The 121,896-nt window shown below is 50.7% G+C and overlaps 4 protein-coding genes across 5 annotated transcripts in view; 2 read left to right on the top strand and 2 right to left on the bottom strand.

The window, feature by feature from the left end:
* Positions 1–1,057: 1,057 nt before the first annotated feature.
* Positions 1,058–30,347, bottom strand: zdhhc21 (zinc finger DHHC-type palmitoyltransferase 21). Its single transcript, XM_039759840.1, has 9 exons — positions 30,086–30,347; positions 21,984–22,032; positions 17,654–17,863; positions 17,293–17,391; positions 14,071–14,182; positions 11,575–11,713; positions 7,974–8,090; positions 4,889–4,932; positions 1,058–3,688 (listed from the first exon to the last, which is right to left on the bottom strand). Exons 3-9 carry the CDS (start codon positions 17,805–17,807, stop codon positions 3,556–3,558), a joined length of 798 nt encoding a protein of 265 aa, XP_039615774.1. The 5' UTR covers positions 17,808–17,863; positions 21,984–22,032; positions 30,086–30,347; the 3' UTR covers positions 1,058–3,555.
* Positions 30,348–37,589: 7,242 nt separating this feature from the next.
* On the bottom strand, positions 37,590–78,157 carry plaa (phospholipase A2-activating protein). The gene is made up of 14 exons (XM_039759839.1): positions 77,712–78,157; positions 64,469–64,662; positions 62,522–62,622; positions 62,331–62,451; positions 59,429–59,596; positions 56,972–57,107; positions 54,589–54,758; positions 51,306–51,463; positions 48,239–48,455; positions 46,153–46,218; positions 44,410–44,481; positions 42,831–42,947; positions 40,922–41,089; positions 37,590–38,329 (listed from the first exon to the last, which is right to left on the bottom strand). Exons 1-14 carry the CDS (start codon positions 77,858–77,860, stop codon positions 37,764–37,766), a joined length of 2,403 nt encoding a protein of 800 aa, XP_039615773.1. The 5' UTR covers positions 77,861–78,157; the 3' UTR covers positions 37,590–37,763.
* Positions 78,158–86,644: 8,487 nt separating this feature from the next.
* Positions 86,645–100,181, top strand: LOC120533122 (alcohol dehydrogenase 1-like). The gene is made up of 9 exons (XM_039759838.1): positions 86,645–86,969; positions 88,559–88,660; positions 89,501–89,642; positions 91,775–91,862; positions 94,258–94,471; positions 94,742–95,002; positions 96,312–96,444; positions 96,524–96,662; positions 99,940–100,181. Exons 1-9 carry the CDS (start codon positions 86,952–86,954, stop codon positions 99,962–99,964), a joined length of 1,122 nt encoding a protein of 373 aa, XP_039615772.1. The 5' UTR covers positions 86,645–86,951; the 3' UTR covers positions 99,965–100,181.
* A 9,066-nt stretch (positions 100,182–109,247) lies between these two features.
* LOC120533121 (alcohol dehydrogenase 1-like) overlaps positions 109,248–121,896 on the top strand; it is a 13,398-nt gene continuing 749 nt past the window's right edge. Inside the window, exons 1-8 of one of the 2 annotated variants that reach the window (XM_039759836.1) lie at positions 109,249–109,375; positions 113,553–113,654; positions 115,243–115,384; positions 116,711–116,798; positions 117,534–117,747; positions 117,989–118,249; positions 119,832–119,964; positions 120,041–120,179. In XM_039759836.1, the coding sequence (XP_039615770.1) occupies positions 109,358–109,375; positions 113,553–113,654; positions 115,243–115,384; positions 116,711–116,798; positions 117,534–117,747; positions 117,989–118,249; positions 119,832–119,964; positions 120,041–120,179 (1,097 nt within the window). In that variant the 5' untranslated portion in view covers positions 109,249–109,357. Of the gene's footprint in view, positions 109,376–113,552; positions 113,655–115,242; positions 115,385–116,710; positions 116,799–117,533; positions 117,748–117,988; positions 118,250–119,831; positions 119,965–120,040; positions 120,180–121,896 lie in introns of both variants that reach the window. The other variant, XM_039759837.1, reaches the window with a different exon arrangement.

Here is a 121,896-nt window from a genome sequence, read left to right as displayed (position 1 = left end):
CTGCTTAGGGCACCCATTTGGCCAGCAGCGGGTGGCCATTTCATAGTGGGGGCTAAGAGGGTCTCAGCATGATGGCGTAAGAGAACAGGAGCCGACTGGGACCCTCCAACGTTCTCCCTGGACCTTTTGAGGCTGGGTGGTCTTCTGCCATTCCAAGGGCTTTTCCTTTGAGCAGCAGGTGAAATGGGGGTCCGTATTCATTTTGGAGACTCACCTGGTTTGGTGGTGCTGCGCCCTCAATGCTGCCCATCAGCGGGCTTTGTATCAAAAGCCACCTTTCCAGGTACCCCACACTGCCACTGTAGTTCAATTCACAAAGTCACCGGGCGCTGCAGGCATTGCCACCAAATCAAAGCTCCTTTGCCACACCTGATGTGCCAACCGTAAAGGCCGAGGTCAAAGCAAACTCATTGAAGAGGCCGCAGCACCCGGCCACACCCCGTGGCAGCCTGGCACGTTTGTGTCGTGTTCTGTCAGCCCTGAATGCCCACTGCCGGTGGTCCTTGCTCACACCTGAGCTCTGCCCCCTGCATGCCAGGAGCCAGTCGAGCAAACGGGAGGCGAATCTTGTAGCTGATGGGGGCCACTGGGGGTCTCGTTCAGCCGTTACACTTTCACATGACCCGTCCTCACAGGCGCCCCCTGGAGGTCTCTACTCTGCCACCCCAGGCCACTCTCGCCCATCCGTCTCCTCGTTTGATTCGCTCGCCCTTTTCTGTTTTTATAAAGTCAGCCGTGTGAGATTTAAATGAGGCAAATCTTCTTCTTTCTTCCACAGTTTCAAGTTCTTCATTCAATCTTTGTGCCATTTGTGGCCTTCATAAAGACAGCGAGGGGGGCAGAGATGGGCAGATGGCACAAAATGACAAAAGGTGGCAGCTGCTTGAGTGGCACTCAGGGTTTAAGTGACCAGAAAACTAAAACGTCCAGGCAGGTCGCACATTCCAAAGAAATTCAGCAAATCCACTTCGGAAATGTCACACGCCTGGCACAGAGCCACGGGGGTCACGTGGCTCAAGTGAAGACAGAGAGAGAGAGAGAGAGAGGAGCCCCCAGCTGATTATAAAGCATTTATTTAAAAGAATAAAAACCCCAAACTTCCAGCCTCTGTCCATAAAAAGCCAAAGTCGCCAACCCAGTCACACCCACAGACGTCATGGAGGACCCCGCGCCACCCTGTTAACTCTTCATTTCATGCTTTGCTGCCTGCCGTACCTGTGGACGACTTCGACCCGATTCCGGATTTTTCTTCTCCACTCCGGACCTCCGGCTCTTTTCCCGAGAAGGCTATGGGTGAGGGGGTTGCGAGGTGTGCCACCAGCTTGACAGGACCAGCACAGACCACCCGAGTTCACCTTACAAAGGATTACAGGGTGGGACGAACAAACGGAAGCTGCGGACCCTCCACGAGAAGACAACGCAGGCGCACCTCAGTCAGCTGAAATAGGACGCCGACGTCTCACTAGAAGACTGGCATCTATCTGCAGAGCCTGAGGGTGGCGCCAGCCATGCAGCGAGTGCCACACAACTGACTTTGAGGGGCTTTATGAGCAAGCGGGCTTCACCAAGCTCAACGTTGGTGCTACGCAGCGTCTGGTGTGTGGGGCATGCAGGGTGGCTTGAAGTCCTGGGTAAGACCCCCAGACCCACTTCAAGTGTGGAATGTAAAGGGGCTACAAGACTGGTGACCCAAATTGGATGACCCTTCAGGAAGTCTGAGCAGCGTCTGCCAGGTCATGCCAATGCCAGCGTCTGGCCCTCTGTTTCTAGAACTTTCCAAGGTGCCCTCCAAGACCCCCGAATGGACCGTGAAGCGGTGCCTACTTCACTGTGCAGACGTCCCAAAGCCAATCGCAGGAAGCGGAAGCCTGGGGGGGGGGCACAACACGGCTGAGCGTCGGGACCCTCCAAGAGCAGAGAGAGGTGTACAACGGGGGGACGTCGTGTCATTCTAGGGACACAAAGGGACAAAGAAATGACCAGAAAAACAGGGAGGGCGGCTCAACATACAAAGAACAGGAGACCCCGGCGCGGCGTCGACTCTCCTTGAATCCCAGGACCCCTCCCCCTTATTTACTGTCACGAGACCACAAGGCAGGCGATAAACTCGACGGGGGTCTCGGCCTCCTCCTGGCCGCCCACCCGAGTGCCAATGGCGAGCAAACGAACCGACACTACGGATGGAGCAATCCCCCTGTCCGTGACCAGCGGGGTCTTCCTCACTTCCAGTCTCGTTAACTACAATCAGAGACAAACAAACAAACAAACAAATCACCCACACCCGCCAGGGCGCCCGCCTAATCAGGGACACAGGGAGGCTGCAGGGGTCCTCACTCGATAGCCCCTCCGAACGCCACACTTACATGTAACACGGGCATCCAATGGTTCTGGTTTATAAGAAGCTTTTAATAGCAGACACCAGGAAAATCGAGGAAATGCCAACCAGCCCGCTCTGCCCAGCGTTAACCGAACCAGAAGATGCCCATCGAGCCCCTCCGGAGTGTACCACGTGGCCGAGGGGGTCACTCACTGGGACACAAAGTGTCAAACAGACGTCACGTCGGCGGGCCGAGTTCACCTTGGGATTTCTGCTTTGTCAGAACCGGGACCCTCGCTGGAGCGAAGTGACGCCCTCGACGTGCAGGGTGACATGAAGACGCAAGGCCAGCCGGCGTGAAGGCAGGGAATGAATGGGACGTCGGACGAGCGGCTGCTGCTGCCACTTCTACGGGAATATTCAACTATTTACAAGCCAAACCTGAATGACGCGACCGACGGACGGACGGACAAACCACGACTCGCCCGCCCTATCGGCTCCTAACGGAGTGAAAGGTCAACTGGTGCCAAGTGCCAGCTGCCACCTGTCACTGCGGAACCTGAAAGGAAGGGAATTTAGGAAGATTCAAAAGCACAGCCTCTGGCGCGCACGCAGGCTTGGCACAAAGACTTCATTCTCCATGCAGCGTGCGACACTCGGCCCCCATACGCCCGCCAAAGGTCATCGCTAACCGGCACGACTGTCACTCTCAATTGTGGAAATGGTGACAACGAGGCCCGCCCGGCCGCACCACTGAAATGAATGCGATGAGCGCGGGAGGACGAGGACGCCGTCTCCTGGGCAACGCGCACGCGCACACACACACACACACAGTGGCGCACACAGTGACACACACACAGTGACACCGAGTGACACCCGCGCGCGCACACACACACACACACACAGCCTAAGCTGTCCGTACCAAAATCAATATTCACAGCGAAAGGGGTTTTCGTCGATCAATAGTTGGGAAGGGCCACCTGGAATCCTCTCGGCGCCATTTAGGCAGCAGACACGGAGAAAGTGAAGGTGGCGCGTCATGACGCATCCCGACAGCAGACTGGCACTCGGACCCCCGTTGTGGTTTTACATTTCAATGAGAGCCACAAAACGTCCTGTGGTGGGAGGAATAAACAAAACAAAAAACCCCCAAGTGAAGGCCGTTGGGTGACAAAGCCATCTTCACATCAAGTGTCCCGCGTGGCGTCCCTTCTGGTGAGTGCGCTGATCCCATCTGTCTACACGTGACTGGCAAAATGGTGGGAGACTCGCAGCGGTTGCCTCTTCCTGAATGGCACAAACCACAGGACCTTCCAGCGAGTGCCAAAAACTTCAGCGAGCGTCTGCTGCCAAGGCTTTCTGGGCTTCGATCTGCAAAAAGACAGCGCTAGTGAGACAAGACGGGCCAACAAAAGAGGGACAATAAAGCATGACGGGCTTCTGTGCCCACCGCTGCTCGATTGGGGGCAGAGCCGTCAAGAGCAATTTACACCAATTAACACCCTGACAGGCAAAAGAAACTTCCCAAGCCCCAGCCACTGCTCTGCTGGCAGTGCCCCACGGGCACAAGTCAGGCATTTCAGCGACTGCAGTGGGACCATCGCTAACGTCACACTACTAGCAAAGATACAAACGGAGCGGCGGGCAAAGGCCTCCGCCCAGAGCCGCCTGGCGTTTATCACATGGCACTTCTGTCCATATGGTTGCTGGTCCTTCCCGTGCCTCTCGTTTATTGCGTTGCGTCGTACTGACACAGACGCTTCACGGTGCCCACACGTTAGCTGGAGAGCAGCTGGCTCCGTCGTCATTGGCACCTCAGTCTTCACCCGGAAAATGCAGCCATTTAAATCTAAAGGGGTCCGAGTCGTAACAAAGCAGCAAATTAAAACTAAGCCCATGCCAACACATGGCACTGCTGCAGCCACTGCCGACCTCCTGGGCATGACAATGAGAGACGCCACTCAGGAGGCTTAGGACTGAGCAACGCCAGGCAGCCCAAGAACAACAAATGTGGCGTTCCCCTGACGGACCTCGACGGCTCACATTCAGACGTACAAGTGACCCGCTGTACCCGCCGTGATGTGAACGGCCCGGGCCTCCCTCCGAAACTGGTCTGTGTCACCGACAACAAAAAGGCGACTCGTGGCAGTAAAACCAACAAAATGGAGGCGCCAGTAGCTGTGCTTTGGAGGATGGCAAACTGGGTGCCAGCTGCACGCCGTCAGGATGACGCCCGGTTGGCACGGTCTGCGCTGCTCTGTCTGGCACTGCCACACGAGACGTGAGGGGACCTGGAAGGTGTGGTGGTCACAATGGTCCCCAAGTGTGCAGTCATGTCACATGGTCACAGACCGCAAATGAAGGAAGGGGACTCTGCCCTGAAAGGTCGACCAGGATGGCATCAAACTCAGACTGGTGTCACTTTAGCCTGGTACTGTGAACGCAGTCGGCCCCTGCTCACGGCAGCTGATGTGTCACTCGCTGCCAACTCCAAAGCCAGCTTGGATGTCACTCGTCATGCAGAATGTCCCCTGTGATTAAAAGTGAAGGCCACTAGAGAGCGCTACTCACGTGTCATCGAAGTAGTGAGACATTTTCTCGATCGTCGTGGTGTCCTGTTCCAACACAAAGACAGAAATACGTCAGAGGAGCAGCAGCACAAGACGAGGCACATGCTGGCACCACGTGGTGACACCCGGGAGGCAGTCTGCCTTCCTTGGACCCTAAACCCCCCGTCACCCCCTGGGTGTCACGTGTGTGCCAGGCAGTGCCGTATTTCTGTCCCCCATCCCAGACACGACTCCTTTGTCAGTAGGCCGCCTGTTGTAGAGTGAGCCCCCCTGCAGCGGTCGTCCTTCAGTGCATTAAAGACCACCAATCGTATCGATTCTGTTCAAGACGCCAACACCTGGCTAATTGGATGCCCTGCACTTGAGAAGCGAAGCTGACAGACTGGGGACTGTGCGATCGGCCATCGATGTGACATTTCTGAAAAACGACGACGACAACAAACCGATATGCTGGGCACGTGGATATACTACTGAGCAAAAAAAAAAGTCGTGCCAGGAGGGCCAGGGCCTGAAGCAGACACCACCCATGCCCGTGAACGGCTGGTCACGTATCACGAGTGGGCATTACGGTGTCAAGGTGGCTCTAATCCAGCGGGTGCCCAAGGCGCCATACGAGTACGTCATAGGAGCGCCCGGATGGCAGAGCACAGCATTGGAACACCGGGGGCCACAAGGGATGATGTGGAGGGGTCACACGATGGCAGAGGCAGGACAGACTGACACAGAGCTGGCCTTCGCCAGGCGCACGAGAGCAAGAGGCGCCTCGCGGTCACCTCCTGAAGCCTCGTCACGCCGGTTTTAGGGTGAGACCACCAGGGGGACTTTGTCTTGTAAGACTGGCAGCTCATGTTACACCTCTGGACATATCAGACGGGCGCCACCCGCGGCACGGCCTTCAGCAAAGATGCCCTGCTTAGGTGCCAGGATTCCATAAAAGTCAATGGCTGGCCAGTCTCACTCTGTCTTCAGTGCCACCGTCCTGAGCCCTTGGCACTCACACCCCTTGATCCACAAGCGCTTTGTATGGAGAGGGACAAAGGCAGAGACGGACAGACTGGGCGTGTGACAGACGAGCGGTGACCATTCAGCCCGTTTGTCACTCGTTTGTGGAGGGTCCACTCCCCCTTTCTTAAAGGTTGTCACTGCACAGGGGACACATGACACACACACACACAGTACGAGGGGCACCCAAGATGTCCTGTCAATAGTGACACAGTCACCTGTAACTCGCCGGGGGCATCAGGGCAGATCAGGGCCGGTGGGCCCCATGCTGGTCACATGGATGTCCTTGTACCCTAAACCTGATGTTCCCTCACAGTCACCTGGAGAAGCAGCACCAAGCGCGTGTTTAGTCTGCTCAGTGGCACTGCAGGACTGAGCCGGGCACACGACAAGACCGAGACCACCGTGGAGCACACGACACGAGGTGGCCCCTTCTGCCAGAGGCCCTGGAATGGCAGCTACTGAATCATGATGTGGGCGCCGTGGATGCCAGCCAATACGTTACAGAAGGCTGAGTGGGCCTCGATGGGTTATGTACCCCCAAATCAGTAATTGTGCCTCTGCCCTCCCCCATTGCCATCTGGTGCTGCTTGTCACCATTTCTAGACCAGCAGCGTCACCATTTTGTTTTCAGTTGTATTCCGGTGAATGAGACGAGCTGCTCAACGAGACGGAGAGAACGCCTGCAGCGAGTGAATGTGCCGCTTCATACAACGGGCGCTCAGGGCATACCCAGGGATGGCGTGCTGCTCACCGCGGTGCCCACGACAAGCCCATGGAGGAAGCGGCTAACGAAGCTGAGCTCGGCTCCTCATCTTGGGAACATCTGGATAAAGCGAGGCGGCACATCCTCATCTCAAACAAGACATCGGGCCCCAGATTAGTCCGAGCAAAGCTGCTGGCATACGGCTGGAAGATCAGACATGTTAGATGGCAAATACGATTAGAGTATCGCTGATTCTCTGGAGGTAATTATCTCAACTGGGTCAGCGCTAATCCTCCTCTTCACGCCGTTCACACAGCCGAGCGATTATCTCATCACCCACAAAGCCAGCGGAGACAGCGGTGTCAGTAGAGACGGCAGATTGCAAACAAACCGACATCGGGCGCCCAGTGACACGGATTATCGGCCGAGGCACCAGTCTGGGCGCGGAGTGGGCCAGACAGACAGAGAGACACCGCTGCTGTGTAATGAGTAAAGGCGCTATATAACAGAGAGGAGGCTGCGAAGGGCACCACAGGACGGGCACGCGTGAAAGGCGCTATATAACGGAGAGGAGGCTGCGAAGGGCACCACATGACGGGCACACGTGAAAGGCGCTATATAACGGAGAGGAGGCTGCGAAGGGCACCACATGACGGGCACACGTGAAAGGCGCTATATAACAGAGAGGAGGCTGCGAAGGGCACCACAGGACGGGCACGCGTGAAAGGCGCTATATCCTAGACAGACTCTATGGGAAATGCCCTTCAGATGGCCACATGGCACGCTCGCTTCTTCATCCTGAAGGCACAGGGTTATATGAGAGTGACACAGAGTGACAGGGCCACCGCAGGAGGACACAATGCAGTTGGCTCAGGTGGTCACACCTCTGGGGTGCTCCTGGGTCCAAGCTGCCCACCCAGGGCGGATACACAAGTAGACAGCGATGCGCCAGTGTGATTGCGCCAGCTTGTTCTCCTGGAAGTGAAATAAACAAGATGACAGCAATGTGCATAAATGGGCAGAATGGAGAGTGACAGGAGTGTCCACCTGGCCCACCAAGCACACAAACTGGTGTGACACCTGCCGACCCAAACCGACTGTGGCATGGCATTAGTAATACCCCCATCTCTACCATCTGCGGCACCACGCCTTCATCACTGCTGCCAGTCCAGCTCGGCCCACCTGGCACCCAAGGAGGCCTACATGGGGACGAGAGTCCTGAAGGGCAGGTGACCACACATCGCTGGACCTGCCCGAGTCCCAAGACCGCTGCAGTGGCCCACTCTTAAGGAGGTTCCAATTCAACAAACCGTCTTAAACGTCACCTGCATTTGTGTGCCCCCCAAACGCCCCAGAGTACCAACATCTTTCTACTTACCGAGAGCACCCCCGCTAGCTGGGTGTAGAAAAGCCCACTCATGCCTCCAAACATGATGATACCCATGAAGGTGGAGATCCTCAGGAAGGCCAACTCGTGTTTGAAGACAAAGAGCTCCTGCCGAGAGAAAAGAAGAACGAGAGGGCATCGCGTCAGCGAAACGCCCAAAAACACCGCTGGCACGGTGAGATCTGGAGACTCAATGGCACGAGCACTGCAGGGGCCTCACGGTGGGATCAGCCCACCACATTAAAAAAATAAAGAGTGGGAGCAAATCACGGAAAAGAAAACGAACGTGGAAACACAACACCCACGCAAGAAACTTCCTGTACAGCAGGATTGTGGGTAGGACTAGGATTTCCACACACACCCATCTGCTCCTCAGGGACCCCCGCCAAAGGCCTCCCATGTGCCCACAGGTCAGGGCTGCAGCCCCTCTTACACTTCTGATTGGCACTCCCAACTTTATAAAAATACTAAAGCCTTGGCGGGACAGACATGTGACACACGTGACACTCACAGGGAACGGCCTGAGCCCCCATCGCACTACGAGACCCTCCCCACCATTTTCAACCGTCAGCGTCATTCACGTAATCTTAGCGAGTGACCACCAGCCGCAACACCCCTCGACTGGCAGCGGCCAATGAGCGCTCGGCCCACAGGACGATGGCGGGGAGGAAAGACGAGCAGCACAAACGGCAGCGAGGGCTCGTCTGTCCCGTGTCTGGCGCTCTGATGAAGCACAACAGAATCAAAACATGCCAGGAATACCTAAATATGGGCACCAGTGCCACCCGACAGCACTCCAAAAGCCAGTGAGAACGCAGCGAGCTTACGGTACTTTGGAAACCCTTTCCTGACTGCGCACTTCGAAATCGTCTAAAGTGTCACCAGCCTAAGCGCTCTGCACTATGTGACGACAACTGGTCTCCTTGTAGGGAGGTGGCGGCATTACGACTGGCACCCTTTATGTGGTCCACTCTATTAAGGAGCTTCATTCTCGCAGGATTTGCTACCTGAAGTTATCACCGTAACGCAGCAAATGTGTCCGTAAATGACAAAAGCCAACGCTGACCCACTGGGCTATGGCCTGCACTTCATGGCACTCTCAGTGGTGCCCAAGCAGAACTACACGAGGATTACAGCCGCCACCCAGCCACAAGGTAGGTCACTGCTGTCCTGCCTTCACCCGTGTGCTCGCAGCAGAGTGTCACCTGCCCTCAATGACAGTCAAAGCAGAGAAAGGTCAACGAGTCGGTGACGAGGGGTCGCGGGCCGGGCGCACTCAAGCGCCACACACCGGGTAATTTGTGGATGGCAAGAGGAATGTGCCCACCGTGACAGCTGACCATCAAAACAACGGCACCCCGTGTGAGTAGAGAGGCGAGTGACTATCTGGGCAGAAGAGCCGATCATCGGTGACCCGCCTGCTTCCTCGACTGTCCGCCACACAGCAAACGATCAAAGCTGCCCGCGCACACCCGCCCGAGTTTCATCAAAGCCTTGAAGGGCACACACACAAGTGAAGAACTGCAAGGCTGACGAAGCGCGGGTTCATCTCACCCCTCAGCTGCTCCTCTTTGTTGTACTTTGAGACGACGCAACGCGAGGACAACAACTGGGAGAGGAAAAAAAATGAAAAGCCAAAGGCCAATTGTGCCCTCCGCAATGTCACCTCACCTGGTCTCTCATCAGCTCCACGGGGGCCCGTGTCCTCACTCACAAGCCACTTCCTAAAGCCATCAGCAGTTTCAGGTCAGAAGTCACCAACCTCAAGTTTGTGAAGCAGGGGGTCAAACTGGCACCCGGTGGGCTGCCCTCTTAATCGGTCCTGCTAATTGTTCTGACCCGCTCTTTACGAGCCCATCAAGGCTTTAACAATAATGAGGTCCAAAGGAAGACCCCATATCTGGGGCAAGGATTGGGAGAACAACGTCACCTAAGGTCACTACGATGGAGTCGAAAAAAAAAAAAGAAAAGCCAAAATAGAAAAGACCCCGCAGTGAAAGAGCCGGCAAAAAAAAAAATCCACGGTCAGGACTCGTGACGTCACGCCACACGCAGCCCACAAGAGTCCTCCTCGTGACCCGCCACCGAGTACTCAGGCCCAGCGTGTAAACCTTCAGAGTCATCGGCCACTAATCTGCGCAGTCGCCCGCCCGCCCATCTGCTGTCCAAGTCACCTCTGCGATGATTTAATGCCAGTCCACCCGCCTTGGCATCGTCTGTAAACTTCACCAGCCTGTTCCTTATATTCCCATCTAAATCATCTGTAGATATTAAAAACAGCAGCAGCCCCCGCACTGCCCCCTGCTGGTCACCCCTCTTAACGTCGCCCCTCACAGCATCACCCTCCGCTTCCTGTGTCTGAGCCAATTCTGCACCCGTCTACACAGCACACCCTGAGCTGCCACTTCTTTAAGTCTGATGCCCACCCTCTCGTGTGGCGCCTTATCAAATGCTTTCTGACAGTCAAGTCAAGAAGTTCGGGACTCCAATGAAATTCAAAAGCGGGGTGACAGGAAGACGCCAAGATATTTAAACAGGAACAACAGATTCAGCGATGGCACAAACACGCGCCAACCAGAACAAAACTCGGCAGTCAGTGCCAACAAAGACAGCAGGCACCCCAAGGGCGGGACGAGACAGCAGCCAAAAAGCAGTCGACAGTCCGAATGGGAAGACTGAGGACATGGTGACAAAACTCGAGAAAATCCTCTCTGGTCTGTTTAGAAGGATCCCAAAACTTGGGCACAGAAGGCAGTGTGCCACCATCTTAAATAGATGGCATATAACCCTAACCCTAATTTCCCCTATCTTTCTATCTGATATGCCACATGACCCCCCACCCGTCATGTGACTAGCGACACGAGCGCAGCAACTGTAAACAAAATGGCCAAGCAGAAACATAAAATGGCGGCGACTGTAACTCGAAACAAAATGGCCGCATCACAAACAAGATAGCGAGACGCTTCCGTCATCAAAACGAGAAAAAAACAAATCAACGTGTGGGGCTTCATGGAAAGAAAAACAAGACCCTTCAGTCACAACGACACCGAGCCACTCTGGTCCTCCGAACATCTGGACGGTGCTCACCTTGGGTTTGAGACCCCCAAGTCAAGTGGTCATCTGTGTGCCCGTTTACCGATTTTAAAAAGTGAGCTGCGGCCCACCACAATCTGAGACCCCTGCAGTGAAGACACACCAGTCGCAGTACGTAACAGAAATTAACAACTTCACCTCGGGAGTCCGGGGGTCTCCAGCTAGCCAAGGACTCACTTCCCTGGCCATTCGGAGCTGCCAGCCAGTCGGGCACCTTCCTCCACCTCTCATCGTGCAATAAGCACTTTGTGTCTCGGGCACCGGCCAGCTGACGAGCGGGCATGCGTGACGTACACACTCGGCGTCACACAAGTTGACAGAAGCAGGTGACAAGCAGAAGAGCCAGGACGGCAGGGCCACTCCTGTGCCATCTGACAAGCGACAGGAAGGAATGGCAAACGGACACAAAGACCCCGGTGGAAGTTTACGTTCCGCTGTTCTTGTAGCGAGTGCTCTGTCAGCACAGGCAGACCCCCGGCACCCAACGCAGTGGTCTTACCTCTTGGACTCTCGCTAGCGGCTCAAAGTAGTAGTACTGACAGAAGTCCAGGGCGAGGGTCAGCAGGCTGAGGACCTGCGTGTAGAAGCAGAGCTGCAGGAAGAGCCAGTGGTTGTCTTCTCCAACGCAGTTGTTAATCCTGCAGAGAAAGGACAGGAGATGACGGAGCCCCCAAAGCAGCTTTGCCAGGGCACATCAAATCAAATCCGCTAATCAATAATTCCTAACAGGATTGTTCCCTTCTTCAGGGGATCAAAGGTAATCTTTCACAGAGTCGCTTTAATTCTCAAGCCTTGGCACCTTTAGTGACAGCGAATGTGCGGATCGAGTCGGCCCATGGAGGGGCTTCTGGCAAACAACGGGCACATGCCCAGTGGCACCACAGTGAATACCTTCCACGACCTGCCGCAGGTCAGACATTATGGGATCTGAACTGGGCACAGAGACTGGAGTGTGCCCACTCAGAACATGGCAGCAGATTTGTCTCAGAGGGCAGTCCTTGGGCCAAATGCCATGTCATGACAGTGTCAGCACTGGCAGATGGCACTGACCGACTTTTTATTCCTCTACCCCGGTGTCATTAGGGGAGCTCCAGGCACTCCACTACCCGCCAGTCTGGTCTGTGACGAGATGAGCTGGGTGGCATTCTGGGCAGGTGGCCCGTCGTCTTGTTTTGGAGCCAGCGTCTACTTTACTGCAGATCCCAGCATTGCAGCAGCACCTGTGGCACACAGAGTCACCTCAAGGCTGCTGTCTGCAGGACGTCACTCGAGGTCTCCAACTCTGTCACTGTCACAAGAGGACGGCAGCCATGGGCCTGCGCCTAAGGAGCCCTTGTTATAACTAAATACCCCCAAGACTACGGGCGAGACCACCTGGCCCTCTCAGCGGTAAATAAAAGGCACCGGCGATGACAGGCTGACCTTTGACCTCAAGAAGCAAAAGCGGCCCGGCCCCCCCAAAGGAACTTCCTTGTAAATCTTTCATCAAACCCGTCGTCACATTTGATGTTTGTGCGGGTTTGGGAACCACAGTGTCAAGAAGGACCACCGTCAAATGACTGAGGATGATGATGATGATGATGAAGTCCTACTTGATCCAGTCAGTCAGACTCCGATTGTAATTTTTATTCCAGGCTGCACTTTTGGGGGTCCATACAAAGCTCAAGAGCAGCAGATTTCAGGAGTTGTAAGCATTTTGGATTTTAGTCGCCGTGGGGGGTCCAGCTGAATTCACAATGGATATCGAAGTTCACGAAACTTATCAGCAGGCATCTCACAGGTGCGGGTGCCGATTAGGACAACGGCCCCCCTACGCGGTCTCTCGGATTATTTTATTGCCTCTGCGTCTGCACTGCTTTTCCTTTTGGATGACGAGACCCCATCCAGATGGGTTACATGAATGAGCTCTGAGCGTTAGGTGGTGGCCTGTAGTGGCACCTCAATATACGACTTCAATATGGCATTTGTCCGCCTCTAGTAAACGCCAACCAGCAGCCCAGATGGTAGTCGTGCGACTTTACCTTCAGTTATCAGGCAGCCTGTCAGACTGACGGTGACCAAGGTACCAAGTACTGTGACCCCATCAGAGTCTGCAAGCATGTCACAGAACCAATGCAAAGACCCCCACAATGGCAGACATCTCACGGGCACACAGCAGATGCCACCCCACCCACCAATTCAGCTTTAAATATCAGACAGACCACCAATAAAACTGTTGGCACTGGCCAATTCACCTGCACGGAGCTCTGGGGTGGCATTGGGCACAAAGGTGTGGGATAATTCTGGGTGGGGTTGGCACGGGTCAAGATGCCCCTCTTAGTGGAAGGACCCTAATGTGCCTCTTCCTAACGACGGGGCCCTGGCCGTTTACTTTTTCACTCCGTTTTTTGCAGGATGGAGTTTGCTGCCTGCTGGTGACTCTTCAAATCATGAAAGGCCATCACTTCATGTGACATCTTTGGAGTAAAAGACAAACGGATATCTTTTTAAACAAGGAACGCGTTTTCAGAAGAATGCAATTCAAAGCAAGGCATTGTGGGTAAAGTGAGGCGGCGAGTGACCATACCGGGGGACCTGTGGCGACCACCCTGCCTCTCCAGCCTACATATGGCGTCCCCAGCCACAGTGAAACTGCTGTCACATTCAGGTGACAAGCGCAGGGCTTTGTGGACCTTTTGGAGCCAAGAAGCTCTTGAGGTCAGCGGATTCCGTCGCCTGCCTTTTCTCAGTTTAACTGGAGACACTCGTGGGAAGCACAAGGATTAAACCCTCCAAAAGTGGGCATCAATTCCACACACGAGTCACTTCCGGGTTACAGCACTGCAGTGACAACCTCAGGGCTCAATGCCCGTCCAGCACCGAGCGACTCCGCCTATGAAAGGCGCTATATAAAAACACACCACCCCGTGGACTGGATCAGCACCGTAGCCAGTGGCCTTGTCCTCTCGGCCAGAATGTGCCCGCGCTATGCCACTGGTGCCGGCAGAGCTCTTACCAGGGACAGTGATGGTCCATCCTCCTCACACAATGTCCACAGCGGCTGCAGTGATGCGATCTTTTTGGCCTCATCGTGTTACATTTATTGCACAATTCCCACAATTCTTTTTCTAAAAATAAATAAATAGTATTATATTCACATATACGCAGGATAGAGACAGACAGACAGACAGACAGACAATTACACCGCAGGGGCAGAAATCTGGGCGCTCGCTTGGGCCATGCAGACCGTGCCAGCTCTACACACTGTCACCAAGTGGGCTCCCCATGAACGCCAAGGACCAACATGCTGTGACTGCTAACCTCACAGAGGGTCCAGGCTGTCCGCTCTCTGCTCGCCATTTTCCTTACTTCACAGGACTGGCCCAGGCTCCCTCAAACTCCCCCAAAAGCGGGTGAACATGTCATCGACATCCAACACCGGGGATCTGACGGCGTAGTGCGGGTGACAGAGAAGGAGACAGGTGTGCCCAGACCGGGACAAGACACAGCGAGTGTGACTGGGGAACAAAGCAGGGGTCCCAAAGCCAGAAATACAAAGGTGACAAACCACCAAAGTCCAGCAAAGCATAAAACAAACGCACAAAAAGTCCCGACTGCCTAAACCGAAATAATATCCGGAAACGTGGACGCTTAAAGACGCCCGCCACCATCTTAAATACTGTAGGTGTGGAGCCCGACACAACACATCGCATGACTGGGCATGGGCAAGGCAACCAGAAAGAATGTGGCCACAGTCGTGCAAAAACACACAAAATGGTGGGCCCACCCCAAATCTTGAGTGAAAATGGCAACTTGGGGGTTATGGGGCAAAAAAAAAAATGACAAAGTGGGCAATAAAAACAATTGACAACAAGTGTAAAAGTGAAAGAAAAAAGAAACGTTTGGGTGACACGTGGCAGAATGAGGCCTGCCTACTAATTCAGAAATGGGCGGGACAGGAAGCGAGGACCCCAAACCAGTGAGCTAGCGTGACCTTGCCCTGCGTCATTTATAGAGGGGTGACCCTGTCATATGCCACTTCCCAGTGCCAATGACATAAGTGCACTCACCTCTACCTACTCTTGAATGCTGGTCCCGACGAGCCACCTAGCAGTACCAGACACGACCTGCACCTCTCCTGCCATGAAGGTGGGCAGCTTGCCTCCGCCAGTGCTCGGCTGGGGGTCTAACGGCGCCACGCAGCCCGGGTCTGCTTTGAAGTTTAACTCAGAGAATACTGCAGAGAGCGCGGCCCCCTTGTGGTCACGCCAGGGATGCGCCACAGTCCTGGAGGAGCTCCTTCTGCCAAAGGGCCTGTCCGGGTGAATTCTGCCCTCTTTGGCTGTTTTTTGGAGTTTCCTGTGGGCCTCGGGTCACGCCCACCGGGAGGACAGCAGCGGCAGTCAGACGCCACCTTACACGTCACGGCTTTCTAAAGGTGCGGCTCGATTCCAACTGAACGGCGCTGGCCGCGTGTAAGTGAGAACTCGGAGGCAGACTGGCAGGTAAGGCCAGCCGCCACACTTGGCCCTGCGGCTCCGAAGCGCCCGTTTAGTCCACCAAACTGTCGTGTGACCCCAACTACACCTGCCAGCACTTGAAATGCAGCGTGCGGTGACCCCGGGGGCACAAAATCAGCCGCATGAAGTAAATGGAAAACGAGTCAAAGCAGCAGCAGCAGCAGCAGCAGCACACGAAACCCAAAACGGCAAGAAAAGGACAACCAAGCAGAGTGAAGAAAGGAACGGCGCCCGCGATGCTCCCTCGCACTCTGCACTCGCACACCGACGCGTTTCCAAACAAAAGCTGCGCTGCTAATTTAAAGGGGCACCCAAGTCTCAACAATCCCCTCTCAGTGGGAGAATGGCGGGGGGACGGGCCCACCAGGGATCGCCTTTCCTGCCATTCCGGCTCCCATGCTTGGCCTACCAGGTATTTCATATCCTGCCTCCAACTACAAGGCCCGCATTCAAAGAGATCTAAAGAGCTTAATTATGTGATCCTGTTACATCGTCGCCAAGGTTACGCGGGACATCGGAGACACCGACCGTTTCTCCTCGCCGAAGTCCTGGACGGTTGTTATTAAAACGGGGAAACTGAAAGACTCAGGAACAGCCAAAGTGGCACTGGGGGGCACCATAACGGACAACACGAACCTGCCCCGATATGTCACGTGACGTCACATGTCACATCACACAGTGAGGGTTAGGGCAGGAGCGTCAAGGGGTAGGCCGAAACTACACTGCAGTTAACAAACCATCGGTCGATGAAGTTGGTATGAATTACCTGCCCGCTGGCACCAATGTGGGGTTTCAGTGGCACTGCAGTGCTTTTAACAAAAGTCACAAAACATCAAAACGGTGAAAACAAAGAAGATGAAGAGACAACAAAAGCAACGGCACGTAACAGAATCAGTGGGGTCAGCGCCAGGCCAGAGGGGGCACAGGCGGACAGCACGGACCTCCTCTGCCAAAAGCCACCGGCCTGGGCACATGGCGGCAGCGAGCATAGGGGATTGGGGACAGTGAGACGGATGCTGTGGACCACAAGTGATCGGCCGTGGGCACAAGGCAGATGAGAGCTGTCGAGTATGGGGGGCAGCAAACCCGCCATGCCAAGGTCCTTACCGTGCCGATTCACGGCCCTCCTGTCCTACATCTGCCACCAATAAAGTGACGGCCTTCATTAGCTCAGCCACTTAAACGAACACACAGTCCATAATCTAAGGGGGGGTGCAGTCAAGAAAGAGAAACCGAGAAACGAGGACGGCGAGAATAACGGAAAGGAGCATAAAGTGAGGCGGTCTGAAGAGAAGAAAGACGCTCATCTCATCGTGTAGGGATGGCACAAGATGGCACAGACTTCACAGGGCCAGGAACAATAAGAACTGGACATAAAGCAGCGCCCACCGCACAGGAATCCCGACATCGGAAACTGACGTGACAGAACAGCACGACCCGATGACGTCACCGACTCCCAGTGATTCGGGGAAGGATCGCCATGACGACCATCAACACAACTGCTACACACTGGCAATGCAAAACTGGAGTCGTTGGACAAGACCCCCCGAGCTGTCACGGGAGTCACACGGAACAACCAGACGTCCAGCTCCTCCTGGGCTTCCCTTTAATGACAAAGCGTCACCTCGAAAGCTTTCGTTCAGTGGGGTCCGTGAGATGACACGATGAGGGGCCACATGAAGAGCACCATCAGTCGAGATGAAGAGCTGGGGGCTTACCGGTCAGCGGGATGTGAGGGTCCTGTGGTATCCGCCCAGGGTCTGCAACGGACGCTCGGATGAGTGAGGTGACGCAGCACACGGACGCTACATAGTAACCTGCAGGAAGAGAACGCTGTCGTTACTGCCGGGAATCGGGAGCGGGCGCACAGAACACAAATGGGGGGCCTTCCAGTCAGAACAGAAATGAACTTTTAATGATCAAAACCACCGAGGCGGACCCTTACCTTTGAAAACGCAAAGAGCTCTCCTTGTCATCGCTGCCAGCCGAGGTCGTGACGTTTATGGCGGGTGGCACCACGAGAGGCGAAACATGCAAGTGACAAGCATGGAGCAGAGCCCTGCAGGTGGGCACACTCACCAATTAGGAGGGCAGCCGAAACGTGGCCTTCTTCATAGTGGGGGAAGAGGATGAGCTTGGGGATGAAAAAGGAGTTGTAGATCCAAACAAAGAAGACCATGCTGATGCAGCACCAGCCCATGGGGTCCACGACAAAATGAACACGGAAGCCCATTGTGGAGGATGATGGGAGGAGCCTGCTGTTCGGACGACGAGATGAAGCACGGATTCCTAGGAAGAGGATGAAAAATAAAGGGAAATACAAAAGTAGGCAACGATACGAAGAGCACACCTCACAAACCAACGTGCCCACCTGGACCCCCGTCACGGCAGGCACTCGGGGGATGAGCGTCATGGGCTCGGAAATCAACGTGCCCACCTGCCCAAGTGGACCCCCGTCACGACAGGCACTCGGGGAGATGTGTGTCATGGCTTGGAAATCAATGTGCCCACCTGCCCATGTGGACCCCCGTCACGGCAGGCACTCGGGGGATGTGTGTCATGGCTCAGAAATCAATGTGCCCACCTGCCCACGCGGACCCCCGTCACGGCAGGCACTCGGGGAGATGTGTGTCATGCCCCTGGCTGATGGCTCCCTTTGCGTTTTTCACGTCTTTCTCGTTTTAATGTCATTTAAATATTCGTTAATGACGTCGCCTGTGAGGCCCACCGTCAGCGTCGTTTTCTTCCTTCTGTTTGTGTCTCTCGTATCTGGACTTGTCTGCACCCCCCCAACTCCCCCCCGATATCCCTCCCTTAATGAACATTTTGCCTTGAACTCGTCTCACCAGCCAGAGGTTTGTGGTTCTTCTCTCCCATGTTTGTACCTCGAGACCAGTGCAGGCCAAAGCCCGCCTGTGGAGTTTCGGGACTGGCTGCCTGCAGTGAGGTCCTATGGAGTGACGGTCCTCATGTTCTGCTTACTCAGCCCCCCGTTCCCCTCTGCAAAAAGTGACAAACAGCAGGCAGAAGTCGTCCAACGTCACCCCCCACCACTCGCAGGATAGAAAAGCTAGTGCCCAGCTGGCACTTCAGGATAACTCACATCTCTGCCACAGAGGGCGCTAAGCCACCGAGGTGATCCTCTCATCAGACATTTCTGGTTGGGTCTCAAGAACTGGGAAATGGAAATTACGGAGCCACTTATCGATTCCGACACAATCGCTTTCAGTCGACTGCACGGGTGTAACGTCACGGACTCGAGGGGTCTCAGCTCAAAGGTGTTCTCCGCGGTAGCCGCCGGTGATCAGTAAAGGGGCCGTCTGTAGCTTTGGCTAATTGAGAAACTCGCCGGGCGCCAGCTGCTCACGGAGGCTTTGTGACCGGTGTGAGTGGCGCGCCTCCTGGTGACGCGAGCCCAGCTCTCTCTCGCTCGCTGTCTCCGAGATCCCCCCATCAGTGTGACGCCATATTAGCGGCGCATCGATTTCGTTTTACTCAGCACGTCGACTACGAATCGCAGCAAACGCTCAAAAGCGCCACCTTATTTCAACAGAGGAAACAGCGACGACACAAATGGCAGCGATTGTGACAGGATAACTAAAAGGGGGGCCGTACAACAAACCCGTCACAACATTTACTACGGGGTGCCGCCTTCAGGGTCTTAGCGTCTCCTCAGCTGGTGACATCACAGAACGCAACTGGCATTGGGATAAGCAACTGCAAGATGGCAGATTGGCTCACATTTAGTAAACCTCATCTTTCTAAGATGGTCACTTCTTCTCCACCTCCAGTGCCAGCGTGGACCCCAGCTTGGTGAGAGGACAACTGGTGAGCGTCACAGAGCAGGCATGGCATTTCAGGTGCCAAGTCACCGTGGTAAGAAAAACAAAGAATAAAAAGTAGAATAAAGCCAAGCCTGACGACTGTACATGTGGCCAACTTTAGTGTCACTCTGTGGTGATATGGGTCCACAGCTCGTTGAGCAAAAGGCCATTCATTTTAAATAAATAATTGATGTGCTCGCGGCTTAGCGAGGGGACGTTGGGCCATAGTGAGCCGCGGGACGATCCGTAGGGTGTGGGCGTTTCTCACCTAGTGCACAGGTGAGGAACTGCCCACATTCATGATTGTCCCGCGGCTAATGCTGCAGCTGCTGTGGCCCTCGTCATTTTAAAAAGAAGCGCGAGTCGGTTTTAAAGAGGAAGAAAGAAACGTTCGGAGGGAAAAAGAAATGGAGAGAGAAAGAAGGAAAGGAGAGGACGGAGGTTACCGGGAGCAGGAGAAGAAGCGGGCGGTGCGTGAGTGTGGTGAGCGCGCGATCGAGCGCTCGTGGGCAGCTGCATGGAAGCTGGGTGTTAGGCCGACACCCACGTGTTGGTGTTGATGTCGCTCCCGCTGAGCGATCAGGTAGCGGGAGTGACCAGGGAAGGCGACTGGCCGCAGAGTGGCCATTGAAAGGCAGCGGAAGTCGGGAGACTTGGTGGTGGGAATCCCCAACGTGAGCGACCTGGCCGTTGTGGGAAACCAAGTTCTCCGGGACTGGGATGAGTGCCATACCGGAGCCAGGGATCGGGAGGTCTCCAGTCTCGTGCGTGTGATGTAGGAGGGCAGCTGCAGAGAGCGTCTTGCCTGCTGCGATGCCCAAACGGGATTAGCAGGTGAGACGCTAACAGAAGAGCACCGGATTTGTTTGTTAGTGTTTTAAAACTGCTTCCAAGAGAAGATTTTAAACCTCCGATTTTAAGGATGTGTTTTTTTTCTATTTATTAGTTTACTCCCACGTTCTTTTATGGATTATTTATTTAATGAATTTTGAAAGAACTGCACTATTTATGAACACTGTTTTTGATTTGTTGACTGTTTTAAATAAAAGCACTTTTGCACTTTTTACCTTCCCCTTGCTCAGATGCTTAATTTGCCTCCACTGACTAGCTCACTCGGCAACATTATTGACGGTGTTGGGTTCGAGTGCTTCCAATAGCAAAGGGAGTGTGGAGCCAGAACTAACATCGTCACACACTCTCAATTGCTACTTGCAGAGAGGTGACAAAGGCCCTAAATCCAAAGTACACTCGTCCTTCTGGACATATGGCGCCTGATCACTTGGTGCCCCACCTGGCACGAGGCAGAGGACGTCCGGTGCCAGCCGGGTCACATCACTGAAGGCAAAACGAGACACAAAGCAGTGTAGAGAGCACAGGCAGGATTAGCGGGGGCTGAAGAAACACGTGACGTCCTCCAGGAATTTGGCATCGTTTATAAACGAGATACTGCTGCCAATATGAGGTGGCAAGGCAATGACTGCAGCTGAGGAGACCACTCGCTTAATCCTCGGTGACGCTGGAGTGTGGCAGGCTGCCACTGGCACAGAGTGAGCGGCGGCTCAGTTCAGGTCTTCATAGGAGCTCATCCTGCAGCGCCATATCACGTGCCATCGACAGAGTTGCGTTGGCACCACACCATCACGGCTCACCGCACAAGTTCATCTCGTTCCGGCTGCCCGCTCCTCTTGACCCCCTTCAGATGTCTATGGATTCTCCGGACTCGACTCCTTCAGATCTCTGCTCTGCCATCTTGGGTGACTCATGTCATGTGATCGCTCATGTTTTTACTGCTCGGGGGTCCCGCCTCGACTTTCCTTGTGGATGCCACGACCTTCTCCTGACTTGGTCGTTACGTTTTCGCTCGTCGCCCGTTGGCATCGGTCTGCAGTTCATGTTTATCGAAGCTTTCTCAGACTTTGCTGCCCTTCCTTGTCGTATCCTCCTGGAAGTCCCCCCGACTCACCAGTAAGCCAAAACCCTGCATACGACGGACCCCTCGGACTCGGCTTGATGTCCAGTCATGCAAGGCGCCGAACTTCTGGGGGTCCCCCAATCTTTGGCTCCCCAGAATTACCCCCATTATGGTAAAGTGTAACCAATAAAAGTGGGCTCTCCCTGGAATGGCATATGAGGGGTCCTTAATAATAAAAGGAGAAGGGCAACACGGACCTACGGAGTTCAGATGAATGCCATCTCAAGGTTGCTGGTCGGAGCCCCGTAAGAAGATCCAACATGGGCACGTGGGGTCAGAGGTGACAAGTGACACACTTGTGTTACAACTGACAATATGGAAACACTGAAGCCCACCTTGTGACACTTCAGCAGCTCTTGAAGTAAATCTTGACCTTCTTATGCCCACCCGCTCTCAGGGGGTTTACGCTCATTCAGAGTTTTTGTGTTACAAATCGTTTCTTCAGCGGGCACCGCTGGCGTGGTTTAGGATGGGCGGAGCTCATTTTGGTGCCACTTTATGGACCCCCACGCTCTTCTCTCACCGTTGCTGTCTGTGCTCCACGGCCCCTCCTGGCACGAGCCGCAGGGGCACAACGGCCAACACAGTAAACCAGAAACGGGGCGCCACTTACCTTCTCAAGGCATCAAAGATCTTCGTGGGCACAAACTGCCATTGGTAACCTGGAGAAGAAGAAATGAAAAAAAAGAAAAAATAACCAGAGTGGCAGTGACTGCCCCCCAACGTCCCTCTCAAGGACTTCAGCGTCCCCCACCACACCCCGTGGCGACTCCTGCACCTGCCACACTGTGCTCGGGTGTGCCGCTCTTCCTGCCCGTTTCCCTACTGGTTTTGCCTTCTTTTGAGTCTCAAACCTTCTACGAGTTTCTGGAGGACCCTCCCCCCTTAAATGATGGGCACATTCGTGTGCCTCACTTGGCACTTTGGCTTTCAAAGTCTGCACCTAAGAAAGACTCCGCACAAAAGCCAGCAGGCCCACCCAAATCTCTTCCTGTCTCAACCTGCCCAGGCAAGGCGGTGACGAGTCGCGACGTCAGGCCCGCGGGGCCCAGTGCCCTAAACCAGTCCGACGTGTCGCAGTGTGGCGCGTGCCCTGCGCTCATCTCCTCTGCCCTGCCTTTGTTTCTGCCTCTCCTCACCCCACAAATCCTCAGCTGCGCGGCCTGCGGGCCGAGATCGTCTGGTCCGTCCGCACCCGACAGGCCGGCCAGTGGAGGGCCGCGACCGAGTGGACGAGCCCAGGGGGGCCACACGAGTGACGGATGGAGAGGAACTGGGACACGACGTCACCTTCGCCCCACGGGTTTGGCCTTCTCTCGATCCACGCAGGAGACAACGAGAACGAGACCCTCACTCACTTCTGATGCCTTCGTTTACCAAGGCCTTCCTGTCCTTTGGTCATTGGTCCAAATTACGGCTGCCTTTGTGCCATCCCACCATCTCAGAACGCCCTCTTGGTGTTGTTTTCCAGGCATGTCACATCTGGACCAGGACTGGCACATGCCACCCATCAGTGGGCCTGCTGTGCCAGTCCAATGTGTGGCCTGTGAGCCAGCACTGAGGAGGATGACCAGCGGTGTAATGAAGAGCCAAGCGAGATTGTGAGGAGGAGGAAGAGGAGGATAAAAGAAGAACCTTCTGAAGAGGAGGAGGAGGAGGAGGAGGAGGCAGGCAGGGGACACGCTATGCCAAGTCTACAAAATGGCCAACAAAGCCAAGAGAAGAAACAACGTCAAAAGCCAAGCGGAGCACCCGAAGGCAAAATTCAACAGTTGGCTGCCATCTTAAATGCCCACCGCACAACAACATCACACATCCTGTCACCATCAGTCACATGGCACCTCATGATGAAATGCAAACGTGTCACCATCTTAACAAAAACGCCCTTAAAACTGAAATGAAGGCAAAGCTGGCATACCAACATCAGGGGGCCCGACACTTACGACAGGACAGTGTAACAAGCAGCACAAACGTAGCCCAAAAGATCCAAAGCACAAGCGGGCATCAGCATGGCGGGCACCCCAGTGAAACTCGGGGCTGTACTCAGGAGAAGTGGGGGTGTGTGGAGTGAGGGACGGCGTGTTCGGGATGGGTATGGTGGGCACAGAGCCTGGCACCAGAGTCAAAGTGAGTGGTATGGCAGCTGAACGCAGAGCTAAGACTTCCAGTGCACGGCTCTCATGTAGCGCCTTCCCCATCTAACTGCTTAGTGCCCTCTTAGATAAACAGGACGGGCACTACGTAGACATCTTCTGTTCTTTAGCGTCCTCTTCCTCCGTCTCTTTTGTGTTTTTGCTTACCACGCATTGCATGCTGGGAAGACGCAACTACAACAACGGGTACATCAGGGCACCCTGCATGGAACTTCATGTGCCTGGCTTCACGGACATCTGCCCATCTGAGGTACGGATTTCGATTCTGGCACCATTCCAGCCCAGCCAAAAGGTACTGGGGAGCAGCCACAGGGTGTGCCCGATTATTACTGGTTATAACTTGAGCAGATGGCACAGCTCACTCCTTTATTTTTTTATTGTTTTCCCTGGCACCCCAAAGGTGAGCAGCTCGGGAGAACGGGCATCTCTGTGTTGGCGCCTGGTGAGCAAGTGTGGCCTGGGATGGCATGGTGCCAGCCTAGTGCCCTGTGATGCCAGCCAGGCTTCAGCTCAGAAAATGGATGGCGGCTGAAGTGGGAAGTGTGGCCACGGCAGTTACACTCGGCGTTGGCAGACCCGCCTGGTGGCCGTTTGGCACTCTCTCTCAATAATTAGTAATGTAAATTTTAAGCAAACACGTAAAGATAGAAGGATTAACACATTAAAAATAGCTTGCCTTAATGCTAGAAGTATCAAAAATAAGGTAAGTGAGTTGGAGTTGTATGTAGCAGAGCACAATTATGATATTATAGCAATAACGGAAACCTGGCTAAATAACAAAGATGGGGATGAGTGTAACATAGAGGGATACACATTATTAGGAAGGATAGACAGAACAGAAAAGGAGGTGGGGTTGCTGTTTATGCCAAACAGGATTTAAATGTAAGTCATCTTCAGTTGGATGATGAGCCCCATCTTAGTGAGGACGTGTGGCTTCATCTGGAAAATATTAGGGAAAAAGGTCTCATTTTAGGAGTGTGTTATAGACCACCCAATTCAGACAGTAATTTCAACACACATCTTGTTAGTAATATCAAAAAGGCAAGTTTACAGGGAGATATTATAGTCATGGGGGACTTTAATTATCCAAATATTAACTGGGATAACCTTACAGATGGAGGAGCACAAGAGCAGGAGTTTTTAGAAGTAATCGGCGACTGTTTTTTAACACAGCATGTTAAAGCACCAACAAGGGGTGAAGCCTATCTGGATTTAGTATTCTGTAATAATCAGGATAGAATTGAGGGTGTAGAGGTGATTGAACCACTAGGGTCAAGTGACCATAATGTAATACAATTCTCAGTATTTTGTAAGAGTACAGATGCAAAGACTAAAATTGTTAAGTTGAACTTTAGTAGGGCTAATTTTGAGCAGATGCGACAAAGTCTAAGTAGGATAGACTGGGATAAGCAGACAGTCGAGGAGCAGTGGAACAGGTTTAAAAATGTTTTACATGTAATGCAGGACAGATACATACCTAAATTTGGAAGTAATAGGAAACTAAAAAAAACTCCACGATGGATTAATAAAGATTTAAAAAGAAGTTGCAAAGGAAAAACTGCTGTATAAGGCATATAAGACTAATGACTGCAAAGAGAACCGTAGAGTGTATGAGAACATGAGGGCAACCATTAAGAAGGATATCAGAGAGGCTAAAAGACAGTTGGAGAGGAATATAGCAGATAAGGCAAAGAAGACCCCAAGAGATTCTTTCAGTATTTTAGTAGTAAAAGAACAGTTAAGGAGGAGGTCAAGTTCATCAGGAATAGTAAAGGGGAATTAAAAGATACAGACAATGAAATAGCAGATGCCCTAAACTTACATTTTTCTGAGGTGTTTACAAGTGAGCAAGTGGATAACCTCAGAGGTAACAACTACTAAGGAGGTACTGAGGGATTTGGAAATTGTAGAGGGAGAAGTGCTGCTCAGATTAAATAAGATGAAATCAAACAAATCACCAGGCCCAGATAATATTTATCCTCGTGTTCTTAAGGAGGCTAGTGAGTACATATATAAACCCTTGACACATATTTTTAGGAAGTCACTGTGCACTGGAGAGATTCCAAAGGACTGGAAAATGGCAAATATCATCCCATTATATAAAAAGGGTGACAGGGCAGATCCAAGCAACTATAGGCCAGTAAGCTTAACAAGCATCACAGGAAAATTAATGGAAGGAATTATTAAGGATAAGATTGAGCAACACATGACAAGGACAGGAGTTATTCTGAACAGTCAGCATGGGTTCAGAAGGGGGAGGTCGTGTTTTACTAACATGTTGGAATTCTATGAGGAGGCAACAAAAGGATACGATCAAAGTGGAGCTTATGATATTATTTATCTGGACTTTCAGAAAGCATTTGATAAGGTGCCACATGAGAGGTTGGGCATCAAGTTAAAAGAAGTGGGAATTCAGGGTGATGTTTTTAGATGGGTGCAGAATTGGCTCAGACACAGGAAGCAGAGGGTGATGGTGCGAGGAACCTCATCAGAACTGGCCGATGTTAAGAGTGGTGTTCCACAGGGGTCAGTGCTAGGGCGCTGCTATTTTTAATATATATAAATGATTTAGATAGGAATATAAGTAACAAGCTGGTTAAGTTTGCAGATGATACCAAGATAGGTGGATTAGCAGATAATTTGGAATCCGTTATATCATTACAGAAGGACTTGGATAGCATACAGGCTTGGGCAGATTTGTGGCAGATGAAATTTAATGTCAGTAAATGTAAAGTATTACACATAGGAAGTAAAAATATTAGGTTTGAATACACAATGGGCGGTTGAAAATCGAGAGTACACCTTATGAGAAGGATTTAGGAGTCATAGTGGACTCCAAGCTATCAACTTCCAAACAGTGTTCAGAAGCCATTAAGAAGGCTAACAGAATGTTAGGTTATATAGCCGATCTGTGGAGTACAAGTCCAAGGAGGTTCTGCTCAACCTTTATAATGCACTGGTGAGGCCTCATCTTGAGTACTGTGTGCAGTTTTGGTCTCCAGGCTACAAAAGGACAGAGCAGCACAAGAAAAGGTCCAGAGAAGAGCGACTAGGCTGATTCCAGGTCTACAGGGGTTGAATTATGAGGAAAGATTAAAAGAGCTGAGCCTTTACAGTTTAAGCAAAAGAAGATTAAGAGGTGACATGATTGAAGTGTTTAAAATGATGAAGATCTTTAGTACAGTGGATCGAGACTTGTATTTTAAAATGAGTTCATCAAGAACACGGGGACACAGTTGGAAACTTGTTAAGGGTAAATTTCGCACAAACATTAGGAAGTTTTTCTTTACACAAAGAACGATAGACACTTGGAATAAGTTACCAAGTAGTGTGGTAGACAGTAAGACGTTAGGGACTTTCAAAACTCGACTTGATGTTTTCTAATTGTTCTAATTGTTTCAGATTTGAAAAGCTGAACTTCACGCATCAGTCCCACCGGGTCACACCCTCATGTTAAAAGCCGCTGCCAGAAGGCCTGGCGTATACGATACGAGATGACCAATTCCAAGGTGGCGACGTTGGCATTAGCAGCTTCTGCAGGACATTTTCTTTTTGTGGCGGCCGTTTGCGTTTTAGTTTCAGGTCTCACTGCATGGTGGACACAAAGGGGCAGAGCATTCAGGGCTCAAGCCAGGAGGAGTGGTGGCAACCTGAAGAGCCCACCGGGCCGTGGAGCAGAAACCTTGATGACCTCCGAGCAGAATCACAAACGGGCCTCCTCTCGAGGTCACCTTCCTCGCCGCCTTCTTTTTCTTCTCCGTTGTCTGTCGACTTCTCTAGTTCCTTCTGCGCCAGCTGGTCATCGGCGTCTCTGGATAGTTTGATTTTCTTTATGCTGCCACTCTGGGGCTCACTGGCATAGGCCTGGCACACCAAATGGGACTCTCGTGGCCTCGAGAAGGGCACAGATGAGCCAGTCCGTTCAAACCAAACAAAACACTCATTTGGGGACAGGCAGAGACCCCACTGAAAGAGCACTGCCCAGTGTGTGTGGTGGGCATGGTGACAGGTGCCAACAACTGACTGAGTGCGTGCCATTCAGCAAATCTGCAAATGCTGGCAATGAAAAAAAAAAACCAAGAGATATGAAGCACCCACACTGAAAGGCGCTAAACAGAGCAACGCTGCTCATTGGCTGGGTGGAGTTGGCACCTTCTGCGTTTCTCACTCTCCAAGGTCTCCTCTCACATGCCAGTCCAGGATTGGCACCTCCCCGGCTGTACAGTTCCGTCCGCGTTGACCACACAGTGGAAAGGGCAAATCCCAGGAATGAATGAATGTTCGGCCGTCGCACTGGGACAATGACAATGACATTGAGATGACGAAAAACACACAACAGTCAACTTCACACGTGCAGCTACAAAATCGACACACCCAGCGTCTGTCCGCCTGGCATCTCAGGGCACCGCTGGCCCCCTGCCCGGACACTCGGCTCGAATGCTGGGTGGCACCTGCTGAATGACGGCTGCTACAAGGCGAATTTGGGCAACGAGCCCTTCGGCCAATGAAGGGCGCACTTCACGAGCCCCTTCTAACAAAGACCCTCTTTACGTCATTGTGCTACCTACTGTGGGCAACCCAGAGGAGATGTGACAAGCTGATAAAAGTGGACAAATCACAGGCAGACACTTCGCCATTCTGCACTTTCTGCTACATCCACAAGGTGGCGCTGCCCCTCACCAGGGCATGAGGCGTCGTAGTGGTTGGCATCGGTGGTGAGACTCACCAAGGGGCGACGCCCTAACAAGGCCCCACTGGACTGAGGACCTGGTGTGGGCAGCAGTGACGGTCACTCATCGGCGTACCCGGTGGGCACATACATGCAGCTTGATGGCCGAGGTCTCCAGGACTCCAAACAAATCCAAATCCTATTATGTGATGTCATCCATTGTTAAATTCTGCTCCATACTTGTAAAGTTTTTATTTTTATGCTGTGTTGAGGATTTGTTCTGTGTATCGTGTTGTATTCTATTGTACTGACCCCCCTACATCACGCCCAACCTACCTGGACAGGGGTCTCTCTCTGAACTGCCTTTCCGGAGGTTTCTTCCATTTTTTCCCTACTGGGTTTTTTTGGGAGTTGTTCCTTGTCTTCTTCGAGAGTCAGGGCTGGGGGTCTGTTAAAGCCCACTGCGGCACTCCTTGTGTGATTTTGGGCTACACAACAAATAAATGGTATTGTATTGTATTGTACACGTGACCTGCTGGTGACGTCACCTCTATGGGTGATGATCTCGTGTTTTTCCTTTTCTTCACATCACTATGCAATTCCAGGATTTCTTAAGCCCTGCCCTGCACTGCCCTGCCCTGCCCTGCAACTTTTGAACAAAAGGAGCCGCAGCTCCCAGTTAAACATTAATTAGGGTGGCATTGCTTTGGCATTTAAGAAGCACTCAGCCGTTGGCCCTTGGAGGTGTTGGTCAACAATGGGACCTCCACACGCCCCACCTCAGCTGAAGACCCCGCCATACAAGCCGACTCTTCAGAGATTTTCAGCCAGTCGCTGCATGTGACCACCTGCCATGTAGTGTGACATCCCATGACTCACCCCGTCTTGAGTATGAGGGGAGGCAGGACAGAGACCTGGCCCACCCGCATACAGTATAGGGGCTCGCGTTCGACGTTGTTTGTTCACGCAGCACTGGCACAGCCCTGACTGGCAGCACTAGGAGACGCCATGATTCACAGAGTGCCACCACAGAGTCGTGTAGCCTGGCACCACTGCGATTCCTAGGCGTGTAACCCGACATCTTTAGGTGACAGGATCGGCCACTCCGGTCATCCCTCAAGTCGTCTAATGTGACATCAGATTAACAAAGGGCAGGAAAGTCAAACACCACTGGGGTGGTCCGGGTGGGCCCAATGTGGCCGGATTACCGTGTGAAAGCGTCGTCATGGCAACAACAAGAGCAGCCTCCCCACGGTGCACTTCTGGACGGTGACCGCCCCCTGCTGGACAGCAGACACATTCCCATTGGTTCTCTTCATTTTCTGACCCAACTCAACCCCACTTTAGGGGTGAAGGGGCATCGCGGACCCTCGTTGTTTTCTTTCTTTGGACTGACCTTTGCTAACCTGCAGTTTAGGGGACATGTCAGACAAGGTTGGTGACTTTATGGTGACATTTTGGTCCTCTTTAATCAAACATTGAAACATGGGAGGGAGGGTCAGCACGGCAGTGAAGGTGCCATGTCAGAGCCGTGGGCCGAGTTGGCCGCCTGTCACCTCCTCCTCCATCACAACTTAATAAAGGCTTTGAACTTGGCAGCCTGGGCACAGGACTTGGCACGAAGCCCACCCCCGTTTAGTGTTCTTGGATAACGCGAGCCTTCCGTTCGTTCTGACGCTCGTCCACACCCGCTGTACAAGGACGGGACACACGAAAGGCGCTATAAATAAACACCTCGCACCGGCCGACCATTCTAGACCCCCAAAGGGACTCGTGTGACAGACAGACAGACAGACAGACCAGACCGACCGACCGACCAACGACATGAAAGGCACTATATAAACAAACGGACGGACGGACGGACGGACGACAGACAGAGCCCGGTCGCCTCACCTCATCCTTCCATCGAGACCAGGAAGTCCTTTACGTAATGGAGCGCCGAGCGCAGGGAACACGACAGGTGCCTCTCGCGCCTTCTCCTCCAGCCGGGAGGTCAGCCAGCTCGCTCCCCACCGATGCTCGCTCGTGTCCGGTGCTCACGCCTCCGATTGCCTCCTTTCTGCTCCTCACGCCGTTCGTCGACTCAGCCGCCGCACTTCCCTGTTAGCAATGAGAGAGAGAGAGGCGGACGCGCTCCTGTGTGACGTGCGCCTCTGTACGGCGACCCACGGCGGACAAAACGAGCGGGGCGTTACCAGGCAACGGGCGCCGCCAAACACGCGCAGGTGAGCCGACCGCGCGCACGTCCCCCGCGACGGCTTCTGCTAAAAATGAAACACAGGAGGAGTGAACGCGGGGGCCCAAAATGGCAGCGCAGGCCCTGAAAGAAAAAAGCAAAGCAAAGTAGGACGCGCAGAGAAATCCACCACACCGGACTGGTCACATGGGGCTGTCCCAGCAGGCTCAGAGTCACGTGACCAGCAGACAGACAGACAGACAGGCAGACAGACAGACACGCACTGCAGGCCTGTTGGGGGCTTCGCCAAAGTTTTAAAAGGGAGGACAACACAACAATAAGAGGAGAGGAGGGGAGGGCCATGGCACTTGCCAAGGACTTCTCTCTGAGGTGCCAGCTGCTGGCGTCTTCTTTTCTATTCAATCAAATGCACTCCAGCGTTTGAGTCCATCCCATCCTCGTTTGGCGCTGGAGTAGTGAGATGCAGCGTGGCAGTCAGGCAGGACATGTGGAAGGTCATTGGGCAGGACCTACCTGTCACATGCACAGGGTCACACACTAGATAAGATAGGTAGATATGAAAGGCACTATATAATAGATAGGTAGATAGAGTGAAAGGCACTATATAATAGATAGACAGACAGATAGATATGTGAAAGGCACTATATAAATAGTTATTAATCCCAAGGTGAAATTCCCACACTCCAGCAGCAGCATACTGATAATAACAAAATTAAATATCAGAGTGATAACAATGCAGGTATAACAGACAATAACTTTGTAGAATGTTAACGTTTACCCCCCGAGTCACATAGTGTGGGGTCTCCTCAGTCTGTCTCTGAAGCTGCTCCTCTGTCTGGAGATGATCCTGTTCAGTGGATTCTCCGTGATTGACAGGAGCCTGCTCAGTGCCCGTCGCTCTGCCACGGATGCCAAACTGTCCAGCTCCGTGCCTACAATAGAGCCTGCCTTCCTCACCAGTTTGTCCCTCTTCTTTATTCTGCCTCCCCAGCACACCACCGGGTAGAAGATGGCGCTCATCACAACCGTCTGGTAGAACATCTGCAGCATCTTATTGAAGATGTTGAAGGACGCCAACCTTCTAAGTAAGTATAGTCGGCTCTGTCCTCTCTGGCACAGGGCATCAGTATTGGCACTTCAGTCCAGTTTATCATCCAGCTGCACTCCCAGGTATTTATAGGTCTGCACCCTCTGCACAGTCACCTCTGATGATCACGGGGTCCGTGAGGGGCCTGGTCCTCCTAAAATCCACCACCAGCTCCATGGTTGTAAGTTGCTAAGCAACCGAGGACATACGACTAGCATCCTTGTGTTACGTATATAGTGCCTTTCATATCGATCTAGTCATTAAAGTGAATTTTAATCCATTCTTTGCACATCACGAGTGTGGGGACGTGTTACATGTTGACAGGGAGTACAAACATTACTATTAAACTATTATATAGTGCCTTTCATCTTTCTCTGTCTATTATATAGCTCCTTTCATACAGTGTCACGCTACATAATGGTCGGAAGGATGTCCGTGGGGTCATCCTGCACCAAATGACATCTGACCACCCGTCCCCAGTAAGAAGTGGACACGTCTCTGTCCCCAGAGAGGGTCAGTGGTCCCAGAATGTTGATCGAAGCTCGTCATCGCCTGTCAAGGACTTCTCCTCAGAAGTCCCAGCAGCCGAGCCTCTCGTCGGACCCCCTGTGCGAGTTCCAGCCCGAGTCACAGAGGCTCACACCAGGCCGACCAACTGACTCGGTGGGGTCCATCGTGACGTAGCCAAGTAGTAACACGAGGACGACATTCAGGATAAATTATGGGCGCGGGGGCCACGAATGTCATGTGGTCAAGGAGCCGATCGACATCAACCCCAACCAGGCAGCAGAGATGGAGTAGTCAGCGGGATCTGAGCTGTGGTGACATCAAGCTGGAGATCCCCCACAAGTCACGAGGACTGGCATGACATTAAAGATTGAGGTGACAACCTCAGCACTGGACCCTGTGCCACTGTCCCTACACGGAGGAGCACACGGAGAGAGAATGAACTTCAAGAAGAAGATGACGAGGACAAAACTGAATCGAGTAAGACGGACAGACACGAGAGGCACGAGGACAGGGGCAGATGCAGCAAAACCACGATGGCGCCTGCAGTGGCACAACTACACAGCCCCGTGGCATCATGTGGGCAGAGAAGGGAGCAGAATCAACGACCAGCAGCAGAGCTTTGAGAGCCACAAGGGAAACAGAATCCGTGACTTTGCACTCAGTAACCAGCAGCCAAAGGGGGCTCTCCGAGCTGAACCCAAGTCCATGAAGCGTGCCGTGCCCGCTTCACCAACCTCCCGTGAAATTCGACATGAAGAAGTCGACACATGAAATCAAAAAGCAGATTTATATGCAAGCTGGCACGGGATAACTCTGGCATGATGCCATCACGGCAGCCACCTTTGATGACTGAGGCCCCGTGTTGCCAGTAAGGGTGGCTGTCACTGAAAACGGCGCCGAAGACGAAGTGCACGGCCATCCTGCAGCAGCCCAATACAAGGGTGTGCCCGGCGGAACCTCAACTGCTTGACACAGAGATGGCAGAACAAGACAAAGTAAAGAAAACGACGTTTTCAGTCCTCCAACACATTTAATTGCCCAATTTCAAGATCATTTGCCACATTTCGTTCAGTTAGGGCTGGTGCCCGTCTTTGAGGTCTCTGCTTCTTTGGCAATGGCAGTCCGTCATCGGCTTGTCACCACGGCGTCCACACGTTAGCAGTACAGCGGGCCGCTGCTCATCCCACCGGGGAGCCGGCCAGCCAATCAGCCGGCGACGGGTCAGGTGGGGGAGAGGAGGAGGCCCGCCGGTCCCCGATTGGCCAGCCTTGTTTTCGGCTCCTTCACGCCTGGCACCCTGGCCCTTTAGCTTTGTGCAGAGCCGACGTGCAGAGGGAGCTTTTCCAGGGTCCCCACATTTCCCTTCGTTTCTTCCGCGTCGACCTGGAGAGCTCTGGAGATGTTGGCCACGGACGTCGTGATTTCTTTAATCCGCTTCTCAAACGAGTTCAGCCGCAGGACCTGATTGTCGAACTTGGTGGACAACGACTGAATGGCGTAGAAGATGTCTTCGTTGGAGATCTCGGGGTCGGTGGCACTCACGTTCTTCTTGGCCCTGGGACTGCCGGGGACCGCCGAGACGGGGTTGCTGCACACGACCTCCTCCTGCAGGCCCAGCCAGCCGGCGTCGTTTTCGTCCAGGAAGGCCGGGCTGGACGCGTAGTTATGGAGGGACAAGGCCTCCTCGTCCACGTTGCTTTTTCCACTGAAGGGCACCGGGTAGAGTTTGTCCATCTCGGCTTGCCGTTGCTCGGCTGTCATGGGACGAACTGCTGCAGGCTTCACTGCTGCTCGGTCTGCCGGGGCTCAGGCGGCACATGCTAATTAAATGGACTGGCCCCGCCCACTGCTGGCTCAACACAATAAGAGTCCCCGAGCCACAGGCCCCGCCCACTGCTACAGCAGGAGAATAAAAGTCACCCAGGCTGCCAGCTTTTGGGGGTTACAGGACCCAATCCCAAGTGCCCCCAAGGCAGGCCCACCTGTGTTAGACACGTATTTGGGGGGGTGGGGGGGGTATAAACCAGTCGTTGAAGACGATGACAGTTTAAAGGGAGGGGCTGGTGGTGGAAAGCTTAGAGCCAACTCCGCTCAGCCTGTGTGAATGTGTCACCAGAGCTTGAGGACCTCCATGGTCACCTGTAGATGGCACCGCCTGCAGATTGGATGCCAAGCTCTCTGCTCATCTTTGAGTGGTAAAAGGGGCACTGGTGCGAAGCCGGCATGAGGTCTGAAAAACTGGAAAAGACGGTCAGCCCTGAGACCCTCAGTCCAAAGTCTTTACATCTGTAGAGCTGAGATCCTCAGTAAAAAGGAGCAGAACGTCCACAACCACAGAGGAAGGCAGTGGACTGGGCAGTACAAGGCTGTGGATTCACTCCAGAGTGACCGACGATGACAAATGGAAGGTCACTTCATATGACGCCAGCAGACGTGTCACAGGAACTGGGTAGGGACATTCTGACTGGCAGCATGATGGCACACTCCAGCACCGTCATTAGCGACAGACGTGAAAGGCGCTATATAATAGCTAAGTAGATAGCGAGCTACGTGTGAAAGGCTCAAGATCTGCGGCCACCTTGAGACAGGAAAGGTGCTATATGATAGGCTCATAGGGTCCTTCACTGTCATCACCACGCATAACTGAGGGGTAGGAGAGGCGCTATATAATGGGTAGCGGTGAAGTGGCACATGACGGAGAGACGAGCACAAGAGGCTCCACAGGACAGGCGGAGATGATGATGATGATGATGATCACAGACACACATACGGGAGGTCTACATTTTCACATACAGCACACCGACTGCAGTGGAATTCTCACTTGCATGTGCTAATCAACATGTGACATGTCATCACTTGGGTCACCTCCTTCGTGACATACATGGCACATGTCCAGAGCAGGTTGACACTCCTAGTTAAACGTGTCAACGGCTGCCTTTGGGCACAGTCACTAGATGTGAAAGGCGCTATATAACAGATGTCCTTTTCTTGATTCTCTGCTCCTGCCCATCGACCGACTCCACGATGGCCACCACAGAGCACCCGATTTCTGCCTGTGCCACTCACAGTGGCTCCCTGGGGATTGCGCTGGACTTCTCTCTTCCTGTTTCCTTCAGCCAATCGGCTCCAAGCTCCATTTCCCAAACCAGGAAGTGCCTGACCCAGAGACCACCCGAGGGCGGAGTGCAACTCTTGAGCCTATCGCTCTGTTAAGAGCTGAGGGTACCAGACTGAGGGGCTGTGTACTCGGCCCCCATCTCTCCACGCTGCCGATGCACAACTGGCACGGCTCCGGTGCCGTCATTGAATTTGGTGACGGTGGGTGTGACAAACAGCCGACTGCTGCAGGTGCCACAACGTGTCTGTCGGCTGGTGACTTCCTGAAGGCCCCTGCTGTCCCCACCCCACTGCACATCTAGGGGCACAAGAGCAACAAGTGTCCTGCTGTGCATCTGCATATCCAGGAAGGCTCAGCCACGTCCCCAGGGCCTTCAGCAAATGAATGTGGCAAGCCTACCTCCCCCTTATTCTGCAGGGGCACCACGGAGGGCACTCTGCCCAGCGGCATCACCATCTGGTTTAGGAACTGCAGCGTCTCTAACTGAGAGGTCCAACAATGAAGAGAGGGCGCAGAACAGAAATGACCACTGAGCACTGCACCCTCAAAGCCCAACCAACCCACTGTGAAGGACCACTGCCACCCTTCACGGTCACTTTGTCCCACTTTAATCTAGCAGAGGGTACTGTAGCATCCAAACCGCTTCGGAGCCGTTCTGCATCGACTTCTGGTTTTCCTCATGTGACTCTCACTTGTCTGACTGGGTGGCTGTTGTACCGCGGCGGTCCTGTTGTTTCATGTCACTATATGCTGCCACGTGGTGTACAGATGGGGACACTGAAGTCACTTGACTTGACAGAGTTAGGCCTCACTCCCTTCAATCACTGGCCACCCTGATGCGTCACATGATCAACATCCGAAACCTCCAATCAGAGATCAAAGTCTCCATCAGGTGGACCCCAAGCCTCATCTTCACGCAGAAGTGGGATTGGCCAAAGCCATCTGATGGGAAACCCAATGAGTAAGCAGAGGCGGGGCTTTCATTTAAAAAGGCGAGTTTGTCCGTCGAGCACACGCCGTTCATGAAATGAGACTTGGGGTTCTGTGAGGACCTTCCTGGACACGTGACAAGGGGATTACGGGACACAAGGCACTGGTGGGCGGCTTATTAAATGGACTTCACTAAAGACCATCCTGATCTCTTATTGGTCAACTTCAGAATGAGGGATGCCAGCGTAGTGCCCAAGATGGATCAGTCACCAAGTGGCAGGAGCTCACACAACAGGACCACCAAGTGAGACAAAAATGAAATGAAGCCCATGCCAATGTGAACGAGCGTTTGAACTGCAGACCCGTCGTTCCTTTTACAGATCAGCGATGCCCACAGCCTGCCCATCGTGAACCTGCACAGGTGAGTTGACTGAAGCCCCTCCGACATGACGTGAACTTTTAATCTTTAGCTGCACTCGTTTTGTACTGTCGGCCAGTGTGTCAGCCATTACTGGGGGGCATGTGACAATGAAGGGTTGGGCCGCTGACGCCAGAGTGCTGTCCTGAAGCGACTTCTCCACTTTAATAAAAGGCCAAGTGTGTGCTTGTGTCATTCCAACAGACGGCAGGCGCATCACCACCACCACCACACCAAACAGCACATGACACAGACTTACACGTCGCCTGGTGCCCACCTCAGTTGGGCGACCTTTCAGTAAAACACACAGGAGTTCTGCACATTGTCACCATACGACTTGGCATGGGGCTTCTGTGACACGAGATTTTTCATGACGTTTTGAAACTCTATGCTGGTAGCCGTTAGGTTTGTTCTTCACTAAATGGGCCATTCGAAGCAGTGGTATTCCTTTAAGGGGGCCGAGGAGAAGTTCTGAGACATCGGTGCTTAAATCCGTTTGTTTAAAACTTTGAGATGTAAACGTGACACGGCCTTTGACGAGAGTGGCATCCCCATAAATGTCACCCCGATGACAGCCGACGAGCACACTCTGAAATCTAACTTGTCAGAGAGAGATCGGGGATTGTCCTTAGGTGGGCTCGTCTTTTGTGAACGTCATTGACTTTCAAATTCCCACCTTTGTTGTGATTGTGTTTTATTTATTGTAGTACAATTCAAAAGGGGCGTGGCCTCCTTTTTAGATGCCCAAGCGCCCGCTGCACACGCCGCCCTCTGGTGGCCACGTTCCCTTGGCGCCTGCCTTTCTCTCGACTTCAGCGCTAATCACCGAGCTCATCAAAGCGAATCCACAGCAACAATCCTCGCTCACATCACTTTGAATTTCTACACTTCGGCCCCTCGCGCCGCTCCTTCAGGACTCCGTTTTACGTCTGGCACTTCCATCACAAAAGCCGAGGGGCTCACAATCAGAAAGGGGGATTTATTATTAGGTCTCTTCATTGCAGCACAGCAAATGGGATTAGAATACAAGAAGGAGGAGGAGGAGGAGGAAAACCCGTAATAAGCGCACCACGAGACGTCAGTGCCCACCCGCCTACCTGGACCACCGCCGCCGTTTCACTCACCATTGCACCAAAAGACACGGACAGATTTTTATTACTGAAGGAGCATTTGGCTTTGAGATAAAACATTACGAAGCATGATTTCCGATTCCTTCATTCTCAATCTGGTCACTCTGGGCTATTTGATAAGAACTAAAGTGTCACCGTCTGTGTGTCCACAGGAAGTGGGGGGCAGAAAAATGAGGGCAGACTAGAGCTCATCGAGGAGCAGTCTGCAGCATTCGGCCAGTTTCGCCGGATCCGACACCGACGCGTACTTGGCGATCTGAGACTTCACTCCCAGAGAGCGTGCCAGACCTTTGGCCGTGGCGTCGTTTGTGACAGTTGTGCCCAGGGCCACCAAGAGTCTGAAGACGGCCTCCTTATCCTGCACCGTCTCCAAGAGCATGCTGGCCACGGATAAGCACTGCGCCTTTCCTTCAAGATCCGGGACGGGGTACAAACTGCCGGCAAAATTGAGCACCAGAGTGGCCAGGGCGATGTGGACGTTCTTGTTGCAGACCCCTTTGAGTTCCATGGCCCGTGACATCACCGTCTCCCTTAGAGACATCAGCAACTCCTGTCCCCGCTTGGCAGCGAAGCAGTTGCACAGAGTCCTGAGCACCAGCATCTGGTTGGCAGCCTTACCCTGCGGGTTCATCAAGTTGAGCAGATGGTTGCAGAACTGCACCCGCACGTCCTCGTGGCAGAGCTGCTCGTTGACAACGGGATGTCTGATGGCCAGCCGCAGGATGTCCAAAGCGGGGAACACAATGTCTGCACAGGGAACACAGAGAAACGAGGATTAAGGACAAGTGCCATCGGCCTCCTGCCGCAGACCACCCGCACCCCACGACTGCACGGCATTCTTAACGGAAGACCCCTCAAGCAAACCACCAGCTGGACTGGACTCCCTGGGAAAGGCCCGTCACTTATGGGATGGGACCCTCAGCTTCTCAAATGCAGCCAGACCGGCAAATGGATAGCAAAAGAGCATCCGCAATGACGCGAGCAGGAAAAGAGAAAACGAGAGAAACGGCAAACTACTCAAATACCAGACGGACACAACGGGCGCAGCCAGACAGCCGTCACCATCATGTGGGGGGCTTGACAGAGAAGGGTCTGCAGAACGAAGACTTTCAAAGATGGATTACCGTATATACTCGCGTATAAGTTGGGTCCCAAAAAATCAATCGGAAAATCAGACCCTGACTTACAGTTTGGTCCTAAATATCCGGACAGAGACCACTTTTTCTAATTTTAGTTCTGTACATCAGCACAATAAATTTGAAATGAAACGACGGAGATGACGTTGAAGTGCAGACTTTCAGCTTTAGTTCAGTGGCTCAACAAAACGATTACATAAAAATGTCAGGCAGCTAAAGTACTTTGTTAACACAATCCCTTCATGTCAGGGGCTCACAAGTAACTGGACACGTTAAATAACTGGATATCAAATGTTCATTTCTAATACTTGCTTGAAAACCAATGCCAGCCTGAAGTCTTCAACTCCTGGGCATCACCAGATGTTGGGTTTCCTCCTTTTGAATGCTCTGCCAGGCCTTTACTGTCAGTTGCTGTTTGTTTGTCGGCCTTTCTGTCTGAAGTTTAGTCTTCAACAAGTCAAATGGACGCTCCGTTGGGTGAAGATCAGGTGACTGACTTGGCCATTCAAGAATTGTCCACCTCTTTGCTTTAATAAACTCCTGTGTTGCTTTGGCTGTATGTTTTGGGTCATTGTCCATCTGTATCGTGAATCAATCTGACGTCATTTAGCTGATTTGAGCAGACAGCACATCTCTGAACACCTCAGAATTCATTTGGCTGCTCCTGTCCTGTGTCACCTCATCAATAAACACGAGTGTCCCAGTGCCACTGGCAGCCATCACACTGCCCAACTCCACCGTGTTTTACAGATGATGTGCTGTGCTTTGGATAATCAGCTGTTCCACGCCTTCCTTCTCCATCCTTTTTTCTTGCCTTTATTCATTCTGGTGGAGGTTCATCTTGGTCTCATCTGTCCACAGAATGTTTTTCCAGAACTCTGCTGGCTTTTTTGGATGTTCTTTAGTAAAGTCCAATCTAGCCTACCTTCACACCTTGCAGTGCACCCTCTGGATTTCCTGTCATGCTGCCTTCTCTTTATGGTAGACGTGGATATCGAAACGCCTGCCCACTGGAGAGTGTCGTTCACTTGGCTGGCTGTCGTGAAGTGGTTTCTCTACACCATGGAAATGATTCTGCGATCCTCTACCACTGCTGTCTTCTGTGGACGTCCAGGTCTGTTTGCGTTGCTGAGTTCACCAGTGCCTGCTTTCTTTCTCAGGATGTACCAAACTGTAGATTCTGCCACTCGTAATATTGTAGTCATTTCTCGGGTGGGTTTTTTCTGTTCTCGCAGCTTAAGGATGGCTTCTGTCACCTGCATGGAGAGCTCCTTTGACCGCATGTTGTCATCTTCTACATGCAAGCAGCACACCTCAGATCAACTCCAGGCCTTTTATCTGCTTAATTGATAAGACAGAACGACGGACTTGAACACACCTGCCATGAAAGAGCCTTTGAGTCAATCGTCCAGTTACTTGTGAGCTCCTGACATGAAGGGATTGTGTTCAAAAGTACTTTAGTTACCTGACATTTTTATGTAATCGTTTTGTTGAGCCACTGAATTAAAGCTGAAAGTCTGCACTTCAACGTCATCTCAGTTGTTTCATTTCAAATTCATTGTGCTGATGTACAGAACCAAAATGAGAAACAAGTGACCTCTGTCCGAATATTTAGGGACCTCACTGTGTACACAATAATAACACGACACTTATTATTACTTTACATCTTCCTGCCTCTTCCAATCCCACACCAGATTCTCAGACACATTGAATTTTGTGCCAATTTCTTTCACCACTTCAATGACTTTTAATTTAAAACCAGCTTCATATTTCCTTCTGATTGAACGCTCCATCGTAGATATTATGATAAGGCTGTATGAGGGTGTGAGATCCAAAAAAAAAAGTAGCCTCGGAAGAGTGCGGGTATTAAATACCGTGTGGTCACGTAGGCACAACACAGTGTGGTTACCCTCTCAGGTGGGCGTTAGCACATCATAATCTCTCGGACCATTCGACTTATACGACGACATTATAAAATACCAGAAACTACACGGTCCAATCAAGTCCCGACGTGCGAGTATATACGGTAGATAAGTGAAACCTTCACAGCACAGAAAAACAACAACTGGACCTTCGGCTGATTTCTGGTGGGCTTATTGAATTGTCTGCCTTCTCTACATGAGGTGCCCCTCACAACACCCCCGCCCGTGTCTCACACCTACACTAAATGACTAGAGTGAGATTGCACCCCCTTAGTCTGTACCTTCAGGCCAGTAGGTCGTCTTCCAAAGGAGGTCAATCTGCTCTGCAGCCGGCGTCTCTGCATGACTGAGCCCCGTGACGGCCGACAGGAGCTTCTCCAGCTTCTGGATGGCATCGTCCGTTAGCCTGTGATCATCTGGGGCTCCTCTGTTCAGCTCCTTCATTTTTGCTGTTGAGAAGGACAAGCAGAGGTGAGCTGCTGCTGTGCGTTCAAAATGAGATCAGCAGAGCCAAGCAGACGGCACACAGCCTTACTGATGGATGGCAGCAGGTGACCCTCTGTGCCAACGTCCTGCTAGCTTTACAGGATGCACGGGCCGACCACTATAAGCCATTAAAGAGGAGACCACTTCGAAAAAGCCGTGCTGAAGGCCTCTTCCATGGGGCACATTTGCATTCATTTCATTACATTTATCTCATTTTTTTTTTTATTTAATTTCTCGTAAAGCCCTTTCGTCTACCATATCAAGTGAATCTGTGCTGCAGAACTGAACGTTTTTGTTGTTGAGAAAGTGGCAAACTCACTTGGATAGAGGAAGTCATTTCCTGTTCTTAAAACTCCCAAAATGACGAAGCACACAACTTCAACTAGAAAGCTGCAGGAAAACGTGAGCCCAGTGGCCCTGCGGGTCATCAAGCGGGAACATCCAGGCAGCCCAACACTTGCCTAGTGTACAACGTCAACCTCACACTTCTCATCCGTGGTCTAAAATGCCACAGACCCCCCAGTTCTCGCAGTCACAAACACAGGAGAACGACTGGAGATGCTCAGCCCTCTGCTCTCCAGTTCTGTGCCCATGCCCGACTTGGTCTTGGACTTTCTCATACTTTCCTGGAGGTTTGTGCTCCTCTCCTCTGCTGTCCAGTAGTGGTCAGTTGATATCTGGACAGATATGGCTGGGCTCCATTTGTGTTAATCACTTTCAACCCACTTGGTGTTCCTGTGCGTCTCGTCCGTGTAGTCACTATGTCAAGTTTGAAGTTGCACTTCACCGGTGAGCTTGTCACAGTACTCTGAGCCTACGCTCAGTGAAGGGCGCTATACAAAACTAAACTGAGAACACTCGGGCCGTCAAGCTCCTTTGGGCAGCTAATAGCCAAGTTGTCTCATGTCGCCATTTTTAAAGGCATAGGGGAGCCTCTGCTTTAAGCACGCGATTCGGAATCTGGCGCCTCTGTTTGAATGACGTCCACTGATGTTCTTGAGAACAAAAGGTCAGCTTTGAAGCGCGACATCAGGACCCCCAAAGCCCCCTCACTGGCCGTGGTCTGCTCACCATCTATAGCTGCTTTTTGAAGCAGAGCTGCTGTTCAGCGTTTAAATACTTTAGGTGTTAACAACAACAGCTTTTTCAAATGGGCCGCCTTATTTGTTTGCTTTGTGGGCACCGTTATCTTGTTTAATGCCACTATTGATGGTCACTGCACAGTGCTGCCACCATGTGGTCAGTCTGTGCAGGGACATTTTACGTCTGTGTGTCATTTCATTTATGGCTTAGTTAGTGAAAGGCAATTTAAACATTTGACCCACAGTTCTTGAATTGCATTTTACAGATTGACCATCTTCTTGTTTTCTGGAAAATGACAATGTTTGGACATCACAAACCCCAGAACCCTTTTCAGCGAGTCTCCATTCATGATTAGCACGACTCTTCCTGCACGTACTATAGCACCTCACACTTGGAAAATGCAGCCGAGCTTGGCAAGTGTCGGACATGTTTCTGAAAATAGAGGCTCACCTGGCTGGCACAGTTTGCTAGTGACAAAGATGGGCAAAGACACACAAAGCACCCACTAAAAGGAATAGGCCCAATGGGCTTCTTTGGATTTTTGCCTTTTAAACCCACACAATTGTTTTACATACTGTCTGTTCGTCCGATCAATAAATGCACAATTTTAAAGCCACATACCCAAAATCTGAGTGGTATTTGCCTGGTCAAACGTGACGGCATCTGTCTTTGGGAAGTAAATGTTCTTGGACTGCGTTGATGTGGAGTGATGGGCATTTGAGAAGTATGCACTGCTCCCTAAATAAGAAAACAAGAGAGTTAGGGCAAGGCAGCAAGACAAGCCTCTCTGAGCGCACACGCACATTACGCTCCAATACTGTCATCGATAACATGGATGGCTGTCCAAGTCACAGTGGGTCCCAGCAGGCCTGTTAAGGTGGGCCACTTCTACAGGAGCTGAAGACCCCCGTGATAGTACGCTCTGCCCTATTCTTTACAACAGCTGGCACAGGAGAGAAGCTCAGCCCCGTGATATCCAAGATGAAATACACTCAGTAGTATTGAGTCGCAGTGAGGGCTGGAACCCTAAAAGGACAACAGCCTGCCCATCAGTCGAGCAAAGCCCTTGGTGTACCAAATCACTGAAGCTCCTGGTCATTTACTGAGTACCTCAGAGTGTAATTAAATGTAGCGAGTTGGCAAATGAAAATGACCATCCTGCAAAATTTGACATCAGAGGCCCGCTGTTCAGATTGTCAAGGGGAGGTTTCTTTAAAGGGATTTAAATTAAACCAATCACACTGGAACAAAACATTTCTTCTAAATGCATCACCACCTCCCCGTTTCTTTAACTAAATCACGTAAGCTGAAATGGTCGACATCACCCTTTTAGTTTCGGCCTGCTTCTTCTCCTGTGGGCTACGGTGGTTGCGGTTCAGACCCTGCGTCTCTAACTTCAGCGGGATTCTCCAGGCCAGTTTATGCAAGCAGCTTGTCCTGGGCCCTGCTCCGTAATTCCCATAACAGAAGCCCACTTTGCTTGCCCAGTACACATCCAAACCACTTCAAGTGGCTCTGTCTGACCTGACCTAGAGGAGCAGGAGCTGCACCCAGAGGTCCTCTTCACAGAACGTGAGCACGGGACTCGTCACTGGGACGCTCGTATGTCCCTTTGAGTAACCGTTCCGCCCATTTACTGCTTCCCCACTCATCTGCACTTTGGTTCCTCTAAGCACCTACCCAATTGGAGAAGGCAGCTGAGCGGTCTGTTGCGATTGGATCACCTGGATTTGTGGGAGGGGCTCCTGTCAGAACGGTGCAGGGCCTGCAGAGTCAGATTCGGATGGTTTGGCTCTGGTGCTCTTTTGTGAACAGATGACTGCTTTGCTTTGAAGTCATCTGTTCTGCTGGTGATGCCTCCTTAATTCAATGTAATGAGTGCCGTGTGCCTCACTTTATATTGGTCAGATAATTTAGTGTTGTCTTCCTGCCCTTGCTTTGGCATAACTGCCTCCATGAGTTTGTTTTTAGATCGGGTTTTCTGCTGGTTCCCCGTCTCCCACTTGTGCACAGCCTACTCGTGTACCCATAAGGCCTTTAACAGGCCGTGACGGCTCACTGCCACATACTGCAGCTCCCTGTCCGAGGGCTTTTCTCCTGCTTCGCCATCTCAATCCAGTATATAGATATTGTTCAGCAGGCCATCTCCTTAAACCTCATTATGGTCTGACGTGTAGAGACATACTGTAGATAAAATCACCTGTAAACGGGTCAGAGGCTCTTGTGGAGGCTGCTTCACTCGAATCAGATCCAGGAATATAACGGCCAGCACCTATGGACAATAAATCAGTTATAGACAAGAAAACAATGCAGTCCACCTGCCTTGACCAAGAGATTCATAAGTGAAGCACTTCACAGTGAAGACGACATACTTGCAGTCTACCTACATCACTGCTGTTTCTTAATAAACATCCCAATTAATACACCGACATACGTGATTCATCAATTTAGGATTCAAACCACTGCACAGTCCTGCCATTTCGTAATGTTAGGTTTTTGCGGACTAAAAGTTACAAATGATTAGCCCAAGGACGGTCTCTTCACTTTTCAATCCAAAAGTCATGGGCAGGCAATGGGGTTAGGGTCAGGTGAGCAAAATGTGGAGGACGACGGGGTAAAAACAAGCACCAAGATGGAGGTGGAGAGGGTGAGGCCCAGCAGGAGGATGAAGATGACATCACTGGGAGAGGCCCAGGACCACCAAGATCTGGTTACATCCGACTGTCAGGACTCCTTGTCGAATTATTTACACTGTAAAACATGTCCTTTGGGGGAGTCAAATAAAGTTAGAAGATGAGATTTAGCAGAAAATGGAGCGACCCGTCACAAAACTGATCAGGGCATTCATTTCTCAAGGTCATCTCCACCCTTCTCAATGCACTGGCGCCACCTGCCTGGCAGTGCCAGCATAATATAAGGTTTTGTCTTGTGCACCTGACTCATTGATGAACACTTCATGCCAAGGGGTCCTCCAGTCACTGGTGCAAGATACTGTGACGTGCTGGAGACCAATGTGAAGCCTGCTAGTCGACCCGTGACAGGGACTGCTGTCTCCACAGTGACACACACACTGCTAAGAAGACCAAGGCTCGTCTGGAGAAAGTGCCACATCCTCCTTATTCTCCAGATTTGGCACTGTGTGATTTCCACCAAAAAAAACAAACACATCAGGATGGTAGTCGGTTCAAGAGAAGTGTGGAGATGACGTGAGGAAAGCAGGGCACGAGTGGTGGCGAGGACGAGACACCCTGCCTTGTGCCCTGTGCTGGCTGGGATTGGCTCCAGCAGATCCCCGTGACCCAGTAGTCAGGATATAGCGGGTTGGATGATGAATGGATGGGTTATATTGCAGTGAGACTTCAGAGTTGCCCATTTTTGCTCTTTTCAGCACTTCCTTGAGCTTTTCTATTTTTGTTAACAAATCCCAATTTGTAAAACGTCTTTGTCTGCCCATTTGTGGTTATCCTCCCTCTTGTGGGGCTTTTTGGTATAACTTGGGACACTTGAGTTTTTTTGCTAGATCCCCTTGTTTGGGGTCTCCTGAGCTGAAGCCTACTGGTTGCAGTTCTAAGTAACTGGCCAGATGTGTGGCTATATTCTCAAGGCCTGGCCCCATTTTACCTTGTTTGTGGCTGAACTCCACAACAATCATTCTTTTTAAAAACATTTTCTTTTTGTGTTTGGTACAAAAATACAAATTTCCAGCCAAATGGATCAAAATCCCATATTTGACAGCCACTTGCGTGAAAAATTGCTGGGGGCTGAACATTTTTAATGGCCCTGTAACTAAGTTCATAAAAACTGAAAGGAGTAACTTCTCCTCTAACGTCAATCAAATGCACCGTTTCTTGTTCTTTGCTTTAATTTCAATTTATTTCTTAAGCAAAGTCTGAAAGATTTCCCGTGGCCTTTTATTTATTTATTCTTTTTCAAAATGCCGTACCTGTGAATGGGTCCGCTGCAGCAGGTGAGCCGCCTTCGGCCACTGAAGGGACGTAGCGATTTGCACCTACAGAAACAGAGAAAGAAAGCGGCACTAAATACCCAGTTGGCACCTCTTATGAAGCATTCCCAGTATGAACGACCCAAAGTGCTTCACAGCTCGTTTCATTCTTCTCACTTTTGTGTACAAACCTGCACGCGTCTCCTCTTTCTTGTCACTTGGCAGTCGCAAAAGTCCAAAAATAAAGGAACAGAACTGCGCCCCACTTGAAGGCCTCTGCTTCTCATTCAAATCTCAGCTCAGACTGCCCATCAGACTCCTGCCAGGCTGCTCTGCCCCTCATAACATAAACTACTGAACTGAAGTCAGGAACGTCACTTCTACAGAGCCACACACACCAGAGTTCAAAGGGCGGACTGTAAAGCTTATCATGCTCCACTCGCTAGTTCAATCTTATGAAAGAGACGCTGCTGAGAAGCTTCCAACATTTCCAAATCATCCAGTTCAGCTCAACAAAGCAGTGGAAAGACAGGAAAATGAAAAGCCCCAAGCCAGGAACACCCTTGTTTAGCTACGGCTTACTACCAAGCAACAGGCCGATGGGCCAATGGAGATATAGAGTTAGACAGCACGCCTGGGAGAAGATGGAGTGCGCCCTCGACTCTTGGGTTGCCGTTGCCACAGACTGAATACAACCGGAACAAAGTCTGCTGGCCTGTGACGTCACTCGCTAAGTTAAGCGCGGCTCACAATCCTGTGACCTCTGGGTACTGCAGAAACACTCACTTCAGAGAGCACCACGAGACACCCCAGGCCTGCAGGCCGTGTGCTCCCAGGTGGGCCCCGTCAGGCTCAGCTCTCTCCTACACACACCTGGACCACCCAACAGCAAACAGTCCTTCATCTCTCTCGCAGTCTCCCAAAGCAGAGTTTACGTTCATTTAAAGAATCACGTCAAGGAAATGCTGCTGAGCTGCACTGGACCAGAGCACAAACGGGGCTCTATGACCTAAAAGGCACCTTACAGAGCGCCTGACCTCACGCTCCCAAATCACAGAAGGGTAGGGTGCACAGATGAGGTGAAAGGGCCTCTTCGCCATCTCAGGTTGAAAGTGTGCAGCAGCTCCAAAACGAGCTTTTCTTTTTCTTTTTTGAAATGCTAGCCTAAATAATAAATAATAAAAGAAAGGCAATAAAAAACAAATAAAGCCGGTAATTACAGCCCGTTAGGCGCAATTCAGCATCCATCTGACCGATGAGGGCCTGCCCCAGCTGCACATGGTGGAAACACTAAATAATTAAAAACTCCCTTCACAAAAACGTGTGGATTTAACAGGAATGAGCCTGACGTGATAGGATGAGGACATTAAAAGGACACGGGACCCTATAAACTGTCCAGGGCACAATCCACTATTAGGAAACTTGCTCAGGTTCAAGGACTTAAGGATTCAAATGTTGAAGCTGACAAGATGCTCCACCATAATGCCAGCGGGGTGGTTCCCAGTAGATTCTGAAATGGCCTGGTGATGGAAACCAAATTCCTGCCTCAGAGCAGACTGACATATGGAAAGCGGGCCGTTTGGTCTTTGGAAGGGAGATGGCTTTGTTGTCAGGAAAATATAATCTACTAGCTGTGTAAGGCCGCACTATAAAAAGCCCGGGCTCCTAGAAACTATTGAAATCGCCAGAAAACAAATTGAAATGCAGTCGGCGGTTTCGTTTTGCAGACGGGACGTGCTCACCCCCCTTGTCTATCAGCAGCTAAGCGAGTTTGTCTCTCGTTTGTCTTTCCTTGGCGGTTTCACTTTGGTGACGGAGCTGCTTTCTATGAGCTTCATGCTGTAGCCTCGCACTTCCGAGCAGGACACACACACACTCTTCCACGCGTAGACGTTTATATACAAGACATTGTTCTTCTTCATAGCAAGCCCCCCCCATAAAAAATGGGATTTGAGTGAGCAGAATTCTCGGACGCCTCTGCTTCACACTCAAACAGCTACTTACAGCTTCAAGGCAAATAAAAGGAGTGCAGTCAGGAATGTGGCAGCTCTAAGTGGCACGGACATGAATGGGCACCGAAACCTACCTGTGAATGGATCCGAATGTCCCGTCTCAGAGCCAAGAGTGACTCCTTTAGTGTTCTCTATAATGAAGTTGGCAACTTGGTCTAAGAACATGGGACTCAAATCGTTCTTCTGGAGGAAATTATGAGCAGTCAGCCATGGGTCATCGGTCACATTATATGGGAGTTTCAACGAGGGTCCACCTTCATTAACATCAATGGTAAACACAAAATCAAACTCCTGAAAAAAAGGGATGGAAATAAGAGGGATTAAAAATCACAACGCAGGTGAAAAACATAGCAAAGAGACCCCCTGATGTTTAGCATCATGTGACAACATGAACAACAAATTCATGGCAGCAATAACCCACATGTGCCCCTCAGTTGAGCCCAAGACAAAAATGGAAACACAAAACCAAACCAAATCAAAAGCCTAACTGGATTGAGAAGAGGAAACAAGCCAATGGTGTCAAAGCACAGCGTGTGGCGTAGGAAGTTGGCAAGAACAGACAGTGGGGCAAAAAATAAAGAAGAAAATGGAAGTTCTGTGCCGAGCCAACCTGCGTCATGTGGGCACTCATCAGGGCCACATCATCGTATAGAGAAGTGCTTCTGCCAGCCTTGCCAATCCCCAGCTGTTCCATGTACATTTTTATGTCGGGTCCCTGTAGCTGCTTGACCCCCCCACCCCGTTCATTTTGCACAAACCACAATTAAGGTGGGCAGTAACCGATTTGTTCCTTCATTTTTATTTTGTTTCTGCTAGTGAGAGCTGCGATGGCCCTCAGCATCAGCTCTTCCTCCAGCAAACACCAATTCAAAAAGGTCACCCAACCTCTTCACCTTCTGCACTATGGCGCTGTGGACGTCATTTGAAATGGATAAACTTACCACTTTTACCGCATCAGTCTACATTCAACAACCCATAATGGCAAAGTGAAAACGTCTTTGCAGAACGGTTGGTTACAAATCAAAAGATGAAATCTCAAATTCCTGGAAGTATTCTGACCCTCTACATTGTGCTCAGGTGCCACCTGTTTGCCTGAATTCTCCTTGAGACATGGCTAGAACTTGCTAGGAGTCCACCTGAGGCCAACTGAATTGATTGGACACCATGTATAATAGCAGACATGTACGCGTGTAGACAAGGTCTTACAATTCACAATACACTGCACCTCAGGACAAAAGCCAAGCCATGAAGTCCGAGGAACTACATGTAGACCACCATGGTAAGGTGTAGATCAGGTCAAGGAGATAAAGCCATTTGTAAGGCTTGGAGTGTTCACAGGAGGACAGTGTGAAAGGGAAGACGTTCCTAGAGGTGAGTAACCAGACTAGTAGGGCCTTGGTCAGGGAGGTGACCCTAAACTCAATGATCACTCTAAAAAAGCACCAGATGGGGGGACCTGTCAGAAGGACGACCACCTCATTAGGTGTTTAAGGTACAGTGGCAAGATGGCAGCCACACTTCTGAAAAAGGCATGTGACAGCATTTAAAGAGCATGAGGACAAAGGCTCAGGACTGAAGAGACAAAAACTGAACTCGTTGGGCAGAACCTGAAGATGGCAACTTACAGATAGCGTAAAAGAATGAGATAAAGCTTGTAGAGATACACCAAGACGACTGCCGAAGGGGCTTCTGCAATTAACTGAATGAAGGGTCTGTAGACTTCTATGAGTGAGAGATTTCAGTTTTAGATTTGAAAATTTGCAAACGTTTCTGAAATCAGGTTTTCACTTTGTCATGATGGGCCAATAAAGTGTGCAGAAAGTAAAGGGCTCTGAATTCTTTCTGAAATCCGCTTGAAGGGCTTGGCCTAACAGGCTGGTGGCTGAACAGGGCAGAAGGCAAACCTAAGACGGATGTGACATTGATGGACTGTACTTTAGAAACTAAACAGGATAAAGACACTGTTGGGGCACATGGGGCAAAAACAAAGCAACGCATTAGTCAATAAAATGATGCAGATACAGATCTGATCAGAAGGCACACGTGATATCGATCTGATGGAAAAGGTAGATGCAAAGTGTAACCACCGTGTCTAAAGGAGCATAAACAGCTCCAGAAAACTGGCAGTCAGTCCTACAACCGCCTTAAGAAGAGCGTCTCTAGTTCTAGACATGGGCATCACCCACCACAAGGCCCAGCAAGGCTACACTTGGGCATAAAGGAAACCATGAGAAGCAAAGCAAGCCAACAGCTGACCAGCTAATTCCGAGTTTGCACACTCATCGCCTTCACCCCAGTAACTTTCTACCTAAATGCTAATTCTGGCCGTAATGGCACTCATTATTTCATTATATGGCCTCCTAGTCCTCTCCCTCTACCACACCTGACATTACCAATCCCGAGAGGACCGGAGCAGATCAATACTGCAGAGACTTTCTATTTTTCTCTTCAGATATTTAATTGTGTACGTCGGACACTCCAGTGCAAATGGGATCAAGCCATCAGGTAATCTCGTGGCTCGCTTCGCCCCTCTTTATCGGTTTCCTGCTGGTTAAGGGAAAGAAATGAAACACCAAGAAGTTTAAAAAGAAGGTCTGAAGGTAAAAGCAGTAATCTCAGTTAGCTGCAGGTGTCGGCTACTAACTAAAATGGGATTAATAAAGTATCTATCTATCTATCTAAAAGAGAGCCACGTGACCCTGACATGGTGTAAACTATGATGGGTGGCATTTCAAATAAAGTTGGCTTTTTGGAAATAACCAGATATAATAAAGCCAGAGCAAATGGAGATGAGGATTTAAGTCCCATAAAAAGAAACCCTGTGTGTGTGTGATGGATGTCACCAGGCAGTCACTTCACAAAACACTCGCAGGATTCCTGTTAAGAACAATACATAACAAAAACAGAGCCAAAGACGTCACACTTGAATAGCTTTGATGTTTCATGGCACAAAACTGAAAGAAGAAGCAGAAGCAGCAGCCTGACCAGCAAATGTAAATGTTATAGCCCAGAGAAAGCTCAAACTATACAGAGTGGACTTCCATGGAGCTGATGGGCATCAGGACTCAGTTTACATGCAGAGGTCCATGAAACACAATGCAGAACTGGAGGGGCAGCAGCATAAGCAGGTGTGCCACTTACTTTTCCTTCATACAAAACTTTCCCTGAGGTGTTCTGCGTCCCTCCTGATGAACCAACGACATCGCCGATCTTTATCCAGCGGCCGTCGCTAATGCTCCACTGAAATGCTTCAACTTTCTCTCCATCCTTAATAAGTCGCGTCTGACCCTCCCGGGTCCCTAAACAGCAAAGACATCAAATGTTGAGGTTAAACACACCAGCATCACTGGATCCCACAGATCATCTCGTAATAGCAGTGATAGAACAACGCGAGATGAAGAGTGCAATTCAAGTCAGTAAAGCTCCTCGTCATCATAAGTAGCCCCTCACTAGCCATTACTCAATTGGCTAATACTATAAAACAAGTACCTTACCTCTTTACAGCATTACTTGACCCATGTGGGCCTGACTAATGCCCAGGGTCCTCCCTATCTCTGCATTCAGCTACCCTTATCGTTGTCCCACATTTCACGTTCTGTAAAGCTGAGCCTCCTGGTTCCCGTCTTATCCTTCACTTCCACTTGGTAAACTTAAACTGAATTGTATTCAACGACTTTATGGATGCCTTTGAGAACCCTGAAGGCCTGAATCAAGTCTACATGGACTCCCCATTCTGCTCCCTCGAGTCGTCAGAGGTTTTCTGGACCAAACAAGCACTCGTCATTCCAGATGTGGTCCTTCCAGCACTACAAAGACTCCGAGACGGAGATCTATTCATTTTTACTACACAGCTAACTACAGTGGTGCTTTCTGGAAGTGGCTAAAGAGTACTTTAGTAAAGATATAGGTGTTCAGGACAGTGTGAACATACGGCTGGGCGACTTGACAGGATATTACGGATGGATTATGCAATGCGTGTATCGAGAGATTTTTTCACTGATGTTTTTGATATTGTTTGCTGTGGTTGTCAAGCGCGGATCTCAAGCTGCCTTTCTCTCTAAACCCTCTGATCTGCATGGAAACACCAGACTGCACATTTTTCATGGTCATCACTACAAACAACATGAAGTAAGTAACAGGTTAAACAAAAATCCTTTTTGGGTGTAGTATTCCTTGAAATCTCTGGTACTCAAGCACAAAGGACTGCCAGTTCTTCTCCAGTATTTCATCTATCAGTGGAATTAGAAGACCGGACGTTCACTAATCTCAATAACCGGACCAGGATGATCAAGATATGCGTCAGAGACAATCTTCTAATTAGTCACATACTGCCATCCACTAAAGGCTGAAGACTGGTGATATGCTGGCAACTGCAGTCCTACACGTGACACGTCTTCTGTTGTTTCCATCCATCCATCGTCCACCACTTATCTGAGGTCGGGTCGCGGGGGCAGCAGCCTAAGCAGGGAAGCCCAGAAGTTTCCCTCCCTGGTCACCTCCTGCAGCTCCTTCTGGGAGGACCTCCGAGGCGTTCCCAGGCCAGCCGGGAGATATAATCCCTCTAGCGTTTCCCTGGGTCTGCCACATGGCCTTCTCCCAGTGGGGCATGTCCGGAACACCCCTCCAGGGAGGCGTCATGGGGGCATCCTGTCCAGATGCCCGAACCACCTCAACGGACTCCTCTCAATGCGGAGTGACTTCTGTTGTTTCATGACATAAATTAGACATGTCCTTTAGAAGGTGACCCAGTCCTCGGTGTGAGAGGAGATCCCTTCTAACTGAAAGGACCCTCGTTTCCAACAGGCCGGGAGATGTTAGCCATGACAACTCCAAGTGAACCGCTGGACTGAGACAGACACTCAGTCATACATTAAGACCTCAAAGCGGAACCACTGCACCTCTGGATTGAAGGAAGCCAGATGTGGTAACCTGGGCATGTAATCAGGATGACCCCTGGATGCTTCACATGAGAGAAATTAAAAGGTATGGCGCACTGGGAAAAGACCATGGTGTGGACCAGGGGCGTCAAACTCCAGTCCTGGAGGGCCACAGTGGCTGCAGGTTTTCATTCTAACCATCTTCTTAATTGGTGACCAGTTTTTGATGCTAATTAACTAACTTCTTTAGCCTTAGCTTTAATTAGCTTGACTCGGGCCTCTTAGCAGCCGGACAGCAATGAGACATAAAACAAGCAGGACATGACCAGCTCACCTGTACCATCAAACAACATCTGAAAATAAAGATGAAGGTCTCAGTAAGGTCGATCCCTCAGGTTACCAAAACATTTTAGGAGTTCTTAGAAAAAAACAGAATATCAACAGTTTTGGAAATGTCTGCTGTGGCAGAAAGAGAGCAGCAACAAACCACGGAATTGAATAACGGGTTTAATTAACAGCAAGAATCAGCTTCTCATTAAGGAACTGCTTGGAGTTTGAAGCCCCAATTTAGCTGGTCATCTGTTGGCTCCTTTCATGTCTAGATTTCTGTTTGGCTGTCATTTAATGAAGAAAAGAATTAATTCAGAAGACTTGATCTTTAAAAACAGGGCTTTTAAAATTAGGGAAAAGAAGTTAATTAGCAGTGAAAACTGGACACGGATTAGGAAAAGGGTTAGAAAGAAAACCTGCACCCACTGCGGCCCTCCAGGTAGTGTGGTGTAGACCCAGGATACACAGCAGGAAGGACATTTCTCAACAGTCCTTAAATCCAGAAAAACATTGTGCCTGTAGCGTCACAGATTTCATCACTCAGTTAAGTCTTGATGCTTAAAGCAGCCCAAACGTCACTTGAAAGGGCGAGTCTGCTGGGCTTTCAGCTCTTACGTCTGCTTGATGAAGTTGGGTTTCTCTACGGCTGGTGACAGCTCCTCTGGATGGAATGTGGTACCCCAGCTCAGCCAGACACACACACCTTGCTGCATTCCCATGCACATCGTTTTCATCTCAGAGCCTCTATTGGCTGGCAGGTTGCACCTGATGAAGATGGAGTCTTCACGTCTGCATGGCGTGTTTCTTATTACACACTCAACTAAGCTACAATTAGAATGCTTCCCTGTTGCATCTGTGACATGACCTGCCCTCATTTGTCGACATCTCAAAAGAAGACTCGGTCAGGCACTGCACTGTGCCTAGGCCATTCAAGTTTTACATTTTAATGTATTACATAATTAAGAATTTTGGTTTATATTTTTCAACTTAAACAAAGACCATTCACTATCAGCTCTACGACACACACTAGGTGCTCCAGTCATTAGTTTAATCCAACACTAAAGACTGTCAACTGACAACACTCCCCAGCCATGCCCAGTTGGGACTTTACTTTTATCGTTTTTTCACTAAACTCCCAACAGTTACCCGTTTTGTCACACGTGCCCCCTAAATGTGCCTGAAAAGCAAATAAAGGAATTCAAAGTTGCTCCACCTACCGGGTTCAAGTAAGTGTTCTCGTCCTGGAAGCTCCTCAATTTTAATATCACCTAATTCTCCAGTTTTGGAGCTGATGGTGGCCTTTGACAGCTCATCTTCAAAAGCTTGAAGATCTTCTGCACTCGCCATTCGGTCTTCAGATTCAGTAAACACTCTAATAACGCCATCACTGAGTAGACAAGAAAACCAAGGTCAAGGTAAACTTGGTGATCCCCGACACAAAGATGATGACGAAGCACAAGAGAAAAGCTCAGCATGGAGATGATGAAGATGATGGACCCTCAAAGGTAACAGGCACAGAGGGTGGGCCGAGTGCTTGGCTGCACGTCGACAGCATCACATTCACCCCGTATGCACACCCTTTGTTGTCATCACACTAATCAAACGTCAGGAATGCCCGCTTTCACAGATAGAACAATGCAAGCCCAATGCGGCCACAAAAATGTCGACAAGTGGTAATGAAGATCACTGCGTTGTAAATTATAAGAGGGCCGCATTACAAACTTGTCCCACATCCACCTCAGCAGAAATGTGCAATGGTGAGGACCACATCACTTCCCAAAGAACTTGCGAACACAACCGTGCATACTTGACTGGGGGGGTATTAGAGCAGAGCCTCCTCGATGCCAACCTCCTTTTACGACCCACAAGAGGTATGGTGACTTTATTGTAGCCCCTGGGCACAGGGACAGTGCTCTGGTCATTGAGACACTCAGAACTTTTGGACTCCACAGCTCTAAGACCAAGTAGAATGTGTCTCAATTAATGAAGGAGCATGAAAGGTGCAAAGCCACAGAGACGCCAAGAAGGGCCACACTGCACATCTCCCACTGAAAGAGGCACAGAGTACAGACAGGCAGCAGGCAGTGCCATGTGGCGGCTCAGCCAATACCTTCTCCAACTGTGAACAACAGACAGCTGTAATGAAAAACAAACTTCTAAACTGCCACACGATAATACGTTTCAACCAAAGCACCCTGACAGTAATCATGTCGCAAGGAAAATGAACAGTCCGTTATCATTTGTAGGCTAGAGACATTGAAGAACAGACATCCCATTACAAACTTTCACGCCCCGTCAACAACACAGCTAGACAGATCCATTTGTGAATGTCGTGATTTCTGCTGTGCTCTTGGAGGTGCCAGCCTATCATTTGGATGTTTTTAAGTAAGTGGACGAGGTGCCAATGATAAAGAAGGTTTAAAGAAGTCGCTCTGTTATTTTGAAACTTCACTCAAAGAGGGAATCACCCAGAGTGGCGCCCAATGGCCACAAGGCCCAATATGAAACAAAAGCATTAAGGCCTGGCAGAGAGACGCAGCTCCCGTATCGCAAAGTCCGCTCCACACACCCCAGAGCACACTCAAGAGACGCTGCGGTGAGCATTCGCTGATATCCAGTAAAGAAACGGAGACGCTGAGAGCCGAGAGACTGAGCTAAAATAAAGTGCAAAGGCACAGACCCAGGGCCGAAATGGAAAGATGCCACACTTCCCAGTAACTCTGGCACGTTGAGCTCTGGCTTAGCTCAGGACTGGATATCCATACTCTGTCTGTAACACGGGGGTGACGCTTTCCTATGTTTTCTTAAATGTCTCCACAAGTGTGTGCCAAGACACCTGATGACTGGCATCGTGGAGCTATGAGCTTGGAGACGTTCGGCTTTACTTTCATTGGTAGGAGCTCATTTAATGGCCTTCGCTCTTCAGATGCTCTGACCTCTGCCTCTCTGTCCAGTCCTCACGGGTATATTGTGCCTCTGAAGGACTATGGTGGCTATCTGTTGTGCAGTCCAGCGTATCATTAGGGTGATGACTTGCTTAAAAAATAAAAATGCAACAAATTTAAACACATAAATAAGAGGCTTTATCCAGAACGGCAGAGTCGCCATCAACATGCGCTTAACATGTCAGCTTTCAGGATGATAAACACTCACAAGCACAGCCCTGGCCATGACATGAATCGTATAATAACGCAGCGATGAGGACATCGACTCCCAAAAGTGAAATAAACGTTTGTGAAGACTTAAGATGTGTGCAGTCTCAAAGGAGCGGCTGGACGCCTTCAGGAGGTTTCAGGGCTTCTGTTTCATGTTTGGAATGTGGCACCCCTTTGGTCACAATTGTAAGCCCCTCTGCCAGACGCACTTATAAAAGCCAGCGTGCGACAGCACAACATGGCGTGCAGAAACAACTTCAAACAACCCAAACGTATCCTGTAACCTCAGGGATCCACAAATTGAAGTTGAAAAGCTGCTCTGCACAATCCGCCACAATAGAGGATGATTGGCAGCAATCACTGCAGACCACCCCATGACGGACAACAGGCAAGCTCAAGAATGTCAACGCTTATCTGTTAATTATTCAAAAAAGTAGCAGAGTACCTGGCGCCAGCCACCACGTCCCCATTGTCCAGAATACAGCAGCACCACACCGACTGAGCTGGAAGACGGAGGGTCTGGCAACATTCGCCCTTTTTCCATATCCGTAAGGAGCGGTCCTCACCGGCACTAATGAAATCTACCAAGGAGAAAGAAAAACAAATAAAAATGACAAGTTTGAATCACGACACGATGAACAGGCCTGAATGACCAAACTGTGCGATTTCACACGCTCAATGGTGGTATCACATGGGAAAGCACGGCTTCCATTTAATATTTTGCTTACTGCATTTCTGACATTTTTAAAATATATAAAAAAATGTGCTGCAACAATAATCACCTGTATGCCCAAAGGATGCGGCCCACAGTACCCGTTGGGTCAATTTGGACCTAATGTTAGGAAACAAGTAAAAGTCGTGCATAAACGCTCATGAGACCTGCGCCTCCACACAAGTCCCAGTCCAACATTCACCTTTGGAACGGACAGATGACAACTGCAATGTGGTTACAAAGAAGTGCTCAGAAAAAGCCTCTCGGCTGTCCTGTTACTGCATGGCGGACCACCAGAGATGTTAATCGAGCTACCAGTCAGCTGCCACCCGGTGCGTAGCGCCACCGCATGGCCACATCAGGCATGATGGGGACTTCATGGTCGTGACCACCAGACCCCTCACCTCTGCCACAGTCAACACTAACTTTAATTCTGTACAAAGAGAATTATAGGTGGGTGCTGTGTGCCAAGCTACATCGATTGTCTTCAGAAACGCCCCCTGCTTCCATAGGTCAGACCTCAAACATCTTTTCGAGGCTACACAACTGAGCTTTGACTCAGACCAACTCAAGTCATTCAGCAGCACTCAGTTTAGGGGGGAGAATTAAAAATAGTAAAGAGCAGCACAGGGGGGCTCAGACAATATGAACCGCACTTTGTGAAAGTCACAGGATGCTTTTTATAACTCAGTCTAATTTGGTCCATGACATGTCCTGCATGTGGACGCCTCAGTATTAAACCTTTAAATATAAGGGGGTGTTTGTTTATTGAGACCACAGGGGGCGTCATTGAGAAGGACACTTAAATGACCTGATCAATAATAATACGTGCAATGGGAGGTCTGAAGCTTGAAAGAAAGACCTTTGGAGTCGTGGTGGACTCGTCACTGTCAACTGCCAGAAAGTGTTCAGAAGCCACTAACAGAATGTCAGGTTATATAGCGCCCTGATGTTCTGCTCAAGCCTCACCTGGAGTCCTGTGTGTAGTCCGATTCCAGAACTGCAGGAGGATGAATTATGAGGAAAGATTAAAGGAGCGAAGGCTTTTCAGTTTAAATGGAGATTAAGAGGTGACAAGACTCAGGTGTTTAATAAAACTTCTCTGTCTGTCTAAAACAATCAAACAAATTAGTCCAGTGGATCGAGACTGAGCCTTTAAAATGAGTCAACAACAACGTAGGGACCCCCAGTGGGACACTTGTCGAGGGTCAATTTCACACAAACGTTACAAAGCTTTTTTATTCACACAAAGAACCACAGATGACTAGGGGACAGCAGGGACCTTAAATACTCAAAGAATTAGGTGGAGTGGACTGGCAAGCTTACTTGGGCTGAATGGCCTGTTCTTGTCCAAATTTTTCAAATGTTCTAATAAAAGATGACAGCATAAGTGCCTGACTAACCAGGCAGAACAAGAATGTAAATTACTCAATGTGAAATATCTGTACCCTGTGCATGGAGTATCTGGCCACAGGTCCATAAAGTGCGAGTCTGAATTATTGGTTCTTGTGGTACGCAGCCTCAGTCCAGGAATTCACACTGTGCTGCCACCCAGCACATCTGGACAGCTAAAAAGGAAGGGACGATTTCTGTGATGGACAGCTGAATGATGGGCTCTGCCTTACTAGACCACTAAGAAGACGGTTTGCATTTGAGTCTATGGTCTCATGTCTGAACGCATTACAGGTTTTGTTTTTACTGCCAGGGCAGACTGGCAGCAAAGGGAGACTCTTTACAATGATGTGATGCCAGGCATCTTGGCTGTTGTATGCAGGTGGTCAGTTTCGTCAAATACAAGAACTCCTACCTGGTGCAGTTAAAAGTAATCCCTGCCTGTTTATTCTCTTAGAAAGTCAAAGTGCTCACCCTGACAATTTAGAAGCTGGCATAGATGCTGTAGACAGTTCAAAAATGTAAAAACGCTGAGCCACTTCTGGGGAATTACTCAACTGTGCCAAAAAAGCAGAGTAACCAAACAACGCAGAACACATTGTACAGAAGACCCAACAACACAGACTTCAATCAAATGTGTGCGCTTCCAGGTGGCCCGTTCTTAAGGCTGCTTTACAGTGGGATTAAAAAATCCTTGATGGGCTTCTGCTCCAACTCCGTACTGCTCAGTCAGTCAGTCAAACTTCATCACAATAAAATGGAACAGAGTAAAGAACCCCGGACAACAGCATTACCCACCTTGGCCATTTGGGAAGACTGCTAAGGTATAGATGAAGTTGGTGTGGCCGTAATAAACTTCAAGGCACTCCCCAGTCACTAGCCACCTCCTTATGCTGGAATCATTACTGCAAGACAAGAATTCTTGGTCGTTCACAACAGCAAAGCCCCTCACACAATCTTCATGACCTGAAAAAGAAAAAAGAAAAAAACAAGGATGGCGACTGAGGCCTGCTGGCTAACACGCTGGGCTATGAAGCGCGAGGCCGAAAGGCTGCCACTGGCAGGCAACGTCGCCCAACGTGAAGATCAATGAAACTCGGGCATATCTGTGCTCTGTGCATTTAGTAACAAACAGCCTGTTTAAGCAATACAACATATATATTTTATTTCTATTTCTATGTATCGCCACTGTGTTAAACTGCTTGCTTTTCATTTTTTGGCAATCAAATTGTTAACGATTTGGATCAGAGCAGCCCAGTCAGCCCAACAGAGCTTTCCATTCCCACCGAGCCAGCTTCTCCAAAGTAACACTGAATCCACATTTGAAGTTGTCAATACCAAGACAGGAAACGTGCTGCTTCTGAACTGAAGACAGGACCCCTGACCAATGAAAAACAGAGAGAGGCTGATCATCAATTCAAAAGCTCAGTCATATGGGAATGGGATTCCTGTTTATGATGTGCGCCAATTTCTCGGGAAGTACACAAGTCACGATATTTTAGCAATAAATGCACTTTTGCACGTTTTGAGCACAATGGACATGGATATGATGGGAGGTTTTTTTTTTCTTTTTTCATTTTCACATCATTGTCTTCTATTATATTATAAACATTTGTCTCTCCGTTTACCCTGAAAACATAACATTTAAAATATTTCTTGGCCATCACTACAAACTACATATAAAAGTATCCCTTTTGGGTGGAGTACTCCATTAAAGGGCAGCACACCCTGGCACCACCACGGACCTGCTCAAGCCTGGGACCTTTGACCGCACCTACGCATTAAGCACGTCTGAGCTGACAGAGTGTTATCAACGCTGCGATGGTAGTCGGGATTTTTAAGAAGGTAATAGGAACCAAGAAATGGAAGAAACCTGGGGAGTAGGCCACAGCGTTGTTAGAGAGCAGGCTGGGGTCAAAAATATCAGAAAGGGCCAACAGAAGCAAAAGTCTCAACCACAACACAAAACCAGAAATGGCAGTCAAAGTAAAAGGTCCTCAAACTCGCTAAATGTCTGTTCCCTACCTAAAGCTAAGCTTCCTCTAGTTCTGTCTGGGTTCCACACTTGGATGCATGCTGCTGGGTGCCACCATCTAACTTAGATGGAGCAGGATGACAAGGTGTGTCACATGACCTCTGTGTGACACGACAACAAGGGCACAAAATGGCAGAACATCCAGCCAACAATGACAGTGAAATGACAGGGGTGGGCAGCTTGATGGCCGAGGTCTCCAGGACTCTGAACAAATCCAAATCCTATTATGGGATATCATCTGCTGTTGAACTCTGCTCTGTACTTGTCACATTTCTATTTGATTGTATTGAGGATGACTTGTCTTCTCTTCTGTGTATTGTACTGTGTTGACCCCCACTGCACGCCCAACCTAACCTACCTGTAAAGGGGTCTCTTGTTGAACTGCCTCTCCCAAGATTTCTTCCATTTTTTCCCCACAGGGGTTTTTTTGGGGAGTCTTTCCTTGTCGTCTTAAGAGAGTCAAGGCTGGGGGGCTGTGAAAAGGCAGGGCCTGTTAAAGCCCATTGTGGCATCCTTGTGCAATTTTGAGCTATACAAAAATAAATTGTATTGCATTGTACGTCACCATACAACAGTCACAAAATGGACAATAAACATAAAAAGAAGATACTAAAAGACTCCACGTGTGTGAAAACAAACATGCATCACACAGAGGAAGACCGATAGAGAGGGTCCTGACCAATACAGGGCCCTCCAGGCAGCCTGTGCTGTAGAGACGGAGCATTAAATTCATTTGTCAGAACTCTCGATTATTGATTGCTGCAAACCTCCAAAGAGGCAGCAGACATGGAGATGTTGGTGTCGGTGCTGGTATACTAGCCTTGGTATTACTTGGCATCAGATCAGAAAACCTCTGTAGTGTCGGCCATCCCCAGTACAGAAACACTTCTTGTATTTACAAGTTCTCATCACGAGCATCACAGGCTAAATAAACTGTATGGTCAAAAGTCGCTTGAAGAGTTGGTGCCCAGAAGAGCCAATTCAGCCCAACACTGCTGGCCAATCCTAGCCACCACACGTCTCCGAAAAGGTAGAAAACTTGATGTGAGTCAGATTTGCTTTACCGATGCCATCGTGCAATTCTTTGGGTTGTGAGATGCTAACCTTTTATTTCATTTTATATCCAAAATGGTGTTTATCTAACATTTTAAGTTTTATTCACGCCCTTAGTGTGGGAGGTGACGGCTATCGTGCTGTAGAGGTAGAAGACTAAGGTGCTTTGGAACTGTGGAGTTAATGACAGAGGGCGATTAGGTGAAGACATGCCAGGGATGAGGCCATGGAGGACAGACGTGCTAACTGAGGAAGTGGTCCGAGGTCTCATTAAAGAAAAAGGATGCCCAGGATTGTGGAGAGGCAGTGATGCTGCTCACCAATGCCATCTGTACATTTCTGGAAGATGCTTGTTCTAAGTACAGCGGGCACTGTTGGTGCAACTGTTTTGATGAAGACCACCTCCTTGATAAGCCTTGAAGAAAACTTTCAATCTCTGTACACTCCCTCCGCTCTCTGCATTGTCTAAGCAGGCCAAACAGCTGCAGAAAGTGAGTGGACCTTCTTTTGAACCAAGAAACGCCAATGAGAAAGCTGGCTACAACGGTGGGGTTTGGACATCACAAACAGGCTGACCCAACAAAAACAAACCAAAAGCATGTCCATATTTACCTGTGAAAGTCCTCTCACACCTTCCGGCCTTCCAGAGCTTGATGGTTTTGTCAGCCGAGCCGGTCAGCATCAGTCCCTGCTCAGGTAATATTTTAACAGCCCACACGGACCCTGTGTGACCCTGAAGACAAGGAGGAAGGGTGTCAGGTACCGTCAGGAGCTCCAGAACGCTATGGGAGGGAGCCGCTTACCGTTAAGGTCATCATGCATTTGTTGTTGAGCCAGACTTTTGCTGTGGTATCCCATGAGCCACTTAACAACGTCCCGAATTTTCCAGCTGAAAGAGAACAGACTAAAGGACACAGCACATGATAAGTACGGAGTGTTTCTTCCAAAGTGATCACTCATACTCATGCGCACGCACACACACACACACACACACACGGCGGTCAGCTGACCAAGAGCCTGGGTGCTTTTCTGGCTTTGTGGCCTCCCTTTGTGTTTCCAACGTCAGTGTTGAGCCTTTGTGCTGTTAAGCAGGATGGCAGACACCAGGATGAAAAGCGAGCACTGAGGGTCAAACATTTACAAATAGCTGCGATTAACGCTTTCTAAGAATAAGAATAATAATCTGTGACTCGTTAGGTCACTGGCCATGATGGAAGTCAGAATCGGCGCCCTGCACAGTACTGTGCACTAGGAATTTGTCTTGATACTATTGGTGCAACATACAAGGACAACACAGAATACAAAAGATAAACATAATAAGATGAAATCTAAAATGACCACAGGCAATACAAACAACAGTAGGACTAAACTGTCCAGGCAGTCCGGTGTGCAGGTCTACACAGATAACGGACGAGAAGCGCAGAGCCGATTGGTCAGAGTAACTGCAGGGTTTAGCCGACGGGCTGTTTTTGCTTTCACCACACGAGGACGTTAGCCAGAGGGGGGTCTTTGGAACAGGTGATGCCCGGGGAGGGTTGGGTCAGCAGTGATCCTTGGGCCCCCTGGACTCGTATAGGACTTTTACGGCCTATGATCCTGTCACAGGCTCTGATGACGCACTGCAGATCGGCCATAGACTGCGCAGAGGCAGCACTGAAAGTTCTAGATGAGCCCAGAATGGACTCGAAGACGGCCGTGAGGAACAGGACTGACACTGCTTGAGGGAGACTGAATTTCCTCAGCTGATTCAAAAGAACATTCTCTGGTTGGCTTTCTTAACAATACATATTGTGCCACTTAAGGTTTGGTGACAGGACAGTGCCCAGAAACTTCAAAGACTGTCACGCCAGCGGCTGAAGCGTGATAAATGACACACAATTCTTACGGTCACAACCAAGACTTTAAGCGTTTTGAGAAGACGCTATGCTTTCCTCAAGCCAGTGCTTTCCAAAGTATTTAGTGCTGCAGTGAACAGAGCACCTTTACTGCACACTTACAGCATGCTAGCCCACCTTGTTAGGGTCAGAGAGGCCAGAGCCTATCCATGCAGCATCAGCCACACCAGGGATAAGGAGAAGCTTGGAATCCAAAGTCTCATCATCGGACTGCAGAGCACTGCAGGGGTGGGGGGCCGGTCGGCCTTTGCCTCTTATTGCCGACTGCTGATCCTCAGGAACTCATCTCACTGGAGCCTTCGCTTTCCTCCTCTTCACGGTCACGTAGGCAGCTCTCAAATGCATTAATGGCATCCTATGGTCGTAACTCATGCCAATCATTTTCAAAGTGCTCCACTTAACCTCCTCTGTCTGTTCACATACACTGCTCTGAGCCTGCACTTGGTGACCTCAACTGACGGGTACAGACTCGACCCATGGGGCATTTCACTACCCAATGTCGCCATGTTGGTTTAGTTTTAAAGTATACCCAGCAGGCCCCTTCCTCAAAGGACATGTGCATCAAGTGAAATTTCAGATCCGAGACCACCCTGATTCATTTTCTTTAACCCTCATAACCAACTATGCAGCTCAGCAGTCTGCCCATTTGAAAATTTAGTAATGCACTGGGGCATTTGGCCTCCACGCCTACCCATCTTTCCCCACTCTGCCAGTTGTTTTATACGCAGCGGTTTTCAGCTTGGCATCCCCCCCCAGTACAAGGCTAAGGACCACCGGCCTCTCACAGACACCACACTCAGTCTCACTTTGCACAAGCACCTCAAAGGCCTTCCCAAGTTACAACAGGAAACTTACCGGTGTGCTTGTGCCCCTTCAGGATGTACAGGGGGTCTGCTTTGCATGGTGAAAAGACACAGATGTTGTGATCATTCCCTCCAGTGGCAATGAGCCCTTCAGGGTGGGCATCACTCGGCGCAATGATACACACACACGTGACAAAATTGTTGTGACCCTTCATGCACTGCATTTCAACGAAACCTCCATTAGGGCTGAAAAATACAGAAAAGAGCAGTCAGGCAGAGACAAGTGACACACGCAAGTCAACAGAGACAAGTGACACACGCAAGTCAACAGAGACAAGTGACACACGCAAGTCAACAGAGACAAGTGACAGTGATCAGCTGATGCATTTAGTAGGATTACCAGTTCATGTGCGGCCCACTGAAATGACTGCAATGACGCTGGACAAGTGACATCGGCCAGGCATGAATCACCAAAAGAAGGAGCAGGCACGACATCTTCAACGGCAGGAGCGCCTATAAAAACGACAAATCCGCTCAGTCGCGCGTGCTTCTCCAACTGGAGCGGCAAAGGCGAGCCGCCCTTCTAAGGATAGCGCGTCACGTCAAAGAGCAGGAAGTCCATTGCTGTGACACTACAAAGCATCTATAATCGACCAAGTCGCCCAACCACGGGGTACGCACGACGGAGCCCCGTCCTCCAACTCTAACCCTCGCTCTCGAGGCATGCGCACTGCCCGCTCATGTGCCCGCCCCCAACACGGTTACACGCTGCATACAGCGATTCCCATCCAAAACCCTGATTCATACCATCAGAGCTAGGGGAGACATTCCTACAACCGCAGCATCTACAGGAATAGCTGCTACATTGTTACCGGGTGGACGTACTGCACATTCCGTTTTTAAAATACCGTTAAAGTCAACTACTACTTCCACATGCAACATCAAACCTACGTCGCCACACGCTCAACATCTTCTGCAATCCAAATCGATAATATGGGACGAGGCGCCAATAACACATGAATACGCATTCCGGGCAGTTGACAGGTCATTACGTGACCTCACGGGCGACACGCAGCCTTTTGGAGGGAAAACAATACTACTGGGTGGGGATTTCTGACAAATACTCCCCGTCATTACACGTGGCTCCCGAGGACTTACTGTCACCAGCTGCATTAACAAGCAACCTTTGTGGCGTCACTTGCATATACTTACACTGACGACAAATATGAGAGCTCTTCTTCATGAACAACATTTCGCAAAATGGCTCCTCGATGTTGGAGACGGAAAAAACAGAACAGCTGTAACATTACCTTTACATTGTTTTCCTTTTAATTCTGATCCCGTTCAACAACTAGATGGCGACATCGACTTCTCAGCTGTCTCTCCGGAACAACTCAGTACGCAAGCTGTATTAAGCGTCACCAACAAAGACTCGCTACACCTTAATGAACGAGTACGGAAACTTATCCCTACCAACGAAGTAACTTTCACCAGCGTTGACACCATCGTCACAGACGATACCACAGATCAACTTTCAATCCTCGAAGATCTTCTTTACAGTCTTACTCCCACTGGCATGCCTCCGCATAAACTCAAAATTAAAATTGGTTCAGTCGTCATGCTTCTCAGAAACCTCATGCCAACAAGAGGTCTCTGTAATGGCACTAAACTGACGGTTACCAGCATTCACAGCAATGTACTGGAGTGTAAATCTACCGCAGCTCCTACCTCACAAACTGTCCTTATTCCCCGGATTTCGCTGACCCCATCAGATTCTAATTTGCCTTTTACTTTTACTCCTGTTAGATTAGCCTTTGCAATGACAATCAATAAGGCGCAGGGCCAAACCAGTTTTCAGCCACGGACAATTGTATGCTGCTCTCTCCAGAGTTCCATCTTTTCATTCCGTGACAGTCACATCCTCAAACCCACCCATTCGGACAACTGTGTCTTTCAGGAAGTGTTTACCCATCAATGAATAATTCTGTGGCGTATGCTACGCCACAGGTCGGCTAGTTTCCTATAAAACTGTGTCCCCCACCAACCAAAGCCAAGTCACTAGGAAATGCAGGAATTATCAACAGCAGGAATGTTTTACTAGTGCGCGGCGCTATGTAGCATGTTTGGGAGTTAACGGCTCCACTGTACTCATGACACATCCGATTAAAGGATGGCACTGTAACGGAGAATGATGTGTGCCACAGGAACCCTTAGTGGGCTCACTCGGACAGTTTGGGGACACTTGGAGCACCCTGGGTGCCAGTATGTCAGCTTTAAATTTTACGTCCCTCTTAATTCTCAACGCATTGGGCTTAAATACGGCACATCATTCGGGTTTATCAAGAAGTCTTTTATTGTCATCTCTGCCAAGATGAACACATTCTGCCATTTGACAGAGGTCAGGTACGACAGCTCTACTCACTCACTGTGGTGCTGGAGAGCGGATTGGCACACTGGACAATAAAGACCCAATAAACTATCAGCTGCACGGTGGCCAGCCAGGACATCCACAAACATTTTTGAAAAATCAAAAAAATAAATACGCCTTTTAAAAATGTCTTACTATTGACAGCGGTGACAGGCCAGTCAGTGTCATGGCAAGGCACTCCAAACTCTCTGACTGGGAGCTCCCACCTTGTGCTGTGATGTCCCCGTGGGCATCAGGGTCTGTAACGAGGATGAACTCTGAACAATTGATGGGTGCGTCTCCCTTCATATGGTGACAGGCTACTTACTGGACTTCTGAGGTGTGATAAAGCACGAGGTCGAGAACAACTTCAAACAAGAAAACTCGGCACTGTAAGTTCTCAGCTAAACTACTACATCAGCTCGCTTGTTTGCCGTCCACCGGTGAAAAACGCCTTAAACAGGAGCTTGGGGTCCTCTAAACACACAACTTAACCACAGGCTGGGGTCTGCAGAGACGAAAGATGCCGGTACCCTCAGCCCAGGCCACCCTAGTAGAACACAGATTGGTAGAAGGTATGAGAACGAAGGCTGTGCCCAACTGTGACTGGTTCAAGGACAAGAGGCCTGAACATGAGAGGGGAGCTGGTCCAAGGGGTACAGTGAGGATGCACAAGACCAGCATTCAGAGGCCACGCCTGATCAAAGACCTACCGGACCACCAGTGCGATGCCAAGTCAGAAAGAGCCACCTGAGCACCATCTAAGCACACTGGTTGGGTGCCTGGACTGCTCAGCTGCTGTCCATCCAGGTTGTAACGTCATTGTGCTTTGCTTCAGACTTTGGCACATTAAGGAGCCTTCTTTAGGTAACGTCGCTTCATACCGAGCGCCTAAATGTTCAAACTACTTCTCTGCTTGCCTTGGAGTCTCGGTTTCTACTGAACCACCTGGGGTCTACAGAGAAGAGAAAGGAGGAGACACTTTAATGAGAGACACCCTGAGGGTGACCACAAGCGTAGCTGCATCTCAGCGACAGGCAGGAACCAACAGTTTGGGGTCTGCATAGAAACACCTAACATCACCACTGGACCCTTCCACAACAAAAGTCTCAGAAATGCTGCTTCAAAGCTGCCAGTCGGTGTTCAGACGGAGGTTAACAGAACGTCAGGTTATATGGCGCCTTGATGTGTGGAGCTCAAGTCTTTTATAACACACTGGTGAGGCCTCCTCTGGAGTACGGTGGCCAGTTTGGGTCTCCACAACGAGTGGCCTGTTCTCTTCCAGATTGTTCTAAAACAGGCCCTCCGGGTCCCCCTTCACAGGTCATCCTGTAGAAATGAAAGTCTTTGGTCTCGTGCTTCCCGCGTGGATTTCATGTCAAACAAGTCTTACGGGTCTGTGGTGCAGGGCCGCATTTCAGGACACGTGCACACGTGCTCCCCGGATGCCATTAAATTCCTTTTCTGTGCCAGCCTCGTACATTTGCCAATAATTACTCCAACGTGTTGCAGTAGTCGTGGGTAATTAACTTGAAGCGGGGTGACATTGTGGATCTGCTCTAAAAGCGACAAATGCCTGAGTGAACAGACAACGTGTTAAAAGCCACTCTGCAGGATTCTTAATCAAGGACTGATGACCACTTCATGTTTCTGCCCTAATTAAATTAAATTAGCATACAGGTACAATTGAAAGGCATTGTAAACATTTTAAAATCTCTTGTTTCACCCGAGTGCAGGAATTGTTTGCATCGAGCAATTAAAGCCGACATCAGCTTTGCACTGCTCTGCCAAAACTGCCAGAAGCGAATGGAATTAAAATTTGGCAGCAATACCTCATATTAAGCTAATTGCACCTAATGCAGTCACGTCTCGCCCGCGGGGGTGGAGCTGCACGAGCCCCTCTGTGCGCTGGAAACGCGGACAGGAAGTCAGCTTGGGAAGCAAAAAACGGAGTTCAACGGGAGTCCCACAGGGCAGCTGAAGGCTGAATTTATGAAAACTGATAAAGGCTGTAACCAAACTCTGCCGATATTCGTGTTTTCACTCCAGGAGATCCCTCAGTGCGGTCGATGGCAGACTTCTTAGGCGTGAAACCAGACCGCTCCGCTCACTAGTGATCTCGGATCCTCCAGTTATCCCCCTTCCCTCTCCAGATCACCCGACACCAAAGGTCCCAGCTAACCTCTTACGCTCTTTTCTTTCCAGATATACAACTGTTGTCCGTAACTAAAGAAAATCCCAAAAACTCTAGCAAGGGCCCTGCAAGTGCAAGGGTCCATCAGAAACAGGCACTCGAGGAATCTTTATAAAATAAAAAGATTTATTGCTCCAAATTGCTGTGTATTAAACACAAAGGACCCATAAGGAGTTGCATTAACACGACAGGCAAACCACTGGAGGACAAGGCCGAACTCGCCAACACCACCAAGTGCATTCAATGAACCGCAAGGGACTGCTGGTCTCCTCAGCCTTTATAGGTTTAGGGGCAGGTGGTCCCGGCAGGACAAGCAGAGGCACAAAGAAACTACTTAAACTACCCAACTAATAAACATGAGGAACAATTCTGACCGAAACAAAAGCACCAAAAATAAACAAAACAGATAAAAACAAAGGGGTCTAAGCACATGTATTCAACCCCTCTGGACCCCCGCAGCACTTCAGCCCAGTTTACACCAATAGACGTCTTCTCAAAGTCTTCTCCCCCTTGAGTCCTGAAGAGGAACGATCAACCTGAAGTGCTCTGCTCGCTACTGGCAGTCGTACATGGAGTCAGGGTTCACATTGGCATCACAAATAAGCAATACAAAGAACCGCAGCCCTCGTGACACTTTTCAGTCGGCGTTTTTAATAAAAACATGGCAGTGTGGATGGGGCCTAAGGCCTGGTTTATACTTCATGCAGTTTATACTTGAGCGCGTACTTTACATAAACCTGGAAGGTTCCAGCAGGTGGCAGTGCCAGATATCACCACGGTGAGAAAACATTCAGCCTCGCCGTGCTGTGAAATACCCAGGACACCTTGCCACAACATCTCTGAAAAGGACGGCTGTTTAATGATTACATCCACCAATCCAGGGACGCAAGCATCGGGTGCGAGGCAGAAACAGTCCGTGGACGAGCATCAGCTCATCGCAAGGTCGACACACACACACACAAATGTCACTTTAGCATCACCAAATCCCCAAACCTGCATGTCCTTGGAAGAAAACCGGAACCCACTGTGGAACCCCACCAGGAAAGCATGCAAACTCCAGGCAGGGAGCAGCAGGGACACAACTCCGCTACCGCTCTGCCACCGTACCACCGCCACACGTGTGACTAACAACAGTACTAATTATCAAAATGAAGTTAACGTAACACACCACCCTTCACACATTTCAACATGAAAGTGACATCAAGTTGAAATCTAAGGAGTCATCACAAACCAAAGGTGTTCTGTGAAGCCATCGCGGCCTGCTGCTGTGCTGGCTTACCAAAGTACGTAGCGATTATCAACTGGGTCATTTTAAAGAGGACGTTTACGATGTTCGAGGTCAAAGGTGAAATTTCCACTTTAATCACAAAATAGACCTTTTTCTTCGTCACCAAGTCCCTAATTTTGTTTCTCTCTGTGGCTCACATAGGCTTCCATACAACCTGAGGCTGTTGTGATGGTGAGAAAAAGAAAAAATAAAGATGGTCTATGGGACACTCGTGTTGTCAAATTGGGGAATATGTGACGCTCATATTTCCTACGTGAGAAACAGATGAAGAGCAGCGTCATGGCTACATCTGCACGTCAGCATTTTCACATCGAACCATTCATGAGACATCGAGGTACGCACACTGGTCCATCAGCAACGCACATGTTGATAGTACACAAAGACTCCGACGTCCCATTCCAACTTAAACACACTGCACCCCTGATTTTTTGGTGGTTTCTGCAACACTCGCACGTGTGGCGTTAACTTGTGAAGATGCTTCAAATGAACGTTCTGAACGTGAAGTAACCAGCCCAAAGTGCCCAGATGATACCAAGCTAAGTGTGAGGACAGATCATCAAGAAATGGCTAAAAGGTTGCAAAGGGACTTGGACAGCACGCAGGCTTGAGGCAGATGACATTTCATGTAAAGCAGAAATTTGAGATTCACGAGAAGGGTGAAGGAGTCATAATGGACAATGTACACAAGTAATCAAGAAAGCGAATAGGATGTCAGGCTATATAGCGCCTTGATGTGTGGAGTACAAGTCACAGGGGAGTCTGCTCAACCTTTATAACTCACTGGTGAGGCCTCATCTGGGGTCCTGGGTGCAGTTTGGGTCTCCATAAAGACATAGCAGCACTAGAGAAGGTCCAGAGAAGAGCGACCAGGCTGACTGAGGATTGAGAGGTCAAAGGCATGAGGAGAGCCTGCAGGAGCAACCAGAGACTAAGAGAGGACTTGACTGAAGTGTTCAAAATCATCAGAGGAAGGAGTACAGAGAGCTATAGTTGCTACTTTAGAACAAGATGGGGACACGGCTGAAACCTTGTTAAGGAAAAACGTACACAAATGTTGGAAAGTTAGGAATGTTTTTCTTCACGCAGAGACCGACAGGCACATAAAATAAACGACAAAGTTGTGTGGTGGGACCTTCAAATCTCAACGTGATGTCACTTTGGACAATCCAGGTGAACAGGAGGGATAAGCTCACTGGGCTCAATGTCCTGCTCTCACCACAATACTTGGAATGCGCTGGACTCTGCACACAACAGTAAGGACCCCACGGCCTGTAAAGAGCCGCCCACCAGTAAGACATGATGATGTGCTGCCAGGCACATTCAACTCATTCTGAGGCTTGTTTAGCATGGAGGGGAATTACAATGTTGTTGTTGTTTTAATACGCGACTGTGGCTGTCCGCTTGTCTGTCCAGGATTTTAAATCGCCTGTGGATCGCAAACCGTTTGACCTGAAATTTGGTACACAAATACTGCAGGAGGTCCACTAGCCGCTTGCAGGTTATTCCACTTTTTATTTTTACTTTATTGTAGAATCAACTCTCGGCAGAGGGCGTGGGGCACATGTGTACGGGTGCCATTCTCATCCCTACCACCTTTGTCGTCACTTCCTCTACATCTTAAATCATTCTTGATGCAGATTGAAGACTTAAGTGCCAGCTTCAGTGAAAAATGACAGAAAACGTACAAAGTAATTGCAATACACACACTGACTTTATCAGTTTTAATGCGAGAAGAAGCTGACGATAGGCGAGAAGAAGAGCTGCTCAGCGAGCGCATCAACCTCTGAGCAAACGAATGCTAAACGGAAAAGCAGGAAAAGCAGGAATGCTCAAGTCAAGTGGATTCACGGCAGTGCGCCGCTGTTGGTATTTTAGAATGAAAGTAGCTATTCTACTAATTGATTGAATCGATTCATTTATGTGCGCCCCACGATTTTATTTAGTCACATATAGCCACGAAAACTGTAGCTAAAGATTTAGAACTAAATTAAATAAAATCATTTTACTGTTTAGTATTTTGCAAATGAATTTTCTTTAATCATTTTTCATGAACAGGAAGCTTCTTTAAAAGTATTACATAACTAAGGGGGCAAGCCCCCCAGGCGCATTCGGTGTCCAACCTCTAGTTGTGGTCAGAATATTAGTAAAATCTGTAACTGTACAAAAGAGAAATTATTTATTGGAGTCAAAAATCATGAAATTCTATAAATATGTAAAAGAATTATCATTTAACAGAGTAAAAATCATGAAATGAGAATAAAACATTTCCTGTTAAACTGAGGCCCACTGTGCTCGATGAGTGCTTATAAGAGACTAAATAAACGATCCATTCGTTTTAACTGACAAAAACCACAACTTTCTTGATATTTTAGTTTAGAATTTAAAAAGAATCTGAAAATCTAACATCATCACATTAAAGCTTGATAAATTCTGAAAAAAATGATACCAAACGTGTGTGTGTGTGTGTGTGTGTGTGTGTGTGTGTACACTAGCAAAGTACCCGCGCTGTGCAGAGGCAAAGTACTGCCTCAGAGTTTTTATTAAGAAGAAAATTAAACCTTTTTAAACTGAGTGTAAATCTCCCAATAATTATTTGTTAAGGATCTCTTTGTATACCACATTGTGAGTTCGGCCCTCCGGTTGTAATCTGACGGAGCTGTGCGCTGAGCTTACTCTGAGCATGTAACATACAGTCGGCCATGTGAACAGTAATCTTGTCTCAAATCTCACAGCTTGGATTGCTGCTGTCGTAATCGGTTTGAGTTTCATGGTTTGTTTCAATGACGACAGTATTTGTAGGACTTGCTGTGTTGAAGTGACATTCGCCATCTGTCAAGCGTTGTAAGCACACAACCGGTTTCATCGATAAAATCACATCCAGCTTTTGAGAGTTTAAACATCAAAGTGTCCACTACTGAAATCGTCACCTGTCAATCTAAGATGTTTAAGAGGCATTGGCGGTTGTCCAAAGGTGTAAAATATTTGGCCATTTCAGTACACTTGAAAGTGACAACTGAACAATTCAGCGGCAGCCATCAACTCACATGCAGATCCATAGGTGAAGGGCTTAAGCATTTCACTCTTCTAGTGCTCCTGTGTAGTCTAATTATCTCCTGTACGTCATCAGTCCACACCTTGAACCTGTCCAGTCATTCAATACATAAGACACAATGGATATCAAGAGTGAGCCTGATATGGCCGTGCAATATGTAACACAGAGAATGGAAAAGGCAGGCGCCATCTCTGGGCATGGAAACCACTCGGTAAGTGACAGTTCTTTGATCGATGGTGATCACCTCGATAGACATGTTAATGGGGGTACGGTTGGAATGATAAAGGAAATGGGGACCTGAACAATGTAAAGTAAGTCTAAAATACCTACACAATAACTATAATCGTAATAAACGAACAATAAAACAGCGGAGAAGCCGTGGATTAAATAAAAAGGCTGCAGTTATCAGCAGGGAGACGTGAATCCCATGGTGAAGCAAGGAAGGGAATGAAGAGACCGGAGCGACGGGCGGCCTTATATAGGCAGGCAGCCAATAATGTGGGAGGAGTTGGGATGCGGGACCCAACGCCGCCTCACACGGTGACCGAGCTGCAGGCTATGGACGATACATGTACGTAAGTAGGATTCAGTTAGCGTGGGAACCCGCGTACCAAATTTCTTGAAGATAGGCCCATAAGTAACAAAGACTGTTGAAAAGTTCAATATGGCGGCCAACGGTGGCATCATACCACCAAAATAAGTACGTACATCGGTTTCGGTTAGCACAGGGAAGCCGCCTACCAAATTTTGAGAAGATGGGGCCATAAATAAGAAAGTTCAACATGGCGGACGTGTTACGTGTAGAATTTCGAAATGAAACCTGCTTAACTTTTGTAGGTAAGCTGTAAGGAATGAGCTGCCAAATGTCAGCCTTCTACCTACATGGGAAGTTGGAGAATTAGTGATGAGTGAGTGAGTGAGTCAGTCAGTCAGTGAGGGCTTTGCCTTTTATTAGTATAGGTACTGTATGTGTAGGTTTTAAAATAAGCCCAATTTAAAGTGCGACATAAAAACGTCACATAAAATCAGTGCACTTTTAGGCTTAACATTTTAGACATATACAGCAGATAGATCTTCTTTGCCGATTTATCTGAATACTAAAAAGAATGATATTTTGGTCTATTTTCCCATTCAGGCTCTTATGGGATTAGCGCTCGGTCGTTGCCAAAAAAACAATCCTGACGCCAGAACGGCGAGCGTACGCCAATCCGTCCCCACCGTGATCATCACGGCCACCCCTTCGCTAGAGTAAACAAGTGACGTCCACTCACTGGAACAGACAAGTGGGTTCAATCCAATGCGTCTCTCACTCGTCTCCTCCTCTGTCTCACTCTACTCTCTCTCCGTCATTGTTGTGTGCATTAATCGGAGTCGCGTTACCGTTAATTACAGTGAAATTTGTTACGTAATTGCATCAGTTTTGACTGATTTTTGTATCGTCGTTGATACTGAACACGTATGCAAAATTTGAAAAAAAGGAACTTCGCCAAAAGTGGTTTTAAAATCAGTTGCAAGATTTGACCGAGACAAACAGACAGAGGAGTCAAGTTAAATAAAATCGTTTAAATAAAGAGGAACGCTCACTTGGCTAAAGAGAAGACCCGTCCCAGTCAGGCACTATGAAAGCGTACTGCAGTTGGCCTAAAGCACCCGTAGTCCTATCTCTTTACACACTTCTCCTTAAAACGTCCATGACGAGTGGCCCTCGATGTAGTGGGTCTGAGAGAAGGTGTGCAGCATTGTTCATAATGGCACTCAGTTCTCCTGTACTGCTACCTCCAGGGGGCTTAGCACATGTCGCATTACTGAGCGTGCACTTTTAATGAGCTTGTCGATTCAATGGGCTGGCCTCTCTTGATGTGATCTTACTAGCCCAGCAGACCACAACATAGAAAATGGCACCGGCCAAAACAGACTTGCACAAAATGTCAAGGTTGTCTGTACTTCCAGGCTCCTAGGAGGGTTCCTCTGCAGTACGCGGCCAGTCCAGCCTGACAAGGAGCACCACCTCCATGTCCACTTCGCGACGTTCAGAACCAGCAATCCCCAAATTCATCCATCCATTCAGTTACAGGAGCAACCAAATCCAAATGCTGGCACATCTCTGGCGGATGAGTTGAGTCAAAAGTCAATGCAATCCAATGTGCCAAGTGTTTTACAGTAGAATGCATAAGGACACGGCAAACCTAACCTTGGGGCATTTCTAACATGTCAAACAATAAAAACGTATCGATCAAAAAACCGATTGCTTTTCACCACGGCACACGACCTTCGCGTCAGTTTAACATTCAATTGAAAAGCGTATTACATTTTAACTCATGGCATGTCATTTTCAAACCTGCTTAGTCCCGACCAGGGTCCCCCGCTGTGAACTGGAGTCTATCCTAGCCAGCATAAACAGGAACAAACTAAGGACAGTGTGCCAGTCCGCCAGTCCATCGCAGGGCAAACACACACACTGGCCGATTTAACGTCGTCTGTCTACCTAACCTGTAAGTTTCTGGACATGGACAGGAAGCCCATGCAGACATGGGGAGAACATGCAAACTTCACGCAGGGAGGTCAAACAGCAGCGCTGTCACAGTGACACTGCACGTCATAATTAAAAGTCAAGCATGTGGACGGCATTTTGCTTAGCGGCTGCTCCAAGCGTATTGCATTTTGTTTCAAATCAGCCAAAATTGAATTGAATGTGATCAAATGACTAATCACGTCAAGAGGTGAGGCAAGGAGCATCAACAGTTAGGGTGCGCCGCGTTCCACTTCTAAATATTTCTGTCTTGTGGCCGCAAGCCCAAGTGATAAAACGGTAAAAAGGAGGTTCTAAGTCTTGCTGTAAACGTTTACTCTCACGTCATCTAAATAATGTGCTATGCTTACCTTATGTCATATTACTCCATTCTTCCTCCGACAGTCATGGCTGACACATCAAGTACTGGCATCCCCAAACCTGCTGGTGCACAGACGTCCCAACTGATGGTCTTCATCTCTTTAGGACATTCGCTCTCGAGGATGTTAGTGTAGCAGCTGGAACTTCTTCTCCTCTTGCTGCTTGTACTACGCCGGCCCTTTCCAGCGACCAGTCGACACAGAAGAGCCATCATTTACATGGCCACCTTCCACCAGTTCAGTGGGACCCCTGCCTTATTGACTCCCCGTTCCCCCTCGTTAGTGCCGAGTGCACACACTCGTGATTGGAGCACCCTGTGCCCCACCTTTTCATGCTGATTGGTCACTTGATCACGTTCAGTTTTGGCCGATTAATGTGTGGTCTTGAACTGAAATGCAGTACACTTGTTGGTTTATCATGTGGCGGGTGCAGCAATGCGCTATATCAGAGTAACCTGTGTGAACGCAATACGTTTGCTCTGCTAGTTATGACACACAACCTATGAACTAAAAATGCGTTACTGCATCAGCTACACAAAAACTGTGTGAAAAGCAATCAATCATTTGGTTGATATATTTATAATTATAACACAACAAAAATCTGCTAAAAAAATTCGATGTATCACATGTACAGGCATTGTAATTTAGGTAACAAGTTAGATTGCACTAAATTTTGGCACAACTTTGAGGCCTCAGGTTCAAGCCACACACCAAACCAACCGGACACAGTGATGGAAGGCCGACCTGACCAACCCTGGGCCAATAATTGAGTGAATTCTTATGGAGGCGCCCATGCACACCACAATAAAACGCCAACAACAAAGGTGGGCCTCCAAGCCCCCCTCTGTTCTGCCTGCTTTCCTCGAATGCCACACTAAGGTCCCATCACAATGACTAAGCCGTTTAGGAGCCGACATCTGATAGCCAGCAGGAATGAAGGCAGGCAGGCAGGCAGGCGGGCGCAGTCCTGAGTTGACAAGCAAGGTGGGCTTCGGGCGCCCTTTCGGTTCGTTTAGTCGCTTTCGCTTCTTTAAGTTTCATTTCTCCGACGCTCGCGGCCCATGGCTGACGGACTGCGCTGCCTTGTCGGCTTGCCGTTTCTCTTTTCTTTTCGCCGTTTGAATGCCACATTTTAAATATCCGCACATGTCTACGGCTCTTGATTTAAATTTCGGTAACTTTAAAAGTGTACCCCCAGCACTTTAAATAGACTTTTCCTGATCTTTTACCGGTTACTACTATTTGTTAATTATTTCCTTTATGTATTACTTCACAAGATGACATGTTTTAAAGTAACTACACACCAACACGAGATCTTTCTCACATATTTTGAAAAAAGTTAACTTCCAAAAATCATTGGTATCTTAAGCAAATAAAAGGCTGTCACATGTGTTAAATGGTGTCATTTAAAAACAAAGCTAGCCCAAAGCACCGTGCCCCATGTGGACCCCACACACTCACTTACCTCTTGCTGGGCTCCCATGCCTTGGCAGTCTTGTCTCGAGAGACCGACACAAAGCCGCCTTCGGGAAAAACGGACGCTGCCAACCCTCGGACATCCAACGCGTGCCCCAGGATCGAGCAGCTGAGCCTGTACGCCTTAGCAGATGCCATGCCGATACAACAAGAAGAAATCAGCAAAAAGGCGATTGGCGAATGTCAACGCCAAGAACCAAATGTGACAGAGCGGCGGCACAAACAACAACACTCGGCGCCGGGAGAGGAAACGGAAGAGAAGCACCGCTTGGGGGGTCAGTGCGGGGCATCATGGGAGGAAGTGGGCGGGCGTAAAGGGATGCGCGCTTTTACTCCTAAATGCCTGAAGGTACTTTACTGTACGTTCTTTGAAATCACTGACAAGTAACCTTAAAGGAAATGCGTGACGTGTTTCGGCCAAAAGGCTCCAGAACTTTCTTCGTGCTGCCGCCTTAATTAGAGGGCGTGCGCACAAAGACTGACTCACTCACTCACTCAGACCCCGCCTCTCATTGACTGCGCATACGTAACCACTCAATCCACGCCCCTCTCGTGCCCCGCCTACAACAGCCGGGTTCCCTGCGTCACGCCAATGTGATGCGCTTTTCAAGTTCGTAGAATTCCATTTGAACGCTTTGGAATCTTTTCAGTTTTTATCGTCCGGAGCTTCCTAACTCACCATCATGAGCAGCAAAAACAAAGTATGATACGCCGCTGGACTCCTCCTGCTGACTAATTATACAGAGCTTTTTGGGGGTTCTTCCCGATTTTTGGCCCTCTGTACCCCAAAACCTGTCATTTATAGGCCACCGTATTTTGTGCAGGAAATGGCACCCTTATGATAAAGAGAAAACCAAAAGGTGTTGTCAGCGAAAATGAGCAGATGGACCTGAGGTTGTGGAAGTCGCATTTAAAAGAACCCAGGGGTTCACCCCCAAACGAAAACCTTAGGGGTCGGCAGTGAAGTGGTGGCTGTGAGGCTTAAAGTTCTGCGCCAGTATGAATGTCCGTTACAGCTAAAGAGATCCGTACTCAACTGGCCCCTTGAACAAGGCCCTTAACAGGCAATGGCTAACTCTCCACTCTGACCCCAAGGGGTATGCGAAAAGTAACACATTACTAAAAGAAGAAATGATTTAGGGGGAAATCAGAAATGTTGGCACGTGGAGTACTATGGCCATAGAGCGCTGTTATATGCGTGCTTCGAGGTTGCTAATCGCGATCATATTTGTATTTGATATTTTACCGGTGGTCCTAGTCGTCTCAGAGCCTCTCTAGAGTTTAAAAGTGACAGATTTTACACGTAAGCGTGCAGGGTGTCGTTTTCGACAATTTTAAGGTCAGTGATCGTAAACCTGAGGTTATTTTATGTTGGATTCTTTATTAGCCCTCTAGTGACCTCCGTCAGAGGGCGACAAGCTTCATTCCAATCGAGACCATTTAGACTTTATACGTTTAAACGGGAGCCCACGCTGTAGTATTTCCAGTATGTGATGCGGCTCTTCTCGTCTGCCTCACAAAGTCGACCTTTACGTTTCTTGTGATCGTCGCGCATTGGCGTGCCTCACGCTATTCCAGGCTTCTTTATCTTCTGTCCTGCCGCTTCCTTCATTTCCAAATCCCGAATGTAGGTGGCAGACTTCCCGAGCCGTCAGCGATCTCCAAAACCCCACCGCCGTGCCAGTGCGCCTGGCGCTGTATGACTGTGCGAGAAGCACTAGCCGAGTCTGACGAGTGAGACGCCATGAACCCGCCCGAAGTTCAAAAATGAATGGCTGAGCTCCCCGCGTCATGCGGCATTCAGAGGCAGCCAATCCCAGTGCTGCCCGAAGTCACATGAACACACTGCCGCTCATCTTCTCTCTTTCCGAAGTCGATTCTCGGCCATCTTGGGTGGGGAATCACACCTTCCCTCCATTACATCCTTCCATCCATTATCTAACTACAGGGTCACGGGGGTCTGCTGGAGCCAATCCCAGCCAACACAGTGTGCAAGGCAGGAAACAAATCCCGGGCAGGGCTACAGCCCACTGCAGGGCGCACACACACACACACACACACCTATGCACCCAGTTCACCTAAACTGCATGTCTTTGGACTGTGGGGGGAAACTGGAGTATCCAGAGGATACCCACGCAGACACTGGGAGAACATGCAAACTCCACGCAGGGAGGACCCAGGAAACAAACCCGGTTCTCCTAACTGCGAGGCACTGCGCCACCATGCCGCCCGCCCTCCCTCCATTACATACAGTGATAATTCCCTTCATCTACGTTGTCACATAGTAAAATGGCACACTTTTGAAAACTGACTGTTTTGCTGTGCCGGTCAAACTGCTGTTTTTGGCGTTACTTACTCATAATGGATTGTGCTAGGGAGGTGTGATCTCTTTATTAATTCGTCTGATGTCTTTATCTAAGGTGACTTAGATAATGGGGACACTGCTACTTGATGTCTTCTTTACAGTCGATGGACATCCTCCCTGTGTTGCTCATTCACTGCCATGGAGTGTCGAGTCGGCTGAAACTTTGAGTGGCCGTGCCAAGCCGCCTAGGACCCCGGCCTAAGGGAGAGGGGTGAGTGTGGGGATCGGGTTCTGAGTCACTTGATGACACACACTGAGCTGTCACCACTTGTGATTGGCTCCTGGAGTGACAAAACTGTGGCACACAGTGTCTGAAAGCTGCCTACCTGTCTGGATGTCAGTGATCTTTTGTATCGTGAAGGGCTCCACAGGCCAAGGCAGTCAGTCTGCCACCCCCTTGATGCCACCTTCCTCAGCCAAGTGGACACCAATGCCAGCCAGACCTCAGGGTCTTTTACTTACTTGATCTGACGCGTGCCAAGTGGAGTTCATAATGACACAATGTCGAGGCGACTAGGGGGCACAGGCCTGGTGGAGCAGTTTGGAGTGACAAGTAAACCAAAAAGAGGGCCACAGGCTGCTCAGCCTTCTGAGAAGTCGTCAAGTCGGGGAGCCTGCACTGGTACACTGCGTTGCCGCACCCACTACACAACGAAACAACTCGGGATCCCGGTTGGCAGCCCCCCAGGCAGACACCCCCAGGTCCCCTACCTTCCGGAAATGACCCTCTATCTGCCGCAGCCAAGTGTTTTACTTAGGTGACCCCTTGGCCTGGTTCAGCCACTTGGGTCCCCAACAGTGAGGCTCTTATGAGCTGATCACCCTCCGGGAAACATGGCCGTGGTGCCGTAAGTGACGCTCCCTCACAATGCAGGTCATGTGCCACATTCGGGACTCCATGGGCAACACAAAGTCACACCAACGGTACCCAAGGATTTTCCGGAAAGACCAAAGGAGTCCAGTCTTCGTCTCAGGCCACTGGATAGTATCCATGTCTCGCAACCATAGAGCAAGACAGGAGGCACCAGGACTCTACAGACTTGGACCTTCGTCCTTTTACAGATATCGGGAGCGCCACACACCCCTCAGTGATCTCATGACCGCCCATGCTCTGCCAGTCCGTCTACTGACTTCATAGGACGTGTCACCAGAGTCACATGAATGTCACTGCCGAGGTCAGTAAACCTCTCAACAAGGGCGACACTCTCTCCGCAGACAGACACACTGCTGATGGCCGTGCCCAGGAGGTCATTAAAGGCCCGGATGTTGGTTTTTATCAGGACCCTCACAAGCCCAGACACTCAGACTCCTCACTCAGAGCCTCCATTGACTCCACGAAGATCACAGCATCATCAGCAAAGTCGAGATCAGTTAGTCTTTCTTCACCAATAGATGCCACACAGCTGCTGGACCCCACAACCTTGCCCAACACCCAGAAGTGAATGGCAGGGAAAAAACGGGCACCACTGAGGCAGCTCAACATACAGGCTGAGGACAAGGACACTGGCATGGGCTCTGAGGGTGCCTCTGTGCCAGGACTCTCAGTGATCTTCTACTTAGACGAGTGGCATCCTGGTAATGACTGGCACTGTTGTCAAATTGAGAATGATGTCCAGTCCTGGCCTTGGTGGGCACAGAGCCACTGGCCCCCAGTCATCCGTTTCCTCTTCCCACCTCCAGGCTTAAGGAGGCATAGATGGGGTTTGGACTTTTACACCCACTCAACAGGACTGTGTGTTGACCACCTGCTTGGTCTCCAGAGGATTAGCACCAAAGATGGACTGAGGACCCCTGCTGGAGTCCCAGAGACGTTTTGGTCTTTTTTGGTTTCCATTTCCTGACCTCCTGATCATCTCCATAAGGCTGGTGGGGTCTTTCTCTGAAAGTTAATGACGTTTGTGGATGACGATGACGTTGTGTTCTTCGAGGAAGGAGCCCGATGGTGATCACCTGGGCCCGGGGTGACAGGAGGCTGTCATGTCAAATGGGTGTGGGCATCCAACACAAGTGAGGATGAGGAGGAGATGAAGGACAAAATGTCAGAAAGCTAACCAGGGGACTGTGCAGGGCATGAGGGGCTCAAGGGACAAGAATGGAGGGCAACGGAATGCAGCAGAGAACATTCTACAAAATCACTAAGGAAGTCAGCTGAGAGACCCATAGGAACAGCTTGGCATCGACGGTGAAACCCAAAAAAGCCGCCACTATGCACCCACCACCAGTCCTGACTGGTGTTGTCAATGTCAAGGCCGTTGTCTTAGACATTCGGTCAAAGTGTAGTGATGCCCAGTGGGGGTGGTCAGAGAGAGCGGGCAGTAGCACATGGGCAGCCCCAGCCAGATGTACAAGCCGAGTAAGAAGACCCCAAGGCCGGTGGGGTGCAGTGGTGCCATCTACCATCCTAACATGAGCTGTGAGGCCGCTGATTTGACCCAACTTGAGCCGTCAATTTAGTGCCAGTAGGACAGGCGGCACAGTGCCAGGGCTGGTAATGAAGGATGAAGTTGGCTCGGGGTCTTCAGAATTTCTTTCTTTCATGTTACCTACCTTGAAGGTTCAAGGTGATAAAACTGAAGCAGGGGCTACGACTACCTCATCCTGCACTCCCTTTGTCAGCTGGCATTATGTGGGGCCTTTGGGATTGGCATGCCATTGGCACAGACAGGTGACTGTTGAGTGGGTGAGCCAGTCAGCTGACAACAGGAACTAAGTAATGTGGCACCCAGGAAATACGTGGGGCCTCCGTGTCGGTCTTAATGAGTCCCTAACAGCAACGGGGGTCACAGACACTCCTCAACTCTGCCCACCATACCCTGGCATCTGCTCATCTCTCATCCTTAAAGACCATCGAGGTCGCCCTCCACTGGTGACAGCGTGCATATGGCTAACACTAACAAGATGGCTGCTTTGTGCTTTCTGCTATTGGATGGTGAGGGCAGACTCGGAGCTCAAGGTGGTGCCAGGGCCCACCGGCGAAGAGCTTTGGTGGTCACTGCTGGCTTGCTGAATGGAGCTGTTGGGAGGTCCACCTCAGACTTCAAGCTCACCTTATCAGATTCTGTGAACAAGCAGCTGTGCCACAAGGACATGCGGGTGCAGTTCTGCAATCATCTGCTCAAACAGATGAACCCGCAGGGCAAGGCTGCCAACCAAACGCCCATGCTCAGGACTCTGTGCCACTTCACTGCCAAGCGGAGACAGTATTTACTGCTGTCATGGGCCTAGGAGCTGGGGAGGGCGGGTCTACAACAAGAATGTCCGCACGGCCCCCACCCCTCTGGTGCTCAGTTTGTACCCCATCTGGGACCTCGAAGGGCAGGCGCAGAGCTCATCTGTGGCCAGCAGGCTCTTTGAGGTAAGACAGCATAAGGAGGCCATCGTCAGACTCTTTTGGTGTTCCTGGGCACAACTGCCATGAAAGACACCGCAGCCCAAGGGCTGGCACACTGTCTCAGATCGCCAAGTACTGTATGTGTCGGTGCCAGTGCTGGTGATGCTGGCCCAATGCTGCTTCTCGATGAGCTCCACTGTCTTTGACTGGCTGGTGCTGTGGGGCTCATGTCAGACGTGCTGCTTTTCACTAAGCTGCAAAAGACAGCGGACTTCCTACAAATGTCACCGTAGTCTTGTGGTCAACGTCTTGAACCCTCTTTACTCCAGTAAAGGTCTCTGAGGAGTTGTGTGGACTGGGTGCCAATCCTTCACAAGGCACACACGGGCAACGACTCCAAAAATTAAGGGTCACCAGTAACTTGGCACAATAAGTACAGTCCACAGAGCAGGGGTGCAATATGCAGAGGGTCACCTGAGGGGTCAAAGGTGACCCTGCCAGGAGGTGAAAGGGGATTGTGTGACAAAAGAGCAGTACTGGGCGGCCAATGAGGCCACTAGTGGGTGCTGACTGCTTGATGGTGGCCCCTGAGTGTTACAAGGGTCTGTCATGATGTCAGCTGTGGTAGACGATGTAGGGACAATGAAACAGGCCTATGGTGGAGTGGGGGACTTTAATGTAAACAGAGTCCCACATCACTCGCCCCATTGCCCTCCAAAGCAGAAATAAAGGAGGCTGTAGCCCACAGCGCCAAGCTGGCTGGCAAACCACAGAAAGACGTGGTGCCACCAAAGGGCACAGGGACAGGAGAGAAGTGGCCTGGCGGGTACACGAGGACCAGCAGAGACAGTTGACCCAACCTGGTGGAGTAGGTAAGTGCTGATGGCTGCTGCCAGCGCTTATTCTGTGAGTACCCAGCAGAGGGCGCCAGAGGCCTTCAAACACCCTGCTGCTTTTTACATTTTCTATTCCAATGGCCTTATGGGAAATGACAGGGTGGGGTGCAGAACAGGCTGCTGTTAAGAAGCGTCGCCCCCTATAGGATAAGTAGAGCGAGTGCCAGGGGAGCCTCTGTGTCTACATGGGTGCCAACACAGGGGTCCCACCAGCTGAGGCCATATGCTGGCACTGACCTCCCTCTTACAGTGCAGGGCATGGCGGTCACCTTAGAGACGAGGTCACCGTGGCCGAGTTGGGACACTGCTGGCTTGTGTCTGAAGGTTCCACTCCTGTCAGCCATTGTGGTTTTGAGGTCACAGAGAGCCACAGCGGTGACAGCACCGTCACTCTGACCTGACGCTGCAGCTGTTGTGGTCACGTCTGGAGCGCCCCCTGCAGGTAAAGAGCACACAGTCCTCTCCCTACATGAGGGGGTCTTTGTGAAAGGCACTATATCAGATCTACTCTGTTTGGGGGTCACTTTCAGGTCCTCTCCCCCCGTCATACGTCCAGCTGCAGCTCAAGCTCCTTGGCCTCACATACTGGTGGCGATGTGGCCGCCTTGTCACCTACTGCTGGCTGAGTGACCACTCGACTCTATGGCGCCCCCTATAGTGGTCTGTCCTGAGGCCCCATTCCTCTCCCAGCATTTCATTCTTGTGGATTTTAGTTTTATTTTATATTGAATTGTGACACACTTGGCTTCATCATGGCATCCTGTTCAGGGTGGGTCCCTGCCTTGTGCCCAGTGCTGCCCCCTGAGTTGGGTGGGGGGTTCAACAGATGATGGATGGACAGACGATCTACACAAGGCAGCAGGTGGTCAGGACTGATGAGGCCGACTGTGACACAGGGACAAAAATGAAAAAAAACCCTCAGCAAGTGACAAGGGACATAGTGACTGTGAAAGGGTCCTCTGAAAATCATGTGGGTGAGGGTCCCCTGGGGGTCTTTAAAGCACCAAGAGTGAGACCAAGGGGACACAAATGCCATGCAGCTGGCATCAGGGCACACCTTCACGCCAGTCCACTGCAGGTCTGTTGGCTCGAAGCTCCAAAGCGGACCACCGTTTCCCAACCGCTTTATCAGAAGTCAAGGCTGAGCCAGCGGAAAGACGCCCTGAACAGTCGGTTAGCTAACTGGCGCCACTACAGTGCCAGTTAATGAGTAACTAAGTGTGAGGACACTCACTCTGTGATCTCCACCCGCCGGAGAAAGGCGCTATATGAGTAAAGGCTGCCATCCCACCCAAAGGCGGAAGCCCCTGGAGAAGCGAGGCGTCACTTCAGTTTATTTATTTACTCGAGATCATCCATCCATCCATCTTCTCAGCCAGGTCAGAATGCCAGCAGCTCAGGGCACATCGATGGGGATGCCAGCCTATCACAGGACACCTGACATTCACTCAGGGCCACTTCAGAGTCACCCATTCAGGTGACGAACGGGCCGCGATTTGAACCTGAGACTTGGGGGTCTGTGAGGCCACAGTGCTAAGTGCTGCAGCACCACTTCATAAAAGTAATGAAAGGGTGGCACGATGGCACAGGGGTTAGCGCTGCTGTCTTACAAATCTCATCACAGGGCACCTGTCATTCACATAGGGCCCCTCCAGAGTCACCCATTGAGCTGACAAACACAACAGAGCCCAGCTGCAGACCTCCAGATCTCCATGCCATTGAGGAGGTTGTCACATCATGTTATACGTCTGTGGTGATGCCAGTTTACACGGGGGGCAAGATTAGGATTGGGGGCGAGTTATCTGACTCAGGTGACGAAAACCTGCAATCCCACTGGCTGTCCAGTAGACCTGAGGAGGTCTGCAGCTGGACCCTCTCTGCCCTCAAACCCAACCTTTGCCCACTCTGTGCCCCACATGTACAGCACTTTCACACATGCTCACTCATGGCACTGAAAAATGAGATGGAGTGGGCACGTGGGGAAAATGGGACACAAATGGGGGGGCTGTATGTTTGACTTAGATCAATCAGGTGACTCGCGTCAGAGCCGGCAGCGTCCTCAAAAGTAATAAAGTGGGAGCTCCTTGCATGTGTGACAGCCCCCAGTCTGTTTTTTAGCCACGCCCACCGTGTGCCCACACGTGTGCAGAGGCGGACTCTGCATGACACTTTATGACATAATCAGCCAGCATTGTCAAAGGTGGTTTAGTGAACACACACATGGGTCACAGATCGACAGATGGGGGGGGGCTTAAACACCACTCAACTCTCCCCACGTAACGCGCGCACGCGCACGCACGTACGCACACGCGCCCGCGCACGCGCTGTAATTTCAGCATTGAGCCCAAAACGCTCAGACTGGCTGATTAATTTAAAACGCCATTAGGAGAAAAGTGGAGACGAAGAGCAAAAGACCTGCAGCCAGTGGGGGTCCCGGGGCAGACTCGCCTCTCGTTACTTTTTAACGTGTCTGTGGCGGGACGACCCCCTTTTACAGGCGCTCAGCAGCAGACGCACGAGCGGTCAAGGGTCGGGTGTCACGTTAATATTAACCCGCCGCCTCCATAAATTCTCTTTCCGTTTCTGTTTTTTTTTTTTTGCTCACTCGCAGACGGCCGACCACCCGAGCAGGCAGACATGACGACAGCAGGCAAGGTAGGGGTCGCGCAATGTAACTGAGTTATTTGTAGAGACGGGCTGCGCAAGGCGCGATATCCTGTGAGCTTTGCTCGGTGGGGCTGGAGAGGCGATGCCCCGTCACGACTAGGCATCAGTGGGGTCGTCTCTAACTCAGTCCTGGGGGTCCCCCGTGGCTGCAGGCTTTAGCTCGTTTAAGTCGCCCGTCTTCTTCATTTCTGAGACGCGTTTGAATTTTTTGCGGTGTAGCACCTGCACAAAGCGACTGAAATGACGATGATGATGGTGATGGCTAGCCTTTAAAACCCGGAGAAGACCCTAAACGACCCCAACGTCGCCCACACACACACACACACGGATGCCCGGTAAATGCCAACACAAATGCAGCAAACACACAAATTGAGAACATGCAGCGTAGTTAATGGAAGCAGGATTCCAAATCAAAGGGGGGCTCGACGAGGGGTCCCGCATCCTGAGGTGACGCGACAAGACAGACCAGGCAGGCATGCGATTGAACCCCGAAAATGTCCGCTTACACCGCAATGGCCAACCTGTAGCGACAACTGAAACCCGCCGAGGGAGACCCCAATCGCCACCACTAGAGGGCTTGAGGTTGACGTTAAATAGGTAGCTAGATATGAAAGGCACTATATAACTGACCCCCGGGAGACATTCATATGCACAGAGCAGCTTAGAGACTCACCGGACAGCCAGTCGGTAAATAAGTGAATACACGTAACGAGTGCATTAAATGGCAGTGGGCAACAGAGACCCCCAGAAGCACTTCTTAGCTCCGCGAGAGCGTCGCCTGCAGGGCATGCAGGGGACTTTTCATGATGGCGTCTAATCCTCTTTTCCACAATGTGTCCCGAGTCCCAAAATCTCCAAGTGGGTGTCGATATACACAAAGCTGGCATCTTGAGGCCTACGTCTGATTATATGGTGCCATCTGAAGGTGCTTTCTAGGGCCCACAGCACAAGGAAATGGACACCACTGCCTCATGGGTCCCATCTCTGGGGTCACTCGCTGTCTGTGTGAAGTCCACAAGTCTCCCCCGAGTCCAGACAGTAGCTGTGAGTGGGCCGTGAGGTGGACTGGTGCCCTCATCCAGAGCCGTTTGTGCCCGGTGATGCCAGGATAGGCTGCATTGTGTGACCTTGAGCAGGTTTGTGAGTGCCACGTTACGTCTTGTTAGGACCTCCAAAATCCCCGCTCTTGACAGGACCACCAACTTTTGGAGTGTGAGGCCGAGAAAAGCTAAAGCACCGGAGGGCCACAAGATGGCCGCCAGTGTGTCTTCTCTATAGCGTCTTAAATGGCGACCCCCATAGTAAGAGTGTCGCGTCTGAACAGCAGGTCCTCAAGTGCCCACCGTGCACACATGCAGTGCCAGTGCCTTGTCACCCGCCAGTGTAGGTGAGCCCCCCTAAAACGCCCACCTGTGACCACGAGAGCCTCGGGTTTAGTGAAGAACTACTTGGACTTTCAAACAAGTGCAGCACAAGGGAGACTCTGAGTCCGATACGACTGAAGGGTGTCGCCAGCGGGGGGGCATCGTGGGCTCTCTGAGGTGGGCTGGCTGACCGACCTCGATGTCCTCACACAGGTTATCAAGTGCAAGGCCGCCGTTGCCTGGGAGCCCGAGAAGCCGCTGACCATGGAAGAAATCGAGGTGGCCCCTCCGCAGGCCCATGAAGTCCGCCTGAAGGTAAGCGGAGGTCTGCGGGTGACGGGGTGGGGACACCTGATGGGGACGCCTTTGGTCTTTCAGGTTTTGGCTTTTCTTGTTCGCCTCACCCTGACGTCTCCAAGTTGAAGTCGCAGTCATTAAGACGAGTTGGGCGCGTCACCGTCTCTGTCAGCAGCGCCTGTTCCTGGGGTCATCAAGTCAGGCGTGGCGGTGACAAAGGGGGTGGGTGACCCGTGCTGCCCCTCACTCTTGGACGCTGTCACTTGTGCACAGCTCGTCTGTCTGGCTTGTCAAATGGAGCAGAGGCCGCGCTTTGGAGGGGGTCTCAGTGTCTGAGTGTCACCTGATCGGCGCTCAGTGGTGACTTTTCAGTCACTGAGGCTCGTCATCCATTCAGTAAGTCATCGAAGCTTCAGGGTCCGCCTTTATCGAGCGCTTTACACGCAGCTGAGAGTTTGTCCCACCTCAGGTCAGGAATGAACATCCCAAAGCCGGAGCCTTCTGTCCTCCGTGATTCCTCTTTGCTTTGTTCGCCATCCCGTTTTGGGCTTCTCTCTGGTCAGCTTCACCCTCCTGCCTATTGAGTCCTCATCAGTGGCTGTGTCCCAACTCCAAGCCCCCCATTTACTGATTGGGCGTGTCCAGAACCCCTTCCAGGTAAGTGTTTGCAAGTGCTTCTGGGTTCCACAAAGGCCTCCACGTGGCAGTGCCAGGTGTCCCTGCAGGAGGCTGTCTGCCCACCCAGCAGTCCTGTGAGTCTCATGGCCTGGGGGACATGTTGGCAGTCCCACCGCTCAGGGGTGTAAAATGTGATCTTCTCTGAAGACTGAGATGAAGCTCATGTGTTTCACCACACAGGTGGTCGCCACTGGCGTGTGCCACTCCGACTACTACGTCCTGTATGAAGATATCAGAGACTACGCCTTTCCATGTGTCCTGGGACACGAAGGAGCCGGAATTGTGGAGAGCGTTGGGCCGGGAGTGACGAGATTCAAGCCTGGTGAGACCCCCACGTTGGTGTTTGACAGAAGTCTTGAGGTTTGTTTAAGGAGGCCTGAGCGGGTCGGTGATGTTCTTTGTATATAGCGCCTTTCATGGCTCAGCGACTGTCTCTTCTTCTTCTTCTTCTTCCTCTCTGCTGCTATTCCTTTGCCGGCTGTTGGCCGTCCGCCCCGTCTGTCACAGGGGGTCTTTGTTTTTCTCCTCTCGTTTTGGGTTTTATTTCTTTGCTACTTAAGATGTTCCACCAGCCTGGCGCCGCTCTCTGCTAAGTTGTTAGTTTGCGTCTCCCGCTCTCGTTCTTGACATTACATCCACCAGCAGGTCCTCGTCACTTGTCACTCGTCACTATTACAAATGCATACAGTAAAAGGGACCAATCAGGTTACAGTTCAGTGTTGTTCCGGCGCAGCCAATCAAACGCCGTATTTCATTCAAAACTAAAAGCCTTGTAGCGCTTGGCAGTGCCCCCCCGTGCGTCCCATTCACCCGCTGAATGTGCTTTGTGACCCCCAGGAGCCTCTGCTCTCTAGAATTGTCCTTTAAATGTGAAGAAGCGCATTGAGGTGAGCTGAAGCCCCTGAAGCCCCCCAAAGCCGCGCCTTTTTAATTTGGCCCTGACGTCCTGTCAGTCCTACGTAAAGCGCAGGTACGTTTGCAGCCGTTGAGTCGGGCGTTTGCCACTCTTAGCGCAGGCTGGAGAGACTGGCATACAGTTGGCGAATCACGGACGTGAAAATGGATGCGTCCGGACTGTGCGCGCCACTTTCAATTCAAAGTGTTTGCCAGCTGTTGTGTGATTAGAGATCATTGGTCTGCTTTTCATTTTTGAGCTTCCTAGGAAGGCAGAATATCTCATAAAAACCGAAAACGCAGGGCGAAAGGGTTCATCTCGGACAAGAAGCCTTGTTGAGGGGTCTCTTGTGCTCACGGAGAGGGCAGAGTCGGGTTCAAGCGCGATCTCGGGGGTCTTGCTGTCTGAGCTCGGGGAAAGCCGACAGAGCGGCGCGGGGGGCTTGTGGAGTGAAGGTGGGAGATTTGTGTCAACTCCGATTCTGCTCGTCTCTTACTCCGTCTTGCACCGAATTGTAAAGTGTGTGACTTCAATTGTCTCGGTGGGAGAAAGTGTGGCAGAACGTCCAGAGTGAGCCTCCCAGTGTCCTTTAGTTCTGTGGTACTGAAGTGGAGTCCGCCAGAGGGGAGACGTCGCTCTGAGGAGCGCATTCAAAATACGACTGGACTGGTAAAGGCCTGGCGGCGCCTCGAGGTGTCATTGCGCTCAATTCCAGGAGCGGGTCATTTGACTCAGCTGGGAGCCAACGGGCGCCACAAGCCACGGCTCTGAGATGGCGGGCGGTGGGTGCGGTGGGTGCGGCGAGTGCCCTCGTGGACGCCGTCATCAAGCCAAGCGCTCCGAGATCTCAGGCTGGGCCTCCAAGTCTTCTTTCTGCTGCCGTCTGCCGCGTTCCAGTTGCACGTGTGGTGTGCCAGTCACTGCCGGGAGCTCCGCTGTCCCTGGTGGTCCTCTGTGAATGGCGAGTCGTTGTGCTTCGCTCTTCTCGCCCCTCGTGATTTACTGGATGTTTGCAGCGGTTGCTCTTTAATTTTTTTCTGCTCTTCGGAGCTTCACAGTATGACGGAGCGTTTTCATCGTGAAGCGAAACTGTTTTAATATCTAAAGATTCCGAGTCTACCCTGTGGTGGGCATTCTTAACGCTGCGTCGATTTTCAGTGCGTCTTTTGTATTCGTATCGACTCCGTTGTGAGCTCTTTGCTTCCTCTTTTCTTCCTCTTCCTCTTCTTCTCCTCCTCCTCTCTGTCTGTCTGTCGACTGCTGCCGGGTATCCCAGCAGGGGAGGCACTGCGCCTGTCCCACCTGCACTCACCAGTGCCACGCTTCAGGCCACCGCCGCTGGCAGATTTGGGGCGGTGTGACCGTCCTTTAAAAGTGAAATCAGATGAACGTCTTTTGAGATTTTTGACTTTTCTGACTTTTACTCAGGAAGTTTGGTTACTTCAGAGAAAGTGGAAAGATTGGCCTTTACTTGAGTGTCATCTCCGAGGACGTTTTACAGGAAGCCCGCCACTTCTCCTTTATTTATTTTATTTCTGTCTTTGGTTTGTGTTTTCCAGGAGACAAAGTGATCCCCCTCTTCGCCTCCCAGTGTGGGGAGTGCCTGCTGTGCCTGAGCGACAGAACGAACCAATGTGTGAAGAACTGGTAAGGCACTTATGACGCTGTCCCCAATGTGTGTGACAGATGGTGGCCTCTTGGAGTCACCAGGCGTCCATCTCCATCAAAGGTGACACAGTGCAGGTGGGCCTGGGGGACATGAGGCTCCTGTTATTAGTCCAGTGAGCAGTGACAGGATGTAAAGGGGGTGTGGCCAGGGTGACAGGCGAAGGGGACGAAAAATGTTAGTCTGGACTACAAAATGGGGGGCCTGAAACTTGGAAGGACTGAAAGTGGACCGGTCAGTGAGAGTGGACAGCAGCCATCATGAAGGCTAATAGAGTGTCCGGTTATATAGTGCCTTGCCTTCATCAGTCGACTGCGTGACACACACGTCACTCACCTGCTTAGGCATTTGGGCTGAGCGTCACCATCTTACGATGACATCTTTAAGGTCTGAAGAGAGCCGATGACCTCGAGGACTTCAGGAAGCCAATGAGCGAGATCACCCGAGACACTGAGGGAGGAAAACGTCGACCGTCATAGAAACGCAAAGAGACCAAAGGACGTGCATTGTGGGTAAAGTGAAGGGCAGACGTGATTAAGGAAAGACCGCAAGAACAGGAGTGCTGGTGAGCAGGGCGTCACACGAGGAGACGATGGCCAGATTGGCGTGAATTGGCAGAAGGCCACAAACTCAAAGAAGAGGTGGACTATGGCAGGGGTCCGCAGGTCCAGTCCAGGCTTTCCGTAATTAGAAGGTGGGCCTGGCAGCTTGTGAAACTTGACCACTCATTCTATGGCTTCATCGAGGTTTGAGTCTCCCAAGATAAACGTTTACAACGTTTAGCCAAATGTTCGGTGGTCCTGCCCTCCCCTCTCGTGTATTCATTGGTTTGTGTTGACGCAGACCCTTTGTCATTGGCACCTCATTACTGACAGATGGCCAGTTAAGAAAAACGGGCAGGAATTCAAACCAAAGCGCAAACTGATTCAGAATTAAGAGTCGTAACCAACAAAAACGGGTCCTGATTAAAAAAACTGAATAAAGCAAAAACACGCGGACCTCCGGGCCACCGGGCCACCGGGAGAGGAGCTGAGGGTCCAGCGGGGGGCAGCGCTGGGCCACAAACGGGCAACGAGAACGGCCTCATGTGCACGCCAGTCAGATGTGACGAGGACGCCACACGAGACGGAAGGGCAGGTCACAGAGGATCAGAGGCATTGACACAATGCAGACCTGTGCAGGATGACATTGAGATTGAAAATAAATCGAATAAAACACGAGGACCACCCGGGAGTTGTAGAGGACTCGTCCCTATCAGCCACCAGACGGTGGGCACAAGAAGGCTAATGGGAAGTCGGGTTATATAGCGCCCTGACGAGTGGGGTGGGGCCTCCTCTGGAGTCCTGGGTGCACTTTGGGGTCTCCATGGGGTCCCAGAGGCTGAAGATGACCACATGCAGAAGTGGTTAGCGGGCCAGTAGGATGTTGGCGTTTCTAGCGCCCACCAACCACATGTGCAGCACCGGTCAAGAGACCACCCATGCTGCTCTCTCGCGGAGTCCTCCATATTGTAAAGAAGGCACAGCAATGGCAGCTGAGCCAGGTGAGGGTGTAGGATTCTGAAGGCCATGACGATGGAGGATCCCAGATGTTAGGAATCCTACGGAGGCCAATAAGCTTGTTAACGGCAGATTTCACAGAAATGTTAGAAAAAGAACAAGGGACACCTGGAATAAGTGGCCAAGTTGTGCGGTGGGCCGTAGGACTTTAGGGGCCTTCAGAGCACAACTTGATGTTATTTTGGGCAGTCGAGTTGATGAGGATGGAGGAGCTTGCTGGCCTGAATGGCTTCTTCATCGTAACTCTTGTAAGGTTCTCATGTTTGAAGGGAGGAAGGTCAAAAATGCAGGAGTGAGGGGGGCTGCTGAAGTGTCTAGGGGTCACGCCCTGATAACATTACAGATGTCCTCCACATTATGATTTATGGACAGTGAACAACATAAGGAAGGCCGCAAACCACTGGGCACCAAGATCTTCTGGTGGGTTTCTAGGTGGGCATCCATGCTACTCGGCCAGACGTTGGGGTCTCCACCTCGGTATTTTGGTCTGCATTCTTATGACCCCTTTTGTGTGAGGAAATGCCTTCTGGTTGCCATCCTGATTCATTTCCAGTGCTGTCCTTGAGCCTGTGAAGCCCCCCAAAGTCCACCCGTCCATTCCAGTGTTTAACTGCAGCCTCGGCCGAGTCCACTAAGGTGACCCCAACATCAACAGAGCCCAACGCACGTCACCACCACCGCTCAACAAGCACATCAGTGGACATTTGTGAGGTGACAAGTGTGCAAGCTGAAGTGTTAAATATGATGAAATATTAAAATCTATTCGCCAAGTTAAATCAGGGGGCTTTTCTTTTTGCTTTTTTTACTTCACGTCCAGGACTCTGGCAGACAAGGACATGAAGAGTAAAAGTCGCTTCACGTGCAAAGGCAAAGTCATCATCCAGTTCATGGGCACCAGCACCTTCTCCGAGTACACGGTGGTCCCAGAGGTGGCTTTGGCCAAGATTCCTGACAGCGCGCCCCTCGACAAGGTCTGCCTGCTGGGCTGTGGCATCTCCACGGGCTACGGAGCGGCGATCAACTCGGCCAAGGTCTGTGCTTTAGTGTGGGGGGCCACTGAGTGGCCTTTAGGCTTCACCTGAGTGGGCGGTCAGCACTGGCACTGTGTCCTGGGGGGGGAAGGGGGCACTACAAATGGCACAGGGTCAGTGCTGGGAAATGCACTGTGGGAAGGTCTCTCCACTTACTGGAGGACACCCACCAGACATGGCAGAAATCACAGGCTGACACTCGACTGGCGAATGGCACACGCCAGTCAGTTTCAGCAGGGTGGTCTCTCACCCCACCGTCACTCTGTGCAGGTCCAGCCGGGCTCCACCTGTGCCGTGTTTGGACTCGGCGCCGTCGGCCTAGCGGCTGTCATGGGCTGCCAGGCGGCCGGAGCGTCTCGCATCATCGCAGTGGACATCAACGAGGACAAATCCAGCAAGGCTAAGGAGTTCGGAGCCACCGACTTCGTCAACCCCAAGGACTACAAGAAGCCCATCCAGGAGGTGCTGATGGAGATGACGGACGGCGGCGTCGACTTTTCTCTGGAGTGCGCCGGCAACGTGGACGTCATGGTGAGTGTGGTGAGGTGACGCCGCTGATGTTTCCAGGACCCCCCGTTCACATTACGCGTGGGTTTGTGAGGTTGAGCCCCCACGTTGGGTTTTCGTTAGCTCCACATTCTGTTCCTTACATCACAGCCATTTTGTTGCTAGGTTGACATGTCATGGTGTTAGGGCGTGTCCTCAGAGGTCGTAACCGTTGGATGCACTTCCTGTTTGAGTTTGCCGTTTTCTCGACTGGCCTTGTGCTCCTTAAAACTCTTTTTCCGTGAACTTTTTGTGGTTTCCCACTCGTGTTTGATTTGTTTCCAGGTTTTCAATTCCGTTTTTCTACATCGTCTTCTCTCCTGATTCCAGTTTAACTATCTGTCCCTCGTTCACCAGTTCAATCACAAAGAGGACTGAGACGGACTTAGAAGAAGAAATGTTGTCCGAAGCCGCGCTAAGTTCATGAACCAAACATCAAAACCAACCTGTCGTCGTCGAGCCTGACCGCGTTCTAAAAGTCGGGAGGATCAAAGCGCCGGGCATCCGCCAGAAAGTCGATACACAGAAATGCGCTCAATCCAGTCGCCGGCTTCTGTCTGCAAACTCAAAGAAGCAGGAAGTCTTCACGCTGACCTTTACACCCACTTACTGCTGACATCACTTCCTGTCCTCTAAGCCTGAAACAAAATGGCTGCATTTATAATAAAACAAGATGGCTTCACAGGAAAATGTGAAAATATCTTTAAATAAGTGAAGTGGGAAAAAAGATTCAAAACCAAAGCAAATTCTAACAGACCCTCCTCTGGGCTTAAGGAGACGCCTAGCAGGAAATCGAGACCCCGGAGGTCCTCGTAATGAACCCACAGGCGTCCTTAACAATGAACTGAAGGTTCAATTCTTCACTCCGTCAACGAGAATCAACGGTGGGCTGAAACCATCACAGGGAATGGAAGGAGGAGAAGGAGTAGTAGAAGGTACAAAATACGGCCAGATACGTGAACTGTGGCGACACCCTAAGAAACGGGAGCAACTCGTCTCCGAGTAACGGGCATGGCAGACAAACCGTGGTGCCAGTTTACGAGTCAGAACCCGTAGGCAGATGTCTCGCTTCTGGCCTGCCGTAATGATGGCTCTGCCCTGCGTCTGCGGTCTGCAAAGTGTTTGGCAGAAGCCTCTGCCATCATCAGGTTGTCCTGAGCAAGCCGATATATAAAGAGGAGTAAGATGGTCCAAAAGAGACCAGAAGCTGCGTGTGTGTGTGTGTGGCTGGTGGGTTTCAGATGGCCCCAGAGGATGTGCCAATCTGAGTCGATGGGTTTGATTTCCTTTCCAGAGAAGTGCGCTCGAGTCGACGAGACGTGCCTGGGGAGTCAGCGTTATCGTCGGCTGGGTGGCCATAAAGGACGTTTCTACTAAGCCGGTGGACCTGATCTGTGGGCGCACCTGGAAGGGCAGCAGCTTTGGAGGTAAAGTGACCCCCCGGCTTAATCGTTCCTCTTATTACAAACTGAATGGGGACACAAACTCTCTTTTTTTTCCTGCCAGGCTGGAAGAGCGTGCAGAGCATTCCCAAGCTGGTCTCTGACTACATGGAGAAGAAGATCAAGCTGGATGAGTTCATAACTCACATGATGCCTTTGGAGAAAGTCAACGAGGCGTTTGACCTGATGGTCGCTGGAAAAAGGTGAGTTAGTGTGCACGCCTGGACTCCTACCCGACTCTTCATCTTTGATCACGGCCTGTCTCCCACTCATAGCACTGCATTCGGTCTTCCAGAATTCAGAGCGTGCTGCCCTCAATCTAAAGTTACTCGATGATAACCGCCACAGATTCCAGATCAATGCTGGGGGTCCATGATTATGTTGTTGCCCCCTTTCCATGTTTCTAATGGTGTTGACGTTGATATGTCACATGATCTTGCAAAGGCCCATGTGATCAGAGACCGAGCGATGGTGAGTCTCAGTTGGCAAGGAAATGGAGTCTGAGAAAAGGGCACAAGTGAAAGAGCAGGTAGGGGTCCGAAGAAGATGAAAGACAAAATCGAAACCAAATATATGAACCAAAAATCGAAGTCGAGATGAACGTAGCAAAAGGCTTCTCGGCAGAGTCGAGGTCTGCGCCGGTGCACATGATGACGTTCTTCCCGCCTTTGCACTTTTCTAATCATTTGAACGGCGACACTTCTCAAGATATGATGGAGGTCCGTGTGAGCACCAACCGAGCTATGGTGGGAAAAAGGGGTGGGCAGCAATTCAAAGGTGGCAAGAGGGTCACAGATATTGAATTACAGAAAAGACACACAAGGAAATGGAGTTTGAGGAAAGGGACAGGCTGGGGGGCTGAAAAACACAAAAGATGAAATCTGAACCGGTGGTCCGCACCAAATACGCAAACCAACAATCGCAGTCGAGACGACCGTAACGAAAGGCTCCTCAATGAAGGGGCTTCTCCTTCTCCCTCAGTGGCACTCGGTTTGCCTCGTAGAATTGTCACACATGACGAGGGTCCCATGATGCCCTCCTACATACGTTGCAGTCGCTGACGAGCGGTTTACGAATTTTCATTCCTCGATATTTGATTTCTTTACAGGTGGACTGAGTTCTTTTCTATTCTATTTTGATGTTATCTTTTGTTCTCCTGAGACTCCTTGTTCTATTTTGTGGGCCTGTCGTAGAGATGTGTGTGTTTGGTTGCTTGGCGCTCGCACCCCAGAAGTCCTAGCGTGTTGCATTCGTTGACGAGCGGTTTGTTCATTTTTATGGCCTTGGGACATTTTCTCCGGTCTCCTATTGTTTTCGTGATACTTGATTTCTTTTTAGGTGGACTTATTTTGATGTTCTTTTGTTGGATGTTGTAAAGATTACTTGGATCTCGCACCCCAGAAGTCCTAGCGCGTGGCGTCAGGAGTGAGGTGTCCGTGCACCCTGTGCTGCGTCCAAGGCTGTGGATTCAACTTTAAATCGGGACTTCCCTTTCCTCCATTTTGATTCAAGGCCCCAGACTTCCCCAGCGTTTCCTTTGGCCTGCGAGTTTTGTGTAGCGGTGGGTCTGACACGCGGTAGATGTCTCGCCGGCTTGGACTTGTCTTCTGTTGCTCCATAATAACGGTTCTTCCTCTCTCTCTCGCCTGTTTTAAACGTCTGGTGGAGCACAATGAAGAAATCTCGCACATCACACGCCGGCAGCGGACGTCGCAGTTCTGAATAACAAGACCGCTCGCTGTTTGTGGCCTCGTGGTGCTCTGCTGTTAACGCAAGAGAGCGGATTTGATTGAAAAGGGCGAGAAGGTGAAACGCAGTCGAGAGAATCGCGTGGAGCTCGTCGCTAGAGGATCAAAAGGCACTGCCGTGAAAGTCAAACTGAAGTTGTAGCTGAAACTAAGAACTTCAGACCAGTCTCGCGCAAATCGTTCACCATCTGGTGACCTTTAACCCGTTGCACATGGCAGCACGAGTCCCTAGCAACAGCATAGCAACCACGCCTGAAAAGAGCGCCATCCATACGATCAAAACTGAAATCTCCAACACCCAAAATGGAGAAAAGTCAGCAAAGACCTCGGTGAAACCTCCTTCAGCACGCACAGAACATGCTGGGCCCCTTCTTCATGTCACCCGTATTTGTAATCGTTTAGTCGCTTTGTGTCCTCGTGTCACTTGTGTGACCGCGGCGCGGCGTGTGGCGTCGTGACTGCAGGTGGCACCACAGCGAGTGTCTAAGACTCTAATGGCGCTTTTCCACTGCATAGTACGGCACAGCTCACCTTGGTTCGGCGTGTTCAGCTCGGTTTGCGTTTCGACTGCAGTTTAGCACCGCTTTAGAGTGGGCGGGATTATTCACGTGTCGTTAGAGTTGCTCCGCCTCGTAAACGCGCCACAAACAAACACACAACAATGGAGCATATCGACGGAATGGTGTTCTTTTTCATTCCACGTCGCCCCATCCAGCTCTTGCTGGATCTGCTCCTCGGCTACCAACGAGAGGAACGTCTGTACTTCCTCAATAGACCACGAAACGGCCATTTTTGGTTAAAGGTGCGTCCGAACCTTCGCTGGCTGTGCTAAAATCTAGCGGGTCTGTTGTGTCTCGTGTCGCAAGTTCAGTGACGCAGTAATGGCGATTTTCTCCGGCCAATCGGTGACCAGCAGAGTTTACACGTCACGTTTTGGTAACGGTTCGGCGCGCTTGGAACCTCGGCTGAGGTGGCACTAAATAAAGGACCAGGTACTGTTCCCAGTGGAAACCCCCCAAAAGTGAGCTGAACTGAAGCGTGTCGTGCCGTACTCTGCAGTGGAAAGCGCCATAAGGGATGCCCACCACACCGCACTGCGCTCCACTGGCCTCATGAGGTCTTTGTTCATTTTTAAGACCTTATGTTGGTTTTTCATTTTCTGCTTTTGTGGAGTAAAACTAAAAAAAATGAAACAAAACCCAACATCCTGAAATATAACAACAAAAAAAGCAAAAATCCAAAACTCGACACACAAAACTGCATTTCAAGCGAGGACACCTGTGGTGGTCCGCTTCATGCTGCGATGTCAACCCGTGGTGGCTGTGGGCTCGTCTCACTTCTTTTATTAACGGGGCGACTGGCACGCATTCCCTTCGCAGGGTGGTCCGGTGACTGAGTGACTGGCACTGCTCTCAGTTGGGTGACCCTCTGTGTGGCCAACTGAGTGGTCCCTCGGCACTGGGTAGGGTCGGGGCGTCCTGCCATGAAAGGGTCTCCCAGCTGGGTGTCATTCCTTACTCATGTTGAGGACCCCTGGGTGGACTTCGGCCCCCACAACCCTAAACCGGTGTCACATGTGGAGTATGGAGGGCCAAGTCCGACTTCTGAACCTTAGAATGCCGACGGAAGACCAGCAAAGCCACAAACGCCAGCGACTGTGTTGTCGACTGGGACATCGAGGTGCCCGCTGTGCCTGCTGTCTGTCACTGATGCTTTCTTTCCTGTCTTTCAGCATTCGGACCGTCCTGACGATGTAAAGAGTGGTGACCACCTTAGGACCTTCAGCCTCCCCAAAGAGTTCATGAAATAAAAAATGAAACCCAATGCTGGGTGCCACTTGACTGACATCGTCATCATGTCCTTCATCGGTCACTAAGGCCAGACACCGCTATTCATGCAGTGGGGGTCTCGCAGCAAAGCCTATAGTGGGGGTAGGCTGGGAAATTCTTTAATACAAGCAAAGTGTCAAAAATATTTTTTGTGTCCTGACTGATTTTGGTTCTGCCCAGCAGAGGGCGCCAGCTGCACACATGCCTGGCAATTGCATTGTGGCAAAGTCTGCTGAAAGCCACCAGAGTGTCAAAATAACTCGGAGAGCGCCACCTGGAGTTCATTGGGTGTGAGAGGTCATGTGAGCCAATGGTGTGCTTCAGGTCCCACTGGCCAATCGGGGGGCGACTCCATGTTTATGTGTTTGCATGCAGGGCGGGAGGGCAGACGAGTGCGGTGGTGGCATGAAACCCCTCCATTATATCTGAGAAATGCCAGGATGGGGTCTTCAAGTAAGAAATCCTGAGGAACTCCTGGTGGGCACACTGCAGTCCACCAATCAGGAGACCAAAGCTAATCAAGCCATGCTGAGAGTGGGCTCGGCTGCAGTTCACCTGTACCCGAGTGGGCACCATGCAGTCTGCCCAAGGGTCTCACCAGTGGCCGAGTGAGATTGTCCTGGAGAGGGGTGGTCCCCCTTGGGGGTCTGAAAGTGCACGAATATGCAGAAGAGCAGGTGGGGGCTTCGAGGGGGTCCCCTTAGAAATGTGGAGGGCGGTTTTCTAATGATGGGTTTGTTGTGTGGCTGTTGCCAGGACACAAACATTCACCGCGGGTACTCTTATGGCCGAATGGGGGGCACTGGTGGGTACCGAGCCACGTCAAGCACTGGGCTTCACCATGCGATCACGAGAGATTATTCAGAAATCACCGCTCTGGAGAGATGGAGGAAGAGGAGGAGGAGGTGAAGATGAAGACGTAGGCGAGAAGCAGAAGCAGGAATATCAAGCCAGCAGAGTCACAATCCACAGAGCAGTAAAGAGCCTGAAACCCACACCCACGATGGCGGACAGCGAGTCTGGTGGGACCCCACTTCTGGAGGCGTCTGAGGGCTGTTAACCCAAAATGGCTTTATGGAAATTCCAAAGCATAACGCAAAGCATAAAACAAAAGAGCTACACATACGAAATTCAGAGCGTAAGGTCCTTGGGGGTCCCTAAATGAATATCAGAATAACGAAACACGAGTTCAGGCTGCCATCCGTTGAAGAAACACCTGCTAAGCCAGCGCTTGAAGTGGGCCGACGCTCTTCAACATGGAGTAGCAGTGCCCGCTTGTAGTGAGGGTCTTCAAGGGGGGGATTCCCAGCCTGCACTCGATGCCAGCGTATAGCAAACCAGTGAAGAGAATGTGCATGGGACCCCCGCCACGCTCTGATGATCAATCGCTGGTTTAGCGTAAGCTCTTCGAGAATCTTCAAAGGACCCCCACACTCTGAGTGTTGACGTATCCCGCCGTTCGAATGTCACCCTATCGCCATAGAAAGACCACCACCAGTAATTTGTCTTCACTTCAGGCGCTGGGTTAACCTGCCTGGCCGTCTCCCGGCAGCCAATCAGCTATCAATACCAAGGAGTCGGACACACGAGGAGATCACATGGCGTACACCCGCCATTGCTAGAGTGACCTGAACGCAGGGCAGTGCCAGGCATTGAACCTGCCCGTCTGTGTGATGTCAGGTGGTCCCACATCAGGGTCACTCGTTTTCAGATCCAGGATTACGTTGTGCTAAGCGATGAAGAACAGCCCAAGAAATAACGGGAAGGACCCGCAGAGGAGACGCAAGCTGGCATCGGAACTGGGAGACGCCGAAGTCGAAGATCGTTAGCCAGGCTGGCTTTCTAAAGAAATTTTCTCAGGGTCTCCTAATTCGAGTTTCTGGGTTACCCGTGTAAACTTCTGTCTTCACTGGGGGGGTTTTGTGTACCCCAAGGAATCGATTGGCCACATGTATTCCTGAAATATCCTTTGGGTTCTGATTTTGATTTGGTCCGCTTTCTCGCCGCCATTTTAACAGAGCCGTTGTTAATTCTTGTTGCCAGGACTGTCCTGGAGTGGGCGTGTCCTCAGAGGTCATAGCCCTGTCAGTCAAAATGATGCAATAGGTTCAAAGGTCATCGAAGGGACGACTTCCTCATCCGTCTCCACACATTCCAAAGCCTTCTGGTTCTTGAACTTCCTCTGCCTCTGATTTTGTCTCGTGATTCACGGCTTTGGTTGCTGATTGTCGTTCTGCTTCTGACCCTCGCCTCAAGTTTTTGAGTACGTCCTGTTCCTCCAGTCACCCTCTGAAGTCTTGTGCCAGCTGGGCACAACAACTGGCTCCACCCCCAGCTCTGCACTGCGCAACGTAATGCCAGGGCAGACAGGAAAAGCCAAGTCCAGTCAATGAAAGGAATGAGGAAAATGTGGAATTGTGACTTGACGTGCCAATGGCTGCTGCCAGCGCTTATTCTGTGAGTACCCAGCAGAGGGCGCCAGAGGCCTTCAAACACCCTGCTACTTTTTGCATTTTCCATTCCAATGGCCTTATGGGAAATGACAGGGTGGGGTGCAGAGTCAGGCTGCTGTTAGGATGCGTCGCCCCCTATAGGATAAGTAGAGCGAGTGCCAGGGGAGCCTCTGTGTCTACATGGGTGCCAACACAGGGGTCCCACCAGCTGAGGCCATATGCTGGCACTGACCTCCCTCTTACAGTGCAGGGCATGGCGGTCAGCTTAGAGACAAGGTCACCGTGGCCGAGTTGGGACACTGCTGGCTTGTGTCTGAAGGTTCCACTCCTGTCAGCCATTGTGGTTTTGAGGTCACAGAGAGCCACAGCGGTGACAGCACCGTCACTCTGACCTGACGCTGCAGCTGTTGTGGTCACGTCTGGAGCGCCCCCTGCAGGTAAAGAGCACACAGTCCTCTCCCTACATGAGGGGGTCTTTGTGAAAGGCACTATATCAGATCTACTCTGTTTGGGGGTCACTTTCAGGTCCTCGTCCCCCGTCATACGTCCAGCTGCAGCTCAAGCTCCTTGGCCTCTGGACGTCCACTCGGTCATTTCTTAATCTCTCCAGGGTCACTTGAACTCACATACTGGTGGCGATGTGGCCGCCTTGTCACCTACTGCTGGCTGAGTGACCACTTGACTCTATGGCGCCCCCTATAGTGGTCTGTCCTGAGGCCCCATTCCTCTCCCAGCATTTCATTCTTGTGGATTTTAGTTTTATTTTATATTGAATTGTGACACACTTGGCTTCATCATGGCATCCTGTACAGGGTGGGTCCCTGCCTTGTGCCCAGTGCTGAGTTGGGTGGGGGGTTCAACAGATGATGGATGGACAGACGATCTACACAAGGCAGCAGGTGGTCAGGACTGATGAGGCCGACTGTGACACGGGGACAAAAATGAAGAAAACCCCTCAGCAAGTGACAAGGGACATAGTGACTGTGAAAGGGTCCTCTGAAAATCATGTGGGTGAGGGTCCCCTGGGGGTCTTTAAAGCACCAAGAGTGAGACCAAGGGGACACAAACACCATGCAGCTGGCATCAGGGCACACCTTCACGCCAGTCCACTGCAGGTCTGTTGGCTCGAAGCTCCAAAGCGGACCACCGTTTCCCAACCGCTTTATCAGAAGTCAAGGCTGAGCCAGCGGAGAGACGCCCTGAACAGTCGGTCAGCTAACTGGCACCACTACAGCGCCAGTTAATGAGTAACTAAGTGTGAGGACACTCACTCTGTGATCTCCACCCGCCGGAGAAAGGCGCTATATGAGTAAAGGCTGCCATCCCACCCAAAGGAGGAAGCCCCTGGAGAAGCGAGGCGTCACTTCAGTTTATTTATTTACTCGAGATCATCCATCCATCCATCTTCTCAGCCAGGTCAGAATGCCAGCAGCTCAGGGCACATCGATGGGGATGCCAGCCTATCACAGGACACCTGACATTCACTCAGGGCCACTTCAGAGTCACCCATTCAGGTGACGAACGGGCCGCGATTTGAACCTGAGACTTGGGGGTCTGTGAGGCCACAGTGCTAAGTGCTGCAGCACCAGCTGATAAAAGTAATGAAAGGGTGGCACGATGGCACAGGGGTTAGTGCTGCTGTCTCACAAATCAGTGTGACGTCTCCCTATGTGCGGATGGGCTTTGCCAAGTATGGGGGTCTTTGTGTTGGCCTTTGACTCTCGATTGTGTGTGCTGAGGTGGGCTGCCGTCCCATCCTGGCTTGGCTCCTGCCCTGTGCTCAGGGCTGCCAGTGTAGACTCCAAGTGACCCTCAGTTTGAGAAGGTCAGTTTTGAAAGGCCCATAAGAGGCCGGTGGGGTCAGTGGGCATGTCCATTCATTTCCTGCACCACCTTCTTTTTTTGCTCAGGGCAGCAATGGGCATAAAAGCAGAAGTCACCCTGTGGGGGGCATCAGTGCCAGCCTTCTCTCAACAGCAGCTGTCCTGCTGGTGCCCCCTTCTGCCACTCTGAAGACTACTGAGGGGGTCATTCAACAGTCAGGGGCAGATGGGTGCAGAGCAGCAGCAAAAGGGAAGGCTGAAAGCCACAAGGGGGCGCTCTTTCATAGGAGAGACACAGTGGATGATGGCCACAGGTTCAAGACCACCAGAGGCTCACAAGGAAGAGTCTTCTGAGCTGAAGAGCACTTGGCTTCTGTTGTCACCCCATTACTAATACAGTGTCATGAGGTGAGAAGCCCATGTGACAAACAGTGTAACCACTAGGGGGCCCAGACATTCTTCACCTTCTTGATGGGGACATTGGACACCTGGACTGGGACATGTGCTGCCACAAGCAGTTGGGGTCCTTGGAGGTCCTTCTTGTGACAGTAGAGGAGGGCATGTGACAGGGACACCCAGAGGAAGGAGGCGCTCAGAGCTAAGGAGACGAGTGAGTTTGTGGAGCAGAAGGATGGCAAAGCGGGTGACCGAGAGAAGAACAAGAGGCGGAACTGAGCAGATGAATGCCAGAGGACGCCAGTCGAAGTTTAACAGTTGATGCCACGCTGGCCTCCATTGAAGGTCTAATCTCGTGGAGTCCGACCTGACTTGGTGTCGCCCTTCAGGCTCTTAGCCACGCCCCTTCATCTGCCTCTGCCTTGTCATCGTCAGGTGACGCGGTGCCGTGATCTTGTCATTTGTGGTGTGTCATCCCTCACGCGGAAGCTGCTCTGCTTTATTGTGGAATTCCGAGGTTTTGGTTTATTTTTGGACTCCCAGTTTGTCGAATTTCCTCTCATTAATTAGATGGAGCTCCGCCCCCGACGTCTGCCTTTGCTTTCTGTTTGTCACTGCCCGCTCTGTGCCCCATGCCCAGTTGGTGCCCCACACGTGCAGGCAGACACCACATGAGAGTCGGCCAGCATTGTCCAATTGGGAATGTGAAGACGTGCATGAAAAATGGTGGGTGGGCACAGGTGAGATGCCCCTTGAGGTGAAAATAAAAAGTCACAGATCTGTCAGAGGACAGGAATTTGTGGACATGTGGCACAAGTGGACACGTCCTCAGCATCCCCGTCACGTTTATCTGCACACTCTACGCATTCTTGATCTCTCTTGGCATGGAGATTTATCAACTCAAAGCTCCAGCCCGGGGGTCTCATTTAAAAAACTTGGTGTGGACTTCAGTGTGAAACATACGCGTTTGCCAAAACAGTCCAATTCATAACGCATGGCGCAGGCACAGTGCCACACAATTTAACTTTAAGAATCACAACCGTCTTGGAAACATGCAGACCTGAATGCCACTCAAACTCCGCCCACTTGCCACCCAGGAACGACCATATATGGGCTATGCTAATGAGGCTCATTCATATGCAGTCATGACACTGCAGACCTGCCACCTGACGCATGGCATTGAAGCGCCGCTCTTTTGTGCGCTGGGGGTCTGGGCCACTGTCACCTGGCACATGTAATGAGGTGACTGCATCTACAATGACAGACGAGGCGTACCGCAGAGTTAATGAATGGCGAGGTGACATGGGCCACCGAGCTGTGACATTTGACAGTCTCGCCTTGGTGTCACAGATGACTTCGGTGCGTACGGCAGACAACAGCAGTGTCATTCTTACCAGGTGCCCTTATTGCTGTCCTTTGTCTGTACACCCGCAGCAGACAGAAACTGAATATAGCGCCTTGCCAGCCAGTTTATGACTTCCTGCATGGCGGCCATGATGGAGCTGAAGCTTGGCGGAGATCTTCCTGACCTGTCGGCCAGTTCCCTCTGGCAGGTGTCCGTTGCCAACCGTTGTTTAAACTGGCATATGAACGCTGTGGCCCGATTTCAGGCAGTCTGTCTTTTTAAAGCCCGTGCCAACTCAGCACGAAGTTCACAGAAGGTCACTTGAAAGTCACATCAGCTCCTAAGCCACTCGTCATCATTCTTTAATCATTCTTTTATTTATTTGTCACATACGTAGTCATACAGGACCCCCTGAGGTCAGAGCGCAGGGCCCCGCACAGTAGCATCTCCTTTGGCAGTGACGGGGATTCGAACATCGGTCATCACGGGTCCCTCAAAGCCCACTCACTTCGTAGCTGAGGAGACATCTGCGTGGTCTTCCTGCCCGTCCTCTCGTGTCACACCCTTTTGTGGCTTTTGTGACCCTGAGAACGACCTGACAGAAAACAGGAAAGCCTTTCAGGGCAAAGACGCAGCCTTAAAGGGGCACCAAAATGGAGTCTGGATGTCACGTTTGTCACTTCTAAGGTTTAATGTGTCTGCACCGATGGCTCGTGATATGTCACACGCGCCCGTCACGCGTCATTTAGCTGGTTTGGCTAACTAACAGCATTACAGGCCCCCCTACCCACACCACCACTCACAGGAAGAACAATTAATCAAATATTTATTGTATCAGCAAACCCAAACAAGTCACTGTTGAAATATTCAAAAGCACTGAAGATGAGTCAGGGACCCCTCTGCCCAGCGTGCCCAGCATCCCCAAGCCTTAAGATTGCCCTGCTGCACTCCATCAAAGAGTGATAGACCACCTCGTATCCCACCTTCACCAAAACGTTGTGTATGGGGTGGGGGGGGCAGAAATAAAGTTTTAAAAACCCGACGCCTGCTCTCCTGGGTGGGCCGCAGTTGCCAGTAACCTCAGCTCGAGACTCCTCATCTGGTGCCGCCTGCAGACCCCATGAACTGGACTTTGCTGTCCTTTGAGTCCCCGCTGGGCTGTCTGGGCTCCGTCCTCACGACGCGATGTGACCGATGACCAACTGACAGTCCGTGTGCCACCCCATTTGGTGTGACAAAAACGAAAGGAACCAAAATGTGATGACTAAGGTGGCCCCGAAAGGAAAGTGACAAAAAAAAAAAATGTAAAGGTGTGACGTGAACAATTAAACAAGGACGGGGGAGCAGCCCCGGTGTACCTTAGGATCGGATGGACGTCCGCCTGTTAAGGTACACGTCACGTATAAAATATAAAGAGGGACCGGAGAGAGAGAGATAGAGAGATAGAAAGAGAGAGATAGAGAGATAAAGAGATAGATAGAGAGATAGAGAGAGAGAGAGATAGAGGGAGAGAGAGATAAAGAGATAGAGAGAGAGAGATAAAGAGATGGAGATAAAGAGATAGAGAGAAAGATAAAGAGATAGAGTGAGAGAGAGAGAGATTAAGAGATAGAGAGATAGAGTGAGAGAGAGAGGAGATAGAGTAGAGAGAGAGAGATAAACAGATAGAGAGAGTTAGACAGAGAGATAGAGGGAGAGATAGAGAGAGAGAGTAAAAGAGAGATAGAGTGAGAGAGAGAGATAAAGAGATAGAGAGAGAGATAAAGAGATAGAGAGAGAGATAGAGAGAGAGAGATAAAGAGATAGAGAGAGAGAGTGAAAGAGATAGAGAGAGATAAAGAGATAGAGAGAGAGATAGAGAGAGAGAGATAAAGTGAGAGAGAGAGAGAAAGAGAGATAGACAGAGAGAGAGAGAGAGAGAGTGGAGATAAGAGATAGAGAGAGAAAGATAAAGAGATAGAGAGAGATAGAGTGAGAGAGAGAGAGATAAACAGATAGAGAGAGTTAGAGAGATGAGAGAGATGGACAGAGAGAAGGCCACATTAACATCCCCTCACTCAACACCCCACTTAGCCAGAATCGTCCCCAGTGGGTTGACAGGCAGAGTTTTCCACCAATCGGTGTTTTCCTTCGTTTTGCCAACGTGCCCGCCCTTTGTGTACACTTTAACTTGTCGTCACCCCTCTGATTGTGAGCGCGGCACCTCGTTTGAATGTGCGCGTCTCCGTGTTTAATTCCGCGCGTCACACCTTTACATTTTTGTCACTTGCCCTTCGAGGCCACCGTAGGGAGGACAGACTTTCATGAAATAACAAAGAAGAGTCGTAATAAAATGAGCGTAAGGCGCCCGAAGAAACGGGAAGATTTCGTGCAGAAAACAGCAGAGCTGCGTCAGAAATGTCAGTGCGTGGCCTCCTGCATTTAAACATTCTCAGCTGTAACAGAAATGGGTCACCTGTCACCCTCTACAGAAATGGGTCACTTGTTTCCTTTTACAGAAATGGGGTCACTTGTCCCCCTCGTGAAGGATCAAAGATCCAAATCACGTCATCGTCACCTCAAAACGTACGTAACTACAGAATCGAATTTCAAAAATGCGATCGCAGTGCACGGTGGTGAGCAACTTCGAAATCGCCTAAAACGACCCCCCTAGCGAGTGAATACCCCATTAGCGGGTGACGTGGCCTCCACGGTCCTTCTGGTCGTTTCTGCTGGTTTTCTCTTATCATAAGGGGCTCGTAACTCTTGTACAGAGTTGGGGTCCAAAACACAAGGCGGACACGAGCGTCGGTGCGCGTTCACCTTGGGAAATGAGGGCTTAAATAACCGGAACATCCAGAAAAGCATGGAAACAAGTCAGGAGGAGAATGAAATAAAGAAATAAGGCGATGACCGCCCCGTGACCGTAACATGCCAAGGACCGAAAGTGATTTGTTCACTGAGCTCAGAAGCTGAAATCACAGGCTGATGAATGAAAAGAGCGGCCAGAGGGGGTCCCCAGGACTGACTCGAGGACCCCTCAATTCAGGCGCCTTCTGGAGCGGCTGCTCGCACACTCCTCCCATGTTCGCCGCGCGCCCCCCTCGTTATTTTCAGACTTGTTTGGCGCGGATCGACCCCCTTGGCAAAGGCGCAGCTGAACAGAAGCCAATTTTTTTTGTTTGGTGGGTTGGAGGGTTAGGGTTCGACAGTGAAATATTAACCCGCCGCGCCCTCGCCGCCTTCTTAAATTCTCTTCCGTTCGCTCCCCGTGGCATTCGCTCGAATCTCCGTTTCAGACAGCCGACCACCTGAGCAGGCAGACATGTCGACAGCTGGCAAGGTAGGTACAGCGGCTGGCTGTGCGTGAGGGGGTGTAAGACGCTCTGATTGTCGCTGCACCGTTCAGCTGGTCCCGCACTGGCTCTGCTATCGGTGCGCTGGTGGTGTCGCTCCTCAGACTCCGTCCTCGGGGGTCCCCCGGCCTTCCATTAATTCACTCTTCTTCTTCTTCTTCTTCTGCATTCACAAATGTCGGCTTTGCGCCATCTCTGTCATTTTCACCATCACTGTAACTGTTCACCTTTCTTGCTTTTTCCTGTTAATTTACATTTGTGTGGTGGTCTTTTTTCTGTCCATTTTAATTAGTATAAAAGAACTACGGTGCCCCTGAAGTGCAATGAGCAAAACCAACTTAAATCACGAAAAAACAAACCAGAAAACACAGAAACAAACTGAACGCGCAAAATCAACTGAGAAACAACAAATGCAAAGCGAGCGGCTGTGCGCAAAGAAAACGAAGTCCGCGCAGAGAAATCCAAAGAGCGGCGCTGCAAGTGAACTTCACTGAAGCCTTTCAACGAGCGGTGGGGTGAAGGCGAGAACGCCGAAAGGTAAATGACGTCTCTTCTCGTTTGCTGAGATTTCCTCTACTTTAGCAGAACTGATCCCGTGTGGATAACTCGGAGCCCCTCCGCCATTGCCGTGTTTAAAGATGACAAACACACTTCAGTATTTGAACTGCAGAGACGCTGTGACTTCATGGCGACAGCGCTCCGCACTGAGGACGTTTGCTCTTCGTCTTTTTTTAATTACAGACCGACACCCGTTACTTCACCTGCACTTTGTAGTGTTGTTCGATTATTCGTTTTCACGTTTTCACCTCCGCCGTGTATTCGGCATCGACCTAAAATGAATTGTCAGAGAGAAGGAGAAGTCCGACTGCTAGACGTGACCCTCAACAATGACCGCTCACTCCCTGTCACTTCACTCGCCCGTGCAGGGTCAGAAGTAACTCGTCCACCGCGCACACATTCCGCGAGCCGCCCCAAGGCCAGCGTCCACACAAGATGCTCACCGGAGACCAAGCATCACAACCGATGAGTTTTGAGCGGTGGAAGGTGAGGTGTCTGCGCCCCTCTGTGCCCGCTACTCCCGGGACTGACGGCGCTCCTTTTGGACCGCGCGCTTGTCCCTGTCACATTCGGACCCGGGACGCTTGTCATTTATGGATGAAACAGGAAGCTGTTTGATTTGGTGGAGTTTCTCCTGGCAGTTTGTTGTCATCTCAGTCCCGTGTGGGGACTCCGCGCTCTGCTCAGTTAAAAGTTCGCAGTTCGTATCATCAGCTGATATCGCCGCTTCTTTAGAAAGTGAGGATAATAAAAAAGAGGCTGTCGGTCCTTTTAGCGTGTGGCCATTTTAGGTCAAATCCTGCAGTCTTTCTGTCTGTCTTTAGTTCTTCGCCATTTATGATGCCACGCAGTCCTGGCTGTAGGTCACCATAACGTAATGCTGAGTGCGTGACGACAACCGGAGCGCTGCGGGACACAACTAGGCAGCCAAAAGCAATCGGCGCGGACACAAGCGACCACTGGCCGCCGTTAAACGCGACTTGTTAGTCGGCTGATTTTTGACCAAACTGTTACAGAAGTCGTTCTTGGAGCGAACACGTCGGACTTCTACTGGAAACAAACCCACTTACTGGTGAAAGTCCAGTCGGCTCCAAGTTATGCAGACGTTATCTTTCTGCTAAAGTACAGAAAATAACTAAAAAAGTTTCGAGATCTCCTTTACCTTCAGCGTTCGCGGCTTCAGCACACCACTCGCTGAAAAGCTGCCGTTAAATCGCCGTGCATGGACTTGACTTTTCGGCGCCGCTCTTTAGTTCCCAGCCTTCCCATTCCTCTCCTCTGCTGCTCCATTTGCTTTTGTTGTTTCTCGTTGATTTTTTTGCGCTTTCTGATTTGTGTTTCCAATTTGTTTTTGTGTTTTCTGATTTGTTTCACGTGATTTCATTTGCTTCTGCGCATTGCACTTCAGGGCCACCGCACAGAACGGCGCAACCGGGGCACCTGGAAATGAAATCGTGACGGGGACGACCATCGTTATACGAGATAAAAACACGAAGCGACCCCCGTGCAACTAAAATGGAGCGCCATCGTCATTATGACCAACTCTCTGGGAAACCGCGGTTTGCATATAAGGCAGGAATTCCAATCAAAGCTGAACTGGCGTCTGTGGGGGTCCCACGGCTTCGACTGGTAGCCACTTATGGCACCCCGTGTCGCCCCCTTATTCTACTCTTCCTTTGTATTGCTTGCATCAAATTTGTTGTTAAATGAAAAGTCCCTCAGTGTCACCTCACGTGACGTCACGCCCTCCACACGGACGCGAGCTCGCGCTTCAGACTTCCACAAAACGAGGCGAGGCTGGAAGACTGGCACGCGCAAACTCGGCGGCGCGCACCCCAAAGGTCGTGCGAAACGGCCGGCCGAGCTGGCGGGACTGCGGGGTGGTCGGCCGTGGGCTGACACGATTCCTGTACCGATGCTCGACCCGCCCGGATAGATTGTTGCCCCCAAGACCCCAATGATTTGTTCCTGCGTGAGGTGAGCAGAGTGACCGCCCCTCACCAAGCACCAGTCCGGACCCATTAAGGCCCTGTGGTCTCCAGTAGGGGACGCTGGCACTGAACGTGGTTGGGTGACTTGTGGCCTCATCGTCCTTGTGCTTCAGTCTGTTTGAGCCCCTGCCTGTGCCGCCAGGTGACCCGGGTTCAAATCCAAGTCTGTGTGGACCCTGCATGCTGCTGATCTTCGTTCATAACACGTTGGGTTAACGTGTGACTCTAAACTGGTCCAAGTGAGGGCAAGTGTGTGCATAAGTAAGTGCCCCCCATGACACACAGGAGGCCCAGCCAGGATTGGCTCCACCCCTCACACCCCTAGAGCTTAAACAGATGGGTGCCAAATAAGCAGCTTTCTGTCAAGTGCTGTGCCCTCCAAAGGCTCAAAGTGGGCACAGATATAAGCAAAGTCATGAGTGCCATGAAGGCTGAAAGTGCTGAGGTGCATCCAATGCCCATTTGTCTAATGTCACTTTATAGAGCCCATGGCATGAAGAAACAGATATTCCTATAAACCTTCACTTCATATAGCGCCCAATGAGACCCCTGCACTAGGCAGGGTGGCACATCACACATTCAGTCCCCATTCGCTGTGCCCGAGTGAAGCCTGCTGGACTTTGTCTGTTGTGTCTAACATGACTGATGGGCAGCGGTGGTGCAAACAGAAACTCTGCCATTACAAGCCATCTGGTGGGTGGTCTCTGGCGTATATCAAGTGGGACTGTGGGAGAGTAGAAATAAAATGAAATGTGACTGGCACAAAAGAGGGTCTGAGAGATAATAGAGGGCATGAAGAGACCACGAGGATGGGAAAGAGCCACTCGTGAAGAGCAGGTGAGCAGGGGGTCTCCCCGGACCTCTTCACTCAGCCCAAACGGCATAAGCAGTGTGCTGCCCTTTCACCCTTTTCTTTATATGGTGCCATTCAGATGAAGACTCGAATCGAAGACAAGAGAGAAAGAAGGCACAGAAAATGGAACTTTGGCGGGTGTGGACAGGGGTGAGCTGAGGAGGTGGGCGAGAGTCCAGAGAATTTAAAAATGGCACCAGCCCATGGGGTGGCATGATGGGGGCACTGCTGCCTCATGGGTCCTGTGCCCTTGGGCACTGTGCTTGTTCATGAGTGGGCCACGAGGTGGACTAGCACTCTAGTCCAGGGCCGTTTCCTGCCTTATGCCCAGTGCTGCCAAGATAGGCTCCATCGTGTGACCTCGAGCAGGTCTGAGAACGTCACATTGCATCACGTTATGCCCTCGAAAATCTGTGCTCTTGACGGGACCGCCAGCCTTAGCACTGTGAGACCCAGTCAGCTCAAGGGGGTCACAAGATGGCAGCCAGTGCGTCATTTAGCTGGGCTGGGATATTTGGGAGTTTATCACACTGTGCCCCCTTGTGTTTCAGATACACCCTCTGGCAGATATCAAGGTGCTTCACGGTCTGCCAGTGCCCGCTGTACCCACAATGCCCACATAAAGTGCCTGTCCGCCTGTGACCATGACAGTCCTGTGCTTGGTGCATTGAGCGGTTTAAGAGTGTCGCCAGCGGGGGGCGTCGTGGACTCTCTGGGGTGGTATGGCTGACTGACCTCCGTGTCCTCGATGTCCTCACACAGGTTATCAAGTGCAAGGCCGCCGTTGCCTGGGAGCCCAAGAAGCCGCTGACCATTGAAGAAATCGAGGTGGCCCCGCCACAGGCCCACGAAGTCCGCCTGAAGGTAAGCGGAGGGCTGCGGGTGACGGGGGGACACCTGATGGGGACGCCTTCGGTCTTTCAGGTTTTGTCTTTGTCTTGTTCGGCTCACCCTGACGTCTCCAAGTTGAAGTCGCAGTCAATAAGACGAGTTGGGCGCCGTCACCATCTTATTTCCTGGGGTCATCGAGCCAGGCCTGGCGGCGACGTCCTCACAGGTGAACTGCCCTGCGCCGTCACTTTTGTATGCCGTCACTTCAGAATTGAGAGCGGCACAAACGCTCGCCCGTCCCAATCATGGCGACTCGGCAACGGGAAGAGCAGAGACGACGTTCTGAGGGTCAGCTCTCGAGGTCCAGCGCTTGCTGGTCATTTCGTCGTCAGCTCAATTCACCAATTTGGCGCTGCGTTTGGTGCCCACTAATATTTAGAAATGTGACTCGGACCTGGGAGGAAACATGCCAGGGGGCGGAGCCTTGGGAGCTGGCACAGGAGAGGCTGACACCGCTGTCAGTCACATCAGGATCAATGCTGGGGTTTCATGCGTCACAGTTTGACATTTTAAAATGGCGGTCGTGAGTCTAAATGAAACGAGATACAAAACGATTACAACATCAATATTAATAGAATGAAATAAAAAGAGAAACTCGGAGGGGACAACGCGAATGTTTACACATCCAGGAAGATCTCGACGTGTCAAGCCAAGTGGCTTTCTTGTCACCCCGTCCACACACCGCATTGCAGCGTCCAGCGGCACGACACGCCAGACAGACAGACAGACAGACAGACAGACAGACAGACAGACGTGCTAAAAAGAGAAATAACGGGGACGTCAGCTTCATGACACTTTCTGGCTCGGGCCGATGCCCCCGACGCGTCCCCCAGTACCACCCAGCACTCTCACTGATGCCACTGAAAGGTTTTTAATCCCCCCTTTGAAGTCGACTGCCGCACATGGAGGGCCTTCCTTCTTACAGCAGAGGAGCACTCTGGGGGTCCACACGGGGAGCACATAAGCACAAGAGATGCGCCTAAGAAGGCAGCGAGTGAGGCGCTCACAATATGAGCTTAGTGCCTGCCTCTAGACAGCCAGCTGGGGTTAGGGTGAGGGTCCGGGCGAGACTGACCAGGCGTCCAGCAGCTGTGGCCCACCTTCTGTTAGCTGCAACCCCCCCAGGGTCTAAAGTGAGATCAGACAGGGGGTCACCTGACAGGAAGTTGCCAAAGTCCCCTTTTACTAGGGGATGTGCGGTCACATGGCAGAATAGGATACGACCCCAAGTGAGGAGCGGCTGGCACAGCGAGGCCAAAGTGTGCCCCCTGGACGAGACAGAAAGAGAAGACGCAGTCAGAGGGGCGTGAAGTGCGATAAGCAGAAGGCAATGCTGTCCTTCATCAAAACCAAAATGGTAGTCGAAAGTTATACAGAAACGGCCAACAGGGCGCTCGCCGGGTTTTCATGCCATCCTTACACAGTCCCATCAATGACATCATCGTCACACCGTCCCAGTGAATTGTCTGTGAGCCTTGCGGCCTGGGGGACGTCATCAAGGGGCCGTAAAGTGTGAACTGCTTTGAAGATTAAGATGAAGCTCATGTGTTTCACCACACAGGTGGTCGCCACGGGCGTGTGCCACTCCGACTACTACATCCTGTACGAAGGTGGCAAAGAGTACGGCTTTCCATGTGTCCTGGGACATGAAGGAGCTGGAATTGTGGAGAGCGTTGGGCCGGGAGTGACGAGATTCAAGCCTGGTGAGACCCCCACGTTGGTCCTGGGGTTTATTTAAGGAGGCCTCGGTGGGTCGGAGATGTTCTTGTATATAGCGCCTTTCAGGGCCTCTCTGCTGGCTGTGGGCCGTCTGTCACAAAGGGGTCTTTGTTTTCATGTCACCTTTTTAGTTTGAGTTCTCTGCTTCTTCAGATGTTCCACCTGCTGGCTGCCACTCCTTGCTGAGCCGTTAGTTTGCGTCTCCCGCTCTTCATTTTTTGGTTGTGGACCCCTCGCGTGACGCTCTCACAGGTTTATTGTGTTGTTTATTTGGCTTCATGTCTTGAGTCCAATCTGTAGTGACCACAATCCAACCCGAAATGAAACAATGTTTATGAAATTATATAAGGGGTAAAAAGCCCCCACTGCGTTAACTGAGTATGGCCTACGGTGCCCAAGCCCAAGAGGTGGCGCTGGTCCCACAGTGGTGACGCCCCTCCTGGGACCTCACCAGGTGTGACCACCCGAGCAGCTCTAGTGGGGTGAGGCTGAGGAGTGTGAAGATGCAGAGGCCTCCGTCTTTTTGGCCTTTTCTGTTTTCATCACTGAATACGTTGAAGTTTAAGTCTTACTAGTTTAGGGGTTTGAACGGATCCCCCTCTCACTGTCATTGTCCCCTTTGTGACGATGATGACACAGACCACCCTGGTGTCTGAACGCCACTAACAGAAAGCCTGATATTCGGCTCCCAGCGAGAGACTCGGCCACCTCCCTGATTCTGCCCGTCGCTCTTCATTGCTTGTTTGTCTTCTCCATCCTCCCTTGGTGTTTCTGCAGATTGTCCTCCTCTCCCTCCATCCACCACACTTCTGCTGTCCTGATGAGCTGCCATCTATTCGTCTTAAGGGTCCCATCACCGTCACACCTTTCCGTGTGTCCCTGCCACCACACCCTTCTGATAGTCACCTCTTTCACTTGTCCTTCTTCTTCTATATGAGGCTCCATGGCATCCACATTTGTCCTTCTTCTCCATGTGCCATCTTCATGCACAGGACCTTTGTGTTAATGAACGTCTTTGTAATTTGGGGGTAAGCGACGTGCTCACCGGCCGAGTGGGAGGCATCAGCAGCAGGTTGTGTCACCTGGAGACCAAGCGAGACTCACTGTGACCAGAGAGGGACCTGAGTAGCCACAGTGAAGACAACTCTCTGAGGAAGAACATCCTGGTTCTCCCAGGACCTCCTGGCTGGGGGCCGAGTCTCAGAATAAAGTGAATGCAGCGAAGCCAAATGAACAGAACGCCCGACACACGCGTGTCCCCCAGATGTCTGATTATTTTCTAACATTCATTGTCTTTCTTTACTTTCCAGGAGACAAAGTGATCCCCCTCTTCGTTTCCCAGTGTGCGGAGTGCCCGCTGTGCCTGAGCGACAAAACGAACCAATGTGTGAAGAACTGGTAACGCACTTCCTAAATCGAGAGTCAAGACCCCCGAGTGCTGAGTGTGTGTGTGTGTGTGACAAATTGGCAGCCACTTAGAGTCACCAGGCATGCGTCACTGCAGAGGTGGGCGTCACTAGGGCTGGCGTCACCCAGTGTGTTGACCAAGGCCCCCAGTGACTTTGTGAACAGAGCGGTGGCCACACCTTCAACACTCACTTGTTTCCTTGACCCTTGAATGGGTCCCCCTTGGTGACTTCTGCCCAAAACACTGCTGAAATGGCACAGTGATGGTGTCACCTGGTGTGGTCCACACCCACCCACCTAGTGACACTACAGACAGACGCCAAGATGAGTTGTGAGCCACTCACCCCAAAGCTAACCGGAGTCTCCTGTCATTAGGGAAGGTGAAGGAGCTGGAGATGGACAGGTGACCTGATGAAGGGGACGAGGATGGAGGATCAACAAGACTAAAGAGACAAGGACGTTTGTTAAGGGCACCCATGTTCAAAAGGTTCAAGTGGCCATGTTGTGTGGTGGACAGTAGAACTTTAGAGACCTTCAAAGATCAACCAGACGTCATTTGAAACAAACCTGGTGATCCTGATGGTCCGAATGTCTTGCTCTTGTCCAGAATGATGTCTGTCAGTCAATGCGTCCTCCTGTCCGCCATCGTGTCACTCTGAGTGTCTGTCCAGTTAAATCAGATTCTGTTTTCAATTTTATACGTTTGCTCTTTTACTTCACATCCAGGACTGTTGATGAAAAGAACATGAAGAGCAAAAGTCGCTTCACGTGCAAAGGCAAAGTCATCATCCAGTTCATGGGCACCAGCACCTTCTCCGAGTACACGGTGGTCCCAGAGGAGGCTTTGACCAAGATTCCTGACAGCGCGCCCCTCGACAAGGTCTGCCTGCTGGGCTGTGGCATCTCCACGGGCTACGGAGCGGCGATCAACACGGCCAAGGTCTGTGCTTTAGTGTGGGGGGCCGCTGAGTGGCCTTCAGGCTTCACCTCAGTGGGCGGTCAGCACTGGCACTGTGTCCGGGGGGGTGAAGGGGGGCGCTACAAATGGGCCAGGATCAGTGCTGGGAAATGCACTGTGGGAAGGTCTCTCCACTTACTGGAGGACCTCACAACCACCAGACATGGCAGACGCCAGTCAGTATCAGCAGGGTGGTCTCTCACCCCACCGTCACTCTGTGCAGGTCCAGCCGGGCTCCACCTGTGCCGTGTTTGGACTCGGCGCCGTCGGCCTAGCGGCTGTCATGGGCTGCCAGGCGGCCGGAGCGTCTCGCATCTTCGCAGTGGACATCAACAAGGACAAGTCCAGCAAGGCTAAGGAGTTCGGAGCCACCGACTTCATCAACCCCAAGGACTACAAGAAGCCCATCCAGGAGGTGCTGATGGAGATGACGGACGGCGGCGTCGACTTTTCTCTGGAGTGCGCCGGCAACGTGGACGTCATGGTGAGTGTGGTGAGGTGACGCCGCTGATGTTTCCAGGACCCCCCGTTCACATTACGCGTGGGTTTGTGAGGTTGAGCCCCCACGTTGGGTTTTCGTTAGCTCCACATTCTGTTCCTTACATCACAGCCATTTTGTTGCTAGGTTGACATGTCATGGTGTTAGGGGGCGTGACCTCAGAGGTCGTAACCTTTGGATGCACTTCCTGTCTGAGTTTGCCGTTTCCTCGATTGGCCTTGTGCTCCTTAAAACTCTTTTTCAGCCAACCTTTCGTGGTTTCCCACTCATGTTTGAATTTTTGACTTTGATGTGATGAACTTCCCGTTTTTTCGAAACGTTCTTTTGGTTTCTACATCGCCTTTGACTTCCGGGGTCACATGATGGCAACAGAGCCCTGCTGCTAACAAGACGGTGATAACCTGGAAAAATGGAGCCAAAGTGGAGGCACCCGAGGTAAACGAAATGAATACCAACGACTTGTAAAAAAACACGACACAAATCCAGAAGTGGGGTCTCAACACGGGACCAGTTTCTCTCTCTTCTGATTCCCCAGCCGACAAACTCAACAAAGGCTTCAAATATGAAAGAGTAGGCCTTGAGAATTCTGTGGGGCCGAGAAGAGAAATCCGCTTGGCCACAAACTCAAGAAGCAGGGGTCCAAAAAAAGGGGGTCCAGGCCTCAGTATTCAAAAAGGGCAGAGAAACCATAAAAACCCTGGCGCCAAACAGCAATAGCAATGCTACTTTGTAACTTAAGCACACGAAGAAAAGGTTCACAGACAGGTTGGTCTAACAGAGAAATAAAAAAATAAAAATTCTCATCCATCCATTATCCAACCCGCTATATCCTAACTACATGGTCACGGGGGTCTGCTGGAGCCAATGCAGCCAACACAGGGCGCAGGGCAGGAAACAAACCCCGGGCAGGGTGCCAGCCCACCACAGGGCACACACACCTACACACGGGACAATTTAGAATCGCCAATCCAGCTAACCTGCATATCTTTGGACTGTGGGAGGAAACCAGAGACACGGGGAGAACCTGCAAACTCCACGCAGGGAGGACCCGGGAAGCAAACTAAAAATTCTCAATAAAAATACAATTTAAAACACGTAACAAGAAAGTGAAGACTCTTGTCCTCCTCTGGATGCCGTCACTCTGTGTTCAGAGTAGTCAGAGTAAAAGTGAGTGTGGCCCTCTAGTGGCCTGGAGGAGACCAGTGACAAGTCAGGCGCCTCGCTCACTCCAGTCATCATGCGAGCCACTAATTTAGAAAGAAGGACTTTTAGTAAACTATATAGCGCCTTTCAGAGTGGTGGGGGGAGTGCAGGTCTGGCTATACTTTTTGAGGCCTACTTCCACACAAAATCGGATTATGAAGTCGATAAACAAAACAGGGCATTGGGAACAAGAGAAGCCCTCAAAACGGAGCAAAGCCAAAGGAGGTCTACAAAGATATTTTAAAGGAAAAAATTAAAACCAACAAACCGACTGTCAACGTGTCAGGTGTGTGTGGCCTGTGGGCTTCAGATGGCCCCAGAGGATGTGCCAGTCTCAGTCAATGGGGTTTGATTTCCTTTCCAGAGAAGTGCCCTCGAGTCGACGAAACGTGCCTGGGGAGTCAGCGTTATCGTCGGCTGGGTGGACGTGAAGGACGTTTCTACTAAGCCGGTGGACCTGATCTGTGGGCGCACCTGGAAGGGCAGCTACTTTGGAGGTAAAGTGACCCCCTGGCTTCACCGTCCCTCTTATTGCAAGTCAAACATCAACACAAACTCTCTTTTTTCTGCCAGGCTGGAAGAGCGTGCAGAGCGTTCCCAAGCTGGTCTCTGACTACATGGAGAAGAAAATCAAGGTGGACGAGTTCATAACTCACACGATGCCTTTGGAGAAAGTCAACGAGGCATTTGAGCTGATGGTCACTGGAAAAAGGTGAGTTAGAGTGCACACCTGGACTCCTACCCGACTCTTAGCCTTTGATCACAGCATGTCTCCCACTCATAGCACCGCATTTGGTCTTCCAGAATTCAGAGCGTGCCACCCTCAATCCAAAGTTACTCTATGATAACCTCCACAGATTCCAGATCAATGCTGAGGGTCCATGATTATGTTCCTGAACTCTTACCTGACTCCTAGCCTTTGATCACGGCCTGTCTGTTTTCACGCCACCTTCCACTCAAAGCGCTGCATTCGATCTTCCAACAGTGGCCACTCTGAATCCAACGATACTCCATGACAGTGTTGTCACCACCCAGTTTTTCACATGCCAGTGTGTTTGTGGCCCACATCGAGCATCAAATGTCACTGCCAAAGCTTTGGTCCTGCACACCCACCAGAGCGTCAGAACATTAGATGAATTGGGGGGCAAATGGCAATGTGGTGTCAGCAGTCGTCTCAGCAGAGGATGGGGAGGTCGCCCAGGATCGGCGGCGGTTCACCTGCGAGGCTGCACTTGTCAGTGTGGTGAACGGGGTGTGGTCTGGAGGTAGGCAGCGGCCCACCTGCAATGCCGTCACAGCCCACCGGTTGAGAAACCCTGCTCAATGGTAACCTCAGCAGTCGAGGTCTGCACCGGTGCACATGATGACGTTCTTACCGCCTTTTCTAATCATTTGGACGGCGACACTTCTCAAGATGTGATGGAGGTCCATGTGAGCACCAACCGAGCTACGGTGGGAAAAAGGGGGCAGGTGGCAATTCAAAGGTGGCAAGAGGGTCACAGATATTCAATTAAAGAAAAGATGCACAAGGAAATAGAGTTTGAGGAAAGGGACAGGCTGGGGGGCTGAAAAACACGAAAGATAAAATCTGAACCGGTGGTCCGCACCAAATACGTAAACCAAGAATCGCAGTCGAGACGAACGTAACGATAGGCTCCTCAATGAAGGGGCTTCTCCTTCTCTCTCAGTGACACTTGGCTTTGCCTCGTAGAATTGCCACGCATGACAAGCGTCCCATGATGCCCTCCTACATACGTTGCAGTCGCTGACGAGCGGTTTACGAATTTTCATTCCTCGATATTTGATTTCTTTACCGTGGACCGAGTTCTTTTCTATTCTATTTCTATATTTGTTCTATTTTGTGGGCCTGTCGTAGAGATGTGTGTGTTTGGTTGCTTGGCGCTCGCACCCCAGAAGTCCTAGCGTGTGGCGCCATGAGTGCGGTGCCAGCGCACCGTGTACAGCGTCCAAGGCCATGGATCACACTTTCATCTCGACTTTCCGTTCCTCCATTTTGATTCAAGGTTCCAGACTTCCTCAGCGTTTCTTCTGGGCTGCGAGTTTTGTGTAGCGGTGGGTTTGACACGCGGTGGACGCCTCGCCGGCTTGGACTCGTCTTTTGTTGCTCGTCTGCCCCAATTCTTCTGCCCGTTTCCAGTTTCTCACCCGTCACATGGCCAGTGATGGACGTTACAGTGCTGAACAATGAGACGGCTGTGCTAATTCAGGGTTTGTTACCTCGCCGTTCTTTCAGTTTTGTTTTTTACTTTTGTTCTTATTTTATCTCTGGTGGAATTTCAAAAGTGTAAAATAACAAAACTGAATGCTCAATAAATGAAGAAAACTAAAATATCCTGGAATATTACAACAAAATACGAGAAAATCCACAATCCAAACGAGGACAGTCAAAAGGCACAAAAACTCCCAGT

Source organism: Polypterus senegalus, chromosome 7 (assembly GCF_016835505.1).
Source record: "Polypterus senegalus isolate Bchr_013 chromosome 7, ASM1683550v1, whole genome shotgun sequence".
Classification (NCBI taxonomy): domain Eukaryota; kingdom Metazoa; phylum Chordata; class Cladistia; order Polypteriformes; family Polypteridae; genus Polypterus; species Polypterus senegalus.
Note: the sequence above shows the minus strand (reverse complement) of the source record. Positions and strands in the feature narration are given on the sequence as shown.

Excerpts from the sequence above, each read along its gene's own strand:
- zdhhc21 (XM_039759840.1), bottom strand. The coding sequence starts at position 17,807 with ATGGGCTTCCGTGTTCATTTTGTCGTGGACCCCATGGGCTGGTGCTGC. Across the intron at positions 8,091-11,574 it reads CGCTAGCGAGAGTCCAAGAG|GAGCTCTTTGTCTTCAAACA; the intron begins GTAAGACCACTG and ends TTCTCTCGGCAG. Across the intron at positions 3,689-4,888 it reads TCTCACTACTTCGATGACAC|ATCGAAGCCCAGAAAGCCTT; the intron begins GTGAGTAGCGCT and ends GTCTTTTTGCAG.
- LOC120533122 (XM_039759838.1), top strand. Across the intron at positions 88,661-89,500 it reads CCCATGAAGTCCGCCTGAAG|GTGGTCGCCACTGGCGTGTG; the intron begins GTAAGCGGAGGT and ends TTCACCACACAG. Across the intron at positions 95,003-96,311 it reads CCGGCAACGTGGACGTCATG|AGAAGTGCGCTCGAGTCGAC; the intron begins GTGAGTGTGGTG and ends TTTCCTTTCCAG.
- plaa (XM_039759839.1), bottom strand. The coding sequence starts at position 77,860 with ATGGCATCTGCTAAGGCGTACAGGCTCAGCTGCTCGATCCTGGGGCAC. Across the intron at positions 64,663-77,711 it reads GCATGGGAGCCCAGCAAGAG|CCCTAATGGAGGTTTCGTTG; the intron begins GTAAGTGAGTGT and ends TGTATTTTTCAG. Across the intron at positions 57,108-59,428 it reads AGTCTTCCCAAATGGCCAAG|ATTTCATTAGTGCCGGTGAG; the intron begins GTGGGTAATGCT and ends TCTCCTTGGTAG.